The 144,179-nt window shown below is 34.0% G+C and overlaps 5 pseudogenes; 3 read left to right on the forward strand and 2 right to left on the reverse strand.

The window, feature by feature from the left end:
- The first annotated feature begins 30,314 nt into the window (after positions 1-30,314).
- LOC131183015 (clavaminate synthase-like protein At3g21360) lies at positions 30,315-31,329 on the forward strand (annotated as a pseudogene).
- A 1,345-nt stretch (positions 31,330-32,674) lies between these two features.
- Positions 32,675-39,621, reverse strand: LOC131183016 (uncharacterized; annotated as a pseudogene).
- A 382-nt stretch (positions 39,622-40,003) lies between these two features.
- Positions 40,004-58,959, forward strand: LOC131183017 (uncharacterized; annotated as a pseudogene).
- A 9,504-nt stretch (positions 58,960-68,463) lies between these two features.
- On the forward strand, positions 68,464-79,011 carry LOC110652926 (clavaminate synthase-like protein At3g21360; annotated as a pseudogene).
- A 1,379-nt stretch (positions 79,012-80,390) lies between these two features.
- LOC131183018 (uncharacterized) lies at positions 80,391-119,987 on the reverse strand (annotated as a pseudogene).
- Between the last annotated feature and the right edge of the window lie 24,192 nt (positions 119,988-144,179).

The raw sequence follows: 144,179 nt of genomic DNA on the forward strand, positions 1-144,179 counted from the left end.
ATACAGATGAAGAGTACCATCTTTCTTCTTAACAAACAACACTGGTGCTCCCCAAGGTGACACACTAGGGCGGATGAAGCCCTTGTCAAGCAATTCTTACAACTGCACTTTCAACTCCTTCAACTCAGCAGGTGCCATTCTATAAGGTGTAATAGAGATTGGGTCCACACCAGGCATGACCTCTATTTCAAACTGCACTTCTCTTTCTGGAGGTAAACCTGGTAATTCTTCAGGAAATACGTCCGAAAAATCACATACAATAGGAATGTCCTTCAATGCTGGACTCCCTACTTGGGTGTCTATCACGTGAGCCAAATATACTTCACACCCCTTTCTAATCATCCTTTTAGCAAGTGCAGTTGAAATGAGATTTGATGGTAATAACTGCCTCCCCCATGTATTACCACATCACCATGCTGAGGGAGACCAAAAGTGAGTGTCTTCAATCTACAGTCAATCATGGCATGATGCCTGGTTAACCAATCCATGCCCAAGATGATGTCATAATCTCTGAAGGGCATTTCTATTAAGTCGGATAGAAAAGTATGTCTTGGATCACCAAAGCACAATCCTTGTACATTCTATTTACCCTGACCTCCTGGCCTAACGGACTAGTTACTAGCATCTCAAAATTCATTTTCACATAAGGAACAGCAATACAACAAGTGATGCTGGCACTAACATAAGAACGAGTAAACCCGGGATCAAAAAACACAAGCACATCTTGTTCAAAGATAGAGAATATCTCAGCTTCTTCTCTCTGTTGCATAGTGTACACTCTAGCTAGTGCACTACTAAGCTCTGGCTGATTCACTATACTCTGGCTACCAGGTGTACTACCCCTACCTCTAGCTCTACCTCTGCCAACTAATGGTGAACCTCTGGGGGTAGAAACTTGGGCTGATCCCTCTGAAGTGGTAGGTGGTCCAGAACGACGGGCACTCATACAATCCTTAGCAAAATGACCAATGCCACCATAATTATAACATGCCCCTGTGGCTTTGTAGCATATTCCATCGTGCACCTTTCCACAGGTTTCACAGGTGTAGACTGACAAGGTTCCCTTGGATGTCTGTTGGGTAAACTTGGGTGGCCTCTGTCCTGAGGATCTACCTCTACCAGACTTGTGAGAACTGAATCCTCCAAAGTGTTTTCTCTTTCCTGATCCACTATCAAAAGCTTGACCAGTAGTCTTTCCACCCTTCTCTTTCTCCTCAGTTCCCTTTTTAGGTGCCCCTTTCATTTCAATTCTCTCTAACTCCAGGGCTTGTGAAATTAATTCTAAAAAGTTCTGATGTCTGAACCCCACAACTTGCATTCTCAAACTAGGCCTTAACCTAGCCTCAAAGTGTTTACATCTGTCTCTAATAATGGTAAGTAAGCTTCTAGCATAATGACTAAGCCTAGAGAAATCCCTCTCATATTCTGCTATTATTCTATCCCCTTGCTTCAAACTCAAAAATTCTTGTAGTTTCATGTCAATGTATGTATCAGGGACCCATTTCTGTCTGAATTCCCTCAAAAAATCTGACCAGGTCAGAACAGGGGGCTCCACTAGACTATGTGGGATGGTCTTCCACCACTCATACACATCCCCTTGTAGTAAAGAAACTGAGTATTCAAACATAATTCTTCTGTGCAATGTAGCTTTTTAAATACCCGTTCCATCCTTTTAATCCACTGCTATGCCTCTAGTGGATCCACAATACCCTTAAACTCAGTAACCCCATATTTCATTAATTTATCGTATTGCCTGGCTGGAGGCTATGGTTGCACTGCTGGTGCTTAGGTTGGGGCTTGTGTTGGCATGTTTCTAGCCATCTGTTGGAATAAGGCAGCCATATGTTGAGCAAACTGAGCAAGAAACTATGGCATGGGTGGAGCTGGTGTAGCTGACCCACTGACATTTTGAAGAGCTGGAGCTTCCTCTTGTGCCTCAGCTGCAACTGTTTGCTCAATTGAGCGATCCTCTTCTTCCATTTTAATTTACAAAATTCTACTCCCTGGCAACCAACATAAGGAGAATTATTCCCATTAGTTCATATTCATGATGTAAATGCGTCATATGTATCAATTAAGGATACTTGAGCAGTTGTACAAGTCAAGGAAATATTTCAATTTATAGTTCAAAACTCATTTCAAAATAATGCTCTGATACCACTAAACATGTCACACCCTACCCCTCTGTAAGGCATAACATGATCCCGTAGTATACCTAATGAATTACCGAACTTCGCCTATCGATAACCCATTAAATATACTACAAGGGATTTTAAATCAATTTTCATCCATTTTAAAATAGTAAGTAATTTTGAATAATTATTAAAAACCTTTAATTGAAGTTTTATGTTATGAACTGAAATTTTGATTAATTTGAGATTTCAAAAATTTTACAAAAATTTCAACAGAATGTTGGCTATAAATTGAGAAAACAGTTCTTCAAAACCTGTTAAAACACTTTCAATATGCATATAATACCCGCAACTCCATTTGTGGTCAACACAATCCAAGTCAATCAACACAAATTCAAGCAATTTTAGTAGCATTGAGTGTAGATCATTTCACATAATAAAATCTCAATTCAAGAAAAAGAGAATAAAATAATATTATTATAATTTTGATTGTACAACTTGTGACGCCCCTTACCCGTCTACTGTATAGCCGAGCAAGAAGTGCCACATTCAGTGCCGAAGCACCCTATCTTGTTTTATCATATTTATTGTAAAGTTTTGATGTCATTTAAAACTTGTATTCAATGTGTAGAAATTTTTTTTTTATGACTTATTTCTGTGGAGACCCGGACAGAGCCTCCCCTGTTTTATTAGCATCTGGCGGGTTCAACTATCACCTGTTAACATATTCATAGTCATCTCACATATTTCCATATCATATTCTCTTTTATCATATCATTCACAACTATTTATGAGATCTCAAAATGAAGTATCATCTATTGCATTCATATGGAAATTCATAGATAATAAATTATAAGTTTTCATTTCAATCTCAAGTTTAATTTCAAGTCCAAAATGAAATACATCATAAACTAGTAATTACATCATGACTAAACATAATGAACCAAAATACTAGTCTATACATGGGCCCTACCAAAATACAACTGTAGAGGTGACTAGTAAACACTAGCAGATCTGATCGGTCTCTATGTGAGCACTACTACTACTACTGTTACAGCTGCTGGGACTGATCTCCAGTACTTACGCGATGGAAAGCCAACGCGCTAAGCATAACGCTTAGTGGTACATAATTTATAATAACAATAATTTAACAATTGAAATAATATCTGCAAATCATAATTTTTGGGTCTTTTAATTTTTTGTTGCTCTTTCGAAGCAATTAACATTATTGGGATTTTTTATGATTACTTATTGTATTTTAAGTCTTAATTAATTTTTATCAGTGCCTGTAAACCCTTATTTTGTGATGAGTATGTGCATTGAGGCCGTGGGAAACCCGATGATGAAAAATTATATGACTGTAAGATGTAATTGGAGGCATGGAGCTGAATTATTAATTCTGTGGTATGATCTTGAAAAAACAAAAATAATAATGAAGTTTTGGGGAAATTAATTTAATTAAATTTAAATAAAATTTTATTTTGTTTAAATTTAATATGGGTAGTTCTTAAATGGATCTAATTAAGTTTAATTGGGCTCCATGGGCCTAAAAAAGCCTAGTTAGGAATTTTAAATGGGACCCATTGAATTATTTTCTAAAAATTAAAATAATAAAATATCTCTCTCCTCCTTGGCCACACTCTCTTCCTCACTCCCTATTGGTGCCTTCTATTTTTTCCTGTCTTCTTGTTGGTTGAAACACCTCACCCATATCCCAGTCTTATTCAAATTCTGCAATCATAATTGTTTAAGTCATCTAAACTTTATCATCCTAAGACTCCAAACCCTATCACACCTCTCTCCCAAAACCCTATAAATACCCAACTAGAGAAGGGAAGAAGGGGGAGGGGGGGGGGGGGAAGATGGGAAGAAAGAGGAAGAGAAAATTTAGATCTATAAGAATTTTAGAGATATTTAAGACTCTTTGAGTTCTTCCTTAGTTTTTCTTTTCTTCAAGAAGATTTTCATACAAGATTTCTGGAAGGTCAGTTTTTATTGTTTTCTTTTCAAGATCTATGCCACAAAATATTTTAATTCTATGCTCCTTGTCTTCAATTTATTTTATATGTTCATATTGATAATGTAATCATGTTTAATTTGAGGGGATACACAACTCTGCACATGTTTAGTTTCTGTCTCTCATATTTTTATTATTTTTCTTTATTTTCTGAATCTTTAAAAAATTTGTAAAAATTATATTCATATTCTACACGAAATTTCATTAATTTTAGGCTCAAGAATCACTAAAAAAGCTTTAATATTTTGTAAGTTCTGTTTGAATTTAGGGTTCCTGTAAAATCTGATTTGCAGGATATCCGACTTGTGGAGCCCATATCTCCCTTGTTCCTTAATATTTTCATGCAAATCTAGTATCTAAAATTAACTTCAGAATCTTATGAATCTTTTCCAACTGGCTTTGCATTCATATCTGTTGTGGTTAATGAGTTATGAATTTTACAAAAAAGTAGTACGATTCTGTCATTTAGAAAAGTTACGATTTATGTAGACCATTCGGCTTGGGTTTTATTTGATTTGTAAATTTTATGATCTTGTATGATATGTAGGCTGTCTTCCATAATTTTTTTATGATTTTTAGGCATATATAACTATTTTTAAAAAATCGGATTTCTTGCTACGTTAATCTGCCAGAATTTAAAAATTGTATATTTATGCATGTTCTTGTATTTCTTGGGTTTTAATTGATATTTGATCTATTTTTCTGTGTTCTTTTAATTTAAGAAGTGTTATGAAGTGTTTGGATCATGTTAGAAGACTTAGACCATTAAGTAGTTGTAACTAATTAGGAATCTTAACCCTTTAGGAGACTAGAGTTAGAATCCAATGTAAATTGTTATTAATATTTTCTTTATCTCTTTTATTTTCTTTAGTTTCTTTATTTTTTATTACAAACAAAATTGGTAAGTAGTCCTAAGGTAAGTACCAAAGAGGGCATTTGCGTAGAGCTTATATAGAGCTAAATGGGAGTAAGCCAGGGATATCATTGCCATACTAGAAGAGAAGACCCTTTTTTAAGGGTAGCTTGCCCCAATGGCAACTGCATTTACCAACAGGTAAGTAGCTCTAAACTTCTCGAATAACCATTGGCATGAAATTGTAGTAATAATAGAACTTTTATTTGGTAAATTAAAATTAACTTTGTTTTTAATTTAACTGACCTTTGCATGTAATTAATTTAAATAAATACTTTGTAAATTAAAATTAATCTTGTTTGTAAATTAAACTAACATTAGCGTGTAAATAAATTTAATTTAATACTTGGTAATTGTAAAATAAATTTGCATGTTAGAAATCTTTATTAGGTTGTAATTATTTGGGCCTTATGTGATATTAGAATAAATTACACATGTACATAATTAACTTAGTTCATTTATCCTTAGGGTAACTTGGTGAAAATTAATTAATTAGGTTAAATAGAAACATAGGGTTATTTGAAATTGAATTTGTTTGTAAATTAAATTCTCAATAATAAATTAATTTTATTCATCTGATAAATATCATTTAAATAATTAGCAACCCCATAGAAGGAATTACTTGTGCATGAAAATTGTGTGTGCACAACAATCCTTTTGTGAATTACTTGCGTGTGTAGGATTAGAATTGCATTTTTAGGATAAAGTTTAATAAAGGAATAATAAACAAGACTTCTAGAAACATTAGTAGAGGACCTGCACTCGAATTAATGAGGTTAGACCAGGCGTAAGGGGTGCCTAACACCTTCCCCTTACGTACCCACTATCCCGAACCTAGACATTGGGCTATGGTAATGACGGTTGTGGAAACTCTGCAAGGAGTAAGATGCTATCTGTGACCCTAGGAAGAAACACTGAATATGTCCCGAATATTACTCGGGTGGCGACTCCTGTCTATCTATGCCTTTGTGGCATAAATCCTTAGTACCGTGGTAGTGTTATGGGAAGACGGTAGTTACCAGTGGTTTGATTCTATTAGGATTGTATGAAGTGCATGTCTAGGAAATGCTGTCTAAGGAGGTGGTACTTAAGTGAGACCATTGTGACTCCACCATCTTTCCTGGGCATTACCTGGTGCATTTTATATAATTTTAATGGATGGTATTTCGCCTCACGCCCCCCCCCCCCCACCCCTACAGTTTGGCGACTCCATTGGCGACTGAATGGATAGTTACTCCAACATGTTTTTATTAGTCTAATATTATTCCTCTGTTAAACTTTTTGCATTACACTATACTATCACACGGATCACTCTTGCCCTTTTTAGCCCCGCTAGTACTTGCCAAGGAGACCATAGTTTCACTCGAGCTATGACGAATTGGTGAATGCTAGCACCCCATGCTCGTACCTTTGAGTATATAAAAGAGCCATAGCTCCGGCCGTTGTGCTTAATGGACAAGCTCTCGCATGGGTGGCCCTTTTCCTACCCAATGAAGCCCATGAGCCATAGATTTCAACCCTAGGTACCCCGTAGATTTTTATTGTGCTGGATTTATAACTTTACTGTTTAAACCATAAGTTCTAGTGGTAGTTGAGATGAACCTAGGCCTATGCACAAACCCAATGTGTGTATAGGCCTAAGTCCATTTTAAAACCCGTGTTAAGCAAGAGGATGCTTACTTGTGGTTAAACTTTAAGGATATAAATCCTTTATTTGTGAGGGAAGGATCGTCCTGGACCACCCCCTGTTGGTGTGTCCAGTGTACCATAGCCTAGGATAGAATTTTTTCTTACCCTGAGCGTGAGAGTTGAAGGTATAAGGGGGCAAAGATTCAGTTCTGGAGATTTTTTTTTTTTTCGGTTTTGATTCAGTCTTTGGTCTAATTTTAGTTCAGTTTATACGGTCTGGTTTTGGTTCAGTTTTTGTTCTATTGGTATGGTTCGGTTTTGGTTTTATAAAAGTAAAGGAAAAAAAAAAAGAAAAAAAAATGGTCCATTCATGCATTGCATTCATGTACATAGCATGCTTAGGTTAACCCTTAAATCCTAATTTTTTGAGCAAATATAGCCTCAAAACACACCAAAGAGACTTCCAATCAAGTCACTTGGGTTACGGAAGGGAAGAAACTAGTAAGGATTTCACCTGCACTACTTAAGATGGAAGAAACTATGGCCGTGCTTGCTGAAATATTGAGCGCTGAAATGTTTGAGTTAGAAGAGACAATTGTGGTCAACTTTAGAAAGAGGCCCCGAGGTAGGCCAATTAAGTGGCATTAAAGTTATTGAGGTTCAAATTGTGTCTCACACCCCAAGGAGATTTTTCTAATTCAGCCAACCCTTATCCAAAGTTTTGGAGCATCTCAAAGCTCAAGACCTCCTGTAGCTCTTAGCACCCAGACCACTACCAAATCCACTCCCACCTAGCTATGATATCAACCAATGTTTCCGGTTCTACCAAGCCCACAATCGTGACACCGACTGATGCTTTCAACTTAAGCATGATATCTAAGACCTACTTGATGCCAAAAGGATAATTGAGCCAGAAAATCAACCTAAAAGCCCCATGCTTAGCCAAAATTCCTACCTACACCAAGTCTCTATATGATCTTCATCACCCCAAATAACCCTAATAGAATTATTGACTTCATCCGAGCCATCCAAAAACCCAATGAACTTATCCAACCCATCCAAAAGCCCAGTGAACCTATCCAACCAATCCAAAAGCCCAATGAACCTCAGTCTATAATGGTTGTTGACATTTGTGATAATTCTAGCTATGATGAGGGTCCTTTAGATGTTTGGACCAATTTTGATGAGGAGTTAGTTGCATTATAACTAGATGGTTTAGTTCCACTAGTGTCTAATTTTCAAGTTGTTGGGATCTATAAAAACTAGATGGATCAAAAAGTGGCTACTATGATGAAAGGGATGAAGTTTTTTCTTAGCACAGGCGTAGAAGAAAGTATAGATGGTCTGGTGAAGGGGTAGATCACAAGGTATGGTTTGGGCTATGAGCCAACTAAAGAAGAAAAAGAGTCAAAGCCTCCTAAGTTCTTGAAAAAGGGGGCAATTACCTTGACATATGATTAGGGATTACCACATGTGAAAGAATTAGAGTAGAAAATCAGCACCATTGATCTAAAGACTACATGAAAGCCAAGCACTTAAAGCTACACCCCTAAGTTTGAGTCTGTGTTTCATAATGCTCATAGTAGTGATAATGATGTTTCCATTTCTGATATACTTGATGTTGATTTTAAGGCGAAGATCAATAACATAATCAGTCCTTCTGCTTACTTGTTTGATGTTTATTCTAATGGGCATATGCATGGCATTCATAATCATTTAGAATCACTTTCTATGAATGCATCAAAATTGATCTCTATTAATTTGGGTACACCAAATTAATTCTAAAGACATTAAGTTAGCTGAAGATTTAACCCAAGAAGAAAGAGATAAATTTATAGCCTTGTTAACAAAGTAACAAGAAGCAAATACCTTGAGCTTAAAATCATATGGTCGATTCCTAAGCTACGCTGGTGTCCTCATAGGAAAAAAGTGATCAAAAGTTGACTGAGCAAGTTATCCTAATGAAGAGTAAAATTTCATGCTATGAAGGATTAGTAGTAGCACATGTGGACCTAGAGGGAGAAGGAAAATGGTATGAAGACATAAGGAGGTCTTTGGAAGTGAGAGAATACTCGCAATAAGCCTACAAAAGAGATAGAGCAATAATTCATAGATTAGCCACTCAACTTCCTTTAGCTGGGAGGCAATTCTACAAACTCTTATGTGTGATAGAAAAATAGGCTGAGCAAATAATGAAAGAAGTACATGCAGGAATGTGTGATCCCCATATGAATGGAAAGGTTCTAGTTGGGAAAAAATGTTCAAAACATATAAGGATAGGCTTGGAAAACTCCCTTATGTTCTTTAAGGTTTTCGTAGTACTGCAAGGACATCCACGGGGGCAACCTCATTCTCTTTAGTGTATGGGACTAAAGCAGTGCTATCCATTAAGCAAGAGGTCAAATCCTTAAGAGTGATGCTAGAAGCTAAGATCCTAGAAAATGAGTGGGCCTAGAAGAGATATGAAGAACAAGCTTTGATTGATGAAAAGAGGATGTGAGCCTTGTATCATATGCATGCTTATCAGAGGAAGATAGCTAAAGCCTTTAATAAGAAGGTGAAGCCAAGAAAGATAAAAAAGGGAGACATGGTTTTGAAATAAGCTCGGCTCATCCCTTTTGATTTAGGAAGAAAGTTTAACCCAAACTAGGATGGTCCATACATAGTCAAAAAGATCTTGCTATTGTAAGAATATCAGACCTGGATGGGAATGAATTTCAAGAACCAGTCAATTTAGACAGGCTTAAATGGTACTTTGCGTGAGACAGGCCCACTAGGCTGAAAACCTGCAAAAGGTGGTCTAGGCAAAAGTAAATGTCAAAGAAAAAAAAGAAAAGAAAAGATAAATGCTAGATTGAAAACCTGCAAAAGGCAGTCTAGGCAAAAGGAGAGATGAGAGAAGATCTGGATGGAAAACCTGAAAAGGCCATTCAGCAGGTTATAAAGCTTATTTCTAACTTTGCAAGGTTAGAAATTTGGCAAAACTAAATGTAAGAGGTAGTAATGGTGTACCTGAATAAATAAAGAAGTTTTTATTGCATTAACTAGGAATGGATTTTATTTAATTATGATTGTGAATGTTTGTGTCTTGAGAGATACATCAAATGACTAAGTACTTGAATTGCATTGTTTTGATTTAATCTATGTCTTCTGAGTATGACAAGATAGGTGCTTGATATGGATGCCCTGGTAATTGTCCAATTTCAAAAAAAAAAAAAAGAGAAAAAAAAAGAGCTCACTAAGTGGAAAACCCAAAAGGGCCGCTTAGGCAAAAGTTAGAGCAAACCTGCTGAGATGAAAACCCAAAAGGGCATTTCAGGCAAAAGTTAAGGCATAAAGAATTGAGTTCATAGAAGAGAAAAGAGTCAAGGCAGAACAAGAATTTGAAATGGTTTTAGAATAATGAACCATGGGGGACGAGAAGAAAAAAGAAAAATCAGAGAGAAATTGTATTGTGACCTTAAGGAAGTCTTTTTTGGTGAATAATTCTTCTAAAAAACTTTGAGGCTATAAGAAAGTTTTTGCAAAAAGAGGTCCCCCAGAGGACTAAGGTTTTTTAGAATCTTTAGTAAAATCACCATGCCCATGATAGGAAGTAGCATACAGGAAACATAAAAATCAGAGAGAATTTTGAGACCTAGTCATCCCAATTTTTTCAAATCATGAATTAGATATTTTTTGGTAAGTCCTTAGACGTTGTTTAGGGCACATGACATAGTTGTGTAAGGCATAGAAGAACATGCATCAACATGTCACCTGTAGGTGTGTAAGGCATAGCATAACATGCATCACCACAGTTTCAAGTGTCAAACTACGAGGGGTCTGATTCTTCCTCAGGATAGCGAGGGGGATACGTAGGTAGTTTAGGACCGCGGTCCTAAATACGAACCCATAACATTTCATGACAGATATTTTTTGGTAAGTCCTTAGACGTTGTTTAGGGCATATGGCATAGTTGTGTAAGGCGTAGAAGAACACGCATCAGCATGTCACCTGTAGGTGTGTAAGGCGTAGAAGAACATGCATCACCACAGTTTCAAGTGTCGAACTACGAGTGAATCTGATTCTTCCTCAAGATAATGAGGGGGATACGTAGCTAGTTTAGGACTGCAGTCCTAAATACGAATCCACAACATTTCAAATCACACAGTTGCCATTGTCGTGAGACTGTAGCTAGTCTCATGACACAGAGCGTATCGACAGAGCAAGATGCGCTCAATTTTCACATGACACAATTATCACTGTTATGAGACCGTAGCTAGTCTCATGATGCAGAGTGTATCGACAGAGCAAGATACACTCATTTTTCACATGACACAGTTATTACTGTTATGAGATCGTAGCTAGTCTCATAACATAGAGTATGTCGACTGAGTAAGATATACTTGATCCTCATAGCCAATGTTTCATAGTTATTAGAAATTTGAGTTTCACTTTGGCGAAACTTGAGCAATGCTTTTGCATTGATTTCAACTTTCGCCAAAGTGGGGGGCAAACTGTAAACCCTTATTTTGTGATGAGTATGTGCATTGAGGCCGTGGGAAACCCGATGATGAAAAATTATATGACTGTAAGATGTAATTGGAGGCATGGAGCTGAATTATTAATTCCGTCGCATGATCTTGAAAAAAAAATAATAATAATAAAGTTTTGGGGAAATTAATTTAATTAAATTTAAATAAAATTTTATTTTTTTTAAATTTAATATGGATAGTTCTTAAATTGATCTAATTAAGTTTAATTGGGCTCCATGGGCCTAAGAAAGCCTAGTTAGGAATTTTAAATGGGACCCATTGAATTATTTTCTAAAAATTAAAATAATAAAATATCTCTCTCCTCCTTGGCCCCACTCTCTTCCTCACTCCCTATTGGTGCCTTCTATTTTTTCCTGTCTTCTTGTTGGTTGAAACACCTCACCCATATCCCAGTCTTATTCGAATTCTGCAATCATAGTTATTTAAGTCATCTAAACTTTATCATCCTAAGAGTCCAAACCCTGTCACACCTCTCTCCCAAAACCCTATAAATACCCTACTAGAGAAGGGAAGAAGAGGGGGAGGGGGGGGGGGGGGGGGCGGGGGGAAGATGGGAGGAAAGAGGAAGAGAAAATTCAGATCTATAAGAAATTTAGAGATATTCAAGACTCTTTGAGTTCTTCCTTATTTTTTCTTTTCTTCAAGAAGATTTTCATACAAGATTTCTGGAATGTCAGTTTTTATTGTTTTCTTTTCAAGATCTATGCCACATAATATTTTAATTCTATGCTCCTTGTCTTCAATTTATTTTATATGTTCATATTGATCATGTAATCATGTTTAATTTGAGGGGATACACAACTCTGCACATGTTTAGTTTTTGTCTCTCGTATTTTTATTATTTTTCTTTATTTTCTGAATCTGTAAAAAATTTGTAAAAATTATATTCATATTCAACACAAAATTCCATTAATTTTAGGCTCAAGAATCACTAAAAAAGCTTTAGTATTTTGTAAGTTATAGCTGTTTGAAGTTAGGGTTCCTATAAAATTTGATTTGCAGGATATCCGACTTGTGGAGCCCATATCTCCCTTGTTCCTTAATATTTTCGTGCAAATCTAGTATCTAAAATTAACTTCAGAATCTTATGAATCTTTTCCAATTGGCTTTGCATTCATATCTGTTGTGGTTAATGAGTTATGAATTTTACAAAAAATTAGTACGATTCTGTCATTTAGAAAAGTTACGATTTATGTAGACCATTCGGCTAGGGTTTTATTTGATTTCTAAATTTTATGATCTTGTATGATATGTAGGCTATCTTCTATAATTTTTTTATGATTTTTAGGCATATATAACTATTTTTAAAAAATCGGATTTCCTGCTACCGTTAATCTGCCAGAATTTAGAAATTGTATATTTATGCATGTTCTTGTATTTTCTTGGGTTTTAATTGATATTTGATCTATTTTTATGTGTTCTTTTAATTTAAGAAGTGTTATGAAGTGTTTGGATCATGTTAGAAGACTTAGACCATTAGGCAGTTATAACTAATTAGGAATCTTAACCCTTTAGGAGACTAGAGTTAGAATCCAATGTAAATTGTTATTAATATTTTCTTTATCTCTTTTATTTTCTTTAGTTTCTTTATTTTTTATTACAAACAAAATTGGTAAGTAGCCCTAAGGTAAGTACCAAAGAGGGCATTTGCGTAGAGCTTATATGGAGCTAAATGGGAGTAAGCCAGGGATATCATTGCCATACTAGAAGAGAAGACCCTTTTTTAAGGGTAGCTTGCCCCAATGGTAACTGCATTTACCAACAGGTAAGTTTCTCTAAACTTTTCGAATAACCATTGGCATGAAATTGTAGAAATAATAGAACTTTTATTTGGTAAATTAAAATTAACTTTGTTTTTAATTTAACTGACCTTTGCATGTAATTAATTTAAATAAATACTTTGTAAATTAAAATTAATCTTGTTTGTAAATTAAACTAACATTGGTATGTAAATAAATTTAATTTAATACTTGGTAATTGTAAAATAAATTTGCATGTTAGAAATCTTTATTAGGTTGTAATTGTTTGGGCCTTATGTGATATTAGAATAAATTACACATGTACATAATTAACTTAGTTCAATTATCCTTAGGGTAACTTGGTGAAAATTAATTAATTAGCTTAAATAAAAACATAGGGTTATTTGAAATTGAATTTGTTTGTAAATTAAATTCTCAATAATAAATTAATTTTAGTCATCTGGTAAATATCATTTAAATAATTAGCAACCCCATAGATAGGACTTACTTGTGCATGAAAATTGTGTGCGAATAACAATCCTTTTGTGAATTACTTGCGTGTGTAGGATTAGAATTGCATTTTTAGGATAAAGTTTAATAAAGGAATAATAAACAAGACTTCTAGAAACATTAGTAGAGGACCTGCACTCGAATTAATGAGGTTAGACCAGGCGTAAGGGGTGCCTAACACCTTCCCCTTACGTACCCACTATCCCGAACCTAGACATTGGGCTATGGTAATGACGGTTGTGGAAACTCTGCAAGGAGTAAGATGCCATCCATGACCCTAGGAAGAAACACTTAATATGTCCCGATTATTACCCGGGTAGCGACTCTTGTCTATCTATGCCTTTGTGGCATAAATCCTTAGTACCGTGGTAGTGTTATGGGAAGACGGTAGTTACCAGTGGTTTGATTCTATTAGGATTGTATGAAGTGCATGTCTAGGAAATGCTGTCTAAGGAGGTGGTACTTAAGTGAGACCATTGTGACTCCACCATCTTTCCTGGGCATTACCTGGTGCATTTTATATAATTTTAATGGATGGTATTTCGCCTCACACCCCCCCCCCCCACCCTTACAGTTTGGCGACTCTATTGGGGACTGAATGGATAGTTACTCCAACATGTGTCTATTAGTCTAATATTATTCCTCTGTTAAACTTTTTGCATTACACTACACTATCACACGGATCACTCTTACCCTTTTTAGCCCCACTAGTACTTGCCAAGGAGACCATAGTTTCACTCGAGCTATGACGAATTGGTGAATGCTAGCACCCCATACCCGTACCTTTGAGTATATAAAAGAGCCACAGCTCCGGCCATTGTGCTTAATGGACAAGCTCTCGCATGGGTGACCCTTTTCCTACCCAATGAAGCCCATGAGCCATAGATTTCAACCCTAGGTACCCCGTAGATTTTTATTATGCTGGATTTATAACTTTACTGTTTAAACCATAAGTTCTAGTGGTAGTTGAGATGAACCTAGGCCTATGCATAAACCCAATGTGTGTATAGGCCCAAGTCCATTTTAAAACCCGTGTTAAGCAAGAGGATGCTTACTTGTGGTTAAACTTTAAGGATATAAATCCTTTATTTGTGAGGGAAGGATCGTCCTGGACCACCCCCTGTTGGTGTGTCCAGTGTACCATAGCCTAGGATAGAATTTTTTTCTTACCCTGAGCGTGAGAGTTGAAGGTATAAGGGGGCAAAGATTCAATTCTGGAGATTTTTTTTTTCGGTTTTGATTCAGTCTTTGGTCCAATTTTAGTTCAGTTTATATGGTCTGGTTTTGGTTCTATTGGTATGGTTCGGTTTTGGTTTTATAAAAGTGAAGGAAAAAAAAAAAGAAAAAAAATGGTCCATTCATGCATTGCATTCATGTACATAGCATGCTTAGGTTAACCCTTAAATCCTATTTTTTTGGGCAAATATAGCCTCAAAACACACCAAATAGACTTCCAATCAGGTCACTTGGGTTACGGAAGGGAAGAGACTAGTAAGGATTTCACCTGCACTACTTAAGATGGAAGAAACTATGGCCGTGCTTGATGAAATATTGAACGCCAAGATGTTTGAGTTAGAAGAGACAATTATGGTCAACTTTAGAAAGAGGCCCCGAGGTAGGCCAATTAAGTGGCATTAAAGTTATTGAGGTTCAAATTGTGTCTCACACCCCTAGGAGATTTTTCTAATTCAGCCGACCCTTATCCAAAGTTTTGGAGCATCTCAAAGCTCAAGACCTCCTGTAGCTCTTAGCACCCAGACCACTACCAAATCCACTCCCACCTAGCTAGGATGTCTATTTAATCACACTTCCTTCATAAAAATTGCTCCTCTATGTTTGAACTTGAATTTTAGTTTTTGAATCACTGAATTTGGGGTTATAAAACTCAAGTTATGGTCAAAATACCATAACTGGTCCCTTTGTCTCTAAGCTATCCAGAATTTACAATTCCTGGTCAATAAACTTTGACCAGTCATTTGATCATTTTATGGTCATTTTTAGACTTAGATTCCTTCACAAGATATGTTCCTCTATGTCTTAAGGACTCCCAGGTACAATTTCATAAATTTTCAAGCTTGGTATAGTGAGTTATAGTCAGTGAATTAACCTGGACTCTCAGTCCTATATGGGCAATAACCAACTTCAGGGCAATATGTTTGACCCTCTTTTTAGGGTCTTTACACTTAGAATTTGGCAAAGATGTCTAAATCAATGTTATAGCCCTAAGTATCATGTTTCTAGATCATATTGGCACATCTCAAATGGAATTTCCTAGTGGGAGTTATAACTAAATGAACACACGGGTATCAAATGGCATTCTGGGTTCAACTTAACATTTTCCAGATTTTAATTCCTAACTTTGGCTAATATTTTCCCTAGGATGCAATGGTTTCTAGAGCTTGGTCAAAACAAAAAAAATTGTTGTACTATCTCTTATAAAACTTTTGGCACTAGTTTCACTCAATTTGCAACTTTGGAGACCAAGTTATGGCATTTTTGCCAAAACTGGTCAAGCATACCAAAGGAACAGTATTTTGGACAATTTCTGGGTTGGCAGTTTTAGAGACTCAACTTGTGCTAAAATTTTGATTTGGTTAAAAGAAAAACTGGGTCAAGTGGTCATCATGAAACGTGTAGCCCTATGTCTAAGCTTTCCATTGATGAAATTTTAGGTTATTTGGACCAGTATAGAGAGAGTTATGACCAAATGAACACGTACTGTTTATTTGGTCAGTTTCTGGGTTGGCAGTTTTAGTGACTGAAATTGTGTTAACAATTTGATTTAGTTAAAGGCAAAACTGGGTCAAGTGGTCTTCATGAAAAGTGTAACCCTATGTCTAAGCTTTCCATTGATGAAATTTTAGGTCATTTGGACCAGTATAGAGAGAGTTATGACCAAATGAACATGTACTGTTCATTTGGTCATTTTCTGGGTTTGGTGCAGGGTAATCCGGATTTGGGTAGTATTTAGGTCAAGTTTTGGACAGAATTTGGGCATGGTTTCTCCATGGAAAATGGGCTATGTCGAGTCCAATTTCACCTTCAATTGGCCTCATACCAATTGGAGTCACACATTTTCAGTTATGGGTTAATAAACCCACTAGACTCATTGAATCCAAACCTGCAGAAAATTGAACACTCTCAATATCTCAAATCCTCCAACTTTCTTACTTCAATTTGCATGTAATATACTTCTATAAGCAACAATCTCAACTCAGTAGGTCAATTTCAACATTTTACACAAAGTCCTCAACATTTACACACACCCTAGTTTTCAAAGTTTCAAATTTACACAAACACTACACAATCAAACTCCCAACCATTTCAACTCATCATACATTCTCATGGAACCATTTTTCATCACTTAAAAGCAACAAACCTCAAGTTTCATGGCTGCCAAAAATTCAAGGGTTCTTTGCTCAAGATTTTCTTTTTATTTTCATGGTATTTATACTTGGCTAAACATGTTTTTCATGTTTAATAAAGAGAAGAAGAGGGATTAGTGCACTAACCTTACTTGAGCTTCCCTAACTTCAAATTTCTTGCTTCCAATGGGTGTCTATAGCTTCCTTAGGGTGTGGGGAGTATTTTTTGTGAAGTGGGCTATGGGTTTTGGTGTGTAGAAGCTTGGGAAATCAAGCTTCGAAGCTTGACAAAAATGGAGGAAATAAGGGAAAGAGAGAGAGAAGAAATGGAGGAAGAAGATGGAAGTGGGTGGGAGTTTGTCCTCTAGTGCCTATTTATAATTTTTTTTTTAATTTTCCTAAGCTTTTTCTTTTCTTTTCTTTTCTTTTCTCTTCTCTTTTTCCTAATCTATTTCATAAATTTTAATTAATGTTAATTATTTTATTCTCTAATTTTTTTTTATTTTGACATTTAGGTCAAAATTCACCTTTGGGGGTGAAATGACCAAAATGCCCTTAGTAGTGCATCTAATTTTTTTTTTTATTTTTATTATTTTTGTATCAATTTATAAATTCTCTAAACTTTAATTTATTTTTTTCTCTACATTTTCCTATATTTTCTTAACATTTATTTCTTCAATTTATGCCTCCTCACTATAGTCTAGGTGTAGTTTCAAACATTTTAACTGTCCGAACAGATATTAGTTATCAGAACAGTAAAATATACGGACTACCTTTGGTGAGGGCGTTACACAACTGCTCAAGTAGTTCTATAGATACATATGTACAAATATTTTACATTAAAAAGGAATGCATAAGGGTATAAATATTATACCTGTAAAAGATCCCAAAATATGTTCCCTGCAGCTATAGCAGCTCACTCTGCTGCTTTATCCTTCTTCTTATCTGTGACAGCAAGAAAAAGCTATCGCTGAGTAAATTTTACTTAGTGGTGCACAACAATAAATTTAAAAGTCACAAAAAAATATAACCATTCATTAATAACATAAATTTAAAAATTTTCACAACCATAGCTCTCAAGTTGAAGTCAAGATTTTTCATAACAATTTATCAAAACAAATGATAAACAATAGTGTTACCAATAAATACATAACTTAGATCACAACTCAAAATTTCACGATCAATGTCGTGTTGTAAAGCACGATAAAGTAATCTACAACCTCACTAACCAAAATTAATGAGGGAGGTGGCTAGCTAGCTATATGAGTACTCATCCGATCTCAACCTCAAACTAGTAAGCCTAAGATGGAAGAATATAATCAATCTCAACTCTATAGATGGAGGAGGAACACAATAGATTTTCCATGCCAAGTGTAAATTCAAAACCCAATAAAAATCATTTTATTCAAATATTTTATACAATTCACAAATCATATTTCATTCCAATTTTTCATTTACAAATAGGCAACAAACTATTTTTCAAATAAAATTTTCAAAGCCATAACAATCAAAATTATTCACAACATTTATTTCAAGAAATTTTAAGTAGAAACAAAGAATTTAAATTTGTTGTGCAAAACCTCTTATGTTGCCTTGACTTAGTCTACTTTTCCTCCTTCCTTGGAGGGCTCCTTTCTAACTAAAACACATAATTTAAAGTGTTTCAATACCCATCTAATTCTTTTCTACTAATTAATCCAACCATTAAATTTTGCAAACCAAATTTTACTTATAAGTTTTCCTAAGGGTTGAGTTCTTTGTATTTGATAATATTGTGATTACTATTCACATTACTATTCATGCAAATTTTTGACTTTTTCATAATTAATTGGTATACCATTTCTAAACACATAGTCATACCACATTTTGGGTCACAAATTTGTTGGCATTGATTGCCAATTACAATGCAAGGCCTATTAGATAAAATTCCAAAATTTTGGATTTGGTCACTTAGGTTTACTGTTCTATTGGACTAATCTACAGTAGAAATTTGGCTAAACTTTCTTCATAAAAGTTGTTCCTTAATGTGTCTACCTTAATTCCCTTTTTGAATCACTCCATTTAGAGTTTTGTAGCTCAAGTTATGGCATTTTTACCATAACTGGCCAGATTGGTCATTTCTAGATTTTCTGGGCAAATTTTGGTTCTGGCAATTTTGGTGACCTATTTTGGGTTAGAAATTTGACTAGCTTATGGTCAGAATTTGAGTTTCTGTTCTTCATGAAAGTTGTTATAATATGTCTAAGCTTTCCAATGGTATAAAAATCAGGTCATTTGGACCTCTCTACACAAAGTTATAACAATTTGAACATGTACTGTTCATTTAGTCAAATTCTGCCCAAAAACAGGGTACCATTTCCTAATTCAACCCAATTTTAGTCCAACTTATGGTCAATTTTTGGGCAATGTTTCTGCATAAAAAATGTAACATTATGACCCTAATTTCATCTCCAATTGGCCTCATACCAATTAGAGTAATACAATTCAACTTATGGCCCTTTAACCTAACTGGACTCATTAGTCCAGAATTCAACACTTCAACATTCATGACTTATCTCAATTCCAATCATCAATTCACAATTATAAGCACACCAAATGACCAAAATTAAGCAACAAAATATCAATTGATGATCAATTCTCAAAAATCTCCAATATTCCCCAAAACCCTAATCATCAAGAACCCTAATTTTTCCAATTGTCACGAATCATGCATACTAACTATCTCAATCATGTCAACTACTCCCAACAAGTTCAAATTCATGTTTAATTAAATTGAAACACTTCAAAACCCTATAATTTTATGGCTGGAAAAAATTTCATCTCTTCCCAACATGCATAATTTTTCAATTTTTAAGTTAATTTCTACTTGCTCACATCATTTCCATAAGTAATAATCAATTTAACTTAGGAGAAAGAGACTTACCTTATATGGAGCTTTTCAATCTTCTTAATCTCCCCTTATTTCTTCAAATTCTCTCTTAAATCTTCTTACCAAAGTCTAATTAAAGGTTTTTAATGGAGAGACTGTAAAAAGTAGGGTTAAATTTGGGAGTTTGGAAGCTTGAAATTGAGTGTTAATAGTGAAATGTTGAGAGAGAACATGAGAGAGAGAGAGAGAGAGAAAGAGAGAGAGAGAAATAGAGAGAGAGAGATGGCTAGGAAGAAGAAAGAAAGAAATTTTTTTTCCTTGTTAGTTTTTTTTTTGTCCCTATTTATGCATAATTATCTCCACATTTATGTAAATTTAAAATTATAATTTTATTATGTCATGCTTACATAATAGATGATGTCATAATTCACTTTAAAATTAAATTTTTCTTTTTCCTCATTCTTTCCTTCCATACACTTCTTCAATTTAAATCTATTTTTCATAATTTTAATTTACTACATTTTAATGGACATTTAGGCCAAGAGTCACCTCTAAGGGTGAATTGACCATATTGCCCCTTATTAGTCTAATCAATTTTTCTAGTAATACTGAGTTACTTCCTGAACTTTGATTCAATTATTTGAGCTTGTTCTTTATTCTTTTATGTGGTTTTCATATTACCATTAGCTTCGCAATTATCCTTAGGCCTGGGGTATCATAGGGTCCCACACGAATTTAGGGTAGCAACTAAGCTCGCAGTCACTTCCCAGTTTGATCACCCATCACCGGGACCTCGGCTCATTTAACTAATTATAATTTATTTTTCTTATTTCTATTTCACCTTCATATAATTTTTATTAATTTTTATTTGTGACTTTTCTAGATGGCATAAATATAGTTCTAAATATCTTGACTGTTCAGGCAGACACTAGTCACCGGAATAGTAGAATGTGTAGACTACTTAGTATAGGGGTGTAACGTACAAGCCAAATATGATTTTATTTTGCATTTATGAATTAATTATACTATCTTGAGCATTTTGAATCTTGGAATGAATTTATAATTGTGGAAAAGATGGATATTGGCTATTTGATTTCATTGTAGCAAGGGGGTGAGCCGGTTTGAATGCATTTAGAAGTTTTTTGAGAACTTGATGTGTTGCTAACTCTATATGGGGATTTATGATGAATGAAATGTGATTATTTGATTTGCAAAGGTGATTATTTGAATGGAAATCCTTTGAAATTTATTTTGAAATTACAGTTGACATGGCAGTCCCTGACTGTATTCCCCATTAGTAACAGCTAATTAGGGTATGATATGTGATTATGTGACTTCCCTCTTTGGCTTACTAGTTGACGTTGAGATTGGATGAGTACTCATATTGCTAGCTAGCCTTTGTCCCCCTTTAGTCACGGCTATTGGGGTGAGATTGCTTTGTCATGGTGTACAATGCGATATTGATTGGAAATTTTGTGTCATGGCCTAAACTGTGTGATTGTTGGCAACACCATTGATTTGTGAATGCTTTGATAAAATGTGATTGAACAAATGATTTACAATGATTGAAAATTGTGATATTGGTTTCATGGCTTGTGGAAAATTTAAATATTGCAAACCCTTTTGTTATGATTTGATAATCATGTTTTTTATTGAGTTTTAAAATTCATAGTTGTGCACCACTAAGTATAATTACTTAGCGATAGCTGTGTTATGCTATCACAGGTAAAGGGAAAGATAAAGCAGTTGAGTGAGCTACTAAAAGCAGTGTTTTGATTAATGGTAGATAAAATAGGTATACCCTTATAGATTATACTTTGATGTAAAGATATAGCTATATATATGTAAAAGACAATTGAACAGTTGTATAAAAAGAATTGTAATAATATTTTTAAAACTTTTAAGTTTGTAAAATTTTAAATGAGTGTTTCTTTTGAATTGCAAATGAGATGATTTTATTTTCTTGATGTGGAATGAAGAAAAAAAATTACTTAATTATTGATTGATTTAAATTTATGTATACTATTTATCACAGGTTCATTTTTAACAGGTTTTAAATTTTGGTTTTATGAATTTTTAGCCGTCACCACGCAGTTTTTTCAAAAAATAAAATGAAATAAAATTCTTCAATTTGAAAACACTTAATTCATTTTTTTTAACTTTTTTCCCAAATTTTTAGCAATAATTTAACTTAAAAATAAATTTGATTCACTTAAAATCCTTTATAGTATATTTAATTGATTATCAGTAAGCGGAGTTCGATAATTCATTGGGTATACTACAGGATCATATCATATCTTACAAGGGATAAGGTGTGACATAATGGTTGTAACACCCCTAAGTTTGGTAGTGCGTTCTACTGTTCCGGTGACCAGTGTTGTCCGGACAGCTAGGATGCCTAGAACTATATTTCGTTATGAGTGAGGAGACATAAAATAATGAAATACAAGAAGAGAAAATACAAGAAAAACAAAGGAAAAATAATAGCAAAGAAATGTAACCAAGTTAAGCGAGCCGAGAACCCTAGCGATGGGTGACCGCACCGGAAAATCACGGTGTGGACCGTTGACTAGCCCTGGACTGCGGGGAACCCTGGAAAATATTTTTAGGACTTAAAGAGACATCAATTGAAGTATAAATATTATTAGAAATATCAAAGAAAAATTAAATTGGTGGTACCTAAAGTAAATAACAAAAATTAAGGGTTTAATGTGGAATAAATGAGAGTTAAACATATAATATGATTTATTTGTGTAAGTGGACCACTAAAGAATAAATTAAAAGCTAAATGGGGCAGGTGTAAGTCCATTACACAATCTGCACTTCATCTTCTCCAAATCCTCTCATCCATGCCGAATTGAGAAGATTGGAAAACTCCATTGCAGTTTTGCCTTCAAGCTCCATTAACCCCCTCATTTCACTTCCAAACACCTAAGTGGCTTCATTAAGTTTTATCTCCACATCATAAGGAAGAAATTGATACCAAAATCAAGAAGTTTAGTGAAGGTTTAGCAAGTCCCAACAATAGGTAAGTTTGAGATTTTGAATATTGCTTTGTTAAACTTTGTATACATGTTATGGGTGTCTGTTTTGTGAAGGAATTTTTAAGTTTTGAGAAGTTCTTGATATATCCAGTTTGGAGAGCCATGGAGTTGTATATTTGATGATTTATTCTTACATTTATTTGATGGGAAATTATGTTGAGTAGGGTGATTAATGTCCTAGTAAGTTAATTCCATGTATATATGTGGTGATTGTGCAATTGGGATGGAAGTTGACGAATTGTGGGACACTTTGACATTGTGGAGCATTTCGACAGCTTTGGGACTCCTTAATGAATGTTTGAGTTCATGAAGATATTGGCAGAATTATGACATTGAGGATTGATGGATATGTATATAAATTAGTTGTGGAAATTGTATGAAATAATGAGTAGTGTTTATGTGTATTTGTGGTTGTATTTAGACTTTATGAATTAGAGTTTTATTTGGTGTATTGAGGATGTTTGTAATCTACCCAAAGTGACTTTAAAGTGAAGTGGTATATGGTTTTGGTAATGTACCAAAACAGAATTGGGTTGAGGAGTGGATTTATGGTAAGGTAAATGTGTAATTGCTACATGTTTAAGCAAGGTAATTAAGGACAGTGTACATTTTAACTTATAACTTTAAATGTGTAACTCCAATTGGTATGAGACCAATTGGAGGTGAAACTAGGCACAAAATGTGCCAACTTTCATTGAGAAAGCATACCAAAATTCTGCTTGCAAGGTAGCATGAAAAATGACCAATTCGGATTAAGTACAATTGAGATCTGAAAATTGACCAATTGGGCAGCTGTTAGTGTTTAGGCCATAACTCACTCAAAACAGGTCCAATTGACCTGAAATTTTAACCATGAATAGTTAAGACCCATACCTACAAGTCTTATGAAGACACCAAAGCCCAGAAATGATCATAAGCAAGTCAAACAGCTTGCACAAGTTCGGGTCCAAAAACTGGCCGAACCAAAGTTGACCAAATTGACCTAAAATGACCTAATTTGATGCCATTTGACCAGCAATAGTAAAATGATCATAACTTGGTCTACATAACTCAGAATGACCTAAAATTTTGTCCCGCGTTCCGTAAGAGATAGATCTACAAGTTTGTAGTTTTGACCGAAACCCGAAAACCGAGGGAACTAGGTCGTCCGGCTAGGTCAAACTAGTATCCCGGAATCCAGCAATTTGCAATAAAATGCACTAAACAAGGAAATGAACTTGGTAACATGTACCAACCCTAAAAGACTATCGAATGTGACATATTAATGACACTAAAACATGATTTACCTAGAACGCATCGAGGGTCGATATATTAGGTGATTAAGCAAATAACAGCTTTCAGTGAATTATTTATCAAACATTATCGATAGAGACAGTTTAATTTAGTACTGAAACACTTCAAATTGTGTTTCTCAATTACCAAAGACTCAGGAAAAGGGAAGGAAACACTGAGTACAGACCAAGAGACAGTTATCAGAGGTTTGTGCACAACAACTATTTCTTTTGAATTTTTCAATTGAAATGAATTATGACTATTTGTACATTATTGTTTTAAATTGTGGAAATGTGTTTGAATGGATATTTATTGCTTGAAAAGCACTGTAAATGGTTTGAAATTGTGAGAAATCGTTTGAATGATATTGATGGATACTTATTGATTGAAAAGCATTGGAAATGGTTTGAAACCACAGCTATCATGTATACTGATTGTATTCCTCACTAGCTTGTCTAGTGGGACGAATTGAATTCCCTCTCTGGCTGAAGTGTTGAGGTGTGTGCCTGTTGAGGACGAATTGGATGAGTACTCATATTTTTGCTAGCTAGCTATGTTATTCCTCATTAGTCATCGACTTTTGGGACGAATTGAATACCTCATTAGCCATCGGCTTTTGGGACGAATTGAACTTTAGAACATGATTAAGCTGTGTGTGATTTATTGATATGTATTGTGAGAATGTGAAATGAACTTAAACTCTTATTGACATATACTGTCTTTTGAATTCAACCATGATCTGACTTATTGAAATTTATTGTGATATTGAGAAATGGAGTTTAAATTCTTGTTGACAATCACTGTCTTGAAATTAACTATGGTTTTAAGTATCCACTATTTATGTGATTTATGAATTGTGATTTAAATTGTATTTGGTTAATGTTGTGCACCACTGAGACATCGTCTCAGCGATAGCTTTTTATTGTTGTCGCAGGTAGACAGACAGACAGGGCAGCAGACTAGGCTGCTAGTTCCTCCAGCGAGAGATTACCAGGTATAATGAGTATACCAACATTTTGCATTTTGTACTGTAATGTATGACCACTGTATGTACATATTGTTTTTGGTTTGAGCAGTTGTAAATTCAAATTGTACATTGAAGTTGTAAAATAATTATGAGTTATTTTGGCTTGTAAAAATTGTATTATATTTCTTTTATCTCAGTCTTTGAAAAATTACTATGGATTTGAGTTGAGAAATGTGTTGTGTTGAGAAATATGTTGGAGTTGAGATTTGGAAATATATTGAAGTGCTTTTTATAGGTTTTCTGAAGAACTGTTTTATCCAAAATACAGATGGCACTCTGCCAAAATTTTTACAGAAAATTTCTAATAGTCCAAATGAGTTAGCCGTTTCACTTCAGTTCACAAAAGTTTTTAACACTTGTAAATAGTGCTCACCACTGTAAAAGAAGTTAGAAAAGTTTTTAAAATCCCTTGTAGTGTATTTAATGGGTTATCAGTAGACGGAGTTGGCAATTCATTAGGTATACTACGGGATCATGTTATGCCTTACAGAGGGGTAGGGTGTGACAATGGTTCCACTATACTTCAACTGGACTATTTTGGTGTAAGATCTTCATGACTTAGACCATATTCTCTCATCCCCTTCATCTCTGTAACGTAAAGACGCATCTTGTGGTACCTACCTTGCTATATCTCATAAGGTGCTCCTGCTTTGGGATCATTGTTGATCTGGTGGGGCCATTAATGCATTAGCAAGACTTTCGCTAATCATCATTCTACTCTTATCTTCCTTTTCCCTATTATAAGGTCAACTGCACTATCCCAAGCTTTAGCTTCCTTTTGTACTTGTCTCTTTATATTTAGGGCATTTGTATCTCCTACAGTACTCTAACTACTCATAGGTTAGCTAGTAGAACCATAGAGGTTAAGATAAGCATATAGTTTACATAAATACTTTTTTGTTAATATGAACTATAATTATATTTTCTTTTATATTACAAAAGGTTAAGTGGCAAGCATAATAGTAAAATAGCAAAATTATATGTCTTTATAAAAAGGAGTTTCACAAAATGACCATTTACCCATAAGCAAAATTGAGGCAATAGCCTCTGGAACTTAGCTAGCCAAAATCTGCTTACTATGTCTTCTATACTTGTCACTAAATAGAAAAAAGGAGTGAGTTAAGAGCTTAGTGAGTAAAAGCATACTTTAGGGAAATAAAAAATATAATAAAACAATTAAGTTAGGCATATGAATATGCATTATTCACATGATGTCTCTGCAGCACAAATAAGTTATAACAAGGCAATCCTATGACCAATGGTCCTCCAACCATCTTATATATCCACCGTGCCTAGCCCATTAAAGGAGCTCCTCAGGACTTCCTCTTAATATCACACATAATGGATACAAGGGGCACAAAAGTCATGACTTACCTAAGGTGCATCCTATAACCCTTGGTACCTAAATGTCAAAGCCACAGAATTGCCTTACCCAACATCCCTTTTCCTTTATAAGAATATGGATATCATGCCCCCATCTTGAAGTATGCCCATTCTCCTCATGGTGTCTTCAAGTATATCTAGCACGCATGCTTTTCCTTCACTTTCCTTTACCAATGAGAACTAGTGGTTCATCCATAAAATACCCACACTTCACAATTAATTATGTAACATCTTCGTCATATGCATTACCAACATATATAATAAATTATGCAATTATAGTTAATGCATATCACATAGCTATCATGGTGCATGGAATGTGTTAAAATAGTATCATAATTCAAATAAAAACATCTTAAGTAAGTTTTAGTCGTAGCACTAACTTGTTTAACCCTTCCCTATTGTTGGATATGCTAGGACTACTAGTACAAGTTGTTGGATGGACCTACAAATTGTACTAACAGTTTATTAGACATTATCATTAATTAACTTCAATTACATAATTAACTTAACATAGTTCTCTTAATTATCCTACCAAAAATTTGGTGAAGTCTCCCCTATAACTAGACCTATCCTCCCTGCAAAGCAACATAAACACAAAACCTCAGGCTCACAATGATATTATAATGCCCCTCTAGGGCCTGCAGAAATCTAATTCTATGTTTAGCAATTTGATGCTCTATATAGGGCTCCTAGCTACTATGTGGTCCAATTATCTAGGGTTTGTGTTCTAAAAATTGTATTAATGTTCCTGGAAGCCCTATACAGAGTTCTAGTAATGTTACTTTTCATTTTACTTAGTTATGGCGTGCCACTAATATTTTATGCATTTATACAGTAAACACTTTGCCAGCATTACTTGTACTTAAACAATTATCTTAATCATCTTAAAGTTTTGGACTCCTTGATTCTAGGTCTTAGGTGTTTTATTATTTAGTTTGTAGGAAAAGAGTTTGAGGGGTTATTACTTTAGGACTTAAATATAATTGATTAGATTTGGGATTCTCAATCAGGTCACATTTTTATTTTTTACTCTTTCTCACCCTACTCTTTTTTGGGACTAACTAGGTTAGATCACATAGCCTAGAGCTCTGATACCAATTTTTTTTTTTCCCCTAATTTTGAAGCCTGGCCAAAATAAACACTAAAGTTTGAAAATGGACCAAAATTGACCCAAAAAAAGGGCCAAAGTTGATAATTCGTGTAAAATTTTAGCTTTTTTTTACAATTTGTCCTTTTAAAAATATAATAAAATTTTATCTATTTTTCAAAAATAAGTTCCTTAAATACATTTTAAGAAAATATGGGGGGAAAAGAGAGGAAAAATTATTTTTTATTATACTATGTTACATAAATATTAATTTTTCAATTGTTTTAAGTAATAAAACATTAATTTTTCATTAATTAGGTCGAAATAGTCAACTAGCTATAAGTAAAATGTACCAAATAAAATTGACTATAATTGAAAAAATCGAAAACATTTGGCTTCTTTTATTATCAAAGTTTATGCTATGTTAACAATATATAAAATCATAATATTTCCACATCAGTAATAACATCTAAAATCATCTAAAATAATATTATTTTGGCTTTGTCATCTATTACATCAGTGCTCAAAATCTCCAATTTTGAAACATGGCCAAAATTAACTCTAAAGTTTGAAACTAGGCCAAAATTGACCCCACAAAAGAAAAAAGAATTGGCCAAAATTGACAATTCACATAAAGATTTGGCTTTTTTTGACAATTTGATCTAATTATTTTTTTATATAAAATTTAATTTAACTTAATTATTATCTACTATTTTATAAACCTAATATATTAGTTCATTCCTAGCTTGGCTTAGTACAATAACTAAAAGTATATCAATCATCTCGCAGACTTAGGTTTAAATTCTCACTTGCCTATACATATACATATATATATATATATATATATATATATATATATATATATATATATATGTTTATCATTTATAATAAATGACATTACTTTTCTAGTTATATTTTATATTATAATCAATCAATAAACATCAAACAAAATATATGTCGTGTCACATTATGATTGAATATTATCATCTAACATTTGAACTTTATCTTTCGTATGAAAAATAGCTTGGTTTTAGATAAACTTAAATGTAAAGTATAAACAATTATTTTTTATATAACTTAAGTATATAATGATTTAATAATATTTTTAAAAAATAGTTGTATTAATATATTATTTTATAAAATAATCATAAATAAAATTAATATCATTACATCATTAGAAAATGTATAATTAATACAATTGAACTAGTAAATGAGCCAACTAACGGCTTACTGATAAGTCTATTTAATGGGTCAGCTCATAAACCTATTAAACAAGTACGTTCACAAGCCATCAAATGACTTAGCTCGCAAGCCTATTCATGAGTCAACTCGCAAGTCTACTCACAAGACAACTCACAAGCTTGTGAGCAAGCCGATTCGAGTGTCTCATTGAGCTAAGTATTGGCAGCTTGAGCTTGATTCTTTCTAAACGAACTGAATCGAGTCAAACTTTTGTTAAGTCAAGCCTCTAGTAGTTCAACTCATTTACGGCCCTAAATAACATGAACAAGTTATTTGAAAACATTTAAAATTATGTGATGAGAATGTAAACATTGGAATTTCACTTAGATTCAATTAAGATTAGCAGGGGCAAATGTAGGTTTAAGTATAGAGGAGGGGGGGGGGGGGGGGTACATAATTAATTGTATCATCTCATGTTCAACAAAGTTTTGGGATAAAATTTTGTACCAATTGACAAATGTCATCAATTTTGATGCGTACATTTCCTTTGGATTTAAAGTTGAACTAAAAGTAAGTAATTCTATCGCATGATCATTGAACTTATGCTAGAAAAAATTAATTTTTTTTCTTTAATATTTAATTTATTTTCATGATTGGTGGTAAAACTAGTTTTAAACATTAAATTTAATAAAATTGTTATTCCTAAATTTGGAGGGAAACTTTTAAAGATAAATTAATAAAATTACAATTAAAATTTTAATAATTTAAATAAATGCAAAAATTATTACTATTTTATATTTATTAAAAAAAAAGAGATGCCTCGTGCTACTTAGCCTATCTATTTTTATTTTTATTTTTATTAGAAAAAAAAAACGCTTTTCACTAAACTAAAAGAAAAGAAACATAAGCACAAACAAAAGCTTGAATACATTAAAGGAAAATCCTCCATAAAGATAATTTTAGAGCAATTTCTTAGAGCTATTTATCTAAACAGTGAGCCACCATATTACAAGATCGTTTAGCAAACTGAAAGGAAATTCATCTAAAGCCCTGTAGGTTTAGGTATAAAAAAGCCCACATTCAAATTTCAACAGGTGGAGATTTTAAAGTCAATTGCATAGACTAGAACATAACACAATAAATATTCTGATTCTCATACACCATAAAATAAAGGCCAAATCATATAAAAAAGCCAAACCTTTATGCATTTTTGTATTTTAATCCTATCGTTTTAATTTCGGCAAAAACAACCAAAATTGAAAGGTTGCAAAAATTTTATCCAAATTTGAAATCCAAATTGAGGAAAGTGTGGCTCTGATGATGTGGCATACAATGTGGAATTTTTATTCTAAAATCATGAGACCCAATTGACATATCATTTTGGCAAATCATACAAAAAAGCCAAACCTTTTCGTGCTTTGGTGTTTTAATGCTATCGTTTTAATTTTGACAAAAAAAAAAAACTCTCTCTCTCTATCTGTGTGTGTGTGTGTGTGTTATTATTAAAGGTGTTAATATCATGAAGGTGGGCTCTCAATTGAACTCAAACAATTTTGTAGACCTTCAATAAAAAAATTATGAGATGATAAAATACTTTAATTCCTTTTTTTTTTCCTATTATTCTTTCTGCAAACTCTTCTTTTTCATCTGTTTCTACTCTCACTAACACCATAAAAATCGAGAAACTGTACCTTTACTCTTTGCTACACAGAACTAGTATTATTCTTTTTTGAGGGTTTCCCATAAACACTGCTTCAAACTTCAATGACGTCATCAAGGCGTTTGGATTCAAGGAGTTGCCTTATGTCAGTGAGGCTGCCCCTTGGGTTAGACGGGTCTTCATAGCCAATGAGTCCCTACCTGACTAGAAAATCCCCTTCGACCATGAGATGGCACAGGTGTGGTTCATTTATTGATTAAAGCTTTTGGGCAATAAGTAGTTAGTTGATTATGAGTTTATTTTATAATTAATAATATAAAAATTTGTTCTTTTTTATTGTTATTTTTCATGTTCCAAAGTTCCTATCGAAATTGTTCTTCTTTTTGTGAAGTAGAACCAGGGAGTGGGGGAGAAACTCTTGCAGTTCTTAGCCATATCATTTATGAGAGAATGAAAGAAAACGACCTAGATTTTACTGAATGACAAGAGAAGCATGATTTGATTTATACTCAAGTATTGGGCAAAGACGATGATCATCCTTCATCTTCAATTAGCCATGGATGGAAGGTAACCATTTTTTACCAAAGTCAAGAAGGTGTCTGAAAAAAGGTTTGTTCTTAGTTGTTTCTACTCATATTTTGATACGATGGATGTATAAATTGTGTTGCAAATCCAATTAGCTTATGTTTTGTTTCAATAGGGTAAAATTGGAATGGTTAGAAGATAGAATGAAAACGATAATGGGTCCAATCCTTGTTATCAAATATGACAAGTCAAGAAATCACAAGATTGGCTCAATAGCATGGTGGTTGCGTCCACAAGTTAGGAAGATTCGAGAAATGATCCTAAGAAGGCAGTTACATTTAGGGATGGTAAACCATTGCCAGGTGATATAATCTATTGGCTGCTTCAAAATTCTTGAAGATGAAAGTGTCACCATCCCTTCCATAATAAGAGAGAGATAGAGAGAGAGAGAGAGAGAGAGAGTTTATGTGTGCTTTGTGTGTGTGAGAGAGAGAAAGGGGTTTTAGTTTCTTTGCCAAAATTGAAACAATAGGATTAAAATGCCGAAACGAGCAAAAGTTTGGCTTTTTTGTATGATTTGCCAAAATATTGTGTCCAATAGGTCCCTCAATTTTAGAATAAAAATGCCACATGGGATGCCACGTCATCAGAGCCATGCTTCCCCCAAATTAGATTTCAAAATTGGATAAAATTTTTGCAAACCTTTCAATTTTGGTTTTTTTTTTTTTTATATTTTCAAAATCGAAACCATAAGATTAAAATGCAAAAACGTGCAAATGTTTGGCTTTTTATATGATTTGGCCTAAAAAATCCACAAATAGCAAGATGAGTTCAACAACTCATACCTTTCAGGTGCCTGATTAGGCACAGAATTGTCAAATTTGATTTTAGGAACAATAATAAATGGAAAATCATCGATTGGCAACAACAGAGAGTTTAAACAGAAATCTCTTCTTGGAAAAGAAACTTCAAAAATTATTCAATCAATGACAATAAAGTAAAGATACATAATAAATTCAGGCTACCCAACATTAGTATCGAAATAGCCTAGCTACTATTTTATATATTTGCAAATTATTGAATTCCATCAACTTCAAAATTATTCATAGATGGAGAAAAATATTTTGTGGTTATAATATATGTAATTTAAAGTAAATGCACTTAGAATAGGCTTTAAGAACTTAAAACTATAATTATATTGGAATTTTACTTAAAATTATAATATTACTTAAAATTTAATATTATAAGTTTGTAAATATTTAGAATAATTAAGAAATAAGTTAATGAAAGCGAGATCGGTGTTTAAGAATTTTTTATTAAGTTTTTATAATAAATTAAATAATTTTTTAATTAATTAATTGATAATACTTATAGGATTAAGATTTTTATTATTAAGAATTACAATAGAACTTTTAGTATTAGTAAAACTATTATTAAAATAATCTTAAAATTTTAATTTATATTAATTATAATAATATTAGAAATTGAAATTAGTTAGAGATTTAGCAACAAATTTCTCAGTTTGTCTAATGACGATTCTAGAAATACATTTTTATTATTTTTTATAAATAATAAAGTAATGAAAGATATAAAAAAGAAAAATAAAGAAGGATTTTTTCAGATATCCCAGTTGTGATCAATAACTAAGCAGTGAGATTTCAATGAGATTCAACCAATTCAGGAAAATTAAAATTGAAATAAAATTAAAGGGCGATAAATTAAGAATCCATTCCATTAATATAATATAAGAAATCGAATAAACAGCATGGCAGTGCTTAGAAAATGTTAAGCTTTCCAAAGTACATTAGCTAATGCAAGTTTCTCTTTAGCTCCAAGCTAATCGATATTAACCTGCCTGATTTCACTTCCCAGATTTTGCCATTCTTCTACATCTTTTGAAGCTTCATCGTTGGTTTTCTCCTAGTCAACTGAAACCTGCTTCTTATGAGTAAGAATCTCCTCCTTCCGGGTAATTAAGATTTGAATTTCAGTCTCTAGTTTTTCTTCTTCTTCTGAAAGTCTTGAGAATTCAGTCTCCAAGAAACTTAGTTTCTTTTCTCTTTCTTCCAATCTTGCATCAACATCAGTGGCTTTCTCTAACAGAGATATTCTGCGAGCTTGAGCAGTTTATGCCATGGTTATAGCCGTGGGAATACTCCCTCTAAATTCTGCCACGCAAGGGAGAAGATTTTCAAGAATTGTCTTCTCAAGCAAATCATTACCATTTTGAATGAGTGAATGGATAATTCCCTCAATATTGTCATAGGCATTAGCTAGTTGTATAGCCTCTGAAGGCATATTTAAAAAAAATCATTCTAATGTTTCCTTTTTGTTGTGAAAGTCATACTCACACATAAATAACACAAAATTTAATGTGCCTACTCCACCAAATAAATCCACTATAGAGGAAAATAATTACAAACGCTAATTATTTTTTTTCACCCTTACAAGTCACTCAAACAAAACTCACGGAATTCGATACACCTCTCCACTTCGTGAGCTCTCTACAATACAATATAATAGTCAATCAACTATCATATATATAGACTGCTAAAATCTAGTTTTTTTAGGACTTTAATTATTAAATTTCATAATTTAAGTTCTATTAAACTTCATTTTTTATCTAATTTCCTAATTCTATTTTAACTTGGACTCTAACACTTTTGTTTATGCAAAACTTCAGGATTTGGTGCTTGGTTTGACATGGGGATTTCACTGCTAGAAGGAGACTTCCATTTTCTAGTCCTGCTGGAAAGTTCTGCTTGGAGACCCTTAGCTATTGTAATCACATCCAGAGAAGATTTTCTAGTCTCAGATGGAGAATCCTGTCATGCAAACAATATAAATGTTTATCAAATACTAAAATTTCGAGTTTTAGATTGATTCTTCTGACCTAAAATTGCATGTTTGCAAAATAGACAGTGTTTATGTAACTCAAGACCAATTATTAAAAAAAAAAAAAAAATGGGTCTAGTAATTTGGGATGTTAGCCCTTTTGAACTTGTAGATACGAGATATTATATAAAGATTTAGAGTTTGAAATTTGAGCAAACGGTAGGTGGAGGTATCAAAATCTTTTCTATATAACTTATTCTAATTTAATAAATAGACTCCATTTGTTTCATAGGTATTTGTTGTTAAATCTAACATAAAATTGTAGTGGAATATCTGAGCCATTTATATGTACACAATATATAAAGTGGATAGAATTACCTTTGGAAGAATCTTTGTCTTAGTAGTAATGGAAGGAGGTGGTGATGACTTGATGACTTCATCACTAGTGGGAGTGGTCGCTTGAATGGCTTCTTTATTCCGCTTCAAAGTTGCAGTTGTTAAAGGAGTTTCAGTGTTGGTTCAAAAACTGAAATAATTTTCTTGAAAATTTTATTTAGAAAATTTGAAAACAAAATTTTATATTCAGATGTGTCAATTTTGTGACGCCCCTTACCCGTCTACCGTATAGCCGAGCAAGAAGTGCCACATTCGGTGCCGGAGCACCCTATCTTGTTTTATCATATCTACTGTAAACTTTTGATGTCATTTAAAACATGTATTCTATGTGTAGAATTATTTTTTTTTATATCTTATTTCTGTGGAGACCCGGACAGAACCTCCCTTATTTTATTAGCATCTGGCGGGTTCCACTAATCACCTGTTAACGTGTCCATATTCATTTCACACATTTCCATATCATATTCTCATGTATCATATCATTTACAATTATTTATGAGATCTAAAAATAAAGTATTATCTATTGCATTCATATAGAAATTAATAGATAATAAATTACAAGTTTTCATTTCAATCTCAAAGTTTAATTACAAGTCCAAAATGAAATACATCATAAACTAGTAATTACATCATGACTAAACATAATGAACCAAAATACTGGTCTATACATAGGCCTTACCAAAATACAAAGGACCGGTGAGATGACTCTGGACAATGGCAGATCTGATCAGAGCTCTACCAGTGCACTACTGATGCTGCTGTTGCGGCTGAGGCGGCTGATCTCCAGTACCTACGCGATGGAAAACCAACGCGCTAAGCATAACACTTAGTGGTGCATAATTTATAATAACAATAATTTAATAATTTGAAACAATATATGCAACTCATAATTTTTGGGTCTTTTACATTTTTATTGCTCTTTGGAAATAATTAACATTATCGGAATCTTTTATGATTACTTATGGTATTTTAAGTCTTAATTAATTTTTTTATCAGTGCCCAAGAAAACCTATAACAAATTATAAAAGCTGAATGTATGTGTGTATACTGGTTAGACAGTCATATGTCTATCCAGTATACGTTTGTCAGGCACGAGGCCAGCTGTCGGGCACGAGATCCACTGTCAGGCTTGTAAAGCCAGAAATAAAGTAGGCACAATGGCCAGTAAGTAGGCATATAGCTTGTAGAACAATCATACCAGACATATATTGTCAGTTCATGATTTTTCGGTAGGCAGTACTGCTATCTAAAGTCCCTAATTGGTATACCAATTTATCCAAACTAAATAAATAAGTCTAGGTATACTATGGGCAATTAAATATTTTTAATTAATTTAGCACTATTCACTATTACTATTTTCTAGTACTGTTCATTGGTATCATTAATTTCATATTAATAGGACATTAGTCTCAATTTACATATTCATATCATTTTTAATATTTAATTCTCCTTATGAGTATTTTAATTATCATATATAGGATTTTTCCCCATGAACCTTTCTTTAGGTTCATGTTAATTTGTTATCTTTATCTAGGAATTTGACTAGGTTGGGATGTCTATTTAATCACAATTCCTTCATAACAATTGCTCCTCTATGTTTAAACTTGAATTTCAGTTTTTGAATCACTGAATTTGGGGTTATAGAACTCAAGTTATGGTCAAAACACCAAAGGAATAGTATTTTGGGACATTTTCTGGGTTGGCAGTTTCAGTGACCCAAATTCTGCTAATAATTTGAATTAGTTAAAGGCAAAACTGGGTTAAGTAGTCTTCATGAAAGGTGTAGCCCTATGTCCAAACTTTCCATGGGTAAAATTTTAGGTTATTTGGATCAGTATAGAGAGAGTTATGACCAAATGAACATGTACTGTTCATTTGGTCATTTTCTGGGTTGGCAGTTTCAGTGACCCAAATTGTGCTACCAATTAGTATTGGTTAAAGGCAAAACTGGGTTAAGTGGTCTTCATGAAAAGTGTAGCCCTATGTCTAAACTTTCCATGGGTAAACCTTTAGGTCATTTGGACCAGTATAGAGAGAGTTATGACCAAATGAACACGTACTGTTCATTTGGTCATTTTCTGGGTTGGTAGTTTCAGTGACCCAATTTGTGCTACCAATTTGAATTGGTTAAAGGCAAAACTGGGTTAAGTGGTCTTCATGAAAAGTGTAGCCCTATGTCTAAGATTTCCATGGGTAAAATTTTAGGTCATTCAGACCAGTATAGAGAGAGTTATGACCAAATGAACACGTACTATTCATTTGGTCATTTTCTGGGTTGGCAGTTTCAGTGACCCAACTTGTGCTACCAATTTGAATTGGTCAAAGGCAAAACTGGGTTAGGTGGTCTTCATGAAAAGTGTAGCCCTATGTCTAAACTTTTCATGGGTAAAATTTTAGGTTATTTGGACCAGTATAGAGAGAATTATGACCAAATGAACACGTACTATTCATTTGGTCATTTTCTGGGTTGGCAGTTTCAGTGACCCAACTTGTGCTACCAATTTGAATTGGTTAAAGGCAAAAATGGATTAAATGGTCCTCATGAAAAGTGTAGCCCTATATCTATACTTTCCATGGGTAAAAGTTTAGGTCATTTGGACCAGTATAGAGAGAGTTATGACCAAATGAACATGTACTGTTCATTTAGTCATTTTCTTGGTTTGGGTGCAGGGAAATCCGAATTTAGGCAGTATTTAGGTTAAGTTTTGGACAGAATTTGGGCATAGTTTCTTCATGGAAAATGGGATATTTTGGGTCTAGTTTCACCTCCAATTGGCCTCATACCAATTGGAGTCACATAATTTCATTTATGGCCTAAAATGTACACTGCCCTCAACAAACACAACCTGCAGAAAATAACACTTCCAATAATTCATTTCTCCTCCAACTTCCTTGCTTCAATTTGACATTCAAGGCACTTCTAAATATCATCAACACATCTCAACAATCCCAATTGCATGGTATAATACAAAAATACCAAAGTTAGGCCAAACCCTAACTCACAATTTCAACCTCATAAAATCTTAATGTAAATCAACTTCTAATACTTATAATGCATTAACCAACATCATTAAAGCACTTTATATACATCATAGTCATCAAAAACCATCACTCACCATAGGTACCAAAAATTCACTCCCCTCATAACTCACCTATTTCTTTTAGTTTCTTACAAATTTCACTTCATTTTAACCTTAACTCAAGGATTAATAAAGGAAGAAAGGAAGATTAGGCACTAACCTCTTGTGACCCACTTCAAACTTTAACCTTTCTTCTTCTTATGGGTATCTAAAGCTTCCTTATGGTGTGGGCTAAATTTTTTGTGTAGTGAGCTATGGGTTTTGGGGAGGAGAAAGCTTGGAAAATCAAGCTTTAAGAAGAATAAAAATGGAGGGAGAGAGCTCCCATGGTGGACGGTTTCCAAGAGAGGGAGAGAGAGAAAAGGGGGAAGAAGAAGATGGAAGCTTGGGGTTGGTGGGATTTTGTCTCTTATCTCATATATATATATATATATATATATTTGTACTTTAAATTTTTAATTTGTCATAAGCTCTTTATTTTCTTCTCTTTCCCTTTTCTTTTTTCTTCTTCTTTTTCCTAATTCAAATTCATAAACTTGTAATTTTAATTTATGTTAATTATTTCATTCTCTAAATTTTAAATTTTGATATTTAGGTCAAAATTCACCTCTGGGGGGGGGGTGAAATGACCAAAATGCCCTTTTATGGTGCTCATCGAGTTATTTTTATTATTTTATACCAATTAATAAATTCTCTAAATTTTACTTTATTTTTTTTTCTACATTTTTCCTATATTTTCTTAACATTTGTTTCTTCAAGTTATGCCTCCTCACTATAGTTTAGGTGTAGCTCCAGACATTTTGACTGTCCGAACAAACATGAGTCGTCGGAATAGTAAAATGTACGGACTACTTATGGTGAGGGTGTTACAATTCTTCCCCTCTAATAGAAATTTTGTCCTCGAAATTTACCTAATATGAAGAGCTGAGGGAACTGTTGCCTCATCGTCTCCTCGCTCTCCCATGTCGCTTCTTCCATGTTGTGGTGTCTCCACAAGACTTTCACTAGTGGGATCCTCTTGTTTCTGAGTTCTTTCACTTCCCGTGCCAAGATTCTGACTGGTTCTTCTTCATATGTCAAATCAGGTTGCACAATTATCTCCTCTGCTGAAATGACATGTGAAGGATCTGATCTGTATCTCCTGAGCATCGACACATGGAATACACTGTGGATCTTGTCCAGCTCAGGTGGTAAAGCTAGCCTGTAGGCTACTGGACCCACACGCTCAATGACATCGTATGGACCAATAAACCTAGGGCTCAACTTACCCTTTTTACCAAATCTTAGCACTTTCTTCCAAGGTGATACCTTAAGAAACACCTTCTCGCCAACCTCATACTCTATATCCTTTCTCCTCAGGTCGGCATATGACTTCTGTCTGTCCAAGGCGACTTTCAAATTGTCTCTGATGAGTTTCACTTTTTCCTCTATCTGTCTCACTAAATCTAGGCCCACTATTTTCTCCTCACCCATTTCTGTCCAACATAAGGGAGTTCTACATCTCCTCCCATACAACGCTTCATATGGAGCCATTTTTATACTGGCTTGGTAGCTGTTGTTGTAAGCAAACTCTACCAAAGGAAGATACTTCTCCCAACTTCCTTCAAAATCAATGATGCAGCTTCTCAACATATCCTCCAATACCTGAATCACCCGTTCTGACTGTCCATCCGTCTATGGATGAAAAGCCATACTGAAGTGTAGTCGAGTGCCTAAAGACTCCTGTAGCCTCTTCCAAAACCTCGAAGTAAATCTCGGGTCTCGGTCAGATATGATCGATGTTGGCACTCTATGTAGTCGGACTATCTCATCTATGTAAATTTCTGCTAATCTCTCTAATGAGTAGTTGGTTCTAACTGGTAGGAAATAAGCTGACTTAGTCAATCTATCCACAATCACCCATATAGTATCATGCTTCCTCTGTGTCAATGGTAGCCCAGTCATAAAATCCATGGTAATGCGGTCCCATTTCCATTCTGGTATGGATATAGGTTGCAACAACCCTGATGGAACCTGATGCTCAGCCTTAACCTGCTGGCATGTCAAACATCTAGTCACAAAATCACCAATCTCTTTCTTCATTCCAGGCCACCAATAATGTGTTTTCAGGTCTTGGTACATCTTGGTACTTCCTGGGTGCATAGCATGGAAGCTATTGTGTGCCTCTTTCAAGATATTCTTCTTCAGTTCCTCATCTCTTGGTACACATATTCTGCCTTTATAGTACAGGCACCCATCTCTTTTCAACTCATAATTAGTCTCCTTCCCCTCTTGAGTTCTGCCCATTACAATTAGCAACTTTTCATCCCTTAACTGTGCCTCTTGTATTTGCTGTAACAAACTTGGCTTTACACACAACTCAGCCAAAAGTACCCCATCCTGTGTTAAAGACAGTCGAGCATTCAATGCTCTCAAAGCCATCATGGACTTCCTGCTTAGGGCGTCAGCCACTATATTTGCTTTCCCAGGATGGTAGTCGATCACACAGTCATAGTCTTTAAGGAATTCAATCCATCTCCTCTGTCTCAGATTGAGTTCCTTCTGAGTTGGCAAGTACTTTAGACTCTTGTGATCAGTGTAGATGTAACACTTCTCACCATATAGGCAATGCCTCCATATCTTCAATGCAAATATTATTGTCGCCAATTCTAGATCATGAGTTGGGTAGTTCTTTTCATGTGGCCTTAGCTGTCTAGAAGCATAGGCAACTACTTTCCCTTCCTGCATTAGAACACACCCAAGCCCATTGTGAGAGGCATCACTGTAGATCACATAGTCTTTCTCTGATTAATTTGTGTTAACAATGGAGCTTCAGAAGCATAGCCTTGACTTCTCAAAGCTGGTTTGACATTTTCATTCCATCAAACTTTGCATTCTTATGCAAGATAACTTAGTCGATTAAATGCTATAAGGGAAAATCCCTTCACAAACCTCCTATAGTATCTAGCTAACCCCAAAAAGCTTCTGACTTCTGTTACATTTTTGGGAGGCTTCCATTCAACTATTGCTTCAATCTTCCTTGGATCTACCCTAATTCCATCTGCTGACACAATGTGTCCAAGAAAGGATATCTCATCCAAATAAAAGTCACACTTGGATAACTTGGCATACAACTGTTTTTCCCAAGATGTACGTAGTACTACTCTCAGGTGTTCATCATGCTCTTCCCGGTTCTTAGAATACACCAAGATATCATATATAAAGACCACAACAAACCGATCCAAGTAGGGATGAAAGATGCAGTTCATTAGGTCCATGAAAGCTGCTGGTGCATTTGTTAGCCCAAATGGCATCACTAGGAACTCATAGTGTCCATACCGGGTCCTGAAAGCAATTTTAGGAACATCTGTCTCCTTCACTCTCAACTGGTGATAGCCTGATCTGAGATCTATCTTGGAGAATACTCCAACTCCCCTCAACTGATCAAACATATCATCTACCCTACGTACAGGGTATTTGTTTTTCACAGTCACCTTATTCAGCTGCCGGTAGTCTATACATAGCCGAAGGGTACCGTCCTTCTTCTTCACAAATAGCACTGGTGCTCCCCAGGGTGACACACTAGGGCATATGAAGCCCTTGTCTAGTAGCTCCTGTAACTGAACTTTCAACTCTCTCAGTTCAGTAAGTGCCATCCTATATGGAGCAATGGACATTGGTGCAGTACCCGGCATAACCTCTATAGCAAACTCCACTTCTCTATTGGGTGGCAAACCCAGCAACTCTTCCGGAAACACATCCAGAAAATCACATACAGTGGGGATCTCCTGCATGCTTGGGCTAGTCTTCCTGGTATCAACCACATGTGCTAAGAAAGCCTCACAGCCTTTTCTTATCAATCTCCTAGCTGTTGTGGCTGATATGATGGTGGAAAGACAACCCGTTCCTTCACCCACAATTGTAACCTCATCCCCATCTACTGTCTGAAGTGACATCCTCTTTAGTCGACAATCTACCATCGCCTGATGATGTGATAACCAGTCCATACCCAATATCACATTGAACTCATGGAATGGTAGCTCAATCAAGTCAGCTAAAAACTCATACCCTTGTATCTTTAGAGGACAAACCTTGTAGACCTTTTTCACCATGATACTATGGCCTAAAGGGTTTGTGACTTGTATGTCCTCCTTTAGCTCCTCTACTTGTATCCCTCTATCAACTGGTGGTGTGATACACGCATATGAATGTGTGGAACCCGAATCAATCAATGCACATACTAGCAGGTCATAAAAAGAAAATGTACCTCTAATGACATCAGATGGTTCTGGCTCATCTCGAGCTCTCATAGCATAAGCACGTGGTGCTACCCTAGTCTCCTGCCTCTGCACTGTCTCTGCAGTAGGCCTCTGTGATGTGCCAGCTGTATCAGGCCTCGCAGGTCTCCTACCCCTCTGTGCTGCTAGGGCAGACCTCTCCATCTGAGGTGGAGCAGTGGGAGCACTAGTATTCCTCTGTGGACAATCCTTCAGGAAGTGATCCGTAGACCCACATCTAAAACATCCACCTATCAACAATCTGCACTCTCCTCTATGGGGTCTACCACAATGTACACAAGCAGGTGGTGGGGCTGATCCCCGTGTAGCTGCACCTGGTGAACTACCCACTGATGCACCAGATTGTCCTCCTCCTCTCCTTGGAGCAAACCGAGACTTCTGTTTCTTGCCCCGACCTTGAGTCTGACCCTGAGACTCCTTGGGTCTCTTACTAACCTTGTCTGCTGAACTGGTCTGACCAGACCCAGAACCCCTCTTGCGTTTCCTATCCTTTCTGGACTGCTCTTCATTTCTGACTCTCTCCATATCAAGGGCTGATGCTATCAACAGAGAGAAATCTATGAAGTGGTGAGATGTCACTATCAACCTGATGTTGTCATTCAGTCTGTCCTCAAATCTTCTGCATTTATCAACCTCTGTCGGCATCAACTCCAATGCATATTCGCTAAGTCTCATGAATTCTCGCTTATATTCGGAGACTGTCAGCTGCCTCTATCTCAGTGCCAGGAATTCTCTCCTTCTGGCCTCCAAGTACACATGACTGATGTATTTCTTTCTGAATTCAGCCAGAGAGAAATCCCAAGTGATCTGTGCAGGCTGTACCACTCTAGATACTGTCACCCACCATCTATATGCATCCTCCTGTAGCGATGTGAGCACGGTGCAAGCTTTGCTCTGGGTGCGGTAACCGCTGCAATACCCTCTCTGTCCTCTCCAGCCAATACTCTGCTGTGGCTGGATCATCATCCCTCTTACCTCTGAAATAAATTGCCCCATACTTTCGCAGTCTCTCTAGTAGAGATCTGTGTATAGGTTGCGGCTGTGGGTGTGGAGGTGGCTGTACAGGTGGTGGTGGTGGTGGTGGCTGTGTCTATGGCTGTGGAGGTGGAAGTGGCTGTGGCTGTGGCTGTGGAGGTGGAGGTGGCTGTGGTTGGGGAATGGCTCCGGCAAACTACAGAATAGCTGTGTCATCTGTTCATAGAAGGCCTGCTGTGCCCTACTCACAGTACCTCAAGATGACTCTGCTCTACTACCACTTCTCCCCCGACTAGGAGCAGGTGCGTGACTCTCTACTTCCTCCTCTATCTGTCTCGGAGGTCCGTGCTCTGAAGGATTAGATGCCATCGATCCTATAAAACAGACAAAGAAATAGATCTGCATTAGTGTCACCTCGACTCTATTCAAAGGCCCATGCATGTGATGCAACTATTTCTTTATATCTATCTAGGTCTAAGACCGCCTAAACCTCTGCTCTGATACCACTAAATGTGACGCCTCTTACCCGTCTGTCGTATAACCGAGCAAGAAGTGCCACATTCAGTGCCAGAGCACCCTATCTTGTTTTATCATATCTATTGTAAACTTTTGATGTCATTTAAAACATGTATTCTATGTGTAGAAATTTTTTTTTTTTTTATATATCTTATTTTTGTGGAGACCCGGACAGAGCCTCCCTTATTTTATTAGCATCTGGCGAGTTCCACTAATCACCTGTTAACATGTCCATATTCATTTCACACATTTCCATATCATATTCTCATGTATCATATCATTTACAATCATTTATGAGATCTAAAAATGAAGTATTATCTATTGCATTCATATAGAAATTCATAGATAATAAATTACAAGTTTTCATTTCAATCTCAAAGTTTAATTACAAGTCCAAAATGAAATACATCATAAACTAGTAATTACATCATGACTAAACATAATGAACCAAAATACTAGTCTATACATGGGCCCTACCAAAATACAAAAGACCGGTGAGGTGACTCTGGACAATGGCAGATCTGATCAGAGCTCTATCAGTGCACTACTGATGCTGCTGCTGTGGCTGCTGCGACTGTTGGGACTGAGGCGGCTGATCTCCAGTACCTACGCGATGGAAAACCAACGCGTTAAGCATAACGCTTAGTGGTGCATAATTTATAATAACAATAATTTAATAATTTGAAATAATATATGCAACTCATAATTTTTGGGTCTTTTACATTTTTATTGCTCTTTGGAAATAATTAACATTATCGGGATCTTTTATGATTACTTATTGTATTTTAAGTCTTAATTAATTTTTTTATCAGTGCCCAAGAAAACCTATAACAAATTATAAAAGCTGGATGTACGGGTGTATACTGGTTACACAGCTATATGTCTATCCAGTATACGTCTGTCAGGCACGAGGCCAGCTGTCGGTCACGATACCCGCTGTCAGGCTTGTAAAGCCAGAAATAAAGTAGGCACAATGGCCAGTAAGTAGGCATATAGCCTGTAGAACAATCATACCAGATATATATTGTCAGTTCATGATTTTCTCGGTAGGCAGTACTGCTATCTGAAGTCCCTAATTGGTATACCAATTTATCCAAACTAAATAAATAAGTCTAGATATACTATGGGCAATTAAACATTTTTAATTAATTTAGCACTATTCACTATTACTATTTTCTAGTACTGTTCATTGGTACCATTAATTTCATATTAATTGGACATTAGACCCAATTTACATATTCATATCATTTTTAATATTTAATTCTCCTTATGAGTATTTTAATTATCATATATAGCATTTTTCCCATGAACCTTTCTTTAGGTTCATGTTGATGTGTTATCTTTATCTAGGAATTTGACTAGGTTGGGATGTCTATTTAATCACAATTCCTTCATAACAATTGCTCCTCTATGTTTAAACTTGAATTTTAGTTTTTGAATCACTGAATTTGGGGTTATAAAACTCAAGTTATGGTCAAAATACCAAAGGAATAGTATTTTGGGACATTTTCTGGGTCGGCAGTTTCAGTGACCCAACTTGTGCTAACAATTTGAATTGGTTAAAGGCAAAACTGGGTTAAGTAGTCTTCATGAAAAGTGTATCCCTATGTCTAAACTTTCCATGGGTAAAATTTTAGGTTATTTGGACCAGTATAGAGAGAGTTATGACCAAATGATCATTTGGTCATTTTCTGGGTTGGTAGTTTCAGTGACCCAACTTGTGCTACCAATTTGAATTAGTTAAAGGAAAAACTGGGTTAAGTGATCTTCATGAAAAGTGTAGCCCTATGTCTAAAATTTCCATGAGTAAAATTTTAGGTCATTTGGACCAGTATAGAGATAGTTATGACCAAATGAACACGTACAATTCATTAGGTCATTTTCTGGGTTGGCAGTTTCAGTGACCCAACTTGTGCTACCAATTTGAATTGGTTAAAGGCAAAACTGGGTTAAGTGGTGTCCATGAAAAGTGTAGCCCTATGTCTAAACTTTCCATGGGTAAAATTGTAGGTCATTTGGACCAGTATAGAGAGAGTTATGACCAAATGAACACGTACTGTTCATTTGGTCATTTTCTGGGTTGGCAGTTTCAGTGACCCAACTTGTGCTACCAATTTGAATTGGTTAAAGGAAAAACTGGGTTAAGTGGTCCTCATGAAAAGTGTAGCCCTATGTCTAAAATTTCCATGGGTAAAATTTTAGGTCATTTGGACCAGTATAGAGAGAGTTATGACCAAATGAACACGTACTGTTTATTTGGTCATTTTCTGGATTGGCAGTTTCAGTGACCCAAATTGTGCTACCAATTTGAATTGGTTAAAGGCAAAACTGAGTTAAGTGGTCTTCATGAAAAGTGTATCCCTATGTCTAAACTTTCCATGGGTAAAATGTTAGGTCATTTGGACCAGTATAGAGAGAGTTATGATCAAATGAACATGTACTGTTCATTTGGTCATTTTCTAGGTTTGGGTGCAGGAAAATCCGAATTTAGGCAGTATTTAGGTTAAGTTTTGGACAGAATTTGGGCATGGTTTCTTCATAGAAGATGGGATATTTTGGGTCTAGTTTCACCTCCAATTGGCCTCATACCAATTGGAGTCACACAATTTCATTTATGGCCTAAAATGTACACTGCCCTCAACAAACACAACCTGCAGAAAATAACACTTCCAATAATTCATTTCTCCTCCAACTTCCTTGCTTCAATTTGACATTCAAGGCACTTCTAAATATCATCAACACATCTCAACAATCCCAATTGCATGGTATAATACAAAAATACCAAAGTTAGGCCAAACCCTAAGTCACAATTTCAACCTCATAAAATCTCAATGTAAATCAACTTCTAATACTTATAATGCATCAAACAACATCATTAAATCACTTTATATACATCATAGTCATCAAAAACCATCACTCACCATAGGTACCAAAAATTCACTCCCCTCATAACTCACCTATTTCTTTTAGTTTTTTACAAATTTCACTTCATTTTAACCTTAACTCAAGGATTAATAAAGGAAGAAAGGAAGATTAGGCACTAACCTCTTGTGACCCAATTCAAACTTTAACCTTTCTTCTTCTTATGGGTATCTAAAGCTTCCTTATGGTGTGGGCTAAATTTTTTTGAAGTGAGCTATGGGTTTTGGGGAGGAGAAAGCTTGGAAAATCAAGCTTTAAGAAGAACAAAAATGGAGGGAGAGAGCTCCCATGGTGGACGGTTTCCAAGAGAGGGAAGAAGAAGATGGAAGCTTGGGGTTGGTGGGATTTTGTCTCTTAGCTTATATATATATATATATATATATATATATATATATATATATATATATATATATATATATATATATATATATATTTGTACTTTAAATTTTTAATTTGTCATAAGCTCTTTATTTTCTTTCCCTTTTCTTTTCTCTTCTTCTTTTTCCTAATTCAAATTCATAAAATTGTAATTTTAATTTATGTTAATTATTCCATTCTCTAAATTTTAAATTTTGACATTTAGGTCAAAATTCACCTCTGGGGGGGTGAAATGACCAAAATGCCCTTTTATGGTGCTCATCGAGTTATTTTTATTATTTTACACCAATTAATAAATTCTCTAAACTTTATTTTTTTTTTCTACATTTTTCCTATATTTTCTTAACATTTGTTTCTTCAAGTTATGCCTCCTCACTATAGTTTAGGTGTAGTTCCAGACATTTTGACTGTCCGAACAGATATGAGTCATCGGAACAGTAAAATATACGGACTACCTATGTTGATAGCGTTACAAATTTTCTAAAATTTAACTAAAATTTGAAAATTAGCTTTAAATTATTTTCATTGTTTCCTTCATAAAAATAGTTTTATTTTCCGATTATTTTTCAGGTGCAAAACAATATCATCAAAATCATATTATTATTTTTTCACAATTAAAATTAAATAATTATTTAAGAAAGTATTTGTTCATAATGATTAAAAATTTAATCACATTATCATAACACATATTAAAATTTTAAAAATAAAAATTTTTTTAAATATAATTTATATTAATTTACTTTTAAAATATAAAAATATGATTTTGTTTCTCATTTTTTAAAAAATTTTAATTAAGAATTGTTTAATTTTTTAAAAGATATTTCAATTATTATAAAGTAATAATTATTATTATTATTTATTTTAAATTTTAAATTTTTTTGATAAATTTTGTTTAAATTTTTCGTATTTTTATTGTTGTATTTTTGTTATTTAGCTAATGGTATTCTTGCTGGATTTCTATTTATTAATAAAATTTTTTGCTTATAAAAAAATAGAAATAGACATGATTACAATTTGTTTAGATTGAGGCCAATAATGTAGTTGCTAACTTTTTAGGATACCAACATTCAAAAGCCAGCCTTTTCTCTAAACTTCTCTCTTAATTGCGCCGAAAGTTCTCTTGTTCCTGGTCATAGATGGGGTGCTATCAGCCACCATTTCTGATCCGGAACACCCTTTCCCTCCTTCTGTTAACCTTTTTTTTTCTCTGTGTTGTTGGTCTTTTTTTAAATTTTTTTTTATGTTTTCTCATGAAATAATCTCCTTTTCCGTGTGTTTTCTTGTAGGCTATTCTTGGATCTAGTGGTTTTCTACCTTATTCTCGATATTTATGTGCTGTCCATCTATGGTGAAGGTTCTGTTTTGTTAGATCAATGTGCAGTACACGAAGCTTGTTTGTAGAGGCTATTTACTTCTATTAAAGCCTAGTAGTGTAGCCTGTTCCTCTAATGAAATTTATGGTTCTCGACCTTCGTGTTTGTTTATTCACAATTAGTTTCTAGATTTTCAGGCCAAATATATATAAAAGTTCATGTTGTGCATCGTAAAAGTGTATAAACTATAAAGAAATAAAACAAACACACAAAACAATAATTTTTGCATTGTTCAACCTCTTAACATAAGGTTATGTCCATGAACATGCAATCTTCCACTATCAATAAAACAATCATAAATTACAAGATCCAAGCTATACTACCCATCATCCCAATTACATACAAGAGAATCTCACTGCATAAGCTCATAGTAAATATATTAGTTTGTCCCTCTCATTCTCTTCTAGACATAACCTAATATATTTACTACTTTAACTACTAAACTACAAATACTATAATCAATTATATGGGTAAGAGGCTTATCACCAGTGGACAAGAATTGTTTCATTGTGAATTCTATCTCTTCCTCCACCTTAGGCCGAAATTCTTTCTCTCTTTGGGACTATAGTCTCTTGCTCTTGGAATATGCCCTTTCTTCATTTTAGGCTGAAGTCTCTTTCCTTCCATAGACTTGCAATGGAAAATAATCTCTTCATCTTAAACTATGCCCTTTTTTTTTACCTTAGGCTGAAGCCTTTCTCCCCTCATGGAACTGCAAAAAAATAAGTGAAAAATAGCAATTTGTGTGATAATTAGTTATATAAGCTTCAATGTAGAATATATTAAAATAGCCAACAAGGTCATGGATGAAACTAAATTTATGTCACCCTCTTATTTATTAAGAACAAACAAAGAGAAAATATCTGTTGGGCTAAACGATCAAATTAAGGAAAAATTTTTCAGTGAAATTGATGTATATATAACGGTTTTGTTCTCATCATTAATTATTATGGGATTTACATGTAATCCATCATAATCAATGGTTTTGGTTAATCATTGTACATCCATTGACTTCACTTAATAATTTCTCCAAATATAAAGTTGGATACTTGAAATATAAACTGAATTATCTAAATTCAACAATTCAATTTGATTTATTTAAATATTTGATCCGATTGTTATTTTTCTAAATTCAATTTATTTAGTTCAATTAAATAATCATAACCGAAACCAACACATATAATAATAATAATAATAATAATAATAATAATAATAATAATAATAATAATAATAATAATAATAATAATAATAATAATAATAATAATTAATGTAATACACCATCATTTGAAGTTGAATCCTAAATATAATCTATTGCGCTTAATGTCTCCCTCCCTCTTATTATCTGTAATTGTCCTTGCCTCACCTTATCTCTCCCATCGTTTAATTAAGGTCATGCCTCTCCTTACAATCTCACCATTGGACATACCAATTTAATACTCACCCTAATTAATTTGACCCCTTGAATTCAAGCCAAAAGTTAATGTTTGTCCTAAACTCTTCTTTTTTTTTTTTTTTTTTTTTCTTCTTTAAGTCAATCGAGTCCCTAAGAGTCGGTTCACTTATAGAAAGTTAGAGTAGTTTTCTGTAAAAGTTTTCTAAGAAAATTGGAAAACAGAGTTTCGTAATTTAAATTTGCCAGTTTTCTAAATTTTAAGTAAGATTTGAAAAATAATTTTAAGTTGTTTTTCACTATTTTCCTTTATAACAAAACTCATGTTTTTCAACTTTTTCCAAATAGAAAACAATGACGTTTCTATAATCAAAATTATATTGTAACTTTTCGTAATTAAAATTAAAAAATTATTTAGAAAAAATATTTTTTAGTTATAATTATAAAATATTAATTATATATATTATTACAAAATAAATAAATTACACATATTAAAATAATTTTAATAATAAAATGAGTTTTAAATATATTTTCTAGTGATTTATTTCTTTTAATTATGAAAGATATGATATTTTTTTATTTTTACATTAGAAAACGGTTTCTATTACATACAGGTGACCTTGTTTTCCATTTTTTCCCTCGTTCTTCATCGAAATAAAGACTAGAGTTTTCTTATAAAATGGAAGATGAAAAACAGAAAAATGTTTTCCATAAGTAAATAGAGGATAAATTTCAATAGCCATCCCTGAACTTTAAAAGTTGTAACAGAGTCGTGCCGAAACTTAAACATGTAACATAAAACCCCTTGAAATTTGAAATTTTGCACACATAAGATACTTTTGACTTCTAATAATCAGTTCATAAGTAAGACGCTAATGTGAACAATTTAGAGTGGCGATAATGTGAATAATTGCTGTTCATTTTTAAGGTGAAGACCCCTAATAAGTTGCTATGTATCTAATGCTTAATTATCTTCTACGGAATTGATTCTTTTTATGGTTAATCTGCAAAGAAAATTATAGTTAGTTTTATCACTGTCACATAGAGGAGAGAGAATTATTCATGCCACCGCTACTCCAAATTGCATAAATTGTCTGTTGAGAGTTAGAAGAATTTTACTATGCAAAATTTTTAAGTTCAAGGGGGTATTTTTATGTTGCATTTTTAAGTTTAGGAATGACACTATTACAACTCCTACAGTTTAGGGACAACTCTTAAAATTTATCCAATTTCAGCAACTAGGCCATAATTTCATTACATGAACGCTTGTGAGCTAATGGTTCCCAAAATAGTGTTGCTAAAAAATTTTAACCATTTAAGAAAAAAAGACTATCTACCTAAAAAAATGGTTGAAAATAAAAAAAGAAATTCCAAAATAAAAAAACTATGTATTGATATTCAAAATTAAAAGCCTAAAATCAAAAGAGCTAACCTAAAAGCTTTTGATTTTGACCTACAACATAATATTGCTATGTTTAAACTTCCATAAGAATGAAGAGGGAGGGGCTTTCGGCTTCCCTATATAGAGAGTCAACATCCTCCCCTAATTGCGTAACACTTTATGAATTTATTCCTATATCGTTAAATTAATTATAATGAACTCAGTTGTTTTTTTATATAGTCTTTAACTATAAATTTATTATATAATATATCTTATAGCTAGTCATTAATTCTATAGTCTTTAATTAGAATATACATATATAGTTAAGGACTATACAATTCAAGAATATAATTTACATTGTGTAACTCACTAATACGCTTGCCGATGCATGAGAGATACCACAGTCGTTCACCCCCAGCAGATGAATGAGTCTGTTCGGAGAGCTTGGAAAGAACACCTACCTGTTTATTGGTTTTGTCATGAAGGTGGATCTCTCAATTGGCATCCTTGCTATTTGATCTTCCCATGAAGAAGGCCCATAAAATCGGTTGCAACTTATGCTCTTCATTTTGTGATGTGGGATCTGGAAAGTGTTAGTATGCAGTTTGTGCTAGTATGTTGTTTATGCTTCAATTTTGGGGCAAACACTGTTGGGTTTGTTATTGGTTTGGAACTAGAAACCAATAATATAAAAAATGCGACTGACGCTTAAAAAGAAAATACACTAATACACTTACAATGTGTCACTATATGATTAAATCATTATTTAAATTTTTTTTTTAATTTTTAATGTGTTATAATAATGTGATTAAATTTTTTATCATTATAAATAAATACTTTGTTAAATAATTATTTAATTTTAATTGTGAAAAAAATTATAATATGATTTTGATGATATTATTTTGCATTTTAAATAATCAGAAACTAAAACTATTTTTATGAAGGAAACAATGGAAAATAATTTAAAGCTATTTTTTAAATTTTAGTTAAATTCTAGAAAATTGACATATGTGAGTATAAAATTTTGTTTTCAAATTTTCTAAATAAAATTTTCTAGAAAATTACTTAAGTTTTCGAATTGTCACTGAAACTCCTTTAACAAGTACACTTTGAACTAGACTAAAGAAGCCATTCAAGCTACCGCTCGCACTAGCGATAAAGAAGTCATCAAGTCATCACCATCTCCTTCCATTACTACTAAGACAAAGATTCTTCCAAAGGTAATTCTATCCACTTCATATATTGTGTACATAGAAACGGCTCTGATACTCCACTGCAATTGTATGTTAGGAGGTAGTGATGACTTGATGACTTCTTTATATCTGGTGGAAGCAGTAGCTTGAATGGCTTCTTTATTCTGGTTCAAAGGTGTAGTTGTTAAAGGAGTTTCAGTAACAGTTCCAAAACTGAAGTAATTTTCTAAAACATTTTATTTAGAAAATTTGGAAACAAAATTTTATATTCACATGCGTCAATTTTCTAAAATTTAATTAAATTTGAAAAATAACTTTAAATTATTTTCCATGGTATTCCTTCATAAAAATAATTTTACTTTCCGACTGTTTTTCAAATGCAAAAAATATCATCAAAATCACATTATGATTTATTTTAACAATTAAAATTAAATAATTATTTAAGAAAGTATTTATTTATAATGATAAAAAATTTAATCATATTATTATAACACATTAAAAATTGTAAAAATAAAAAATTATTTTAAATATAATTTATATTAATTTACTTTTTAATTATAAAAATATGATTTTTTTTTAATTTTTTGAATTAGAAAATTATTTTCAATTATTGACAGGTAAATAAGTTTTTTAAGTTTTCCCTTGGTTTTCTTAGAAAATGAAAATTGGAGTTTTCTTAGAAAATAAAAAATGAAAAATAGAAATCTAATTTCTACAAATAAACAAGTTCTAAGATTAATAGAGTTAAAAATGTAATTTTATTGCTACAGTAACTATCTTCAAAATTTTACTCCCAATATCCAAAATGGGGGAAACAATCATTTCTCCATTATTTTTTTTTCTTATATTGATTCCTCCCTTATTTTCTTCCCTTCCAAACAAGCTGGTAATGTTGTTAAATCTAACACATTAATGTAGTAGAGTATGAGAGCATTTTCTTTATAATATATAAAATGGAAAGAATTACCTTTGGATGAATGTTTGTCTCAGCAGTAATTGAAGGAGGTAATAATGTCTTGATGACTTCTTGAGAGCGTCACTAGCTTGAATGGCTTCTGCATCATGAAATAAATGTGGAAAAAAAAAATAAAGATAATCACACAAGCAGTAAGTCTTAAGGAAAAAAAAAATATAATCTAATAAAATTTAAAATTGTGAAAAAGAAAAACCTATATAAATAAAAAAAAAAAGGAAAAAAAACTCCTCTTGCCTGTTTGTTGCATCATTCCCTTCTTCCTTATTTTTTCTTTCGGTTGCTTGTCTTTGCCTAAGGTCATGGACAAATCATGAAATTATTTGTAGCAAACAATGGAATTCATTGCTAAATGAATTCTATAATGAAATTCACTTGCAAATGAAATGAATTCCATAATGAAAATTGAACCAAACAGGGTCCGTCTCAAATTGGTCAAATATAACTCAAATTGAAAATCAAGAAATAATTATTAAACCTATAAAATCCACTGAGCATTGGTGGAGGAAAAGCCAACGAACCCATTGATTAAAACAGCATCAAATATCACACTAACATGAAAATCTATTAACATGCACATGACTAACCTAAAGAATGTCACCTATGGTCTGCTTTTGTCCTCAACTCGCTTCATCCGCACCTTCCCTCTCACCATTTCGCCATTGATGAGGAAAAATAAAAGAAAAAATGAAAAAAAGAAAGGCCTGAGTTCTGCCGATATATACCTTAGAAACAAATAAAGAGAACGAGGAACCAAAGCTGGTCTGCAGAGTTTCGCAACCTAAGCAAATGGAGCGCAGACTGAAGGTAGAGGCAAACTGTTCGCTTCTAGTGAAGGTAGAGTAGCGTCGACAGGAAGTAAGATGAAGGATGAAGAAATGAAGTGACAAGTGAGAAGCAAAAGCTGTGGAATGGAAGGAAGTTTTAAAGACTTTCCCAACCCTTAGTATCCCATCCCAAGGGCTTTTATAACAATTCACTTTGGTTCAGTTCATTAAAAAATCGAACCGAAATAAATATATTGAAGTTTTTAAATTTTAAATCAAACCAAATTTCTAATGAAAACCTAATCAAATTTTCTAATCAAGTCAAGTAGATCGATTTTCTTAATATGAACACTAATCCTGCGGATGATTTTGATCCATGCCATCAAGTTATTAAGCCATTTGATTTTGTAAAGAGCTTAAAGTATTATTTGGAAAAAAAATATATATATATATATATGGTGAAAAAATGAATTGAGGGAAAATTATACTAATGAAAATGGAAAGTAAAACGTAAATAATAAAAGTGAAGAAAATAATAGGAAAAGTGAAAAAATGAGAGAAAAGATTAGAAGAAAATGAGAGAGAATGGAAGAAAAGTGAAGAAATTAAATGATAAGAGAAAATGGAAGAAAATGAGAAAAAAAAGAGAGAAAATGATGAGAGAATTATGAAAAAAAAAAAGCAAGAAAATTAAAGAAAAGGGAAGGAATTAATGATAGAAAATGAAAAAAAAAAAAGGAAGAAAGGGAAAGAAAAGGAAAGATAATGAAAGAAAAGGAAAAAGAATAATTAGAGATTTAGGAAGAAAATGAAGGAAAATTAGAGATTTTGGAAGAGAATGAAATAAAAGGAAAGAAATTGATGATTGAAAATTGATGAAAACGAAGGAAAAGGAAGGAAGAAATTAATGATAGAAAATGAAAGAAGAAGGAAGAAAGGGAAAGAAAAGGGAAGAAAAATAATTAGAAAATGAAGAAAAAATTCAAAATTGGAAAGAAAAAGAAAGAATGGAAAAAAAAAAGATTGGAATGGAAAAGAGAAAAAAAAAAGTAAGTGAATGAATGATATAAATAAGGAAAATATGGTGTTTGAAGATATAAATCCGCAAATTATCAACCAATCCGTTGTCAATTTAAACATTAAAATTTAAGTTTCCCTTCAAAAAGAATCTATTGCTAAGTATACACATTTTAATTTTTTTTCCCTCATAAAATAACCAAGGGGTTAGCAATGAATTTTAAAATACGTTATTAATTTTTTATGTAGGGTTTTTTTATTACAAAAGTAGACCGTTGTTAATTTGATAAAACAATTTTAATGATAAGTTGATTGACGAAAATTATAAAATCATTTTTTAAATTTACAAAAATAGCAATGGATAAACAAATCTATTGCTATTGACAATAGATTTTATTACTCTGTTGCAAAATTAGCAAAGGATTTAGAAATTCATTGCTAATAATCATAAATTTTTGCATATGACGTTAATTTTATATTCAAATATTTTTATAATGTCGATTAACAAATTTTAGCAACGAATAAATTTATATTGCTAATAGCAAAGGAATTAATAATGGAATCTTGATTTCCGTTGCTAAAGTGTTGCTCTATACAATTTTATTCCAAAATTGCAATGAAATACATTATTGGTTTCAACATACATTATTGTTAATAACAGATAAAAATCCGTCACAAAAATCTATTACTAATTTGTGATTTTTTGCAGTGTATTAGATATTAATTAATTTAAAATTTAGTTTATTCTTTTTAATTTTAAAATTTAGAATTCCTTTTACTATTATTTAAATCCATTTTACTTCTTTTAAGTGCTGTAAAATTTTTATTTTCACTTTTTTCAGACTTTTTTTTTATCCTTGATATATATGAAATAATTTAAAAAATAATACTAATAATTTATTAATAATTAAACTTTAAAATTTAAAATTGAATGGTATTTACAATTAATTTATTTATTAATACTTAAAAATAAATTCATTTATCACTTTTATTAAACTTTAAATATAGGACTTATTAAAATCCCCACTCTTTTTTCACCTATTGTTATCGATAATTTAATTATTTTTTAAATGTGGACAATTATATTTATGTTCATAATGATAGACTGTATTTTCAAATCCTTTCTATCTATTTGTATGCATAGTTACGTAGACTGCAAAAAAAAATATCCCTACAAAAGATATAGAGTTTAAAAATCAAAGAATAAACTATAATTTAGTCTCTGAAGTTTGACAAAACCTATAACTTAGTTCCTATATTTTTAAAATCCAACAATTTAGTCTCTAAAATTTGATAAAATCTATAATTTAATCCCTACCATTAGAATTTCAATTAAGTTACCATTAATTCTAGTAAAAATGATCAAAATGCCCTTAATTCTATTTTCAATCTAAAAATAATTTAGTCCATCAGATTTTATTTTATTAGCGATTTAATCCCTGAGATTTGGATAAACCAACAATTTAGTCCCTATAGTTTTAAAACCAAACAATTTAGTCTTTGAAATTTTAATAAACTTACAAGTTAGTCTCTATCATTAGAATTATAGTTAATTTCTCATTAACTTTAGCAAAAATACCAAAATACTTTTAACTTCATTTTCAATCTAAAAATAATTTAGTCCTTGAAGTTTTATTTTAATAACAATTTGTGCCTATACTCATATTTTTCTTCTTTTTTTATATATAACAATATACTATAATTTATGAAAATATTATAAGTTAATATATATAATTATTTATATATTATTAAAATAATAATGACATAAATAGAATTTTACAAAACTATAAAGGCTTATTTATAAATAGTTATAACATTTAAGGATCCATTAGTGAAACTAATGGACAATTTTGTAACCAAGCAAAATTTTTAAGGACCTTAAAGTAATTAATCTATATTCTAATTGTTTAAATTAATTTAATGGGACCCACATTTTAAAAATTAAAGAGACTAAATTATTAATAAAACAAAACATCAGGGACTAAATTATTAAGAAAATAAAATCTTAAGGACTAAATTGTTTTCACATTAAAAATAATGATAAGGGTAGTTCAGTCATTTTTGCTAATAATGATAACTTAACTGAATTTTGATGGCAAAGACTAAGTTGCATGTTTTATTAAATCTTAGAGACTAAATTACTTAGTTTTGAAGATTTATAAACTAAATTATAGATTTTGTCGAATCTCAGAGACTAAATTGCAATTTACCCAAAATCAAATGACCAAAACAAAGAGTTATACCATTAATTGTTTAACTTCTCAATGATTTATATAGTTAAAAGAATATTGTTTATAAAAAAATGCAAAATACAGTATAGGAAAATAATGAAAATTTGTAATTGATGATAAATATAAAAGATTTAATTTTAGAAGAACAAACTAAATAATTTAAATAGATAACAATTAAATTGCCCATAACAACATGTGAAAAGAGAGGAGATTTTAATAAGCCTTATGCTTAATATTTAAGAGAAGTGATAAATAAATTTATTTTTAAGTATTAATAAATAACTAATTTTTAAATACCATTTAATTTTAAATTTTGAAGTTTAATTATGAATAAATTATTATTTTTGAAATTATTTCATATATATCAAGGTTAAAAAAAAAAGTGGGAAAAAAGTGAAAAATAAAAATTTTACAACCTTTAAAAGAAGTAAAATGGATTAAAAAAAATAAAAGGAAGATCTAAATTTTAAAATTAAAAAGGATAAACTGAATTTTAAATTAATTAATATCTAATACACTAAAAAAAAATGCAGATAGTAATAGATTTTTGCAATAGATTTTTATTTGTTATTATTAGTAATGTATTTTGAAACCAATTTGTAATTTTGTTACAATTTTGGAATAAAATTATATGGTGCAACACTTTAGCAACGGAATCAATATTCCATTGTTAAATCCATTGCTATTAGTAACATAAATTTATTTGTTGCTAAAATTTGTTGTTAATCAACATTATAAAAATATTTGAGTATATAATTGGCAACGTGTGTAAGAATCTATTATTATTATCAATGAATTTCTAAATTCGTTGCTGATTTTGCAACGGAGTACCAAAATCTGTGGTCAATAGCAACAGATTTATTAATCCATTACTATTTTCATAAAATTTAAAAAATGATTTTATAAATTTTGTCAATTGATTATTAAAATTATTTTGTCAAATTAGCAACAAATTGAAAATCCATAGCTATTTTTGTAACCATAAAAACCATGCATAAAAAATTAGCAACGCATTTTAAAATCCATTGCTAATTCGTTCATAATTTTATAAGGGGAAAAAAATTAAAAAGTGTACGTAATTATACTTAGTAATGAATTCCTTTTAAATGGAAAATTAAATTTTAATGTTTAAATTTAAAAAAACACACACATATATATATATATATATATATTCAAACACTACATTTTCCTTATTCATATCATTCATTCACTCATTTTTTTTGCTATTCCATTCCAATCTTTCTTTTCCGTTCTTTCTATTTCTTTCCAATTCTGTAATTTTTTTTCTTCATTTTCTTTCATTTTCCAATTATTTTTTCTCCCTTTTCTTCCTTCTTCTTTTATTTTTTATTATTAATTTTTTTCTTCATTTTCTTTCATTTTCTTTGATTTTCTATTATCAATTTCTTTCCTTTTATTTCATTTTCTTCCAAAATCTCTAATTTTCCTTCATCTTCTTTTCAAATCTCTAATTATTATTCAGAGATTTTGATACTTCCGCATATCGTTTGCTCAAATTTCAAACTCTAAACCTTTATATAATTTCTTGTATCCACAAGTTCAACAGGCCCAGCACCCCAAACCCATTTTGGGTTAATGCAAGTATAATATTCCGCAAATGTGCACTTTTAGGTCAGAAGAATTAATTAAAAACTCGATATTTTAGTATTTGATAAACATTTCTTTTGTTGGCATGGCAGGATTCTTCTTCGGAGACCAGAAAATCTTCTATGGATGTGCTTACAGTAACTAAGGGTCTCCTAGCAGAACTTTCCAGCAGGACTAGGAAAAGGAAATCTCTTAATCCTGAAGTATTGCAGAAACAAAAGGAAACATTAGAAGGATTTTTTAATATGCCTTTAGAGGCTATACAACAAGCTAATGCCTATGGCAATATTGAGGAAATTATCCATTCACTCATTCAAAATAGTAAAGATTTGCATGAGAAGACAATTCTTGAAATTCTTCTCGCTCGCGTGGCAGAATTTAGAGAGAGTATTCCCATGGCTATGGTCATTGAAGAAGCTGCTGAAGCTCGCATAATATCTCTGTTAGGGAAAGCCACTGTTCTTGATGCAAGATTGGAAGAAAGAGAAAAGAAGCTAAGTTTCTTGGTACCTGAATTCTCAAGACTTTCAAAAGAAGAAGAAAAACTAGAGGCGGAAAATCAATTCTTAATTACCCAGAAGGCGGAGATTCTTGCTCATAAGAAGCATGTTTTAGCTCACATGGAGAAAACCAATGATGAAACTTCTGAAGATGTAGAAGAATGACGAAATCTGGAAAGTGTAATCAAGCAGGTTGATGTCGATTAGCTTGGAGCTAAAGAGAAACTAGCATTAGCTAATGTACTTTGGAAAGCTTAACATATTCTGGAAAGTTTAACATATTCGAAGCACTGCCATGTTGTTTCTTGGATTTCTTATATTATATTAATGGAATGGACTCTTAGTTCGTCGTTCGTTTAAGTTTATTTCAATTATAATTCTCCTGAATTGTTTGAATCTCAGTGAAATCCCACGGCTTAGTTGTATAGGGGGGAAAATTGGGATATATAATATCCTTCATTATTTTTATTTTTTACATCTTTCATTATTTTGATAGAAACGTAATTAATAATATATATTTGCGACAGACTAGGAAATCCGTTGCTAAATCTATAAATAATTTTAATTTCTAATATTATTATAATTAATATAAATTAAATAAAGCAGAACTCCATGTCAAATAAAAGTTTTCCAGAGCCAAGGTTGATATTAGTGTTATTTTATAATTCAAATTCCAATACAATTATAATTTTAAGTTTTTAAACCTATTCTATGTACATTTTTTTTTAAATTACATACATTATAACCCCAAAATATAACCACTAAATATTTTTCTCCATATCTATGAATAATTTTGAAGCTGATGGAATTGAGTAATTTGTAGATATATAAAATGGTAGCTAGGCTGTTTGGATACTGATTTTGGGCAGCCTGAATTTATTATGTATCTTTACTTTATTGTCATTAATTGAATATTTTCTGAAGTTCCTCTTCCAAGAAGAGGTTTCTGATTAAACCCTATATTGTTTCTAATCGATGATTTTCTATTTATTGTTGTTCCTAAAATAAAATTTGACAATTTTGTGCCTAATCAGACACCTGAATGGTATGAGCAGTTGTACTCATCTTGCTTTTTTTTTTTTTTTTTTTTTATTTTTTATGGTGTATGGAGAACCAAATATATTTCTTGTGTTACGTTCTGGTCTATGCAATTGAGTTTAGAATCTCCATCTATTGAAATTTGAATTTAGGTGTTTTTATACCTAAACTTGCAGGGCTTAAGATGAATTTCCTTTCAATTTGCTAAACGATCTTGCAGTATGGTGGCTCACCATTTGGCTAAACTAGCTCTGAGCAGTAGCTCCAAGATCTTGTAGTATGGTGGCTCACCATTTAGCTAAACTCGCTCTTAGCAATAACTCCAAAATTATCTTTATATTTTGGCCAATTGACTGAAAAAAGTCAAATCTTTGCGCGCTTTTGCGGTTTAGTCGGTAAAAGTAAGGAGAAAATAAAAAATAACATTTAAATGCTAAAATATTTCACCTACCAATGCTTATGGTTGGTAATTAGCAACCAACGTGTTTTTGGTCAGTAAAATTAAAAAGAAAAGAAAAATATAAAATGCTAGAAAATGTTATCTACCAGAAGATTGGATCGATAATTACCAATGACCACATATTTGGTCGATACAGTTAATGCAAAAATAAAAAATAAAAATTCAAAAATGGTAAAAAAATGTACCTACCAACCATTGTTGTCGGTAATTACCAACCAATAATTATGTGGTCGGTAATATTAAAGAAAATAAGAATAAAAAAAAATTTTTAAATGCAAAAAATATTACCTGCCACCATTTGGTCAATAATTATCAACCAACAATTTATTGGTTGCTAAAATTAAAGAGAATAAAATTTTACATCAATTTTAGGATTTTAAGTCTAGCTATCAATTTGGTGCAATCAAATCTTAGCTATCAATTTTTATTAGATTAATTTTAGGTCACTTGATTTAAAGGTGGCTAAAGTAATAAAAACCAAATTTTGTAGAATTTAATCACTACCTATTTATGTATGAACAAAAAAGCCATTGGATTAAAAGTAATAAGAACAAAATAGTCCCATTTTATCTTAGCCATTTAATTTCTCTCTTCAAATCACAACCTTTATTTTAGGGGATTTATCCCCTATTATATAAAACTCATATTTACTATTCAAAAGGGGAGGGATTATTGGGAGGGAGAATTGTGTGTGAAAAAAGAGGAGAAAATTGAAAAATGAGAGAAAAATCCTTGGAAATTTTATCTCCAAAATGACACCCTAAACCCAATACATCAACTTGTTTTTCCTCTCTTTTTGCTCTTCTTCTCCCTCTCAGCAACACGCTACCCTTGTTTCTCTATTAAAAGATCCAATTCTAGCAACGTCTACTCCTCTACATTTCCTCTTATCGACCCACCTTTGGCCACAATTGTAAACCCACCTTCGGCCTTTAATGTAACAGTCTGTTCCTTCTCCAGTTAGTATTGTTCGCTTTGGCCCATGGGCCTCACGGATTTGTTCCTTGGGAGGTTTCATTCCCAAAAGCGCGCTAACCAAGTGAGGAAGACTCCTACATATATAGCCCAAATCTTTCCTTCCCATTTTCGATGTGGGACACGAATTCCACTCCAGTGCGTAGCTGGTTGAACGAGCACGTCCCAACCCCATCCTTGGGTCGTGACAAGCCCACCAGCTTCCGCCTGGTGCATCCTCGCACCACAGACTGTACTAGAGGGAGTCCAGCTCTGATACCAAATTATAACAGTCCGATCCTTCTCCAGTTAGTATTGTTCGCTTTGGCCCATGGGCCTCACGGATTTGTCCCTTGGGAGGTTTCATTCCCAAAAGTGCGCTAACCAAGTGAGGAAGGCTCCTACATATATGGCCCAAATCTTTCCTTCCCGTTTTTGATGTGGGACACGAATTCCACTCTAGTGCGTAGCTGGTTGAACGAGCACGTCCCAACCCCATCCCTGGGTCGTGACATTTAATGCCTCAATCACAGTCGTCTCTCCAATCAAACACACCTGTGGTCGTCCAAGAAGCTGCACCTGTAGTTGGCCAAGAGCCTGCACCTAGGGTTGGCCAAGAACTTGCACCTACAGCTAACCAGGAGCCTAAATATGCTAGCTCACAAGGTTCTCGCCCTTCCTCAGTGGAGATTGATTCTGCAGGGCGACAACGCCTTACATTTTGTGATGGAAAGTGAGTTAAACAATAAAATTTTAATTAGCTTATAAATGAAATGTAATACATGTGTGTTGTTAACTAATTATATTTTCATTCATGTGTGTAGGTTATCTACTGGATCCCAACCACTCAAGTGATCACTAGTTCCTTTAAGTAGCGAATAGCCCCTACAGGTATTAGCTGGAAGAGTGTCCCTCAAGTAACAAAAGATTTTTATTGGGAGGAATTTATGTGAAATCTATTTAAGTTTTATTATGTTCTACTATAGTATTTTGAAATATAGTAATCATACAAATATGTATGACTTTAATTGTAGAAAAAGTACTATTGGGAGGATTATGAAGAAGTAGGGATAAAAGTTGTCTAGTAATCAAAGGTAGCAGAATGCTATAAGGACATGCTTGTGGATTTCAAGAGCAATAGAATAAGGCCCCAGTATGTTAGTGAAGAAACATGGAGTCAATTTGAGCAGCACTAGAATGACCCTGAGGTTATTCGGTGCTCCGAGCAGAATTCACAAAATCACTGCGGTGCTACAAACACTCCTGGGCCATCCATCCACATAGGTGGATCCATATCATATCAAGAATTCAGATAAATTGGTGAGTTTTTGCTTAAATAGTTAAGGTATTTAATTTCATATTTGATGGAAATGTGATGGAATTGTCAAGGTATAATAATCATATATGATTATTTATGGAAATGTAATAGAATTATCATGAAAATTATTATGGATTGTTGTGTGAATGAATGGTGAGATTTTTATTACTTTCTGATAGGGAGAAAGGTCAAAAATATAGGGGAAACTATATCGAATTTATTTTTTATTTCACAATAAATTTCAATAATTTATTATATACATACAATAAAATATTTATGATAACTGTTTATCATTTCTTCAGGGTAAATAATTCGATCGGAAGCAAAATCTTTTGAGTTATTTCTCCACACTCACACTCAAAAGCATGACAAAACCACTTTTGCGGATGAAAACTCTAGGCAAATACATGTATGGTACAATATTATTAATTTCACCACAAGATTTTTTTTTTTTTTTTGTATTACATCACGAATTAATTATAAATGATTTTTTATTTTTCATATTACATACAGGAAGCAATAGTCACTAGGAGGGAGGAGCTCGCACAAGCCGCACTCTACAACATTGATGAGATCCAACTTTATTTAGATTTTGTCAATGGCGGTGAGAAGAGAAGGAAGGTATATGGCCTTGGATCTGAATCATCTGCTTATTACCCTTCAATCAGAGCATCTTCTAGTTGGACATCTTCATCGTGCGATCGTCAGAATGCTGCTTTACAACAAGTACAAGAATTGTAGAAGCAGCTTGAGGATTCAAGGGATTCGAGGCGAGTCATTAAAAATTGTATGCAACAATTGGAGCTAGAAATGGAACGCATGAGAATCTCTATGATGGAGGAGGTGATGAGATTAGTCTGAAGCCTGCCAAAACCAACGCCTCCACCTCAACATTCCCAGGATTGATGGTTTTGTATTATATTTTTAACTTATTTGAGTACTTTTGTATATTTTATTTTACTGATATGGATTTTATATTTAATTTATTATATACATTAGAAAATTTTAATATTATTGGATTATTATTATTATTAGTAGTAGTAGCAATAGTAGTAATGATGACTAATTTTTTATTTTGATATCAAATATCAATTATTTCAAATTTAAAAAAAAAATTAAAATACTGGCTAAATTTTTTGGTTAGTATTATTTTATCATATAATTATATAAAAATTAATTCTACAAAAATGTTGGCTATCATTTAAGTGGTTGCTAATTTTTTTTCTTTTAATTATAAACAATACCGACCAAACAGTTTCGTTGGTACTATTTTTACACCATATATTTATATGGAGAAATTATTCTACAAAAATTTTAGCTACCAATTTCGTGGTAGGTAATTTTTTTAAAATTATAAAAAAATACCAACCAAAGTTTTTGGTCGGTATTATTTTACGCCGTATAATTATATAAACAAAATTATTCTACAAACTTTTACCTATCATTCACATGTTTAGTGCTATTTTTTAAAATTATATATAAAAAAATACCAACTAAAGTGTTTGGTCGGTATTATTTTTTACGTTATACAATTATTAAAGAAAAATAATTCTACAAAACTTTTACCTACCATTTACATGGTCGATACTATTTTTTAAAATTATATACAAAATACCAACCAAAGTTTTTGGTTGGTATTTTTTCAATCTTATACAATTATTTAAAAAAATAAATATACAAAATGTTTTAGCTACCATCTCTGTGGTTGGTAATATTTTTTAAATTATACAAAACATACCAACCAACTATTTTTTTGGGTAATTTTTCCTATATTAAAAAATACACCAAATGTTACCGATTGACTATTGTGGGTCGGTAATTACCAACAAAAGTTTCGTCAGTAATTGGAAGCTAATCTGATCGTTCTTACCACCTAGACTACAAAGATATCCACCAAAGGTCCACCAATTACCTACCAATAATGTGGCCAATATATTTACTAACCAAAATAATTTGGTCAGTAATTTACCTACGGGTAAACTATGGACAACCCGAAAGTGATCGGTATTTCATCAGCAATCTTAATTACCGACCAAATAATATTCAAAATGGTTGGTTTTTTTGGTTGGTATTTTTTCCATTTCTTGTAATGCTAATTTCCACGAGCTTATTTTTTTAATTATTTTAAATATTTACAAATTTATAATATTAAATTTTATTTTAATTATTAATGATTGTATTTATGACAGTAAGTAAGTATAAATTAAATATATTAAAAGTTAAAAATTAAGTAAAGCAAAACTCCATGTCAAATAAAAGTTTACCATAGCCAAAGTTGGCAATAGCTTTGACTGAACTTATATCCATAATATTAGTGTAATTCTATAATTCAAGTTCACACGTTATTATTCTGGCTATATGTACTTATTATTTATTTTATATATATATAAATTTCTATTCATTTTTTTAAATATTATATAATATTATTATAGTATTATAAATATTATGTTTAATTATTTAATTAAAATATTAATATAATGTTATTTTAATTGATTAATTATATGGATAAAATATTTATTAATTTAAAATTATTACATTTTTATTGGATCATATTTTTATGAAAGTTATGTGCTATGTAATTATAACATGCATAATTATATACTTAAATATAATATAATAAAAAAAATATAATAATAAGTTTTAAAAATATAAATGGGTACAGAAGTTTAAAAATTAAAATAAATTAATAAAAAATATAAGTTAAGTCATTGAATTAAATTTATTCAAATTTTGTTTTTTTTTTTTTTTGAAAGTTTGATTTGCCTATATTATATTTTTTAGAATTCAAAAGAATATTAATACACATGAGGAGGTTGTACAGCAAGATTAATATGAAAGAAATTTATTTATAAAACTAAAAAATAGAATAATTTTTAAATTGTATTTTATAGTTTAGTGCATTATTATAATAAATTTCATTTTCATTATATTGTTATCTTGAAATTTTATATGTCATATTGTTTAACACAAATAATTTTAAAACCTATTTAATATATTTTTTCATAAACTTAATAAGTATTTTTTAAATTATAGATTATATTATAAATGTTATGAATGCATTATAGATTAAAAATATAAATATAAATTTAATCATGCATTTTTAATTAATTCATATTAATTATATAATTAATACACTCAAGTAGCTTCAATTTTTTTTCCTTTTCATATCCTTCTCTCGTTTTTACTATTTTAAAAAATTAAAATATAACAATTTAAAGTTAATGTTGATATGAGTATATCATTTCACATAAATATATGCAAAAATATAATTAGGCGTGTAAATGGACCAAAATTGACCAAAAAAAAAAGGGCCAAAGTTGATAATTCGTGTAAAATTTTAGCTTTTTTTTTACAATTTGTCCTTTTAAAAATATAATAAAATTTATCTATTTTTCAGAAATAAGTTCCTTAAATACATTTTAAGGAAATATGGGGGGAAAGAGAGGAAAATTTATTTTTTTATTATACTATGTTACATAAATATTAATTTTTCAATTGTTGTAAGTAATAAAACATTGTTTTTTCATTAAGTTAGGTCAAAATTGTCAACTAGCTATAAGTAAAATGTACCAAATAAAATTGACTATAATTGAAAAAATCGAAAACATTTGGCTTCTTTTATTATCAAAGTTTATGCTATGTTAACAATATATAAAATCATAATATTTCCACATCAGTAATAACATCTAAAAACATCTAAAATAATATTATTTTGGCTATGTCATCTATTACATCAGTGCTCAAAATCTCCTATTTTGAAACATGGCCAAAATAAACTCTAAAGTTTGAAACTAGGCCAAAATTGATCCCACAAAAAAAAAATGGCCAAAATTGACAATTCACATGAAGATTTGGCTTTTTTTGACAATTTGAACTAATTAATTTTTTATATAAAATTTAATTTAACTTAATTATTATCTACTATTTTATAAACGTAATATATTAGTTCATTCCTAGCTTGGCTTAGTACAATAACTAAAAGTATATCAATCATCCATGGACTTAGGTTTAAATTCTCACTTACCTATATATATATATGTTTATCATTTATAATAAATGACATTACTTTTCTAGTTATATTTTATATTATAATCAATCAATAAACATCAAACAAAATATATGTCGTGTCGCATTATGATTGAATATTATCATCTAACATTTGAACTTTATCTTTTGTATGAAAAATAGCTTGGTTTTAGATAAACTTAAATGTAAAGTATAAACAATTATATTTTATATAACTTAAGTATATAATGATTTAATAATATTTTTAAAATATAGTTGTATTAATATATTATTTTATAAAATAATCATAAATAAAATTAATATCATTACATCATTAGAAATTGTATAATTAATAAAATTGAACCATAAATGAGCCAACTAACGGCTTAGTGATAAGTCTATTTAATGGGTTATCTCATAAACCTATTAAACAAGTATATTCACAAGCCATCAAATGACTTAGCTCGCAAGCCTATTCATGAGTCAACTCGCAAGTCTACTCACAAGACAACTCACGAGCTTGTGAGCAAGCCGATTCGAGTGTCTCAATGAGCTAAGTATTGGCAGCTTGAGCTTGATTCTTTCTAAGCAGTGAATCGAGTCAAACTTTTGTTAAGTCTAGCCTCTAGTAGTTCAACTCATTTACTGACCTAAATAACATGAACAAGTTATTTGAAAACATTTAAAATTATGTGATGAGAAGGTAAACATTGGAATTTCACTTAGATTCAATTAAGATTAGCAGGGGTGAATGTAGGTTTAAGTATTGGGGTTGGCGTGGCGCGCAGGCGAGGTACATAATTAAAATGCTCATATTGCACCCTTAATTGTATCATCTCATGTTCAACAAAGTTTTGGGATAAAATTTTGTACCAATTGACAAATGTCATCAATTTTGATGTGTACATTTCCTTTGGATTTAAAGTTGAACTAAAACTAAAAGTAAGTAATTCTATCGCATGATCATTGAACTTATGCTAGAAAATTTTAATTTTTTTTCTTTAATATTTAATTTATTTTCATGATTGGTGGTAAAACTAGTTTTAAACATTAAATTTAATAAAATTGTTATTCCTAAATTTGGAGGGAAATTTTTAAAGATAAATTAATAAAATTAGAATTAAAATTTTTAATAATTTAAATAAATGCAAAAATTATTACTATTTTATATTTATTAAAAAAAAAAGAGATGCCACGTGCTACTTAGCCTATCTATTTTTATTTTTATTTTTATTTGGAAAAAAAACGCTTTTCACTAAACTAAAAGAAAAGAAACATAAGCACAAACAAAAGCTTGAATACATTAAAGGAAAATCCTCCATAAAGATAATTTTAGAGCTATTGCTTAGAGCTATTTATCTAAACAGTGAACCACCATATTACAAGATCGTTTAGCAAACTGAAAGGAAATTCATCTAAAGCCCTGTAGGTTTAGGTATAAAAAAGCCCACATTCAAATTTCAACAGGTGGAGATTTTAAAGTCAATTGCATAGACTAAAACATAACACAATAAATATTCTGGTTCTCATACACCATAAAATAAAGGCCAAATCATATAAAAAAGCCAAACCTTTATGCATTTTTGCATTTTAATCCTATCGTTTTAATTTTGGCAAAAACAACCAAAATTGAAAGGTTGCAGAAATTTTATCCAAATTTGAAATCCAATTTGAGGAAAGTGTGGCTCTGATGATGTGGCATACAGTGTGGCATTTTTATTCTAAAATCATGGGACCCACTTGACATATCATTTTGGCAAATCATACAAAAAAGCCAAACCTTTGTGTGCTTTGGTGTTTTAATGCTATCGTTTTAATTTTGACAAAAAAAAAAAACTCTCTCTCTCTATCTGTGTGTGTGTGTGTTTTATTATGAAAGGTGTTAATATCATGAAGGTGGGCTCTCAATTGAACTCAAACAATTTTGTAGACCTTCAATAAAAAAATTATGAGATGATAAAATACTTTAATTCCTTTTTTTTTTCCTTTTCTTCTTTCTGCAAACTCTTCTTTTTCATCTGTTTCTGCTCTCACTGACACCATAAAAATCGAGAAACTGTACCTTTACTCTTTGCTACACAGAATTAGTATGATTCTCTTTTGAGGGTTTCCCATAAACACTGCTTCAAACTGAAGGAACGGAAGCGTGAAAAATACAAGTTTATACCATTGAATTCAAAATTTTCACCTAGGGTCACATGCATCATGCAAGATTTATTTTTATCTATTTGATTTCAATGATAAACAACATATTAAAACTCTTTTAATATGTTTTTGGATCTGTATTTGCCATTTAAGATTTTAAAATTAATCAGATTAATTTTAGAACCCTAGATTAAATCAAGAACGATTACACTAACCTCTTGATGTCTTTGCGATGTCTGCGCCTTTGAGATTGGTCTTCAGGACACGCGATGTTGTCCCTCTAGCTTGTCCACACCAAGAACACCTATGGCAGCCCTTGAACAGCTTCTAAAGCCTTTTCTATTAATTAGAAATTCAAGTTCTGCCTTTTAAGAGATTAGAGATGTAAACAGGACACTAGAAACAATTTCTAGTGTTCTTAATTCAAGAGATTGATGGCTAATCTCTTTGAATTGATGAGAGATGAAGAAGAATAGCTGGAGAGGCTCAAAGTGGCGTGACAAATGAGAGGAGAGGCTGCTGGTTATTTTTCTTTTCATAACCACACTTAAATAGCTAGGTTAACACATTAAACCCTTGCCACATGTCACCCTTTGATTAGCTCTAGGTTTAAGTGACCCAATCAAATTGTGCCAAGTGTCAAACCTATATTTAATCTTGATTTTAATCATCTTATATGATTAAAAAAACATTTGGCAAGCTTATGTGTTATGCCATGTGTCACCATCTCATGATGCCACGTGTCACACTGCAAAATGACCAAAATGCCCCTGTGTCTTAATTTTGAGTTCTCAACCCAAAATAATTATTTTTCTTCTTCTAATTAATTTATATCAAATATAAATTAATTAATTAATCTCTATTAATTAATTTCTCATTAATTAAATTCATATTTAAACACTTTAAATATAAATTTAACTTATATTATACATCCAATAATCTAGATTTGGTTTCAAGTCATGCTAGGGACTTTGCAATCTAATTGCAAACCAAACCTATTTAATTAATCAATTAAACTCTTTAATTAATTAATTAAATCATATTTAATTAGGTGAAAACTTGTGTATGTGTGTGACTTACTAGGCTCATCACTAATTGGCAATGAGAAATGATATCAACTCTTAATATCATCAGAACTCTTTCTTACCATAAATGATTTCTCTAAATCATTTTATGAACCTCATAGACCATGGTTAACACCTAGCATAGCATGCCATGGCCACCCAATTAGTAATAAGGTTTACCTTAAATGAACCTATAATCATATGTTACCATGCACTAGAATCTCTCTATTACAAAATCCCAACTCAAGCTGGAGTCATGGTTTATGTCAAACTCCATTTGCTATGACTATTATGTTCTCTTTTAATTCCAGTTCTTGATTAAAAAGATTTTCTCATCAGAAACTCTTTTCTGAATAAATCTATCTGTCTGGCCAGAACTTGAAACATCAAGAACAATTAAATGAACATAGGATTTTATCTCTATTTACTTAGAGGAACAGATTCCATCTTGATCAACACCTACCTCCATATATAACTAGTAGGAGCCAACACATGCTCATATACCCATACATAGTACAAGTATGAAAGCAGTATCAAACTCAAACTACCTATATACAAGATAACTGTGCTATCTCGTGTCTAAAGATTATATGCACGATATGATTTATGACAAAACATTGACAAGAGTAAACTCCATGTGCTTGTCATAAGCGTCAACTGGTTCGACCAACTTATCATTTATAAGTGCCTATCATGTTTGTTATATGGCATGAGACTCACCATTCCATCTTATTTATATCTCATATAAATAACTTGGGAACAAACATGAATACAATCTTTGGATAAGTCATGTCCTTATTATGAAGTATCCTCGATTGTGAACCTATTTATGATACTTTGTGCTAGAAATATTGTCACTCATATTCTTAACAACTTAAGAATAATATTTCTAACAAAATATCAATGGACCTTTTCTATTACACATAAATATATTATGTAAGCGGAAAAGTGGAAATGCCTTTATTAATAAAAATATGTACAAAATACATACTAAATGATATGCTCTAGGGAATACTACTAACAATCTCCCACAAGCACTAGAGCCATTCATTACAATATCTTAGACCTATCTTCTCAAGATGTCGGTCTAATCGAGGCGTGACATAGGCTTAGTGAATGGATCGACTAGTTTTTAGGCGATGTTATATTTTCTTCATGGCTATATAGCCTTGCCCAACTATATCACTTATAATATGGTAGTGCCTTTCTATGTGTTTTGATTTTGGGTGAGACCTTAGTTCCTTAGCTTTGCATGATCGCTCCATTGTTGTCACGATGTAGTGGGCTAGCGACTTAATGGAAGGAACTACTATAAGTTCTGTTACAAACTTCTTTATCCAAAGCGACTTTCTTTGCGATTCGATGCAAAGAATATACTCGACCTCGATAGTGGAATCTGCAATCGTGCTCTGTTTGGAACTCTTCCAACCGATCGCACCTCCATTACAAATGAACACATATCCAGACATAGACTTTCTATCATCGATATCTGATTGGAAATCAGAATCAGTATAACCATCCAATTGCAAGTCTACACCTCCATAAATCAAGAATAAATCCTTAGTTCTTCTCAAGTACTTAAGGATATTCTTGATACTATCGATGTTCCAAACCTGGATTGGATTGATACCTGCTAGTCAAACTAACAGCATATGCGATATCCGGCCTAGTACACAACATTGCATACATTAAACTTCCAATAGCCGAAGCATATGGAATCCTGGCCATCTTATCTCTTTTTTTAGGTGTCTTTGGAGACATCTCTTTAGAAAGATGGATACCATGTCTCACTGGTAACAATCCTCTCTTGGAATCAAGCATGTTAAACCTCTTTAACACATTTTCCAAGTATAGACTTTGGGATAAACCTATTATTCTTTTCGCTCTATCTCTATAGATGCGAATCCCAAGAATATAGGTTGCCTCCCCTAAGTCTTTCATGGAGAATGTATTTGACAACCATACCTTTATAGTTGTTAACATACCTGTGTCATTACCTATCAACAGTATGTCATCCACATATAAGACAAGGAAAATGATAGCATTGTCACTAACCTTCTTATATACACATGGCTCATCCTCATTTTTGATAAAACCAAAGGATTTAATGGCTTCATCAAAACGGATGTTCCAACTCCTCAAAACTTGTTTCAACCCATAAATGGATTGCTTTAGCTTGCATACCTTGGAACCATCTTGGGATTCAAATCCCCTAGGTTGTTCCATGAAAATGTTTTCTTCAATGTATCCATTGAGAAAAGCTGTTTTGACATCCATCTGCCAAATCTCATAATCATAGTATGCAGCTATTGCTAGTAAAATCCTAATTGATTTAAGCATGGCAACAAAGCAGAAAGTCTCCTCATAGTCGATTCCTTGCCTTTGGCGAAACCCTTTTGCTACTAGCCTTGCCTTATAGGTCTCTACCTTTCCATCAGAACCAATTTTCTTCTTGAAAACCCATTTGTTCCCTATAGGTATAATACCTTCAGGTGGGTCAACAAGATCCCAAACTTGATTCTTATACATGGAATCAATCTCGGATTTCATAGCATCAATCCATTTTGAAGAGTCTATATCTGATATAGCTTCTTCATAGGTAAGTGGATCATCTCCATGATCTACTTCTTCATGAGTAGACAACTCTTGTTCTTCTTCATGAAGAAAATCATATCTCACTGGTGGGTGAGATACCCTGGTTGTTCTACGAGGAACAGCTGTAAATGTTTCATCAACGAGTATTGGTTAACTAGATGGATCTATATCCATCGATGCATGGTTGGTCGAATTCTCCAATTCTAACTCTATTTGCCTTCCTTTGCCTCCTTCTTGAACAAACTGTTGTTCAAGAAATGTGGCATCTCTACTTATCACAACCTTTTGTGAAGTAGGCAAATAAAAATAATATCCAAAACTATCTTTTGGATATCCAACAAATCGACCTTTTTCTGATCTGGTCTCCAATTTATCAGTGTTCAGCTTTTTGATATAAGCTGGACAGCCCCAAATCTTAACATGCTTAAGACTTGGTTTTCTTCCATGCCATATCTCATAAGGTGTGGAAGAAACTGATTTTGATGGAATCCTATTCAGAATATACAAAGCTGATTCTAATGCAAATCCCCAAAGAAGATTGGCATATCGGTATAGCTCATCATACTACGTACCATATCCAATAGGGTACGATTTCTCCTTCGGATACACCATTCGGTTGTGGCGTTCTGGAGGAGTCGGTGAGAAACAATGCCATGCTCTCTCAAGTATTCATCAAATTCAAGACTCAAATTTTCACCTCCACGATCGATCGAAGAACTTTAATACTCTTTCTGTTTGATTTTCTACTTGATTTAAATTCTTTGAACATTTCAAAATATTCATGTTTGTATTTCAAAAAATACAAATACCCAAACCTTGATTTATCATCAGTAAAGGTAATAAAATAATGAAAACCCCCTCTAGCCATTTCTTTAAATGGACCACATACATCACTATGTATTAGCTCCAAAATATTTTCAGCTCTTAGCCCTTGTCCAACAAAGGGTGATCTAGTCATTTGCCACAAGGCAAGATTCACAAGTTGGAGTAGGCTCAGAGCCCAATGAGGATAGAATCCCCATTTTCTCCAATTTTGCAATCCTATCTTCTGCAACATGACATAACCTTAAGTGCCAAATATATTTTGAACTTGAGTTTGTTTTCACCACGGCATTGTATTCATTTAGATTGCTATACTCTGGCCAGTGGAAACACTTTCTTACTGGCAATGGAAACACTTTCCTGTTGGCAATGGAAACACTTTCCTGTTGGCAGTGGAAACACTTTCCTTTGCCTTCATCAGCTTTAGTCTTCCTTTTCTGTTTAGCTATTTTCTTAGAAGGACCAGGAATTTGAGGTTTCTTTTTCTTATTGCCCTTCTTCTTGTTGGACTTTCCAGCAGAAGAAGATGCAACCAAAGCTACCTCTTTTCCTTTATTGCCTGGCATATTCTTTGGGCAATAACCAGCATGTTGAGTAAACCAGCTAAGGTGCATTCCTGTTGAGTCATATGGAAATTTGTCACAAAATTTCCCAAAAGACCCAGGAAGGGACTGAAGGATCAAATCCGTCTGTAGTTGGAAATCCATGTTGAAGTCAAGATATTCCAACTGCTCAATCAGCCGAATCATCTTGTGGACATGATCCCCAACATTCTGTCCCTCAGACATCCTCATGCGAAACAGCTGCCTAGATATCTCATACCTAGCAGTCTCTTTGTGCTCACCATACAACTCTTGTAGGTGAAGGAGGATCTCACTCGCACTCTGCATGTTCTCATGTTGCTTCTGTAACTCATTACTCATGGAAGCAAGCATGTAACACTTAGCTCTCATATCATGCTCCTTCCACTTGTCCAAAGTTTCATGTTCCTCTTGTGTGGCCTCTGGAGGTAAGGGACCAGGAACATTTGAATCTAGAACATATCCTATATGTTCAAGGTTGAGACAAGTTTCAAATTTCTTAGCCAATCGCATGATTAGGTCCTATCAACCTATTGTGATCAAGTATGCTTGCAAGGATATTGGATGGTGGTGGTTGTTTTGTGCTCATTTTTATTAGAAAATTAACTGCAGAAAATAACCAAATTAATTAGTAAATGTATCATGTAATTAACTAAAATGATTATGGTCTTTTAATCAAATTGGTCCTCCCACTAACTTAGCGAATCCTACACTTCCAAAGTAGAAAACGGAAATCCTAGTTGGATGGATTTCTAGTGGGTGATTGAATTCTTATAATTCTATTGATCATCCTCAGGTACATCCATTATTGGAATTACAATAAACTATAAGTGAGCAACTCCTTGCCCATCACATCTCATGTGAGGTTCAATCCTTTACCTAGCCCCTAATGCTCAAATTCTCAAGTACATCCATTATTGATTTATCTTGCATTAGTTAAGTTGATCCCATTGAGCTAGTAATTATGTAAATAATTTTAATGTCCTCAGGTACATCCGATATTGGCCACCAAACCATTTACATATTTACAACATCTCATGCTTAACAATTATTCTTAAGAAAATCTCTTAAATTAATTGCATCTCATGCAACTATTTAAAATTTCTTAAAATAATTGCCTCAATGGAGGGCCTATGTTATAATTACTTTAATTATAGCATTTCCAACTTAATCATTTGTTTGGAAGATTTTATAGCCATCCTAATTACTATTAAGGTCTCACTTTGCACATTATCCATTTAGCATGCATATATCATATAATTACATACATTCCCATACATCTCATGCATTCATGGATAAGCAGTAAATATGGTATGATCATGGACTTTCTAAGGGATTCAATTCTGAGCCACCAAGAATTGAATCAGGGCATTCCTAGGTGCATTTCATTCATTCATTTTACAAGAGTTGCTGAAGGAGTACATAATCAACACTTGATCTTGAATTCCTCCCACTGGTCCCACCAATGCTCTTGACCTCCTTGAACTTCTTGCAATCCAATATTACATAGTAATCCTTGGCATACCAAGGCGAATTTACAAGAACTTAAATAAATGAAATTACAACCCAAAAAATATTACAAACTTAATAATACATGCCCAAAATAAATTAAAATTAATTAATTAATTTACAATCCCAAAGAAACATAAAAGAAATAAATCCAATCACATTGGTCTTTTATAGTCCATGATCATCCATCATGCATATCACTATTTAACAATTAAATAAAACATACATACTTAAATTAAATTGAATATCTCATATTCAACTTAAAAATCCAGATTTGAATATGATTCAAATAAATTTAAAAATTCAGATTTGAATCTCATTCAAACAAATTTAAAAATTCAGATTTGAATCACATTCAAACAACTTCAAAAATTCAGATTTGAATCACATTAAAACATTTTTTAAAAAATCAGATTTGAATCACATTCAAATATTTTTTAAAAAATCAGATCTGAATTTTATTGAATCAATTTTAAAAAATCAGATTTAAATATGATTCAAACAACTTTAAAAATTCAGATTTGAATCACATTCAAACAACTTTTAAAATTCAGATTTGAATCACATTCAAACAATTTTTAAAATTCTGATTTGAATCATAATTTAATTGTGTGATTAAAACAACTAATTAAACACTTTAATTAGTCAAAGAATAGGCCTTAGATCATACAACAATTGCAGAATTAAAAGCCAAACCTTGAACCACCCATGGAACCATTGTTGCCGCCACCAATGGTGGCTTCACCATGTGTGCCGCCACACCTCTTGATCCAACCAGCAATGGATCAATCATCTCATGATCAAATCACACAATTAAATCATATAATAAACAATCTAAATGGCAAATAGTGGCTCTGATACCAATTGAAGGAACATAAGCGTGAAAAACACAAGTTTATACCATTGAATTCAAAAATTTTCACTTAGGATCACATGCATCATGCAAGATTTATTTTTATCTATTTGATTTCAATGATAAACAACATATTAAAACCCTTTTAATATGTTTTTTGGATCTGTATTTGCCATTTAAGATTTTAAAATTAATCAAATTAATTTTAGAACCCTAGATTAAATCAAGAACGATTACACTAACCTCTTGATGTCTTTGCGTATGTCTGCGCCTTTGAGATTCGTCTTGAGGACACGGATGTTGTCCCTCTAGCTTGTCCACACCAAGAACACCTATGGCAGCCCTTGAACAGCTTCTAAAGCCTTTTCTATTAATTAGAAATTCAAGTTCTGCCTTTTAAGAGGTTAGAGATGTAAACAGGACACTAGAAACAATTTCTAGTGTTCTTAATTCAAGAGATTGATGGCTAATCTCTTTGAATTGATGAGAGATGAAGAAGAATAGCTGGAGAGGCTCAAAGTGGCGTGACAAATGAGAGGAGAGGCTGCTGGTTATTTTTTCTTTTCATAACCACACTTAAATAGCTAGGTTAACACATTAAACCCTTGCCACATGTCACCCTTTGATTAGCTCTAGGTTTAAGTGACCCAATCAAATTGTGCCAAGTGTCAAACCTATATTTAATCTTGATTTTAATCATCTTACATCATTAAAAACATTTGCAAAGCTTATGTGTTATGCCATGTGTCACCATCTCATGATGCCACGTGTCACACTGCAAAATGACCAAAATGCCCCTGTGTCTTAATTTTGAGTTCTCAACCCAAAATAATTATTTTTCTTCTTCTAATTAATTTATATCAAATATAAATTAATTAATTAATCTCTATTAATTAATTTCTCATTAATTAAATTCATATTTAAACACTTTAAATATAAATTTAACTTATATTATACATCCAATAATCTAGATTTGGTTTCAAGTCATGCTAGGGACTTTGCAATCTAATTACAAACCAAACCTATTTAATTAATCAATTAAACTCTTTAATTAATTAATTAAATCATATTTAATTAGGTGAAAACTTGTGTATGTGTGTGACTTACTAGGCTCATCACTAATTGGCAATGAGAAATGATATCAACTCTTAATATCATCAAAACTCTTTCTTACCATAAATGATTTCTCTAAATCATTTTATGAACCTCATAGACCATGGTTAACACCTAGCATAGCATGCCATGGCCACCCAATTAGTAATAAGGTTTACTTTAAATGAACCTATAATCATATGTTACTATGCACTAGAATCTCTCTATTACAAAATCTCAACTCAAGCTGGAGTCATGGTTTATGTCAAACTCCATTTGCTATGAATATTATGTTCTCTTTTAATTCCAGTTCTTGATTAAAAAGATTTTCTCATCAGAAACTCTTTTCTGAATAAATCTATCTGTCCTGGCCAGGAACTTGAAACATAAAGAACAATTAAATGAACATAGGATTTTATCTCTATTTACTTAGAGGAGCAGATTCCATCTTGATCAACACCTACCTCCATATATAACTAGTAGGAGCCAACACATGCCCATATACCCATACATAGTACAAGTATGAAAGCAGTATCAAACTCAAACTACCTATATATAAGATAACTGTGCTATCTTAGGTCTAAAGATTATATGCACTGATATGATTTATGACAAAACATTGACAAGAGTAAACTCTATGTGCTTGTCATAAGTGTCACTGGTTCGGCCTACTTATCATTTATAAGTGCCTATCATGTTTGTTATATGGCATGAGACTCACCATTCCATCTTATTTATATCTCATATAAATAACTTGGGAACAAACATGAATACAATCTTTCTGGATAAGTCATGTCCTTATTATGAAGTATCCTCGATTGTGAACCTATTTATGATACTTTGTGCTAGAAATATTGTCACTCATATTCTTAACAACTTAAGAATAATATTTCTAACAAAATATCAATGGACCTTTTCTATTACACATAAATATATTATGTAAACGGAAAAGTGGAAATGCCTTTATTAATAAAAATATGTACAAGATACATACTAAATGATATGCTCTAGGGCATACTACTAACACAAACTTCAATGATGTCATCAAGGCGTTTGGATTCGAGGAGTTACCTTATGTCAATGAGGCTGCCCCTTGGGTTAGACGGGTCTTCATAGCCAATGAGTCCCTACCTAACTAGAAAATCCCCTTCCAGCATGAGATGGCATAGGTGTGGTTCATTTATTGATCAAAGCTTTTGGGCAATAAGTAGTTAGTTGATTATGAGTTTATTTTATAATTAATAATATAAAAATTTGTTCTTTTTTATTGTTATTTTTCATGTTCCAGAGTTCCTATCGAAATTGTTCTTCTTTTTGTGAAGTAGAACTAGGGAGTGGGGGAGAAACTCTTGCAGTTCTTAGCCATATCATTTATGAGAGATTGAAAGAAAAGTACCTAGATTTTACTGAATGACAAGAGAAGCATGATTTGATTTATACTCAAGCATTGGGCAAAGACGATGATCATCCTTCATCCTCAATTAGCCATGGATGGAAGGTAACCATTTTTTACCAAAGTCAAGAAGGTGTCTGAAAAAAGGTTTGTTCTTAGTTGTTTCTACTCATATTTTGATACGACGGATGTATAAATTGTGTTGCGAGTCCAATTAGTTTATGTTTTGTTTCAATAGGGTAAATTTGGAATGGTTAGAAGATAGAATGAAAACGATAATGGGTCCAATCCCTACTATCAAATATGACAAGTCAAGAAATCACAAGATTGGTTCAATAGCATGGTGGTTGTGTCCACAAGTTGGGAAGATTCGAGAAATGATCCTAAGAAGCGATTACATTTAGGGATTGTAAACCATTGCCAGGTGATATAATCTATTGGCTGCTTGAAAATTCTTGAAGATGAAAGTGTCGCCATCCCTTCCATAATAAGAGAGAGAGAGAGAGAGAGAGAGAGAGAGAGAGAGAGAGAGTTTATGTGTGCTTTGTGTGTGTGAGAGAGAGAAAGGGGTTTTAGTTTCTTTGCCAAAATTGAAACAATAGGATTAAAATGCTGAAACGAGCAAAAGTTTGGCTTTTTTGTATGATTTGCCAAAATATTGTGTCCAGTAGATCCCTCGATTTTAGAATAAAATTGCCACATGGCATGCCACGTCATCAGAGCCATGCTTCCCCCAAATTAGATTTCAAATTTGGATAAAATTTTTGCAAACCTTTCAATTTTGTTTTTTTTTTTTTTATATATATTTTCAAAATCGAAACCATAAGATTAAAATGCAAAAACGTGCAAATATTTGGCTTTTTTATATGATTTGGCCTAAAAAATCCATAAATAGCAAGATGAGTTCAACAACTCATACCTTTCAGGTGCCTGATTAGGCACAGAATTGTCAAATTTGATTTTAGGAACAATAATAAATGGAAAATCATCGATTAGCAACAACAGATGGTTTAAACAGAAATCTCTTCTTGGAAAAGAAACTTCAAAAATTATTCAATTAATGACAATAAAGTAAAGATACATAATAAATTCAGGCTACCCAACATTAGTATCGAAATAGCCTAGCTACTATTTTATATATTTGCAAATTATTGAATTCCATCAACTTCAAAATTCTTCATAGATGGAGAAAAATATTTTGTGGTTATAATATATGTAATTTAAAGTAAATGCACTTAGAATAGGCTTTAAGAACTTAAAACTATAATTATATTGGAATTTTACTTAAAATTATAATATTACTTAAAATTTAATATTATAAGTTTGTAAATATTTAGAATAATTAAGAAATAAGTTAATGAAAGCGAGATCGGTGTTTAAGAATTTTTTATTAAGTTTTTATAATAAATTAAATAATTTTTTAATTAATTAATTGATAATACTTATAGGATTAAGATTTTTATTATTAAGAATTATAATAGAACTTTTAGTATTGGTAAAACTATTATTAAAATAATATTAAAATTTTAATTTATATTAATTATAATAATATTAGAAATTGAAATTAGTTAGAGATTTAGCAACAAATTTCCCAGTTTGTCTAATGACGATTCTAGAAATACATTTTTATTATTTTTTATAAATAATAAAAGTAATGAAAGATATAAAAAAGAAAAATAATGAAGGATTTTTTCAGATATCCCAGTTGTGATCAATAACTAAGCAGTGGGATTTCAATGGGATTCAACCAATTCAGGAAAATTAAAATTGAAATAAAATTAAAGGGCGATAAATTAAGAATCCATTCCATTAATATAATATAAGAAATCGAATAAACAGCATGGCAGTGCTTAGAAAATGTTAAGCTTTCCAAAGTACATTAGCGAATGCAAGTTTCTCTTTAGCTCGAAGCTAATCGATATTAACCTGCCTGATTTCACTTCCCAGATTTTGCCATTCTTCTACATCTTTTGAAGCTTCATCGTTGGTTTTCTCCTAGTCAACTGAAACCTGCGTCTTATGAGTAAGAATCTCCTCCTTCCGGGTAATTAAGATTTGAATTTCAGTCTCTAGTTTTTCTTCTTCTTCTGAAAGTCTTGAGAATTCAGTCTCCAAGAAACTTAGTTTCTTTTCTCTTTCTTCCAATCTTGCATCAACATCAGTGGCTTTCTCTAACAGAGATATTCTGCGAGCTTGAGGAGTTTATGCCATGGTTATAGCCGTGGGAATACTCCCTCTAAATTCTGCCACGCAAGGGAGAAGATTTTCAAGAATTGTCTTCTCAAGCAAATCATTACTATTTTGAATGAGTGAATGGATAATTCCCTCAATATTGTCATAGGCATTAGCTAGTTGTATAGCCTCTAAAGGCATATTTAAAAAAATCATTCTAATGTTTCCTTTTTGTTGTGAAAGTCATACTCAGACATAAATAACACAAAATTTAATGTGCCTATTCTACCAAATAAATCCACTATAGAGGAAAATAATTACAAACACTAATTATTTTTTTCATCCTTACAAGTCACTCAAACAAAGCTCACGGAATTCGATACACCTCTCCACTTCGTGAGCTCTCTACAATACAATATAATAGTCAATCAACTATCATATAAATAGACTACTAAAATCTAGTCTTTTTAGAACTCTAATTATTAAATTTCATAATTTAAGTTCTATTAAACTTAATTTTTTTTCTAATTTCCTAATTCTATTTAACTTGGACTCTAACACTTTTGTTTATGCAAAACTTCAGGATTTGGTGCTTGGTTTGACATGGGGATTTCACTGCTAGAAGGAGATTTCCATTTTCTAGTCCTGCTGGAAAGTTCTGCTTGGAGACCCTTAGCTATTGTAATCACATCCAGAGAAGATTTTCTAGTCTCAGATGGAGAATCCTGTCATGCAAACAATATAAATGTTTATCAAATACTAAAATTTCGAGTTTTAGATTGATTCTTCTGACCTAAAAGTGCATGTTTGCAAAATAGACAGTGTTTATGTAACTCAAGACCAATTATTAAAAAAAAAAATGGGTCTAGTAATTTGGGATGTTAGCCCTTTTGAACTTGTAGATACGAGATATTATATAAAGATTTAGAGTTTGAAATTTAAGCAAACGGTAGTGGAGGTATCAAAATCTTTTCTATATAACTTATTCTAATTTAATAAATAGACTCCATTTGTTTCATAGGTATTTGTTGTTAAATCTAACATAAAATTGTAGTGGAGTATCAGAGCCATTTATATGTACACAATATATAAAGTGGATAGAATTACCTTTGGAAGAATCTTTGTCTTAGTAGTAATGGAAGGAGGTGGTGATGACTTGATGACTTCATCACTAGTGGGAGTGGCCGCTTGAATGGCTTCTTTATTCCGCTTCAAAGTTGCAGTTGTTAAAGGAGTTTCAGTATTGGTTCGAAAACTGAAATAATTTTCTAGAAAATTTTATTTAGAAAATTTGAAAACAAAATTTTATATTCAGATGTGTCAATTTTCTAAAATTTAACTAAAATTTGAAAATTAGCTTTAAATTATTTTCATTGTTTCCTTCATAAAAATAGTTTTATTTTCCGATTATTTTTCAAGTGCAAAACAATATCATCAAAATCATATTATTATTTTTTTCACAATTAAAATTAAATAATTATTTAAGAAAGTATTTGTTTATAATGATTAAAAATTTAATCACATTATTATAACACATATTAAAATTTTAAAAATAAAATTTTTTTTAAATATAATTTATATTAATTTACTTTTAAAATATAAAAATATGATTTTTGTTTCTCATTTTTTAAAAAATTTTAATTAAGAATTGTTTAATTTTTTAAAAGATATTTCAATTATTATAAAGTAATAATAATTATTATTTATTTAAAATTTTAAATTTTTAAAAATTTAATCACATTATTATAACACATATTAAAATTTTAAAAATAATTTTTTTTAAATATAATTTATATTAATTTATTTTTAAAATATAAAAATATGATTTTTGTTTCTCATTTTTTTTTTAATTTTAATTAAGAATTGTTTAATTTTTTAAAAGATATTTCAATTATTATAAAGTAATAATAATAATTATTTATTTAAAATTTTAAATTTTTTTGATAAATTTTGTTTGAATTTTTCGTATTTTTATTGTTGTATTTTTGTTATTTAGCTAATGGTATTCTTGCTGGATTTCTATTTATTAATAAAATTTTTTGCTTATAAAAAAATAGAAATAGACATGATTACAATTTGTTTAGATTGAGGCCAATAATGTAGTTGCTAACTTTTTAGGATACCAACATTCAAAAGCCAGCCTTTTCTCTAAACTGCTCTCTTAATTGCGCCGAAAGTTCTCTTGTTCCTGGTCATAGATGGGGTGCTATCAGCCACCATTTCTGATCCGCGACACCCTTTCCCTCCTTCTGTTAACCTTTTTTTTTCTCTGTGTTTTTGGTCTTTTTTTTATTTTTTTTTTCCTTTTAATTTTTTTTATGTTTTCTCTTGAAATAATCTCCTTTCCGTGTGTCTTCTTGTAGGCTATTCTTGGATCTAGTGGTTTCCTACCTTATTGTCGATATTTATGTCCTGTCCATCTATGGTGAAGGTTCTGTTTTGTTAGATCAATGTGCAGTACACGAAACTTGTTTGTAGAGGCTATTTACTTCTATTAAAGCCCAGTAGTGTAGCCTGTTCCTCTAATGAAATTTATGGTTCTCAACCTTCGTGTTTGTTTATTCACAATTAGTTTCTAGATTTTCAGGCCAAGTATATATAAAAGTTTATGTTGTGCATCGTGAAAGTGTATAAACTATAAAAGAAATAAAACAAATATACAAAACAATAATTTTTGCATAGTTCAACATCTTAACATAAGGCTACGTCTATGAACATATCATCTTTCACTATCAATAAAATAATCATAAATTACAAGATTCAAGCTATACTACCCATCATCCCAATTACATACAAGAGAATCTCACTGCATAAGCTCATAGTAAATACATTTGTTTGTCCCTCTCATTCTCTTCTAGACATAACCTAATATATTTACTACTTTAATTACTACACTACAAATACTATAATCAACTATATGGGTAAGAGACCTCTCACCAGTGGACAAGAATTTTTTTCATTGTGCATTCTATCTCTTCCTCCACCTTAGGCCGAAATTCTTTCCCTCTTTGGGACTATAGTCTCTTGCTCTTGGAATATGCCCTTTCTTCATCTTAGGCTGAAGTCTCTTTCCTTCTATAGACCTGCAATGGACAATAATCTCTTTATCTTAAACTACACCCTTCTTTTTACCTTAGGCTAAAGCCTTTCTCCCTTCATGGAACTGCAAAAAAATAAGTGAAAAATAGCAATTTGTGTGATAATTAGTTATATAAGTTTCAATGTAGAATACATTAAAATAGCCAACAAGGTCATGGATGAAACTAAATTTATGTCACCCTCTTATTTATTAAGAACAAACAAAGAGAAAATATCTATTGGGCTAAACGATCAAATTTAGGAAAAAATTTTCAGTGAAATTGATGTATATATAACGGTTTTGTTCTCATCATTAATTATTATGGGATTTACATGTAATCCATCATAATCAATGGTTTTGATTAATCATTGTACATCCATTGACTTCACTTAATAATTTCTCCAAATATAAAGTTGGATACTTGAAATATAAACTGAATTATCTACATTCAACAATTCAATTTGATTTATTTAAATATTTGATCCGATTGTTATTTTTCTAAATTCAATTTATTTAGTTCAATTAAATAATCATAACCGAAACCAACACATATAATAATAATAATAATAATAATAATAATAATAATAATAATAATAATAATAATAATTAATGTAATACACCATCATTTGAAGTTGAATCCTAAATATAATCTATTGCGCTTAATGTCTCCCTCCCTCTTATTATCTGTAATTGTCCTTGCCTCACCTTATCTCTCCCATCGTTTAATTAAGGTCATGCCTCTCCTTACAATCTCACCATTGGACATACCAATTTAATACTCACCCTAATTAATTTGACCCCTTGAATTCAAGCCAAAAGTTAATGTTTGTCCTAAATTCTTCTTTCTTTTTTTTTTTTTTTTTTTCTTTAAGTCAATCGAGTCCCTAAGAGTCGGTTCACTTATAGAAAGTTAGAGTAGTTTTCTGGAAAAGTTTTCAAGAAAATTGGAAAACAGAGTTTCGTAATTTAAATTTGCCAGTTTTCTAAATTTTAACTAAGATTTGAAAAATAATTATAAGTTGTTTTTCACTATTTTCCTTTATAACAAAACTCATGTTTTTCAACTTTTCCCAAGTAGAAAACAATGACGTTTCTATAATCAAAATTATATTGTAACTTTTCATAATTAAAATTAAATAATTATTTAGAAAAAATATTTTTTATTTATAATTATAAAATATTAATTATATATATTATTACAAAATAAATAAATTACACATTAAAATAATTTTAATAATAAAATGAGTTTTAAATATATTTTATAGTGATTTATTTCTTTTAATTATGAAAGATATGATATTTTTTTATTTTTACATTAGAAAACGGTTTTCTATTACATACAGATGAACTTGTGACGCCCCTTACCCGTCTACCGTATAGCCGAGCAAGAAGTGCCACATTCGGTGCCGAAGCACCCTATCTTGTTTTATCATATCTATTGTAAACTTTTGATGTCATTTAAAACATGTATTCTATGTGTAGAAATTTTTTTTTTTTTTATATCTTATTTCTGTGGAGACCCGGACAGAGCCTCCCTTATTTTATTAGCATCTGGCGGATTCCACTAATCACCTGTTAACATGTCCATATTCATTTTACACATTTCCATATCATATTCTCATGTATCATATCATTTACAATTATTTATGAGATCTCAAAATGAAGTATTATCTATTGCATTCATATAGAAATTCATAGATAATAAATTACAAGTTTTCATTTCAATCTCAAAGTTTAATTACAAGTCCAAAATGAAATACATCATAAACTAGTAATTACATCATGACTAAACATAATGAACCAAAATACTAGTCTATACATGGGCCCTACCAAAATACAACAGACCGGTGAGGTGACTCTGGACAATGACAGATCTGATCAAAGCTCTGTCGATTGCACTCATCGTGTTCTTCGCATTTCTTGGGGTGATCTTCAGTACCTACGCAATGGAAAACCAACGCGCTAAGCATAACGCTTAGTGGTGCATAATTTATAATAACAATAATTTAATAATTTGAAACAATATATGCAACTCATAATTTCTGGGTCTTTTATATTTTTATTGCTCTTTGGAAATAATTAACATTATTGGGATCTTTTATGATTACTTATTGTATTTTAAGTCTTAATTAAATTTTTTTTTCAGTGCCCAAGAAAAGCTGTCGCAAGGGATTTTGCGGTCGCCTGGACGATCACTCACCGAAGTGGGAAAGAGTGAGGAGTCGCCACCTTAGTTTTGAGGGAAACTAAAGAAAACCATTTAAATTAACAGGAACCTGAATGGGGTCTTTCCGATCTCCCGAATTTTAATTTCAGCTACATGTCATAAGGTCCTAAAACTAAGGATTCTGGCGTTCTGAGGTGCTGGGGATAAGGCTTCTTTTAACTAATTGATATTTTGTGACTAAATAAGAGAAGCTGGACTGAATTTTGCTGACCTCCCCTAAGGTCACTTTACCAGTACCTATTAATGTCCGATCTATTCTGTTTCGTTTACTTTGGTTTTATTCCACTTTATGGCATCTTGCCGAATTGCCGTTTACGTCAGTCTAATAGTTTGGCTATTTTCCTTACATGTTATTCAGGCTTTCTCTCTCAAAAGAGACCCTTAAGTTGCAGTTACCTACGTTTTACCCAACCTCTTACGCGCTACTAGGAGCTAAAAACTTGCATTCAAAAATGACGAAAATTAATAAAATGATGGACTGATCACTAAAGAAATAAACTCGAGAGTAACATTCTTTAAGGTTCCTTGGCACTAAATGAACTTGGAGAAAATCACATGCATAAAAAAAAGAGCAAAGAAAATGCGAAAAGTAAACGTAAACACTTAACAAACGGCAATATGAGCTCTTACCTGTAAGGAGCCAAATCTATTGAAATGACTACTGGGAGACAAATAGTAATAAGACAGCAGACTGATTAGCTTGAGGGGTGATGTTCGTTGCGAACTGAAGGGTGCTTAGCTAAAAATGCAAACAGATTAAGATAAAAACTGAGTGAAATGAAATTGAGCTTGGATAATGGGAATGAAGACAGAGATAATAAAAGGCTGAAAGTGAGAGTGTGACCAGATAATGAACAAACTGAAAATGTAGAGTTTCAGTATTCATAATCCTTTTCAAGAAAACACTTCAGAAAACTAGTTTCAAAAGTCTTTTCTAATCAAAACTTCAAAGTAGCAGAGTAACAAACTGAATCGAGTTTCAGAGTTCTTCCGCTATAATAACTACCTCTCTCTTTTTGCCCGTCCCTTGAACAGTTTTTCATGCAGGTATTTATAGGAATCGGGTGCTCCCCATGAAGGGTCAGGATTTATTTTGAGGGAGATGGAGGGTATGGATTTTGAAGGACATGATCGGATGTTCAGGAATTAAAGAGAATCAAAATGAATGGCTGAGATCATTCTTCAGAATATTTGACCTTTTCTTCTTTTAATCTGACGGTCCCAAATCTTCTTGTCCGGAACGATCTGAGGGCTAAGAGCGAAAGACGCTGGTATTGTCGTCTTCTCTCTTGATCCAAGGGTTCCAGGTTTGTCCTTACCAGTGAGATCAACGGTGGGGATTGGGATGTACAGGACTGTCATGACATACCCTGGCACCTGTCAGCATTGCGGGCGATTCTTAGGCGTGCGGTGGAGATCTCGTCTGCAACGCTTTAACTACCTCGGCTCTGAATCTGACGACGGTTATTGGGATTTGTCTTATTCTTTTTGCCTTCCGATCTTCCCTCTTTCTGATCTCTTTTACATGCTCTTTTCCGATCTTTCATGCTGGTCTCCCATCTTCCGATCTATTATTCAGATCTTTCCCTTTCTCGTGTCGGTCCGTTAAAGCATTAATTTCCTCGATTCCCGGCGTTAACCGTTTTACGCTTCGACAATAAATGCCCGTTTTCCCCTATATATACCCCTGACGACAGAGACATTTCCTTCATCTGATTTTCCTCTCTTCCTTCTTTCTTTTCCAGTTCTAGCTGCTCCGGCGGTCGTTCCGGCCATGATTGTGGTTTTTGATCCCTCTCCGATGGACTTCCTTATTCCTCGACTGAAAATTTACGACCCCGGTGATCGCATAACCTTGTCTGATGATGGTGAGAGGACTGGGTTAATTGACCGATCTGGATTGCGGACCTCGACCGTGCCGATCCCGAGTTGTTCAACTGGCATGATCGACAAACTGATTTTGGCCGAGCAAATTGCTGATGCTCCGCTGACCCTTGGCGGTTGCTTCCTCAAGTTCATTCGGCTTCTCACCACATTGAGTGTTTCGACAGCGGTTTCCTTCCACATTGGGTGTTTCGACAGCGGATTAAGCTCCTATCGGCGACACCCTTGGGATCAGTTATAAACCTGGGACTCTTTAGATAGGATGTTCCACCGGTCTCTAGAGATCGCCCAAATGATGTAATCCTTCAATGTAATCAGATCTCTAGAGATCGCCCAAATGGTGTAGTTAGACCTTCATTGTAATCCGATCCCTAGAGATCACCCAAATGATGTAATCCGATCTTTTGGAAATAAAAATCTTGTTTCTCCAATTATTATCTTATTGATTATTTTCCGATCTCTGATATATTTGTCCGATCTGGTTCCTAACAAAATGACTCTTAACTAATCCTTCATTCAAAATATTCAACTTATTATGCCGATCTCCTTGGAATGTTCGAGAGACGTGTCAGAACAGCTGGCGAATCTCGTTAACCGATGCACTGCCTAGAACCTCGTGAGCATTAAATGCTCGGACAAGTATAAATAGGGGTGAGGGGTTAGCCATTTGCTCCTGTATGTCATTTTCAATCTCTCGCTCACAACCTCAAAGTTCTCTCGTTTGCTCAAGTTCTTCCGACGCCGATCAAACTCCGGTAAGGGCTTTGATCTTCTTTTTAGTTTAAGTTCTTTGTTTTCTTTGAAAATGAGTGGTGCCGAGGGTCAAAGAGCGGCGAGTCCTCCTTCCATTCAGTTCTCGTGGTCGTCTGATGAAGAAGAGGTGGTCGGGCCAAACGCGCAAACAGAACCTCCTAGGGCCTCTGTTCCAGCTCGGGGGCGGATCGGACCATCAAGGCACGTTCCTTCTTCAGGGAGGGAGAATCTCCCTATGGACGAGCTGCCATCGATCTTACAAGAGTCCGATCTACAATCGTTTAGCCAGGAGTACAATATTCGCCCTGATTCGTATGAACTTATCCGGTGCCACGGCGATCACCGAGCCGATCACTTCTTTGAAGAGAATGACCTGGTTATGGTATACGAGGAACAGTTAAAGGCCGGTCTTCGGTTCCCTCTGGATGACTTCTTCAAGGAGGTCCTAAAACTTCACCGGGTGTGCATTGCTCAAGTTCATCCTAACTCGTGGCGGATCTTAGTAGCCTTTCGAGGTCTATGCCGAGCTAAGGGAATCAAACCTACGGCTAAGGTGTTCGCCGAACTGCACAGGCTAACTCGCCGAAAGGACGACGAGCACTGGTTCTTTCAGGCGAAGCCTCATTGCGGGCTCTTCACCGATCTGCCCTCCTCCCTTAAAAATTGGAAGAACCGCTTCTTCATTCTGAGGAGCAAAAATCCGACCTGCTTTGAGGACTTCCCCCGTAGCTGGTGGCACCAGGGGCCCCTGCTTCCGAAGCGCATTAACCTGAACCAGGAGGAGAGCTTAATAGTGATGGATCTGAAGAATCAGGCTGCCACTCAAAAGTATTCCTGTTTAGATGCAGTGACCGCCGAGCTGCACCATTGGACCCTACAGCTGCTCACCGGCCAAGATCGCGAACTTCCGCTCTCTGACCTCGGCACTGGTATTTTCTAAATCTCAGATCTCAGGACCTTAGCGATCTCACTGACCTCTTCTTTGTGCAGGTATGGCGGGTGATGAGGGTTCTAGGAAGCGGAAGAAAGAAAGAGAGATCTCCCGGAAAGTAAAGGAGATGAAGCGTTCGGAAATGCTTCGAACTCCCGGCCATGAACCAGGGGAGACGCAGGGAGGCCCGTCCCGACCTTCGGGGCCGCTGATCACTGAAACTGTCCGATCTCCTCCTCAACAGGAAGAGCCGGCTCCACCTCCTCCAGCTGCTCCAAGCACAGAAAGGGGGCCTTCTCAATCTTCTGTGAGAGCCTCTTCTCGTGGCGCTCAAACGTTGATCGAGTCCCTGAAGAATAACCGGACTGTTCGGGAGAACCCCGGTTTTGCCAAAGTCTTGGGGTCTTCCATCTGCCTTCGGGAGGATCGGGACAGGCTATCCCCGGACAGCCTTGACGATATCTTGACTCGCGCCATGAGCCTGAACGTGGAGTGCCTGGTGAACCAGACCATAGTTCGGGAAAAGGCTCATCGCCTGGGCAAGGAGGTCGAGAAGAAGAATCAGGAAATGGCTTCCCTCCGATCCCAACTCGCATCCGCTCAGGATTACATATCTCAAGTTGAGGGGCGGGCGAAGTTCTATGAAGACAGAGTGGCCGAACAGAATCATGTTCTGGCTGAAAGGGATCATGCTCTCAGGGAAGTCGAGGCGCTCCGGGCCAACGATGCTTCTCAGGTCGCCCAACTTATCGAGGAGCTTAAGGCGAAAGACGAAGAAATGGTGACAGGGATAGCTGGTGCCTATGTGAATGCTCACAAGGACCTCTTGGCCGAACTGCAGAAGCGTTACCCAGAAGAGGACTTCTCTTGGATGGCCGACCTGGCTCCCGGGGGCGAGGGTGAGGATAGTGAAGAGGAGGGAGAGGATGAGCGAAATGTAGATCAGGCTGGGGGTGATCCCCCAGCCGAATAACTTGTACAAATTTTGCAATGAAATGAAATGAAATGACTCTTTTGTTCAATGAATGGTTGTGATCGGAAAATTTCTAAACACTTGATTGTCTGAGTATATTGAAATAACTGAAAGCGATTATTATCCTAAGTGTGAGAGATCGGAAAACACGACATGCATGAAACTGGTAAGGAACCAACGCTAAACGGAACTTAATTGAAAATTTGAACATCTAAGATCGGGATCTTCATTAAACCGGATTGGAACCTTAGCTTGATTATTCCTAAACTTTTAAAAGGGAGGTCGACCATGAATACTGGCAGCAAGGCTCTAGTGTTAATTCGATTTCGGCTGACAAGAGAGATCGGGAATATAGTTAACTGGTCAGGATATTTGACAATTGGCTTGAGAGATCGGTAAATGATTGAGAGACCGATAAGGCTTAGCATTGACTCAATTCTCTGTGAAGAGAGATCGGAACTGTGGTTAGATAGCAAGGAGAGACTTAGTGCTAGGGATCGGTTTCAAGGTTTATTGATTCTGGGGATCGGCCAAAATATGGTGTCGACAGCTGCCCCTCTTTACATAATTTCTATTAAAGGAAAAATTTCCGTGTAGGAATTATGTAAAGATTTAGACCCGTATTTTAGACGATTAGGTGCCCGAAACTAAAGCATACCTAGGGATTAGTATCAGAAGTTAAATTAAAATCAACTTGGATCAAGGAACCAGAGGTTGATAGCAGGAAGTTTAAATGCAGGAAATTAAAATCAACTTAGATCAAGGAACCAGAGGTTGATAGCAAGAAATTTAAATTGCGGGAAATTAAAATCAACTTAGATCAAGGAACCAGAGGTTGATGACAGGAAATTTAAATTGCGGGAAATTAAAATCAACTTAGATCAAGGAACCAGAGGTTGATGACAGGAAACTTAAATTGCGGGAAATTAAAATCAACTTAGATCAAGGAACCAGAGGTTGATAGCAGGAAATTTAAATGCAGGAAATTAAAATCAACTTAGATCAAGGAACCAGAGGTTGATAGCAGGAAATGTAAATTGCAGGAAATTAAAATCAACTTAGATCAAGGAACCAGAGGTTGATAGCAGGAAATTTAAATGCAGGAAATTAAAATCAACTTAGATCAAGGAACTAGAGGTTGATAGCAGGAAATGTAAATTGCAGGAAATTAAAATCAACTTAGATCAAGGAACCAGAGGTTGATAGCAGGAAGTGTAAATTGTAGGAAATTAAAATCAACTTAGATCAAGGAACCAGAGGTTGATGACAGGAAATTTAAATGCAGGAAATTAAAATCAACTTAGATCAAGGAACCAGAGGTTGATAGCAGGAAATGTAAATTGCAGGAAATTAAAATCAACTTAGATCAAGGAACCAGAGGTTGATGACAGGAAATTTAAATTGTGGGAAATTAAAATCAACTTAGATCAAGGAACCAAAGGTTGATAGCAGGAAATTTAAATGCAGGAAATTAAAACTGACAGGAAATTTAAATTGCACTCACAAAGCAAGTCTAATCCGGACACAAGAAGTTCTTCCCCAATGAAGTGTACTTAATAGAATCCCGAAGACCAATGACGAATGGAGGACGAGTTGCAAGACTTGACCTATGGCCTTGTTCCTTCAAATGCCCCTTTTCTGTTTTTGAGACTTTCTCCCGAAAAGCACCCTCGCGGGTTTTCACTTCCCCTTCGTCTATATGACTAGAAGCGCCCTTTCAGGTTTTCACCTCTAGTTTTTTTTTTTTTTTTTTTTTTTAATTCATTCCCTGCAAATCTCATAGTAAAGTACGTGAGGTTATCAATTGTCAAATCTTAATCTTATGGCAAAAATTTTAACTGATTTAAATAGTGCATTAAATAACGAGATTGCCGAAAGATAAATATAAGGGAAAGAATATAAGGGAAAGATAGAAGCATAGGGAATGAAGTGCGATTTTATTACGGTTTAATATAAACAAAGAAGAAGTTTCAAAGAATAAGGGTACAAGGATAGATCTCACATATTCCCTGTGGCTGATTTTGAAATCCCTTAAATGCCATTATTTCAAGTTCTCTGAAGCCTCATGCCGTGACAGTTTCCTCTTCATCCTGGTTTCATGCCCCCCATTCCTTATTTCTCCCTTTTTGTTCTCGGGATGCCCTTTCGGGTTTTCACCCCTACATTTTTTTTTTTTTACTCACTTTTCAGGACGCCCTTTCGAGTTTTCATCCTTCACTCGTTTTACAGAAAGCGCCCCTTCGGGGTTTTCGCCTTCTTTCACATATTTTGCTAGGAGCGCCCTTTTGGGTTTTCACCCCTACTTTTATTTATTTATTTTATTTTATTTATTTTTTTTTATTTATTGTTTTTTAAGCATAGTATTTCTTGACGGTGTCAGCATTCACAGGTCTCGGACACTCTTCACCGTCCATGTGGGTCAAGATCAAGGCTCCTCCAGAAAATGCCTTCTTAACTACATAGGGCCCCTCGTAGGTTGGTGACCATTTGCCCCGGGGATCATTTTGATTCGGCAGTACTTTCTTCAGAACTAAGTCCCCGGGTTGGAATTCGCGTGGGTGAACGTTTTTGTCAAATGCTCTAGCCATTCTCATCTGGTATAACTGCCCATGACATGCTGCTGCTAACCTTTTCTCATCAAGCAAGTTTAACTGATCCAATCTTGACCGGATCCATTCTGACTCATCAATTCCTGACTCCTTCAGAATCCTTAGGGAAGGAATTTCAACTTCAACAGGCAATACTGCTTCCATCCCGAAAACCAGTGAGTATGGAGTTGCCCCAGTTGAGGTTCTTACAGAAGTCCGGTATGCGTGGAGAGCGTAAGGAAGCATATCATGCCAATCCCTATACGTGACCGTCATTTTCCGGATTATCCTCTTGAGGTTTTTGTTTGCAGCTTCCACCGCTCCATTCATCTGGGGACGGTATGGGGAGGAATTGAGGTGCCGGATTTTGTATTGATCACACAATTTCTGAATCTTTGGACCATTCAGATTCTTAGCGTTATCAGTGACGATTTCATTAGGGAGGCCATGCCGGCAGATGATGTTGCTTCTGAGGAATCTGAGAAACGTATTCTGTGTGATGTGCGCATAGGATGTTGCTTCGACCCACTTGGAGAAATAGTCGATGGCCACAAGGATGAATCTGTGCCCATTGGATGCCTTGGGATTGATGGGACCAATCACATCGATGCCCCACATTGCGAAAGGCCATGGTGAGACGAGGTTGAACAACTTGTGAGGTGGCACATTGATTGGATCGGCATAGATTTGACACTTATGGCATTTTTGAAAATACTCGACGCAATCCTTTTCCATTGTGGTCCAAAAATACCCACGTCGCATGATTTTCTTAGCCATCATGTGCCCATTGGCATGGGTTGCACAATTTCCCTCATGAGTCTCAAAAAGGATTTTCTTCGCCTCCTTTGCGTCCACACATCTCAATAATTCGCCGTTGGAGGTCCTCTTGTATAGGGTTTCTCCACTGGGGAAGTATCCCAATGCTAATCTTCGAATCATCTTCTTTTCATTCTTGCTTGCCCCCAAAGGGAATTCTCTGGTTCTACAGTAGACCAGGATGTCATGATACCAAGGCTTTCTATCGGGCTCTTCTTCAATCATGAAGCAATATGCTGGCTCACTTCTTGCTTTAATCTTCAATGTCTGAGCCATCTGACCCTCTTCGATCTGAGCCATAACAGCAAGAGTAGCTAAGGCATCAGCAAATTGATTCTTGTCTCTACTAAGGTGAGTGAAAGAGATTTCTTCGAATTTCTTGATCAGCTCCAATAGGTACTTCTGATATGGGATTAGCTTGGGATCCTTGGTTTGCCATTCTCCCTTGACTTGATAAATAATCAGGGCTGAGTCTCCGTATACCTCTAGCTTCCTGATTTTCATTTCGATGGCGGCCTGTAGACCCGTCACACAAGCTTCGTATTCCGCGACGTTATTGGTGCAGTCAAATCTCAACTTAATGGCTATTGGGAAGTGCTTTCCATCTGGGGATATCAATACAGCTCCAATTCTGTTCCCGGACAAATTGACAGCTCCGTCGAAATACATTTCCCATACATCAGCTGGTTCCTTTTCTTCACAGTCCACTTCATTAATATGCTCATCAGGGAACTCAAAATCCAGAGCTTCATAATCCTGGATAGGATTTTCTGCTAGGAGGTCAGCAATCACGCTACCTTTCACCGCTTTCTGGGTCATATAGACTATGTCATATTGGGAGAGTATGACCTGCCATTTAGCTATCCTTCCTGGCACGAATGGGCTTTCGAATACATATTTGATAGGATCCATCCTGGAGATGAGCCATGTCTTGTGATTCAACATGTAGTGCTTGAGGCGATTATTGTCAGTGCTAACGCTGATAAGTCTTTTCTAAGAAAGAGTACCTTGACTCACAATCATTGAACTTCTTACTCAGGTAATAAATAGCCCTCTCCTTTCGCCCGGTATCATCATGTTGTCCCAAAACACATCCCATCGAGTTCTGCTGGACTGCCATATACAGGATAAGAGGCCTCCCTGCCACGGGTGGGACCAATACTGGTGGTCTTGACAAGTATTGCTTGATCTTCTCAAAAGCCTCTTGGCAAACTGAATCCCATTGGGTGGAGTTGTTCTTCCGGAGTAGCCTGAAAATTGGCTCAGCTTTGGCAGTGAGATTGGAAATAAATCTCGAAATGTAGTTCAACTTTCCCAGAAAACTGCACACCTCCCTTTCCGTTCTTGGGGATGGCATCTCTTGAATAGCTCGAACCTTGTCTGGATCAACCTCTATTCCCCTCTCGCTTACTATGAATCCCAACAACTTTCCCGATCTAGCTCCGAATATGCATTTGGCAGGGTTCAGTTTCAACTGGTATTTCCTGAGTCTCTCGAATACTTTCCTCAGTACCTGCACATGACTTTCTTCTCCCCGGGATTTGATGATCATATCATCCACATATACTTCCACCTCTTTATGCATCATATCGTGGAATAATGTGACCATTGCACGCTGGTAGGTAGCACCAGCATTCTTCAACCCAAAAGGCATGACCCGATAGCAAAATACTCCCCATTGAGTGATGAAAGCAGTTTTATCCTTATCTTCCTCGTCCATCGGGATCTGATTGTACCCTGATGCCCCATCAATACACGAACACCTGCCCAATCCCGCAGCATTGTCAACTAACACATCAATGTGAGGGAGAGGGAAATCGTCTTTCAAGCTCGCTTTATTGAGATCCCTGTAATCGACGCACACCCGAACTCTCCCGTCCTTCTTCATTACCGGGACCACATTAGCTATCCATTGGGGATATTTGACCACTTCCAGGAACCCAGCGTCATACTGTTTCTTGACTTCATCCCGAACTTTGAGCAGTGTGTCGGGATTCATTCTCCTTAACTTCTGCTTTACCGGGACTGTCCCTGGAATTAGGGGAATTTTGTGCGTCACTATCTGGGGGTCCAAACCTACCATATCATCATAGCTCCAGGAAAATACGTCGAGGAATTCTTTAAGCAGACTGATCATATCTCCCAATTCTTCACTCTCCACTACCTTGAGTTCCCTTTTTACTTCTTCTGTGCCTAAATTTATGGTGCGTGTTCTGTCTCCACAAGGCACGAGGGAGGGCTCATCCTTTTCACTGTCTTCTTGTGTAGGGTCTTCCTCAGAATCATTTGAAGTAATGGCAGTTATGGGGATTTCAAAATTAACCAGAGGAATCTCTGAATCTATTGGATTATTAGGTGTTAATTGATGAATGGTCCTGAATGAATAAAAAAATGTATATTAAGGATGGAATTCAAAAGAAAGAGAGAATTGGATTTAAAATGCGCTATTAATTCATTAACGTTTGTGCCATAAGAAAAAGGTCCATTTACAGTATTACACTTGTCACCATGGACAAAATGATCAAGTGTAGATAACCAAAGGTACTTTACTCGAAATTGAGTACAGGGACGTCCTCGGTTGTCCAGTTGTTCAGCTCTTGCCCCTCAGTCGTTGGCGAGACTAGGGCCTCATACAAGGGATCCAGTTGGATGACATCTATGGATGGATCATCGGGTGATTCTTCTGTGTTTGCCGGATGTTGAATGACCGGTTTAGTGAAGATCTCCGTAATCCTCGGGACTACTTTCATCTTTCCCATTTTTCGATCGAACCTTTGATCCCAGAGGATTTTCCTCATCCAGAATCGTCCATCTGTAAGGGCATCTTCCTCATATCCCAAACCACAACGGCCTACCTTCTGGATAGTTGGTATGGGCTCAACGATTCCCTGTAATGTGGCGCCTAGGCCTTTGCCTTCTTCATACCCACTCCTTGTCATTATTTTGGCTACCATATCCATAGCCCCTCCATTTTCTGAGATGGTTTCTTGTAACTCAAGGGCCTGGAAGGAACTTTCTAACGACTCCTCGGCCGCTTCCACGTAAGGAAGTGATTGTGGCTTGGTGACTAATATGGCTTCTTCTCCTCTCACCGTGATGATTCTGCCATCCATGATGTATTTTATTCTCTGGTGCAGAGTTGAGGGAACGGTGTTTGCAGAATGGATCCAAGGCCTCCCCAACAACATAGTGTAGGCCGGCTCTATATTCATCACCTGGAATGTGACGCTGAAAGTGCATGCGCCAATCTGAAGTGGCAAGTCAATATCTCCCAACACTTCTCTCCTGGTACCGTCAAAGGCTCTTACCATCATAGCACTTTGACGTATGTCCGATTGGTCAACTGGCAACCTAGCCAAGGTAGCACTAGGGAGTACATTGAGAGCTGACCCGTTATCAATAAGTACCTTAGCTACTATACAACCCTTACACTTCACTGTTACATGCAGAGCTTTAGTGTGCCTTAAACCCGCAGGATCTATCTCATCCTCCAAGAAAGTGACAGAACTGGATGCTTGGATTTGCCCCACTATCTTTTCAAACTGCCCCGGTGTGATGTCGGGGCTCACAAAGGCCTGATCCAGAATTCTCTGCAGGGCTTGATGGTGCACCTCTGAGCTCAAGATCAGTGACAGCAGTGAAATCCGTGCAGGTGTCTTCCTCAACTGTTCCACCACATCATACTCACTTTGCTTCATTATTTGGAGTAATAACTCCTCCTCTTCTTTATGCTCAGCAGGCTCTGCTTCCTCTGTCTTCTCAACCTCCTCTTCGGTGTTCTTCAGTGACTCTCCCATTTTTACTTTCCCTTTTCTCTTTTCTTTTTCTTCGTTACTGTAACACCTCCCACTTCGAGTTATGAACTCGACCTCTTGCTCAAGGGAGGAGGGCTTTGTGGCAGTGACGGGTTGGGGATCTACTTGGGGAGTAGCACTGGTAGCAGGTCCGGCATAAGTCATTTTAAAATGTTCATGCGGGGTAAAGCATGGTTTTGGTGGTGCTGGAGGTGAGGCCAGATTAGGAGCTGATGTACTGCTTGATGCTCCTTGGGTGAAGACTTGGAAATTGTAGTTCCAAGGTATGGCGTGGGTGTTGGTAACAGGGAGCTGAGGAGGAGTTCGGATAACAGTTACTGGTGGTGAAGCTACTGGTGGAGAGAAGGTGATTCTGGGTTTGGAGGTAGAAGCATTCTGATTGTATCTAGTCGTGTTTACTCCCACTTCTGTCTTTGACCTCGCCTGGCATCTCAGAACCTTGAGAGACAATAAGTTCCGAACCTCTTGCCTGAATCCCTCACAGCCCTGCAGCTCGTGATCAGCTGCCCCTCCATGATAAGGACACCCCGTACTCTCTTCCAATCCCGCTACCTGAGGGTAGAGGTAGCCTTCCCTTGTTGCTAGAGCAAAAATTTCCTTAAAGTAAGGAACCAGCTTGTCTACTTCCAGCGTTGATCCTCCTACATCAGGCTCTATCATATTTACACCACTGCCTGCATTATGGTTAGGCAGTGGGTTTGAGGTAACATTGGGGAGGGAACCATTTCCCTCAATCTTCAACCACCCGTTTCTGATTAAAGCGTGCACTCTTCCCCTGAGTGCCCCGCAGTTATCGGTTGAGTGCCCTTGTGCCCCTCCATGGTACTCACAACGGGCAGTAGCATCATACCACCTGGGGTATGGTGGCTGGATCGGGTCTAGGGGAACTGGTACAATTTGGTTTATACCGACAAGGTATCGGTATATTTCACTGAGTGGGAGGGGAAGAGGTGGATCAGGGTTTCTTGGGGGTCTTGGGTTGTTTTGTGGTGGTCTCGGTTGAGGAGGAGGTGGTCTCGGTTGATAATTTGTAGGTGAAGGGTATTGTGGGCGAGGGTGTGGATAATTTGGGAAAGGAGGTGGAATATTTGCGACTGTTTGGCCGTGAGGGGGAGGATATGGCCGATAATTGTTTTGAGGGAATGGGGAATAATTGTTTTGACGGGTGACAGAATGCACATCACCCTCCTTCTTCTTGCCAAAGCTGGCAGTCTTTTTCGCAGGGTTCTCAGCCAACTCCTGCAACCGTCCCATTCTTAGATTGGCCTCTATTCTTTCACCAGCCTGTATGATGTCAGAGAAGCTGTTGGAAGTGTTCCCAATCATCAAATTGAAATAAGGGGCTTTCAACGTCTCAATGAACAGAGAGCACAGCTCATTGTCAGTCACCGGAGGGTGGACTTCTGCCGCCTTTTCTCTCCATCTCTGGGCATACTCCTTGAAGCTTTCCCGGTCTTTCTGTACCAGGTTTTGAAGATCCCTCCTTGTGGGGGCCACATCGCAGTTAAATTTGTACTGCTTCAAAAAGGCCTCGGCTAAATCCTTCCAGGAGCGCAGTCTGCTCCTGTCTAACTGAACACACCACCTCAGGGCTGCTCCAGAGAGGCTCTCGTGAAAGAAGTGGATTAACAGTCTGTCATCATCTGTCATAGAGGACATCTTGGCAATATAGGTGGCCAAATGAATTCGAGGGTCCGAATTCCCAGTATACTTGTCAAAATCGGGGACCTTGAATTTGGGTGGCACCACCACATCCGGTACTAATCTCAGTGATGCCACGTCAACTGAGCCATACATATTCAGGCCCTCTATAGCTCTCAATCTTTCTTCCAGAGCGGACAGCTTCTCATTTTCTCTCATCTTACTTTCTCCTCCTATTGTGTGAGGTACTCCCCCGACTGGGAAATGAGAGGCAGAATGAACTGGAGGGTTCGGGACCGAAAGGGATGGTTCGGCATTCAGGATGGTTGGGTAATAAGAGAAAGGAGGTTCATTATTTAGTGGAACAGGATTGACAGTGACCGTCGGATCCTAGATTGGTGGCTGGAAAGTGAAAGAGGTTGAAGCGTAGTGAGAATCAACCGTTGTAGGAGGTGGGGGAGGTAATGGTAGGTTAAGGTCTGAAGCTGGCTTATTCTGAGACATCTCCCTCATCAATTTCATAAGTTCTGAAACCTGGTCTTTTAGTTCAGACACTTGCCCCTGTAGGTTCTGTACTTGTTCTTGGTCTTCCATTAGTTTTCTTGTTCGAGATCTTGTTAAGTACACTCGCTGGGGTTGAATCGCGTGCTTGGTCAGACTTGCCTTGTTTGAAGCAATATTGATTTCCTGTAAGGAGTAAAAAAGAAAATTTTAAATGAACTTTGAATTTTGCAAAGGAATTAAAAGTCCTGGTCTGGACGAAGGATACAGTGGCATTTGAGAGCCAGGTTGAAATCTGTAAAAGGATAATCGCACCAATTTTATCATGGCATCGTTCGATAGTCTGACTGTGAATGACTGGATTGAATGCGCATTTATGATACCTGTCCATATAGCGCATTCAATTTTTCACATAACCCTAGCGAGGGAGTTCCTACGGGAGTCATATTATTCATTCACAAATTTACTAAACAATGGTCCAGAAATCATTTCATTAACTGAATAATTTGTACACCGTGTTCTTTACATCGGTCTAGGTTCTGGGAGGTTTTTTATAATGAGATGACATTTTCTGAGATACTCATATAACCTTTCTTCTTGTTTGGCAGGATCGAATGCTTTCAGAGCATACTCAGATTCAGGTAAGAGTTCTTGCTTTCCCTGTGCTATTGTTCTTTCCAGCTGGTCAACATTCTCTTTCAGTCCTTGATAGAGAGCAGCTTGTTTTTCTTTCTCTTTCCTTTCCTTAGCACACTCTTTCAAGATATCGTTGATGAGTAGTGCCTGTTCTTTTAATTCGAGCTTCTTCTTTTTGTTTTCCTGTTTATACTCTTCAATGAGCACTTCTTGGTATTTCATCTTTTCCTGAAGCTTACTATTCTATACTTTCACTTCTTTTACCTCAGCTTGGAGAGAGTCTTTTTTCCCTTTCCCACTGTTCCTCTTGCTCTTCGAACCCCATCCTTTCAGCCCTTGCCTCTTCCTTGAGCCTTCTCATTTTTCTTTTAAGTTTCTGCTGTTGGTCCTCCAACTGTTTTATTTGTTCTTGCAGTTGTGAGTTCTTGGTGTTTGCTTTTTGTAGTGAGTCAAGCAGACTTCTAATAGGATGTTTTGGCGAGGGTTATTGTCCTCAAATTCTGTAGTTGAGTGTTCTCGGTCCCTGTCAGCTATCCATTTAAGATAATCGCCCGAAGCACTCGGGCCTTTAGGCGATCTTTCCATCAGAGTAATGTTTTCCCAAGACTTGCGAGCCAATTTCAATCCTTCCTCTTCCTTGAGCTCATGGTAGAAATGACCTTGGTGATATTCTTCAATGTCGATTCTGGACTGTGTTGAGCCAAACTGCCTCATTACCAAGGCCGGAGTGTAACTTGTATATCCGGTTACTCCGATTAGGGATACCGACTGATTACCTCCCGTACCGATCAAAACGGGTTGGCCTGACGTCCACAGCTTCCTCCAACAGTAATCATGGCTATTGAAACTCAAAATCCGTTCCCACCACTGCTGTTCATTCTTCGGACTGATTACTAACCGGGTCATCTTCTCGATGGGAGGCTGGTCAAGGTACCAAGTTAATCCCTTTGTCTCCACAGGACACATGTGACTGATAATCCAGAGGTATAGCAACTGAGAACAACACTTAATGGACCCTTTCCCTTGTTGTCTGCAGTAGGTTAGGGTTAACAAGGTTTCCGCAAGAATTGCCGGTATCGGATTGATCTCCTGCCTTTCTACCATCCAGAATGCTTCCACCGCGCTGCAAGTTACGATTCCCAATGGTCCCGGGAACAAAATCAGACCATAGATCCCCAAGGCGAAAAGCATCAAGCTTGATTCCATTTTTTCTCTTGGAGGTACTGATCTAACCACTTCTGGAGATATGTCCAATACCAACCATGTGTGTTTCCTTTGACTGTTTCTTTTGACTTTGCCTCCTCCGAAGGGATGCCCAACAAATGTGTTAATCGTTTCCAGGTCTGCCTATGCTCAAGGTGTAGGTAGATCCGATTCTGTGTTGAATAAGGAATCCCTAATAATGCCTGATATTCTACCATAGTGGGAACTGTATCAATATCATTGAAAGAGAATACCCCGTACTTAGGGTTCCAAACCGACAACATGGCCTTTAATGCCCGGATTTGGACCTTGACTCGCATTAAGGTTGCAATCCTCCCATACTTCTCTTCAAATCGTGCCTTGACCTGATCGGGAAGCGACCTCCATCCATTAGACAGACCCTCGAGGCTGTTCATTCTGACTTCAATTTTATCCAGATCTAATGAAGGTAGTAAGCTATCATTTTGTGAGGGTACTGGAGTATGAATTGATTTGGACCAAAGTTTAGCATTCTGAACTTCTTCTGCCGACTGACTCGAGGATGCCATGATAAATATGATGCCTATCCTTTTACAGACTCTTGGTTTGGTAATGCCTGCGGGAAAATTGGTTATCAAGATAAATTAGGGTAATTTTGAATCATACTGTTGACAGGATGACACGTACACATTTATCAAAGTAGGAAAATGTGTAGGTGTTTTAGTAGAATTCAAGATTACCCTCACCAAAAAAAAAAAATGAACAAAAGGAAGTTAAAGCAGAAAAAGGATAAGAGTAAGTATGCCCCTTTTGTCCTATAATAGGGAGACTCCTGATATCGGACGAACGCTACCTATTTGGGTAGTTCTATCTTACAAGGTAGCTTACTACGGCTTTCAGCTATCGTGATAGTTTAGCTCAGGGTCTAATTTTCTAAAAGCCACAGGTTCCCAAATTGCCCCTACTGCAAACAGTAGAGCCTCATTCTACCCCCATGATATTATCGGGAAAATTCCACGGGTATCACAGTGAATAGAACAAGTTTCAATTTGAGCAGAAGCCTTCACGGATACTAACGGGGTAGAACCCACGGGTACCGCTACATGACTCCCTCCTACTTTCCTAAAAGGGTAAGAAAGCCCGGGTATAGGGCCAAAGTGTGTGAGGACATCGAGTGAGTGTTCAGTGTGTGAAGGGACACCTTTACCTCTTCCCAATTCAGGGGGATTTTATTTTTCCATTTTTCCTTTTTTTCTTTTTTTTTTGAAACGAAGAGCACTGTAAGGAGATAAAACAGGCAAAACAAGCAAAATAGTTAGCCGCAATAACAATAATTAACGTATAAAACATCGCTGAATGAGCCCATCTAACTATAATTTGATCGGACAAAATTAAATCTACTTTTGGACCACTAGACCGGGGTTAAGTCAGTCTTTGAAATGTCCCCAGCGGAGTCGCTAAGCTGTCACAAGGGATTTTGCGATCGCCTGGACGATCACTCACCGAAGTGGGAAAGAGTGAGGAGTCGCCACCTTAGTTTTGAGGGAAACTAAAGAAAACCATTTGTGAAAATAAATTGAAATGAAACCACTTCAAGACAGAGATTCTAGGTTCGGGGTTCGTAAACGGGTGGGGAAGGTGTTAGGCACCCCACCTCGTCCCTTAATAACGGTAAGTAGATTTAATTTTGTATTAGTTAGGAGGGCTTGAATGGATATGTTGATCCTTTTGACTAAAGGAGCATTTGATTTTTCACTAAATTTGGATCACCCAGATACATAAGTAAATGAGACAACCTTAGTGAGTTACTGTTGCATGTTAATCTTATCTAAAAGAACTATCTTATTAAAATTTAATTTAAGAATTGTATAAGAACTCTTCTCCGAACTCTTTAATTAAAATTTTGAGTTGAGATCGGATAAGAACTCTCCTCCGATCTCTATTAAATCATTAAAAATTTTGAGTTGAGACCGGATAAGAACTCTCCCCCGATCTCTATTTAAGTATTTATTTTAAATTTTGAGTCGAGACCAGATAAGAACTCTCCTCCGATCCCTTTTGAGTATTTATTTTAAATTTTGAGCTGAGACCGGATAAGAACTCTCCTCCGATCTCTATTTAAGTATTTATTTTAAATTTTGAGTCGAGACCGGATAAGAACTCTCCTCCGATCCCTTTTGAGTACTTATTTTAAATTTTGAGCTGAGACCGGATAAGAACTCTCCTCCGATCTCTATTTAAGTATTTATTTTAAATTTTGAGTCGAGACCAGATAAGAACTCTCCTCCGATCTCTATTTAAGTATTTATTTTAAATTTTGAGTTGAGACCAGATAAGAACTCTCCTCCGATCTCTTTTAAATTAACAGGAACCTGAATGGGGTCTTTTCGATCTCCCGAATTTTAATTTCAGCTACATGTCATAAGGTCCTAAAACTAAGGATTCTGGCGTTCTGAGGTGCTGGGGATAAGGCTTCTTTTAACTAATTGATATTTTGTGACTAAATAAGAGAAGCTGGATTGAATTTTGCTGACCTCCCCTAAGGTCACTTTACCAGTACCTATTAATGTCCGATCTATTCTGTTTCGTTTACTTTGGTTTTATTCCACTTTATGGCATCTTGCCGAATTGCCGTTTACGTCAGTCTAATAGTTTGGCTATTTTCCTTACGTGTTATTCAGGCTTTCTCTCTCAAAAGAGACCCTTAAGTTGTAGTTACCTACGTTTTACCCAACCTCTTACGCGCTACTAGGAGCTAAAAACTTGCATTCAAAAATGACGAAAATTAATAAAATGATGGACTGATCACTAAAGAAATAAACTCGAGAGTAACATTCTTTAAGGTTCCTTGGCACTAAATGAACTTGGAGAAAATCACATGCATAAAAAAAAGAGCAAAGAAAATGCGAAAAGTAAACGTAAACACTTAACAAACGGCAATACGAGCTCTTACCTGTAAGGAGCCAAATCTATTGAAATGACTACTGGGAGACAAATAGTAATAAGACAGCAGGCTGATTAGCTTGAGGGGTGATGTTCGTTGTGAACTGAAGGGTGCTTAGCTAAAAATGCAAACAGATTAAGATAAAACTGAGTGAAATGGAATTGAGCTTGGATAATGGGAATGAAGACGGAGATAATAAAAGGCTGAAAGTGAGAGCGCGACCAGATAATGAACAAACTGAAAATATAGAGTTTCAGTATTCAGAATCCTTTTCAAGAAAACACTTCAGAAAACTAGTTTCAAAAGTCTTTTCTAATCAAAACTTCAAAGTAGCAGAGTAACAAACTGAATCGAGTTTCAGAGTTCTTCCGCTATAATAACTACCTCTCTCTTTTTGCCCGTCCCTTGAACAGTTTTTCATGCAGGTATTTATAGGAATAGGGTGCTCCCCATGAAGGGTCAGGATTTATTTTGAGGGAGATGGAGGGTATGGATTTTGAAGGACATGATCGGATGTTCAGGAATTAAAGAGAATCAAAATGAATGGCTGAGATCATTCTTCAGAATATTTGTCCTTTTCTTCTTTTAATCTGACGGTCCCAAATCTTCTTGTCCGGAACGATCTGAGGGCTAAGAGCGAAAGACGCTGGTATTGTCGTCTTCTCTTTTGATCCAAGGGTTCCGGGTTTGTCCTTACTAGTGAGATCAATGGTGGGGATTGGGATGTACAGGACTGTCATGACATACCCGGCACTCGCCAAGATTGCGGGCGATTCTTAGGCGTGCGGTGGAGATCTCGTCTGCAACTTTAACTACCTCGGCTCTGATTCTGATGATGGTTATTGGGATTTGTCTTATTCTTTTTGCCTTCCGATCTTCCCTCTTTCTGATCTCTTTTACATGCTCTTTTCCGATCTTTCATGCTGGTCTCCCATCTTCCGATCTATTATTCAGATCTTTCCTTTCTCAGTCCGGCCGGTCAAAGCATTAATTTCCTCGATTCCCGGCGTTCGCCGTTTTGCTCGCCAAAGAATAAATGCCCGTTTTCCCCTATATATACCCCTGACGACAGAGACATTTCCTTCATCTGATTTTCCTCTCTTCCTTCTTTCTTTTCCGCTTCTTTGCTCCAATGATCGTTCCGCCATGATTGTGGTTTTGATCCTCTCCGATGGACTTCCTTATTCCACGACTGAAAATTTATGAACCCGGTGATCGAATAACCTTGTCGATGATGGTGAGAGGATCGTTAATTGACCAACTGGATGGCGGACCTCGACCGCGCCGATCCCGAGTTGTTCAACCGCATGATCGACAACCGATTTTGGCCGAGCACATTCTTGATGCTCGTGACCCTTGGCGGTTGCTTCCTCAAGTTCATTCGGCTTCTCACCACATTGAGTGTTCCGACAGCGGTTTCCTTCCACATTGGGTGTTCCGACAGCGGATTAAGCTTATCGGCGACACCCTTGGGATCAGTTATAAACCTGGGACTCTTTAGATAGGATGTTCCACCGGTCTCTAGAGATCGCCCAAATGATGTAATCCTTCAATGTAATCAGATCTCTAGAGATCGCCCAAATGATGTAGTTAGACCTTCATTGTAATCCGATCCCTAGAGATCGCCCAAATGATGTAATCCGATCTTTTGGAAATAAAAATCTTGTTTCTCCAATTATTATCTTATTGATTATTTTCCGATCTCTGATATATTTGTCCGATCTGGTTCCTAACAAAACGACTCTTAACTAATCCTTCATTCAAAATATTCAACTTATTATGCCGATCTCCATTTAACCGATCTCCTTGGAATGTTCGAGAGACGTGTCAGAACAGCTGGCGAATCTCGTTAACCGATGCACTGCCTAGAACCTCGTGAGCATTAAATGCTCGGACAAGTATAAATAGGGGTGAGGGGTTAGCCATTTGCTCCTGTATGTCATTTTCAATCTCTCGCTCACAACCTCAAAGTTCTCTCGTTTGCTCAAGTTCTTCCGACGCCGATCAGACTCCGGTAAGGGCTTTGATCTTCTTTTTAGTTTAAGTTCTTTGTTTTCTTTGAAAATGAGCGGTGCCGAGGGTCAAAGAGCGGCGAGTCCTCCTTCCATTCAGTTCTCGTGGTCGTCTGACGAAGAAGAGGTGGTCGGGCCAAACGCGCAAACAGAACCTCCTAGGGCCTCTGTTCCAGCTCGGGGGCGGATCGGACCATCAAGGCACGTACCTTCTTCAGGGAGGGAGAATCTCCCTATGGACGAGCTGCCATCGATCTTACAAGAGTCCGATCTACAATCGTTTAGCCAGGAGTACAATATTCGCCCTGATTCGTACGAACTTATCCGGTGCCACGGCGATCACCGAGCCGATCACTTCTTTGAAGAGAATGACCTGGTTATGGTATACGAGGAACAGTTAAAGGCCGGTCTTCGGTTCCCTCTGGATGACTTCTTCAAGGAGGTCCTAAAACTTCACCGGGTGTGCATTGCTCAAGTTCATCCTAACTCGTGGCGGATCTTAGTAGCCTTTCGAGGTCTATGCCGAGCTAAGGGAATCAAACCTACGGCTAAGGTGTTCGCCGAACTGCACAGGCTAACTCGCCGAAAGGACGACGAGCACTGGTTCTTTCAGGCGAAGCCTCATTGCGGGCTCTTCACCGATCTGCCCTCCTCCCTTAAAAATTGGAAGAACCGCTTCTTCATTCTGAGGAGCAAAAATTCGACCTGCTTTGAGGACTTCCCCCGTAGCTGGTGGCACCAGGGGCCCCTGCTTCCGAAGCGCATTAACCTGAACCAGGAGGAGAGCTTAATAGTGATGGATCTGAAGAATCAGGCTGCCACTCAAAAGTATTCCTGTTTAGATGCAGTGATCGCCGAGCTGCACCATTGGACCCTCATACCGCCACCGCCAAGATCGCGAACTTCCGCTCTCGACCTTCAGATCGGTATTTTCTAAATCTCAGATCTCAGGACCTTAGCGATCTCACTGACCTCTTCTTTGTGCAGGTATGGCGGGTGATGAGGGTTCTAGGAAGTGGAAGAAAGAAAGAGATATCTCCCGGAAAGTAAAGGAGATGAAGCGTTCGGAAATGCTTCGAACTCCCGGCCGTGAACCAGGGGAGACGCAGGGAGGCCCGTCCCGACCTTCGGGGCTGCTGATCACTGAAACTGTCCGATCTCCTCCCCAACAGGAAGAGCCGGCTCCACCTCCTCCAGCTGCTCCAAGCACAGAAAGGGGGCTTTCTCAATCTTCTGTGAGAGCCTCTTCTCGTGGCGCTCAAACGTTGATCGAGTCCCTGAAGAATAACCGGACTGTTCGGGAGAACCCCGGTTTTGCCAAAGTCTTGGGGTCTTCCATCTGCCTTCGGGAGGATCGGGACAGGCTATCCCGGACAACCTTGACGATATCTTGACTCGCGCCATGAGCCTGAACGTGGAGTGCCTGGTGAACCAGACCATAGTTCGGGAAAAGGCTCATCGCCTGGGCAAGGAGGTCGAGAAGAAGAATCAGGAAATGGCTTCCCTCCGATCCCAACTCGCATCCGCTCAGGTCGAAGTTCTATGAAGACAGAGTGGTCGAACAGAATCATGTTCTGGCTGAAAGCGATCATGCTCTCAGGGAAGTCGAGGCGCTCCGGGCCAACGATGCTTCTCAGGTCACCCAACTTATCGAGGAGCTTAAGGCGAAAGACGAAGAAATGGTGACAGGGATAGCTGGTGCCTATGTGAATCCTCACAAGGACCTCTTGGCCGAACTCCAGAAGCGTTACCCAGAAGAGGACTTCTCTTGGATGGCCGACCTGGCTCCCGGGGGCGAGGGTGAGGATAGTGAAGAGGAGGGAGAGGATGAGCGAAATGTAGATCAGGCTGGGGGTGATCCCCCAGCCGAATAACTTGTACAAATTTTGCAATGAAATGAAATGAAATGACTCTTTTGTTCAATGAATGGTTGTGATCGGAAAATTTCTAAACACTTGATTGTCTGAGTATATTGAAATAACTGAAAGCGATTATTATCCTAAGTGTGAGAGATCGGAAAACACGACATGCATGAAACTGGTAAGGAACCAACGCTAAACGGAACTTAATTGAAAATTTGAACATCTAAGATCGGGATCTTCATTAAACCGGATTGGAACCTTAGCTTGATTATTCCTAAACTTTTAAAAGGGAGGTCGACCATGAATATTGGCAGCAAGGCTCTAGTGTTAATTCGATTTCGGCTGACAAGAGAGATCGGGAATATAGTTAACTGGTCAGGATATTTGACAATTGGCTTGAGAGATCGGTAAATGATTGAGAGACCGGCAAGGCTTAGCATTGACTCAATTCTCTGTGAAGAGAGATCGGAACTGTGGTTAGATAGCAAGGAGAGACTTAGTGCTAGGGATCGGTTTCAAGGTTTATTGATTTTGGGGATCGGCCAAAATATGGTGTCTACAAAACCTATAACAAATTATAAAAGCTGGATGTACGGGTGTATACTGGTTAGACAGCCATATGTCTATCCAGTATACGTCTGTCAGGCACGAGGCCAACTGTCGGGCACGAGACCCGCTGTCAAGATTGTAAAGCCAGAAATAAAATAGGCATATAGCCTGTAGAACAATCATACCAGACATATATTGTCAGTTCATGATTTTCTTGGTAGGCAGTACTGCTATCTGTAGTCCCTAATTGGTATACCAATTTATCCAACTAAATAAATAAGTCTAGGTATGCTATGGGCAATTAAATATTTTTAATTAATTTAGCACTATTCACTATTACTATTATCTAGTACTGTTCATTGGTACCATAAATTTCATATTAATAGGACATTAGTCCTAATTTACATATTCATATCATTTTTAATATTAAATTTTCCTTATGAGTATTTTAATTATCCTATATAGCATTTTTCCCATGAACCTTTCTTTAGGTTCATGTTGATGTGTTATCTTTATCTAGGAATTTGACTAGGTTGGGATGTCTATTTAGTCACAATTCCTTCATAAAAATTGCTCCTCTATGTTTAAACTTGAATTTCAGTTTTTGAATCACTGAGTTTGGGGTTATAGAACTCAAGTTATGGTCAAAATACTAAAGGAATAGTATTTTGGGACATTTTCTGGGTTGGCAGTTTCAGTGACCCAACTTGTGCTAACAATTTGAATTGGTTTAAGGCAAAACTGGGTTATGTGGTCTTCATGAAAAGTGTAGCCCTATGTCTAAACTTTCCATGGTTAAAATTTTAGGTCATTTGGACCAGTATAGAGAGAGTTATGACCAAATAAATACATACTGTTCATTTGGTCATTTTCTGGGTTGGCAGTTTTAGTGACCCAACTTGTGCTAACAATTTGAATTTGTTAAAGGCAAAACTGGGTTAAGTGGTCTTCATGAAAAGTGTAGCCCTATGTCTAAACTTTCCATGTGTAAAATTTTAGGTCATTTGGACCAGTATAGAGAGAGTTATGACCAAATGAACTTCATTTGGTCATTTTCTGGGTTGGCAGTTTCAGTGACCCAACTTGTGCTAACAATTTGAATTTGTTAAAGGCAAAACTGGGTTAAGTGGTCTTCATGAAAAGTGTAGCCCTATGTCTAAAATTTCCATGGGTAAAATTTTAGGTCATTTGGACCAGTATAGAGAGAGTTATGACCAAATGAACACGTACTGTTCATTTGGTCATTTTCTAGGTTGGCAGTTTTAGTGACCCAAATTGTGCTAACAATTTGAATTTGTTAAAGGCAAAACTGGGTTAAGTGGTCTTCATGAAAAGTGTAGCCCTATGTCTAAAATTTCCATGGGTAAAATTTTAGGTCATTTGGACCAGTATAGAGAGAGTTATGACCAAATGAACACGTACTGTTCATTTGGTCATTTTCTAGGTTGGGTTGTAGGGAAATCTGAATTTGGGCAGTATTTAGGTCAAGTTTTGGACAGAATTTGGGCATGATTTCTTCATGGAAAATGGGCTATTTTGAGTCTAGTTTCACCTCCAATTGGCCTTATACCAATTGGGGTCACACAATTTTATTTATGGCCTAAAATGTACACTGCCCTCAACAAACACAACTTGCAGAAAATTTACACTTCCAAAACTCAATCTCCTCCAACTTCCTTACTTCAATTTGCATGCAATACACTTCTATAAGCAACAATCTCATCCCAATAGGTCAATTTCAACATTTTACACAAAGTCCTCAATATTTACACAAACCCTAATTTTCAAAGTTTCAAATTTACACCAACACTACACAATCAAACACCCAAACATTTCAACTAATTACACATTCTCATGGAACTATTTTTCATCACTTAAAAGCAATAAACTTCAAGTTCCATGGCTGCCAAAAATTCAAGGGTTCTTTCCTCTAGATTTTCTTTTTGTTTTAATGGTATTTACGCTTAGCTAAACATGCTTTTCATGTTTAATAAAGAGAAGAAGAAGGATTAGTGAACTAACCTCTTGTGACCCACTTCAAAGTTTAATCTTTCTTCTTCTTATGGGTATTTAAAGCTTCCTTATGGTGTGGGCTAAATTTTTTGTGAAGGAGTTTATGGATTTTGGTGAGTGAAAGCTTGGGAAATCAAGCTTTAAGCTTGATAACAATGGTGGAGAGGGAGAGAGCAAGGGAGACGGCAAGGAGAGAGAGTGAGAAGAAGATGGTTGGTGGGGGGTTTTATCTCTTATGGTTATTTATATATATATATATATATATATATATATATATATATATATATTTATGTGTACTTTATTGTTTTTAAATTTCATAAATCTATTTCCTTTCTTTTCTTTTCTTTCCTTTTCTTTTCTTTTCTTTTCTTCTTCTTTCTCTTCTCATTTTTCAAATTTAAATTCATAAAATTAATTTATGTTAATTATTCTATTTCCAAATTTTAATTTGACATTTAAGTCAAAATTCACCTCTAGGGGTGAAATGACCAAAATGCCTTTCATGGTGCTCATCGGATTATTTTTATTTTTTTTATACCAATTAATAAATTCTTTAAATTTTATTTTATTTCTCAAAATTCTTCCTATATTTTTTTTAATATTTATTTCATTAATTTATGCCTCTTCACTATAGTTTAGGTGTAGTTCCAGACATTTTGGTATCAGAGCAGATATGAGTCGTCGTAGCGATTGTATGGACTACCTATGGTGAAGGCGTTACAATTCTTCCCCTCTAATAGAAATTTCGTCCTCGAAATTTACCTAATGTGAAGAGCTGAGGGAACTGCTGCCTCATCGTCTCCTCACTCTCCCATGTCGCTTCTTCTGTGTTGTGGTGTCTCCACAAGATTTTCACTAGTGGGATCCTCTTGTTTCTGAGTTCTTTCACTTCCCGTGCCAAGATTCTGACTGGTTCTTCTTCATATGTCAAATCAGGTTGCACAATTATCTCCTCTGCTGAAATGACATGTGAAGGATCTGATCTGTATCTCCTGAGCATCGACACATGGAATACATGTGGATCTTGTCCATTTCGGTGGTAAAGCTAGCTCAGAGGCTCTTTGGACCCACACGCTCAATGACATCGTATGGACCAATAAACCTAGGGCTCAACTTACCCTTTTTACCAAATCTTAGCACTTTCTTCCAAGGTGATACCTTTAGAAACACCTTCTCGCCAACCTCATATTCTATATCCTTTCTCCTCAGGTCGGCATATGACTTCTGTCTGTCCGAGGCGACTTTCAAATTGTCTCTGATGAGTTTCACTTTTTCCTCTGTCTGTCTCACTAAATCTGGGCCCACTATTTTCTCCTCACCCATTTCTGTCCAGCATAAGGGAGTTCTACATCTGCTCCCATACAACGCTTCATATGGAGCCATTTTTATACTGGCTTGGTAGCTGTTGTTGTTTATATATATATATATATATATATATATATATATATATATATATTTATGTGTACTTTATTGTTTTTAAATTTCATAAATCTATTTCCTTTCTTTTCTTTTCTTTCCTTTTCTTTTCTTTTCTTTTCTTCTTCTTTCTCTTCTCATTTTTCAAATTTAAATTCATAAAATTAATTTATGTTAATTATTCTATTTCCAAATTTTAATTTGACATTTAAGTCAAAATTCACCTCTAGGGGTGAAATGACCAAAATGCCTTTCAATGGTGCTCATCGGATTTTTTTTTTTATACCAATTAATAAATTCTTTAAATTTTATTTTATTTCTCAAAATTTTTCCTATATATTTTTTTTAATAGTTATTTCATTAATTTATGCCTCCTCACTATAGTTTAGGTGTAGTTCCAGACATTTTGACAGTCCGAACAGATATGAGTCGTCGGAACAGTAAATTATACGGACTACCTATGGTGAAGGCGTTACAATTCTTCCCCTCTAATAGAAATTTCATCCTCGAAATTTACCTAATGTGAAGAGCTGAGGGAACTGCTGCCTCATCGTCTCCTCGCTCTCCCATGTCGCTTCTTCTGTGTTGTGGTGTCTCCACAAGACTTTCACTAGTGGGATCCTCTTGTTTCTGAGTTCTTTCACTTCCCGTGCCAAGATTCTGACTGGTTCTTCTTCATATGTCAAATCAGGTTCCACAATTATCTCCTCTGCTGAAATGACATGTGAAGGATCGATCTGTATCTCTGAGCATCGACACATGGAATACTGCTGTGGATCTTGTCGGCTCGGTGGTAAAGCTAGCTCAGAGGCTCTGGATCCACACTCTCAATGACATCGTATGGACCAATAAACCTAGGGCTCAACTTACCCTTTTTACCAAATCTTAGCACTTTCTTCCAAGGTGATACCTTTAGAAACACCTTCCCGCCAACCTCATACTCTATATCCTTTCTCCTCAGGTCGGCATATGACTTACATGCATGCAGCGACTTTCAAATTGTCTCTGATGAGTTTCACTTTTTCCTCTGTCTCTCTCACTAAATCTGGGCCCACTATTTTCTCCTCACCCATTTCTGTCCAGCATAAGGGAGTTCTACATCTGCTCCCATACAACGCTTCATATGGATCCATTTTTATACTGGCTTGGTAGCTGTTGTTGTTTATATATATATATATATATATATATTTATGTGTACTTTATTGTTTTTAAATTTCATAAATCTATTTCCTTTCTTTTCTTTTCTTTCCTTTTCTTTTCTTTTCTTTTCTTCTTCTTTCTCTTCTCATTTTTCAAATTTAAATTCATAAAATTAATTTATGTTAATTATTCTATTTCCAAATTTTAATTTGACATTTAAGTCAAAATTCACCTCTAGGGGTGAAATGACCAAAATGCCTTTCAATGGTGCTCATCGGATTATTTTTATTTTTTTTTATACCAATTAATAAATTTTTTAAATTTTATTTTATTTCTCAAAATTTTTCCTATATATTTTTTTTAATATTTATTTTATTAATTTATGCCTCCTCACTATAGTTTAGGTGTAGTTCTGAGATATTTTGGTATCAGAACAGATATGAGTCGTCGGAACAGTAAATTGTACGGACTACCTATGGTGAAGGCGTTACAATTCTTCCCCTCTAATAGAAATTTCGTCCTCGAAATTTACCTAATGTGAAGAGCTGAGGGAACTGCTGCCTCATCGTCACCTCGCTCTCCCATGTCGCTTCTTCTGTGTTGTGGTGTCTCCACAAGACTTTCACTAGTGGGATCCTCTTGTTTCTGAGTTCTTTCACTTCCCGTGCCAAGATTCTAACTGGTTCTTCTTCATATGTCAAATCAGGTTGCATAATTATCTCCTCTGCTGAAATGACATGTGAAGGATCTGATCTGTATCTCCTGAGTATCGACACATGGAATACACTGTGGATCTTGTCCATTTCAGTGGTAAAGCTAGCTCAGTAGGCTCTTTGGACCCACATGCTCAATGACATCGTATGGACCAATAAACCTAGGGCTCAACTTACCCTTTTTACCAAATCTTAGCACTTTCTTCCAAGGTGATACATTTAGAAACACCTTCTCGCCAACCTCATACTCTATATCCTTTCTCCTCAGGTCGGCATATGACTTCTGTCTGTCCGAGACGACTTTCAAATTGTCTCTGATGAGTTTCACTTTTTCCTCTGTCTCTCTCACTAAATCTGGGCCCACTATTTTCTCCTCACCCATTTCTGTCCAGCATAAGGGAGTTCTACATCTCCTCCCATACAACACTTCATATGGAGCCATTTTTATACTGGCTTGGTAGCTGTTGTTGTTTATATATATATATATTTATGTGTACTTTATTATTTTTAAATTTCATAAATCTATTTCCTTTCTTTTCTTTTCTTTCCTTTTCTTTTCTTCTTCTTTCTCTTCTCATTTTTCAAATTTAAATTCATAAAATTAATTTATGTTAATTATTCTATTTCCAAATTTTAATTTGACATTTAAGTCAAAATTCACCTCTAGGGGTGAAATGACCAAAATGCCTTTCATGGTGCTCATCGGATTATTTTTATTTTTTTTTATACCAATTAATAAATTCTTTAAATTTTATTTTATTTCTCAAAATTCTTCCTATATTTTTTTTTAATATTTATTTCATTATTTTATGCCTCCTCACTATAGTTTAGGTGTAGTTCCAGACATTTTGACTGTCCGAACAGATATGAGTCGTCAGAACAGTAAATTGTACGGACTACCTATGGTGAAGGCGTTACAATTCTTCCCCTCTAATAGAAATTTCGTCCTCGAAATTTACCTAATTTGAAGAGCTGAGGGAACTACTGCCTCATTGTCTCCTCGCTCTCCCATGTCGCTTCTTCTGTGTTGTGGTGTCTCCACAAGACTTTCACTAGTGGGATCCTCTTGTTTCTGAGTTCTTTCACTTCCCGTGCCAAGATTCTGACTGGTTCTTCTTCATATGTCAAATCAGGTTGCACAATTATCTCCTCTGCTGAAATGACATGTGAAGGATCTGATCTGTATCTCCTGAGCATCGACACATGGAATACACTGTGGATCTTGTCCAGCTCAAGTGGTAAAGCTAGCCTGTAGGCTACTGGACCCACACGCTCAATGACATCGTATGGAACAATAAACGTAGGCCTCAACTTACCCTTTTTACCAAATCTTAGCACTTTCTTCCAAGGTGATACATTTAGAAACACCTTCTCGCCAACCTCATACTCTATATCCTTTCTCCTCAGGTCGGCATATGACTTCTGTCTGTCCGAGGCGACTTTCAAATTGTCTCTGATGAGTTTCACTTTTTCCTCTGTCTCTCTCACTAAATCTGGGCCCACTATTTTCTCCTCACCCATTTCTGTCCAGCATAAGGGAGTTCTACATCTGCTCCCATACAACGCTTCATATGGAGCCATTTTTATACTGGCTTGGTAGCTGTTGTTGTTTATATATATATATATTTATGTGTACTTTATTGTTTTTAAATTTCATAAATCTATTTCCTTTCTTTTCTTTTCTTTCCTTTTCTTTTCTTTTCTTTTCTTCTTCTTTCTCTTCTCATTTTTCAAATTTAAATTCATAAAATTAATTTATGTTAATTATTCTATTTCCAAATTTTAATTTGACATTTAAGTCAAAATTCACCTCTAGAGGTGAAATGACCAAAATGCCTTTCATGGTGCTCATCGGATTATTTTTTTTTATACCAATTAATAAATTCTTTAAAATTTATTTTATTTCTCAAAATTTTTCCTATATATTTTTTTTAATATTTATTTCATTAATTTATGCCTCCTTACTATAGTTTAGGTGTAGTTCGGACATTTTGGTATCAGAGCAGATATGAGTCGTCAGATAAAGAATTGTCTGAACTACCTATGGTGAAGGCATTACAGAACTTGTTTTCCATTTTTTCCCTCGTTCTTCATCGAAATAAAGACTAGAGTTTTCTTATAAAATGGAAGATGAAAAACAGAAAAATGTTTTCCATAAGTAAATAGGGGATAAATTTCAATAGTCATCCCTGAACTTTAAAAGTTGTAACAGAGTCGTCCCGAAACTTAAACATGTAACATAAAACCCTTTGAAATTTGAAATTTTGCACAATAAGATACTTCTGACTCCTAATAATCAGTTAATAAGTAACACACTAATGTGGACAATTTAGAATGGCGATAATATGAATAATTGCTGTTCTTTTTTAAGGTGAAGTCCCCTAATAAGTTGCTATGTATCTAATGCTTCATTATCTTCTATGGAATTGATTCTTTTATAGTTAATCTGCAAAGAAAATTATAGTTAGTTTTACCACTGTCACATAGAGGGGAGAGAATTATTCATGTCACCGCTACTCTAAATTGCATAAATTGTCTATTGAGGGTTAGATGAATTTTACTATGCAAAATTTTTAAGTTCAAGGGGGTATTTTTATGTTACATTTTTAAGTTCAGGAACAACACTATTACAACTCCTACAGTTTAGGGACAACTCTTAAAATTTATCCAATTTCAGCAACTAGGCCATAATTTCATTACATGAAAGCTTGTGAGCTAATGGTTCCCAAAATAGTGTTGTTAAAAAATTTTAACCATTTAAGAAAAAAAGACTATCTACCTAAAAAAATGGTTGAAAATAAAAAAAGAAATTCCAAAATAAAAAACTATGTATTGATATTCAAAATTAAAAGCCTAAAATCAAAAGAGCTAACCTAAAAGCTTTTGATTTTGACCTACAACATAATATTGCTATGTTTAAACTTCAATAAGAATGAAGAGGGAGGGGCTTTTGGCTTCCCTATATAGAGAGTCAACATCCTCCCCTTTTTGCGTAACACTTTATGAATTTATTCCTATATCGTTAAATTAATTATAATGAACTCAGTTGTTTTTTTATATAGTCTTTAACTATAAATTTATTATATAATATATCTTATAGCTAGTCATTAATTCTATAGTCTTTAATTAGAATATACATATATAGTTAAGGACTATACAATTCAAGAATATAATTTACATTATGTAACACACTAATACACTTGCCGATGCATGAGAGTTACCACAGTCGTTCAGCCCCAGCAGATGAATGAGTCTGTTCGGGGAGCTTGGAAAGAACACCTACCTGTTTATTGGTTTTGTCATGAAGGTGGATCTCTCAATTGGCATCCTTGCTATTTGATCTTTCCATGAAGAAGGCCCATAAAATCGGTTGCAACTTATGCTCTTCATTTTGTGATGTGGGATCTGGAAAGTGCTAGTATGCAGTTTGTGCTAGTATGTAGTTTATGCTTCAATTTTGGGGCAAATACTGTTGGGTTTGTTATTGGTTTGGAACTAGAAACCAATAATATAAAAAATGAGACTGACGCTTAAAAAGAAAATACACTAATACACTTACAATGTGTCACTATATGACTAAATCATTATTTAAATTTTTTTTTAATTTTTAATGTGTTATAATAATGTGATTAAATTTTTTATCATTATAAATAAATACTTTTTTAAATAATTATTTAATTTTAATTGTGAAAAAAATTATAATATGATTTTGTTGATATTATTTTGCATTTTAAATAATCAGAAACTAAAACTATTTTTATGAAGGAAACAATGGAAAATAATTTAAAGCTATTTTTTAAATTTTAGTTAAATTCTAGAAAATTGACATATGTGAATATAAAATTTTGTTTTCAAATTTTCTAAATAAAATTTTCTAGAAAATTACTTAAGTTTTCGAATTGTCACTGAAACTCCTTTAACAACTACACCTTTGAACTAGACTAAAGAAGCCATTCAAGCTACCGCTCGCACTAGCGATAAAGAAGTCATCAAGTCATCACCATCTCCTTCCATTACTACTAAGACAAAGATTCTTCCAAAGGTAATTCTATCCACTTCATATATTGTGTACATAGAAGCGGCTCTGATACTCCACTGCAATTGTATGTTAGGAGGTAGTGATGACTTGATGACTTCTTTATATCTGGTGGAAGCAGTAGCTTGAATGGCTTCTTTATTCTGGTTCAAAGGTGTAGTTGTTAAAGGAGTTTCAGTAACAGTTCCAAAACTGAAGTAATTTTCTAAAACATTTTATTTAGAAAATTTGGAAACAAAATTTTATATTCACATGCGTCAATTTTCTAAAATTTAATTAAAATTTGAAAAATAACTTTAAATTATTTTCCATGGTATTCCTTCATAAAAATAAATTTACTTTCCAAATGTTTTTCAAATGCAAAAAATATCATCAAAATCACATTATGATTTTTTTTTTCATAATTAAAATTAAATAATTATTTAAGAAAGTATTTATTTATAATGATAAAAAATTTAATCATATTATTATAACACATATTAAAAATTGTAAAAATAAAAAATTATTTTAAATATAATTTATATTAATTTACTTTTTAATTATAAAAATATGATTTTTTTTTTAATTTTTTGAATTAGAAAATTATTTTCAATTATTGACAGGTAAATAAGTTTTTTAAGTTTTCCCTTGGTTTTCTTAGAAAATGAAAATTGGAGTTTTCTTAGAAAATAAAAAATGAAAAATGGAAATCTAATTTCTACAAATAAACAAGTTCTAAGAAAAATAATTTCTAATCTAATTACAGTAACTATCTTCAAAATTTTAAATTTCCCAAAAAAAAAAAAAACCCAAAACCATTTTTTTTTTTTTTTTTTTCCTTATTTTCCTTTTCTTTTTTTTCTTCCTTAACAAAATGTGTTTGTTGTAAATACAACATAAATGTAGTAGAGTGTGAGCATGAGAGCATTGGAAAGAATTACCTGTTTGTCTCAGCAGTAATTGAAAGTAAGTAATAAATAATGTCTTGACTTCTTGAGAGCGTCACTGGCTTGAATGGCTTCTGCATCATGAAATAAATGTGAAAAAAAAATGGAAAATAATCACACAAGCAGTAGTCTTAAGAAAAAAAAAAATTATAATCTAATAAAATTTAAAATTGTGAAAAGGAAAAACCTATATAAATAACAAAAAAAAAAAGGAAAAAAACTCCTCTTGCCTGTTTGTTGCATCATTCCCTTCTTCCTTATTTTTTCTTTCGGTTGCTTGTCTTTGCCTAAGGTCATGGACAAATCATGAAATTATTTGTAGCAAACAATGGAATTCATTGCTAAATGAATTCTATAATGAAATTCACTTGCAAATGAAATGAATTCCATAATGAAAATTGAACCAAACAGGGTCCGTCTCAAATTGGTCAAATATAACTCAAATTGAAAATCAAGAAATAATTATTAAACCTATAAAATCCACTGAGCATTGGTGGAGGAAAAGCCAACGAACCCATTGATTAAAACAGCATCAAATATCACACTAACATGAAAATCTATTAACATGCACATGACTAACCTAAAGAATGTCACCTATGGTCTGCTTTTGTCCTCAACTCGCTTCATCCGCACCTTCCCTCTCACCATTTCGCCATTGATGAGGAAAAAAAAAAGAAAAAATGAAAAAAAGAAAGGCCTGAGTTCTGCCGATATATACCTTAGAAACAAATAAAGAGAACGAGGAACCAAAGCTGGTCTGCAGAGTTTCGCAACCTAAGCAAATGGAGCGCAGACTGAAGGTAGAGGCAAACTGTTCGCTTCTAGTGAAGGTAGAGTAGCGTCGACAGGAAGTAAGATGAAGGATGAAGAAATGAAGTGACAAGTGAGAAGCAAAAGCTGTGGAATGGAAGGAAGTTTTAAAGACTTTCCCAACCCTTAGTATCCCATCCCAAGGGCTTTTATAACAATTCACTTTGGTTCAGTTCATTAAAAAATCGAACCGAAATAAATATATTTGAAGTTTTTAAATTTTAAATCAAACCAAATTTCTAATGAAAACCTAATCAAATTTTCTAATCAAGTCAAGTAGATCGATTTTCTTAATATGAACACTAATCCTGCGGATGATTTTGATCCATGCCATCAAGTTATTAAGCCATTTGATTTTGTAAAGAGCTTAAAGTATTATTTGGAATATATATATATATATATATATATATATATATATATATATATATATATATATATATATATATATATATGGTGAAAAAATGAATTGAGGGAAAATTATATTAATGAAAATGGAAAGTAAAATGTAAATAATAAAAGTGAAGAAAATAATAGGAAAAGTGAAAAAATGAGAGAAAAGATTAGAAGAAAATGAGAGAGAATGGAAGAAAAGTGAAGAAATTAAATGATAAGAGAAAATGGAAGAAAATGAGAAAAAAAAGAGAGAAAATGATGAGAGAATTATGAAAAAAAAGCAAGAAAATTAAAGAAAAGGGAAGGAATTAATGATAGAAAATGAAAAAAAAAAAAAAGGAAGAAAGGGAAAGAAAAGAAAAGATAATGAAAGAAAAGCAAAAAGAATAATTAGAGATTTAGGAAGAAAATGAAGGAAAATTAGAGATTTTGGAAGAGAATGAAATAAAAGGAAAGAAATTGATGATAGAAAATTGAAGAAAATGAAGGAAAAAGAAGGAAGAAATTAATGATAGAAAATGAAAGAAGAAGGAAGAAAGGCAAAGAAAAGGGAAGAAAATGAAAGAAAAAGAAGAAAATTAATTAGAAAATGAAGAAAAAATTCAAAATTGGAAAGAAAAAGAAAGAATGGAAAAAAAAAAAAAGATTGGAATGGAAAAGAGAAAAAAAAAAAGTAAGTGAATGAATGATATAAATCCGCAAATTATCAAGCAATCCGTTGTCAATTTAAACATTAAAATTTAAGTTTCCCTTCAAAAGAGAATCCATTGCTAAGTATAATTGTGCACACATTTTAATTTTTTTTTCCCTCATAAAATTACCAAGGGGTTAGCAATGAATTTTAAAATACGTTATTAATTTTTTATTAATTTTTTATTAATTTTTTATGTAGGGTTTTTTTATTACAAAAGTAGATTGTTGTTAATTTGATAAAACAATTTTAATGATAAGTTGATTGACGAAAAATATAAAATCATTTTTTAAATTTACGAAAATAGCAATGAATAAACAAATCTATTGCTATTGACAATAGATTTTATTACTCTGTTGCAAAATTAGCAACGGATTTAGAAATTCATTGCTAATAATAATAAATTTTTGCATATGATGTTAATTTTATATTCAAATATTTTTATAATGTCGATTAATAAATTTTAGCAACGAATAAATTTATGTTGCTAATAGCAAAGGAATTAATAATGGAATCTCTAAAGTGTTGCTCTATACAATTTTATTCCAAAATTGCAATGAAATACATTATTGGTTTCAACATATATTATTGTTAATAACAGATAAAAATCCGTCACAAAAATCTATTACTAATTTGTGATTTTTTGCAGTGTATTAGATATTAATTAATTTAAAATTTAGTTTATTCTTTTTAATTTTAAAATTTAGAATTCCTTTTACTATTATTTAAATCCATTTTACTTCTTTTAAGTGCTGTAAAATTTTTATTTTCACTTTTTTCAGACTTTTTTTTTTATCCTTGATATATATGAAATAATTTAAAAATAATACTAATAATTTATTAATAATTAAATTTTAAAATTTAAAATTGAATGGTATTTACAAATAATTTATTTATTAATACTTAAAAATAAATTCATTTATCACTTTTATTAAACATTAAATATAGGACTTATTAAAATCCCCACTCTTTTTTCACCTATTGTTATCGATAATTTAATTATTTTTTAAATGTGGAAATTATATTTTTAGTTATTTATTATGTTCTATTTTTCAAATCAATTATATTTATGTTCATAATTATAGACTGTATTTTCAAATCCTTTCTATTTGTATGCATAGTTACGTAGACTGCAAAAACAATATTCCTACAAAAGATATAGAGTTTGAAAATCAAAGAATAAACTATAATTTAGTCTTTGAAGTTTGACAAAACCTATAACTTAGTTCCTATATTTTTAAAATCAAGCAATTTAGTCCCTAAAATTTGACAAAATCTATAATTTAGTTCCTACCATTAGAATTTCAATTAAGTTACCATTAATTCTAGTAAAAATGATCAAAATGCCCTTAATTCTATTTTCAATCTAAAAATAATTTAGTCCATGAGATTTTATTTTATTAGCGATTTAGTCCCTGAGATTTGTATAAACCAACAATTTAGTCCCTATAGTTTTAAAACAAAAAAATTTAGTCTTTGAAATTTTAATAAACTTACAAGTTAGTCTCTATCATTAGAATTATGGTTAATTTCTCATTAACTTTAGCAAAAATACCAAAATACTTTTAACTTCATTTTCAATCTAAAAATAACTTAGTCCTTGAAGTTTTATTTTAATAACAATTTGTGCCTATACTCATATTTTTCTTCTTTTTTTATATATAACAATATACTATAATTTATGAAAATATTATAAGTTAATATATATATAATTATTTATATATTATTAAAATAATAATGACATAAATAGAATTTTACAAAACTATAAAGGCTTATTTATAAATAGTTATAACATTTAAGGATCCATTAGTGAAACTAATGGACAATTTTGTAACCAAGCAAAATTTTTAAGGACCTTAAAGTAATTAATCTATATTCTAATTGTTTAAATTAATTTAATGGGACCCACATTTTAAAAATTAAAGAGACTAAATTATTAATAAAACAAAACATCAGGGACTAAATTATTAAGAAAATAAAATCTTAAGGACTAAATTGTTTTCACATTAAAAATAATGATAAGGGTAGTTCGGTCATTTTTGCTAATAATGATAACTTAACTGAATTTTGATGGCAAAGACTAAGTTGCATGTTTTATTAAATTTTAGAGACTAAATTGCTTAGTTTTGAAAATTTATGGACTAAGTTATAGATTTCGTCGAATCTCAGAGACTAAATTGCAATTTACCCAAAATCAAATGACCAAAACAAAGAGTTATACCATTAATTGTTTAACTTCTCAATGATTTATATAGTTAAAAGAATATTGTTTATAAAAAAATGCAAAATATAGTATAGGAAAATAATGAAAATTTGTAATTGATGATAAATATAAAAGATTTAATTTTAGAAGAACAAACTAAATAATTTAAATAGATAACAATTAAATTGCCCATAACAACATGTGAAAAGAGAGGAGATTTTAATAAGCCTTATGCTTAATATTTAAGAGAAGTGATAAATAAATTTATTTTTAAGTAATAATAAATAATTAATTTTTAAATACCATTTAATTTTAAATTTTGAAGTTTAATTATGAATAAATTATTATTTTTGAAATTATTTCATATATATCAAGGTTAAAAAAAAAAGTGGGAAAAAAGTGAAAAATACAAATTTTACAACCTTTAAAAGAAGTAAAATGGATTAAAAAAAATAAAAGATCTAAATTTTAAAATTAAAAAGGATAAATTGAATTTTAAATTAATTAATATCTAATACACTACCAAAAAAAAATGCAGATAGTAATAGATTTTTGCAATAGATTTTTATTTGTTATTATTAGTAATGTATTTTGAAACCAATTTGTAATTTTGTTACAATTTTGGAATAAAATTATATGGTGCAACACTTTAGCAACGGAATCAAGATTCCATTGTTAAATCCATTGCTATTAGTAACATAAATTTATTTGTTGCTAAAATTTATTGTTAATCGATATTATAAAAATATTTGAGTATATAATTAGCAACGTATGTAAGAATCTATTATTATTATCAATGAATTCCTAAATTCGTTGCTGAATTTGCAACGGAGTACCAAAATCTGTGGTCAATAGCAACAGATTTATTAATCCATTACTATTTTCATAAAACTTTAAAAAATGATTTTATAAATTTTGTCAATTGATTATTAAAATTATTTTATCAAATTAGCAACAAATTGAAAATCCGTAGCTATTTTTGTAACCATAAAAATCATGCATAAAAAATTAGCAACGCATTTTAAAATCCATTGCTAATTCGTTTGTAATTTTATGAGGGAAAACAAATTAAAAGTGTATATAATTATACTTAGTAATGAATTCCTTTTGAATGAAAAATTAAATTTTAATGTTTAAATTTACAGCAGATTCGTTACTAATTCACGTGTGTGTGTGTATGTGTGTGTGTGTATATATATATATATATATATATATATATATATATATATATATATATATATATATATATATATATATATATAATCAAACACTACATTTTCCTTATTCATATCATTCATTCACTCATTTTTTTGCTATTCCATTCCAATCTTTCTTTTCCGTTCTTTCTATTTCTTAAAATTTTGAGCTAAAATAATTATTATAATCAAATGTATCATCAAAATACATTTGGCTTGACTCGCTGGGACCTGATCCTTTTATGGATAAGCTGGGGTAGACACGGCTCGAGATGATGTCACTGGCTCCCACAATTGGACTATTAAGAGAAAGTCCGGTTTGAAATGTACTCGCTGGCAGATGTTGGATTAAGAGAGCTATTGTAACACCCCTATTGGCATAGCTTGGTATATTTTACTATTTTGGGGACCGGTGTCGGTCCGGACAAGTAAGAGAAGTAGAACCACGTCTAAGACACCTAGTTAAGCCTTGAACGCAAATAATTAGTAATTGTCAATTAGTTAAGTATAAATAAGAAAAACAGAACATGAGAAGTTAAATGAGCCGAGAGTCACAGCGATGGGTGACCTTCTCGGGAAGGACTGCGAGGTCGATTTAAACTCAAATTTCGAACCGTAAAATGTGACGCTGCGGTCCTTAGGACTATTGCGAACACAGTGGAAAAGAGAAAATCACGAAAAGGAATTGTTAAGCAGGTCAAATAATTAGGTCAGGAATCCGGAAGAAATATCAAATAACTAGTAAACCGGGTCCAATCGGCGAGGGGCAATTTGGTCAATTGACCCCTGGAGCTGACTCCTGACCTAATTGTCAAATAAAATCGGAGAAAAGAAAATTTCAGAATCGGGAATTAAACTAAAGAACTAATGGAAAAATTACCATAAAATCAACAAATAGGTTAAGTTCGTTATGTAGAAGAATGACGAAATCTGGAAAGTGTAATCAAGCAGGTTGATGTCGATTAGCTTGGAGCTAAAGAGAAACTAGCATTAGCTAATGTACTTTGGAAAGCTTAACATATTCTGGAAAGCTTAACATATTCTAAGCACTGTCATGTTGTTTCTTGGATTTCTTATATTATATTAATGGAATGGACTCTTTGTTCGTCGTTCTTTTAAGTTTATTTCAATTTTAATTCTCCTGAATTGTTTGAATCTCAGTGAAATCCCACGTCTTAGTTGTATAGGGGGGAAAATTGGGATATATAATATCCTTCATTATTTTTATTTTTTACATCTTTCATTATTTTGATAGAAACGTAATTAATAATATATATTTGCGACAGACTAGGAAATTCGTTGCTAAATCTCTAAATAATTTTAATTTCTAATATTATTATAACTAATATAAATTAAATAAAGCAGAACTCCATGTCAAATAAAAGTTTTCCAGAGCCAAGGTTGGTAGTAGCTTTGACTGGGATTTATGACCATAGTATTAGTGTTATTTTATAATTCAAATTCCAATACAATTATAATTTTAAGTTTTTAAAACCTATTCTATGTACAATTTTTTTTTTTTAAATTACATACATTATAACCCCAAAATATAACCACTAAATATTTTTCTCCATATCTATGAATAAATTTGAAGCTGATGGAATTGAGTAATTTGTAGATATATAAAATGGTAGCTAGGCTGTTTGGATACTGATTTTGGGCAGCCTGAATTTATTATGTATCTTTACTTTATTGTCATTAATTGAATATTTTCTGAAGTTCCTCTTCCAAGAAGAGGTTTCTGATTAAACCCTATATTGCTTCTAATCGATGATTTTCTATTTATTGTTGTTCCTAAAATAAAATTTGACAATTTTGTGCCTAATCAGACACCTGAATGGTATGAGCAGTTGTACTCATCTTGCTTTTTTTTTTTTTTTTTTTTTTTTATGGTGTATGGAGAACCAAATATATTTCTTGTGTTACGTTCTGGTCTATGCAATTGAGTTTAGAATCTCCATCTATTGAAATTTGAATTTAGGTGTTTTTATACCTAAACTTGCAGGGCTTTAGATGAATTTCCTTTCAATTTGCTAAACGATCTTGCAGTATGGTGGCTCACCATTTGGCTAAACTAGCTCTGAGCAGTAGCTCCAAGATCTTGTAGTATGGTGGCTCACCATTTAGCTAAACTCGCTCTTAGCAATAACTCCAAAATTATCTTTATATTTTGGCCAATTGACTGAAGAAAGTCAAATCTTTGCGCGCTTTTGCGGTTTAGTCGGTAAAAGTAAGGAGAAAATAAAAAATAACATTTAAATGCTAAAATATTTCACCTACCAATGCTTATGGTTGGTAATTAGCAACCAACGTGTTTTTGGTCAGTAAAATTAAAAAGAAAAGAAAAATATAAAATGCTAGAAAATGTTATCTACCAGAAGATTGGATCGATAATTACCAATGACCACATATTTGGTCGATACAGTTAATGCAAAAATAAAAAATAAAAAATTTTATTTATGTGGTCGGTAATTACCGACCAATAATTATGTGGTCGGTAACATTAAAGAAAATAAGAATAAAAAAAAAATTTTAAATGCAAAAAATATTACCTGCCAGCATTTGGTCAATAATTATCAACCAACAATTTATTGGTTGCTAAAATTAAAGAGAATAAAATTTTACATCAATTTTAGGATTTTAAGTCTAGCTATCAATTTGGTGCAATCAAATCTTAGCTATCAATTTTTATTAGATTAATTTTAGGTCACTTGATTTAAAGGTGGCTAAAGTAATAAAAACCAAATTTTGTAGAATTTAATCACTACCTATTTATGTATGAACAAAAAAGCCATTGGATTAAAAGTAATAAGAACAAAATAGTCCCATTTTATCTTAGCCATTTAATTTCTCTCTTCAAATCACAACCTTTATTTTAGGGGATTTATCCCCTATTATATAAAACTCATATTTACTATTCAAAAGGGGAGGGATTATTGGGAGGGAGAATTGTCTGTGAAAAAAGAGGAGAAAATTGAAAAGCGAGAGAAAAATCCTTGGAAAATTTATCTCCAAAATGACACCCTAAACCCAATACATCAACTTGTTTTTCCTCTCTTTTTGCTCTTCTTCTCCCTCTCAGCAACACGCTACCCTTGTTTCTCTATTAAAAGATCCAATTCTAGCAACGTCTACTCCTCTACATTTCCTCTTATCGACCCACCTTTGGCCATATTTGTAAACCCACCTTCGGCCTTTAATGTAATAGTCTGATCCTTCCCCAGTTAGTATTGTTCGCTTTGGCCCATGGGCCTCACGGATTTGTCCCTTGGGAGGTTTCATTCCCAAAAGCGCGCTAACAAAGTGAGGAAGGCTGCTACATATATAGCCCAAATCTTTCCTTCCCATTTTCGATGTGGGACACGAATTCCACTCCAGTGCGTAGCTGGTTGAACGAGCACGTCCCAACCCCATCCTTCGGTCGTGACAAGCCCACCAGCTTCCGCCTGGTGCGTCCTCGCACCACAGACCGTACTAGAGGGAGTCCAGCTCTGATACCAAATTGTAACAGTCCGATCCTTCTCCAGTTAATATTGTCCGCTTTGACCCATGGGCCTCATGAATTTGTCCCTTGGGAGGTTTCATTCCCAAAAGTGCGCTAACCAGGTGAGGAAGGCTCCTACATATATGGCCCAAATCTTTCCTTCCCGTTTTTGATGTGGGACACGAATTCCACTCTAGTGCGTAGCTAGTTGAACGAGCACGTCCCAACCCCATCCCTGGGTCGTGACATTTAATGCCTCAATCACAATCGTCTCTCCAATCAAACACACCTGTGGTCGTCCAAGAAGCTGCACCTGTAGTTGGCCAAGAGCCTGCGCCTAGGGTTGGCCAAGAACTTGCACCTACAGCTAACCAGGAGCCTAAATATGCTAGCTCACAAGGTTCTCGCCCTTCCTCAGTGGAGATTGATTCTGCGGGGCGACAACGCCTTACATTTTGTGATGGAAAGTGAGCTAAACAATAAAATTTTAATTAGCTTATAAATGAAATGTAATACATGTTTATTGTTAACTAATTATATTTTCATTCATGTGTGTAGGTCATCTACTGGATCCCAGCCGCTCAAGTGATCACTAGTTCCTTTAAGTAGCGAATAGCCCCTACAGGTATTAACTGGAAAGAGTGTCCCTCAAGTAACAAAAGATTTTTATTGGGAGGAATTTATGTGAAATCTATTTAAGTTTTATTATGTTCTACTATAGTATTTTGAAATATAGTAATCATACAAATATGTATGACTTTAATTGTAGAAAAAGTACTATTGGGAGGATTATGAATAAGTAGGGATAAAAGTTGTCTGGCAATCAAAGGTAGCAGAATGCTATAAGGACATGCTTGTGGATTTCAAGAGTAATAGAATAAGGCCCCAGTATGTTAGTGAAGAAACATGGAGTCAATTTGAGCAGCACTAGAATGACCCTGAGGTTATTCGGTGCTCCGAGCAGAATTCACGAAATCACTGCGGTGCTACAAACACTCCTGGGCCATTCATCCACATAGATGGATCCATATCGTATCAAGAATTCAGATAAATTGGTGAGTTTTTGCGTAGTTAAGGTATTAAATTTCATATTTGATGGAAATGTGATGGAATTGTCAAGGTATAATAATCATATATGATTATTTATGGAAATGTAATAGAATTATCATGAAAATTATTATGGATTGTTGTGTGAATGAATGGTGAGATTTTTATTACTTTCTGATAGGGAGAAAGGTCAAAAATATAGGGGAAACTATATCGAATTTATTTTTTATCTCACAATAAATTTCAATAATTTATTATATACATACAATAAAATATTTATGATAACTGTTTATCATTTCTTCAGGGTAAATAATTCGATCGGAAGCAAAATCTTTTGACTTATTTCTCCACACTCACACTCACACTCAAAAGCATGACAAAACCACTTTTGCGGATGAAAACTCTAGGCAAATACATGTATGGTACAATATTATTAATTTCACCGCAAGTTCTTTTTTTTTTGTATTACATCATGAATTAATTATAATTGATTTTTTATTTTTCATATTACATACAGGAAGCAGTAGTCACTAGGAGGGAGGAGCTCGCACAAGCCGCACCAGACAACAATAATGAGATCCAACTTTATTTAGATGTTGTCAATGGCGGTGAGAAGAGAAGGAAGGTATATGGCCTTGGATCTGAATCATCTGCCTATTACCCTTCAATCAGAGCATCTTCTAGTTGGACATCTTCATCGTGCGATCGTCAGAATGCTGCTTTACAACAAGTACAAGAATTGTAGAAGCAGCTTGAGGATTCGAGGGATTCGAGGCAAGTCATTACAAATTGTATGCAACAATTGGAGCTAGAAATGGAACGCATGAGAATCTCTATGATGGAGGAGGTGATGAGATTAGTCTGAAGCCTGCCAACACCAACGCCTCCACCTCAACCTTCCCAGGATTGATGGTTTTGTATTATATTTTTAACTTATTTGAGTACTTTTGTATATTTTATTTTACTGATAGGGATTTTATATTTAATTTATTATATACAGTAGAAAATTTTAATATTATTGGATTATTATTATTAGTAGTAGCAGTAATAGTAATGATGATTAATTTTTTATTTTGATATCAAATATCAATTATTTCAAATTTAAAAAAAAATTTAAATACTGACTAAATTTTTTGGTTAGTATTATTTTATCATATAATTATATAAAAATTAATTCTACAAAAATGTTGGCTATCATTTAAGTGGTTGCTAATTTTTTTTCTTTTAATTATAAACAATACCGACCAAACAGTTTCGTTGGTACTATTTTTACACCATATATTTATATGGAGAAATTATTCTACAAAAATTTTAGCTACCAATTTCGTGGTAGGTAATTTTTTTAAAATTATAAAAAAATACCAACCAAAGTTTTTGGTCGGTATTATTTTACGCCGTATAATTATATAAACAAAATTATTCTACAAACTTTTACCTATCATTCACATGTTTAGTGCTATTTTTTTAAATTATATAAAAAAATACCAACTAAAGTGTTTGGTCGGTATTATTTTTTACGTTATACAATTATTAAAGAAAAATAATTCTACAAAACTTTTACCTACCATTTACATGGTCGGTACTATTTTTTAAAATTATATACAAAATACCAACCAAAGTTTTTGGTTGGTATTTTTTCAATCTTATACAATTATTTAAAAAAATAAATATACAAAATGTTTTAGCTACCATCTCTGTGGTTGGTAATATTTTTTAAATTATACAAAAAATACCAACCAACTATTTTTTTGGGTAATTTTTCCTATATTAAAAAATACACCAAATGTTACCGATTGACTATTGTGGGTCGGTAATTACCAACAAAAGTTTCGTCAGTAATTGGAAGCTAATCTGATCGTTCTTACCACCTAGACTACAAAGATATCCACCAAAGGTCCACCAATTACCTACCAATAATGTGGCCAATAAATTTACTAACCAAAATAATTTGGTCAGTAATTTACCTACGGGTAAACTATGGACAACCCGAATGTGATCGGTATTTCATCAGCAATCTTAATTACCGACCAAATAATATTCAAAATGGTTGGTATTTTTGGTTGGTATTTTTTCCATTTCTTGTAATGCTAATTTCCACGAGCTTATTTTTTTAATTATTTTAAATATTTACAAATTTATAATATTAAATTTTATTTTAATTATTAATGATTGTATTTATGACAGTAAGTAAGAATAAATTAAATATATTAAAAGTTAAAAATTAAGTAAAGCAAAACTCCATGTCAAATAAAAGTTTACCATAGCCAAAGTTGGCAATAGCTTTGACTGAACTTATATCCATAATATTAGTGTTATTCTATAATTCAAGTTCACACGTTATTATTCTGGTTATATGTACTTATGATTTATTTTTTATATATATAAATTTCTATTAAATTTTTAAATATTATATAATATTATTATAGTATTATAAATATTATATTTAATTATTTAATTAAAATATTAATATAATGTTATTTTAATTGATTAATTATATGGATAAAATATTTATTAATTTAAAATTATTACATTTTTATTGGATCATATTTTTATGAAAGTTATGTGCTATGTAATTATAACATGCATAATTATATACTTAAATATAATATAATAAAAAAATATAATAATAAGTTTTAAAAATATAAATGGGTACAGATGTTTAAAAATTAAAATAAATTAATAAAAAATATAAGTTAAGTCATCGAATTAAATTTATTCAAATTTTGTTTTTTTTTTTGAAAGTTTGATTTGCCTATATTATATTTTTTTAGAATTCAAAAGAATATTAATATACATTAGGAGGTTGTATAGCAAGATTAATATGAAAGAAATTTATTTATAAAACTAAAAAATAGAATAATTTTTAAATTGTATTTTATAGTTTAGTGCATTATTATAATAAATTTCATTTTCATTATATTGTTATCTAGAAATTTTATATTGTCATATTGTTTAACACAAATAATTTTAAAATCTATTTAATATATTTTTTCATAAACTTAATAAGTATTTTTTAAATTATAGATTATATTATAAATGTTATGAATGCATTATAGATTAAAAATATAAATATAAATTTAATCATGCATTTTTAATTAATTCATATTAATTATATAATTAATACACTCAAGTAGCTTCAATTTTTTTTTCCTTTTCATATCCTTCTCTCGTTTTTACTATTTTAAAAATTTAAAATATAACAATTTAAAGTTAATGTTGATATGAGTATATCATTTCACATAAATATATGCAAAAATATAATTAGGCGTTCTTATAACTTTATAGTCAAAATCAACAATATAACTAAGATTTATTAACAAATTAAAAATAATTTCTTATAACTTTATAGTCAAAATCAACAATATAACTAAGATTTATTAACAAATTAAAAATAAAAAATATGTTCATGAACACAAGGTTATTAACAAATTAAAATTAATCTACATTTAAACTAAATTGTAATGACCCAAACCAAGGGCCATTACCAGCGCTAAGGATCGGGTCAACTTAAGGCTATTGGAACCTGTAGCAAGCCTGAAACCTATGAAACATAAATACCTTCTTGTATCTCACCATCTTATCGTACACCAAACCATTACACCTTAGTCTTTTCATCCATACATAAACATTCTTAACACAATAATGGTTTATAATTTGAACCTTAATATACATAAGATCCAAAGGGTAATAGTTCAACAAGCATACTGTAATAGTTCAACAAGCATACCCTCAAAAGGGTTTACACAACATATATATCATTATACTTTAAACAATTATTAATTATTGCATATTTTCAATTTCCTTTAAATTCCAGCACAGTACTATGCATTTCAAAAATTACATGTCCATCTACCCATACATCATACATAAAGAAGGATTAAGACTATCCCTGAAGCTCTCTCTTCAAGAACTCTTCTAGTCCTATAACTCTAAACCTGGGGATTAGGGGAATGGGGTAAGCTTACACAAGCTTAGTGAGTAAACTAACCATCATTACTTTCATCATTCATTCATACATGTGCAATGCATCATTCACATGGATTTTCACATCACAAACATTTCACGTAAGATGGATATTATCACTAATAACTCCCCAAACTTTTCTTTTAAACATGACCTGTGTCATGTACCCAGGGGCAACTATCAGATCTCTCTTAATGCACCAACAGCCATTTATCTAATTATGCAACATCTTCATGTTCTAGATACATGCATCCTGAATAAATATGACATGATGTATGAGAATGCTCATTAATTACCTGTAAATAGTTTTCATTTTATTAAGGTTAGAGTTACTCACCTCTTGTAGCCTATCAACCTCCTTACTTGAATAGAAGCTACCCTTGGATCCTTACCCTTTTGAGTCCCTCAAGCCTAGTCCTATAAAATCGGACCCTAGAGTGTTATATAAGGCTTTAAAACTCTATACATAATATAAACATCCTATTATAGGCCCTTAGGAACCATAAAATTAGGTTTTGGAACCTTGGAATCAAAGAAGAAAATAAGCAGGCAGAACCAAGTATGGCTACCGGAGCCTTGGGTTTCAACTGCCGAACCTTGGAACGTTAACTGCCCATTTTGGGTAGTAGTCACTGTGGTTGCCTAAGTCTAGGACTTCAGCTACCAAACCTAAAAAACTTTGAGATTTTCCTAAGAAAATGCAAGCTTTAGTTGTTAAACCTCTAGCTTTTAGCATATGAACCTAGGAATTTTTAGAATTCCCAATTCGAAAAACCTGCAAATCCCTTCTCCCAAAATCCTCAAAACTCATTCCAAAGTTCCAAAAGACAACCTCATCACTTATACACATCTTTAGAGCCTAGCATAACTAGGAAACATGCTTAATACTCACATACATGAAATAACTTTTCAAGAAATTAAAGTTTTAGAAACCTAATTCCTCATTAACTCTTTTAGATTTATCTATTAGAAGGTTACCTCTTTTCTTAGAGGTTAGAGGCGGGAGAATCAAAACTTTAAAACTTGAATCTACTCTTTCACACTTCTAAATGGAAGAATCCACCTCCAGATCTTCAAAAACTTAAGGAGATCTCTTCAAAGAGCTCCTTGTATGCCCTAATAGTTGAGAGAGTGAGGAAAGGAAGAAACCCAAGTGTTTTGAGTTAAAATGAGTTGTGGTCCCTTTTATACCCTTGATAGTCGAGGGACTTTCGACTACCGAAGTTCAAACTTTTAGCTGCCGGAGTCGATTCTATCCAATTGGGCATTTGGACGAAAAAGAAACTTTGGCTGCCAAAATTCCTTTTGCTCAAAATAACTTCTTAAAAAACTTTTGAAGAACAAAACCCTTAAAATATTTTTAATTCTTAAATAAATTTTAAACATTTTAAACACACATACATGAACATATTTTCATATCTTACCGCCAGTCTCTTATCAGTGAAGTCTTAGTTTTCACCAAAATATTCAGTCAAAGATAGATATTCTGACATTGAAAGGTGGTGAATATTACATTCTCCCCCCTTAAGAACATTCGTCCTCGAATGTTAAAATAAACACATAAAAGCAAAAATAACAAACATAGCATATAAAACATACCTAGAAAAGGTGGGGATATTGTTGTATCATGAAATCACGGGTTTCCTATGTTCACTCTTCCATGTTGTGGCAGTTCCATAAAACCTTAACCATTAGTATCTCCTTGTTCCTCATCTTTCTTACTTGAGTGTCTATAATCCAGACGGGGTTTTCAACATAAGAAAGATCTTCTGAAATTGTCATTTTTGGTTCACTTATAAACTTGTTTAGATCTAACACAAACTTTCTCAACATAGAAACATGGAACACTGGATGTATCTTCTCCATTTCTGGTGGCAAAGCTAACTTATATATAAGACACATTTTCGACCCTTTGCAGCACTTCATATAATCCAATGTACCTTGGAGCTAGCTTGCTTCTTATTCCAAATTGGATGACACCCTTCATTGGAGATACCTTTAGAAGCACCATGTCTCCCTCCTAAAATACCACTTCTCCCTTATGGAGATTTGTATAACTTTTCTGTCTACTGGCTGCTATCTTTAACCTTGCCCTAATTAAGGGCATGGCTTGATTGGTGACTTCCACCAACTCCATTCTCACTAAGGCTCTTTCACCAACTTCCTACCAATACATAGGAATCCTACACTTTCTCCTATACAGAGCTTCATATAGGGCCATTCTGATGCTAGAGTGATTGCTGTTATTGTATGCAAACTCAATTAGGGAAAGGTGCTTTTTCATAATCTACCAAAGTCAAGTACACACATTATCAACATATCCTCCAAAGTCTGTATGGTCCTTTCTAACTATCCATTTATTTAAGGATGAAAAGCCATGCTGAAGTCTAACCTGGTGCCTGACTCATTTTGAAGACAGCGCCAAAACCTTAATTTGAACTATGGTCCTCTGTCAAAGACTATTGTCATTGGAGCTCCATACAACCTTATTATTGCCACCACGTACACCTGAGCCAACTTATCCATAGAGTAGTTAGCTCTAATAGAAATGATGTGAGCAGTCTTGGTTAACTTGTGCACTATAACCCATATTGAGTCATGTCTATTGGAGGCGACTAGTAACCCCATAATAAAATCCATGGCCACATTTTTCCATTTCCACTCTAGAATGGGTAGTGGGTTGAGCATTCCTGCTAGCTTCTAATGCTCCAGCTTCACTCTCTGATAGACCTCACAAGTAATCACAAACTGTGCAATCTCCTTCTTCATGGAAGGCTACTGATACACCTTCCTTTAGTCGTAATACATTTTGGTGGCTCCAAGGTGCACACTATACTTAGCATTATGTGCTTTCCTCATAATGTCTCCCTTGAGTTAGATGTCATTTGGTACACATAACCTGTTGATGTACCTTAACACCCCTTTTCTATCAAAATGGAACTCACAAATCCTACCTTTCTGTATCGATTCTGTTATTTTAACCAACTCAGGATCTTTATGCTGTTTCTCTACTATTTGTCTTAGGTATACTGGTGTCATCTTCATATGAGCTATCCAGGTACCTTTAGCTGATAATTCCAGTTGCAACCCTTCTTTAATCAGTTAGTGCAACTCCTTTAAGATGGGCCATCTTTCTACCGATATACATGCTAAACTACCCAATAATTTTTTACTGAGGCCATCTGCAATAATATTTGCCTTTCCTAGATGGTACAGAATTGTACAGTCATAATCACTGAGTAGTTCTACCCATCTTCTTTGTTTGAGATTTAGCTCTTTCTGCTTGAGATGTATTTGATACTCTTATGGTCTGTGAAGATCTCGCATTTTGCTCCATAAAGATAATATCTCCACATTTTTAGGGCAAAAACTACGACCACCATTTCTAAGTCATGAGTGGGATAATTAGCTTCTTGCATTTTCAACTGTCTTGAAGCATAAGCTATTATTCTTCCCTTCTGCATGAGAACACATCCCAATCCCACTTTGGAGGTATCGCAGTAGACAGTGAAATCTTCATTACTTGTAAGCAAAAGCTAGTACTAGTGCTGAAACTAGGCACTCCTTAAGCTTTTAAAAGCACTCCTCATATTTATCACTCCATTCAAACTTCTTACTTTTTTTAGTTAACCTAGTCATTGGAGCAGCTATCTTGGAGAAATCAGATACAAGTCTCCTATAATAGCCAGCCAAACCTAGGAAACTCTTGATCTTCATCATGTGGTTGGTCTTAACCAATCTGCCACTGCTTTTACCTTCTTAGGATCCACTTCGACTCTATTCTCTAACACTATATTTCCCAAGAAAGATACTCTTTAGCCAAAACTCACACTTGGAGAAATTAGCATACAACTAATGCTCTCTCAATGTCTGAAGATGTGACGCCCCTTACCCGTGTACTGTATAGCCGAGCAAGAAGTGCCACATTCGGTGCCGGAGAACCCTATCTTATTTTATCATATCTATTGTAAACTTTTAATGTCATTTAAAACATGTATTTAATGTGTAGAAATTTTTTTTTTTCTGTGGAGACCCGGACAGAGCCTCCCCTGTTTTATTAGCATCTGTCGGGTTCCACTATCACCTGTTAACATATTCATAGTCATCTCACATATTTTCATATCATATTCTCTTTTATCATATCATTCACAACTATTTATGAGATCTTAAAATGAAGTGTCATCTATTGCATTCATATATAAATTCATAGATAATAATTTATAAGTTTTCATTTCAAGTACAAAATGAAATACATCATAAACTAGTAATTACATCATGACTAAACATAATGAACCAAAATACTAGTCTATACATGGGCCCTACCAAAATACAAAAGACCGATGAGGTGACTCTAGACAATGGCAGATCTGATCAGAGCTCTGTCAGTGCATTACTGGTGGTGCTGCTGCGGCTGCTGGGACTGATCTCCAGTACCTATGCGATGGAAAACCAATGCGCTAAGCATAACGCTTGATGGTGGCTTATCCGCAAGTATACGAGTCGTCTCAAGTAATAAAGTGATGAATCAAGTATCGTTCCCACGAGAATTTGCTGTTTAAGTACCAAACTATGAATGAAGCGATTATTTGGGCTAATGATTAATGAATAAATGGTAAATGTAAATGAGCAAGGTAAATTGATTAATCTAATTGGAATGGGTAAAAGGGCAACAAATAAATTCTAGATCTAGTTTGCAATTAAACTAAATTAACAATGGGTAATTCAAATCAAAGTTTAATTATGCTAAAAGTGATTCCAGAGTTGGGGGTTTATGCATAAATTAATTGGGATTTGTCTTGGGCATACCAATTTTTAGGGAAAAATAGAGTTTGAAGGAAATTGATTCTAAATTCCTTTGATATTTTTTTCAAGCAAACCAAAGTGTGTTTTTAAAATAACCAAACCTACTTTCGTATGTTATTTTATTACTCTAAAACCCATTAAGTTCTGTAACCAATAATTAATTCCTCTTAACATCCTAGTTTATTTCTATATCTAGGTGGTTTTTAAGTTCCAATCCTTGATTATCTATCAATGACTTTCACCTTTCGGTCCTTCAATCAAAGATTAATACAATACCCAATGGGTACCAACATTAGGCAAGTAAATCAAGCACACAAGGACGGAATCAAAACTCATATTTATGTAAAATAAGGAAATACCCAATCCAAATCCACAAATTAATCTAAAACATATTTCCCAACTATGAAATCTAAAGAGTTTACTCACTCATGATGGTATTTACAAGAAATATTGATGGAAGAGTAAAGAAAACATGATAAGAGGACTGAAATAGAAAAACCCAGGTGGAAGAACCAAAGTCTCTGGTTTCTGGAGCTCCAAACTGATGCAGTAGCTCCTCCTCCAAGAGAAAATGGCTTCTCCTCTCTCTCTCTCTCTTAAATTTTCTTTCCTTTTTGTCTTTTCTCCCTTTCCTCTTGTTGCAAAAATAAGAAAATGATGAATTTATATCGTCCCAAAAGGTTGCCCTAAAAGTAAATAAGAGCCAAGGAGTGGATAGGAAATGAGGTGTAAAATTATCCAAGTCAGCAGCATCTTTCATGTTCTGGGTAGTCTGCTTAGGGTTCGGCTTAACCCTAAGCAGCTTTTTAGCAGATTTCACTATCGCATGCATCGCTTAAGGTTAAGCAGACCTTTAGCAAATCTCGGCAGACTTAGAGTAAAATAGACTTTTCTGCTCATGCTTGACTTGTGCTGCACCTTTAGCACTACCGCTTTACCCTAAGCATGATCTTAAGCAAAGTCTCAAGCAAATTTCGGCTGGTTTGCTCTTTCAAGGCTTGATTTCATCTTTTGTTTCCTCCATGCTTAAAGGACTCCAAATCTCTTCAAATCACTTCCTATTGCACTCATTGATCTTTGATTTGCCACAAAATCCTATCAAAATTAACAAAATTACAAAAATCAAATATAAAGTATTTAATTTTAACAAATAAGCTAAAATAAAGCTAAAAACATAAAATATACTAAAATATAAGGGCAAAATGGATGCAAAACTACCCTAAAATGCCTATATGAAATGAGTGTAACAAATTCCCCCAAACTCAAACCTTTGCTTGTCCTCAAGCAAATTAAAAACAATTAATGCAATTTGGGGTACCTTGCCTTAAATTTATGAAAATCACTTATCCAAACTCTCAAACTTACTTTTAGCCACCAACAAACCATATACCCACTTTCAAGTTGCAAAGAATTCAATCCTTACCAAAGTTATCACCGCTTAGCCTTGGGTCAATTATCCATATCATCAAACCCAAACCAATCAATCACAAAGAAATAATCACGCCTAAATAGACTATAAGGTAATCCATAAACTAAAGTGTCTCAAATAATGATGGAAGTAAATGAATAGATTAATGATATCCCAATCCCATAGGCAATTCTCCTATTCCAATCTCCACTAATGTAGCAAAACACCATCAAAAGATCAAAAGGACTTTCAAAGGTTGTAATGGGGCCAAGGAGGTGATAATGCGGCTAACAAGAAAAGGATAAAGGTAACAAAATATGAGAATAATCAAATTATTAAAAGATCAAGACACACAAATATTATTATTTTTTTTTGAATCAATTGGGAGAAGGAACTTTACAACTATTCACCAATGCTAGCATATAATTTTGAAGCTTTTAGAGGGACTACATAAATAACTTTGACTTTGAATTATAATTGTCCCTTTCAATTCACCTCCAAACTCATTTCTTTGTGTACTTGGGTGGTGAATTACATACCATAATTGAATTTGCTAGCCTTTTTTTTTTCTTTTGAATCAAAACTCCCAACCAATTATTATTATTATTTTTTTACTTTACTCTTTTTTTTTTATTGTGTATCTATCACTCAAAGAATTATTCTCATGGAGGGCAGGTAAGTGTTTGGGTTTATGGCTAGGTAGTAATGTGGCTTCTAAAGGAATAAGAGGGATATATGTAGGCTCAAATTGGTTCCAAAGGGAAATTTTCTTTTTAAGTGAGGTTGGCTAAGGCTAAAATATGGGTTTAAAATTCAAAGAATGCCTAGATCATTTCTTTTTCAAGTGTATGCTATGATTTCGCCTTGAAAGGTTTAGAAAGATTGTTCTAGGAGTGGTGAGACATCAATTAGCTACTTCTCACCCTAGAGTTTTCTCTCGGCACTCAAAGTCAATGCAATTGATTGGGTGGCCCTTGGCTAAGAAGATATAAACTAAAGCAAGAATCTAATAACCTTGCACCTATCTAGGACTTTCAATCCATCAAACCCTTCTAAAAGTAAGCTTAAGTGCTCTTCAAAGCAATTCTCAATCCTCTAAGGACAAGGTAAAAATTATTTTTATGATATGCATGATCCTAAAATGAATGCATAAATCAAATTAAAACTAAGTGTAATCTATATGAAAACTATATGCAAATGTATGTGTATGAGTATAGACATGTGTGTGGTATATGTATAAGCGTATCTATAAATGAATGAATGAAAATTTTAAAGAAAAATTTAAGAATTTTGCAAAGATTTTGCCCTCACCCCCAAACTCAAATGAAACATTATCCTCAATGTTTAAAATGAATGCAAAGATGGGCAAAATTGTTTGAATTAATGAAATATATACAATTGGGGATTAACTCAATATAAGCTCAAGAATTCCTAAATTAGCTCAAAATGATATTAACAATAAAGCTTTAGAGACAGAAATGTGAAAAAGAATCCCAAATGTATGAATTTACACTGCTTAAGATGTTGCTTAACCTGTTGCGTAGGCTAAAGCGAAAGCATAAGCATTGGCAACATACCATAAGCATAAATGGTAAAAGGGTAAGCTATTACCTCCAAATGATGTGAAACAGATGTGGCTCAAAGAAAATTTGTGCAACTCATCAATGTCAACAAAATTAGGATTGAAGAAAAAGATAAAGTGCAAAAGTAATGAGCAAGAAAATGAAAAAGTGTAAAGAAATAAAATCTAACAGTTAAATCAAAAATTAAACCAAAAAGCATTCACAGAGTAACTATGTCCATAGCAGAAAATAAAATAAAATAAAATAAAGTAAACTAAAGGAAAGAAGTGCAAGTATAATCATAAAAACTAATTACCAAAGTATTACAACTATTACCAAAGTTTGAAAATTAAAATAAACAGATTACAAAATAAACCTAGAACAGAAATTAGAACTATTGCTACTGATCAAGCTCTGCTGTCAAGGCTTTGTTCTTTGCATCGTGGTCCGCTTCAGGTTCTGCAGTAGGTTCATTGTGATCCGAAGCTTCAGAAGCAGTTTCCAAATTTTCTGTGAGGTCTTTCATTTCTTGAAGCATGTCTTGGCCCCAATGATATAAATTATTGTAAGATTGGGCCAGTTTGTTGTAAAGCTCTAACATTTGAAGTTGATGTTGCTTATGTTTCTTTTTAAGAGATAAAAATCTCTTTTTAAGTTTCTTTTCTAGCTTCTTCTTTTGGTTAACCTGCTGCTGACCCATGGTTTCAATTTTGATTTCTAAATTCTTTAAGGTAGCAAGGATTTCTGTGGTGTCAGGTGAGGGAACAGATGGTTGGACAGTGAAACTTGCTATTCTGAATTCCAAGGATCTTAAGAGGGACAAAATGTCTACTGAAAACTGTGGGGTAGTGGTTGGTTGTGGTTCTCCTGGTGCAAAGGTAGTGGGGTCCAGCATCAAGTGGTTTTGGATGTTCTTTGTATGCAGTATAGGTATGGCCTACTTTCTCACAAACATCCATGTGCAGCAACATTGTGCTGTCTATATATGATTCACCAGAAACTGGCAGCAATTTATATAGACTAGCATCAAAGCTAAATGAGTTTGCTATAGCAGTTATATACCCCCCAAAAACTATACTACCTTTGGTATGTTTTGTGACAATTTGGTGCCAATGAGTAGCTATGAAATGGGCTGTGCTTACTTGTTTTCTCTCCTTCATGCACCACAAGAAAAATAAGTCACCAGCACCCACAATACTGTTACTGTGTCCCCTTCCTAAAACAGTATAAGAAATGAACCTATGGAGGTATTTCAACACATGATCGACTATCCTAGAGGCTTTTGCAGTCCTCTGTCTATAATAACCCCTAAAAGGTGCAATATCTTTCCAGAATTGAACAGGGTCATAAACAGTTTGCTGCCACTCAATATTTTTATACCCCAAATCCTGAAAACCAAAAATTGCATTCATAGCATCCATGTCTAACTCCCTATCAATTCCAGCACATCAAAAATATATTACATCTTTATGCTCAGGCACTGTTGGTTTGAAATTCAGCCTTAAGGAACTCAAAAATTCCAGGGTCAAATCCTTGTACACTGGTTCCCTAATCTTAGCAAAATTAGTCCAGCTGATAGCATCCAAATAGGCAAATACAGAATCATAAATGCCTAATTCTTTTAAAATCTGCTCATCCATATATTTGTTTGCCAAAATAGGTTTAGAAACTAATTTCTCATAGGCATTTTTCATATCCATATCCTTAAAAGCCCAAGGTAATGGAGAGATTATCTCCTCTATATTATCGGTAGATGACGCAAGTGCTGCTGGAGAATGTAAGGGTGACTGAGACACAGGTGTTTGGACCGCTGGTGCTGGAGTTTGCGAGGAGGACCTAGTCCTTTTGCTGACTGGTTCAGAGGAAGGTTGAGGTGGAGAATTTAGGTCGAAAGGAACAGAGGGTACTCGTTTCCGTTTTCCGACAGGGGTTTTCTTGGGTCTACCTGTAGCCTTTTAGTTTTTCCTTTGGTTTTCGTTTGAGTAGGCGCAGGCTCAGGCATTGGTTCTGGGGAATGAGTGTCGAGAATTGGTGTTTCATTTTGCGGTTCAGTTTGCGGTGAGAGGGGAGTCGGCGAAATGAGGGTTGGTGTTTGGTCTGGGGGTAGTGGTGGCAACTGAGGTGGTGGCGATTGAGGTAACGGCGGCGTTTGTGGTGGTGGTGACTGAGGGAGCGGCGGACTGGGGCTGGGGTTAGGGTTTGTGGGTAGAGAGGATGGAATACCCATTTTCGACTTAACAGAATGTCAAAATCTGCTGGGTTTGGGTTTGTGGGTAGACCACATTTTAGTTCTCACCATTTTAATGAAAAGAAAGAAACCTTTCAGCTTTCCGCAAAAATTGTCAGAAAAAATGGCGTGGGAAGGGAGTCGGCGAGGTTTATTGGGAGTGTGGGCGAGGCTTTTGTAAAAAATGGCGGAAGTTTTGGGCTTTTTTAAAATGTGGGGCAGACATGTGGTAATATGGGTCATGCTTGGGGTTAATCATAAGGTTCAGCAGAATTTGCTTAAGACTCTGCTTGACAAGCAACATCATCAGCAAGTTTCGGCAGGTTTTGGGAAAAATTGTAGTTTTGCTTACCAAAAACAATCCAAAAGTTATGGAATGCTATCATGACCCTCAGCAATTACCAAATACACACAAACACCATAAAATTGAGGGATTTAAGCTCATTATCTCTTAGAACTCATCAAACACTATATATTTTCATTTAGCTCATGCAAGCATTTTTCAATTAAGGCACTAATTGTGACTACCTTTTGCACACTTAATGAAATGATCTCCTTTCTGATCTTATACCAAAAGTACATTTCAGCTGCATTTGAGACAAGTTCTAAACATTCAAGAATTGCAGAAAGGACATAGAAATTTACCTTTTTAGCAGCATGAACAGTAGCAAAAATCTGCAGACTGTAAAAACTAGTAGCAATTCAAACAAAAACATGTAAATTCCTATCAGACTATAAAATTATATATACACTAAAAGGTAAAACTTAACAAACACTATTTTTGCACTTCAATAAAGCTCACATCAGTCCTAAATATCAAAATTGATCCTTATTCAAGTTGCATTTTGCAGAATTTATACAAGACACAAAATTAAACATGTGCTATCAAGTAGATTGAAATATCAGTAATTTAGCACAAGTTTAAAGGTGTTACTGTTCATAGGTACTAGATAAAATGCAGAAATTTGTTGTATACTTGCTCTCTTTCTATTCTTTCTTTTTGCTACAAGTGTTAATTTGCCCAATCTTCATGAATGATCTACAAAAGATAAG

Source organism: Hevea brasiliensis, chromosome 1 (assembly GCF_030052815.1).
Source record: "Hevea brasiliensis isolate MT/VB/25A 57/8 chromosome 1, ASM3005281v1, whole genome shotgun sequence".
Classification (NCBI taxonomy): Eukaryota; Viridiplantae; Streptophyta; class Magnoliopsida; order Malpighiales; family Euphorbiaceae; genus Hevea; species Hevea brasiliensis.